The sequence below is a fragment of the Telopea speciosissima genome, chromosome 11, assembly GCF_018873765.1.
Source record: "Telopea speciosissima isolate NSW1024214 ecotype Mountain lineage chromosome 11, Tspe_v1, whole genome shotgun sequence".
NCBI classification, from domain to species: domain Eukaryota; kingdom Viridiplantae; phylum Streptophyta; class Magnoliopsida; order Proteales; family Proteaceae; genus Telopea; species Telopea speciosissima.
Genome location: NC_057926.1, coordinates 38,258,128 through 38,383,434, shown reverse-complemented (window position 1 = coordinate 38,383,434; position 125,307 = coordinate 38,258,128). Strand labels below are relative to the sequence as shown.

The window sequence follows — 125,307 nt, the reverse complement described above, 5'->3', positions numbered from 1 at the left end:
TTTTGGGTGACTGCACTGACATTAGCTCATGCTCATGGTCCCTGTTTGCTCCCCTATTGGTGCTTCTCATTGAGTGTATTATTCCTCTTCGTGATGGTTTCATCTTTACCCTTTTGATTCTGGTTCTTTTGTGTTTTGGGGCCCTCTTCGATACTGGGGGGTTTTTTTTTTTTTGGTAAGAGATTCTTGGGGTTAATTGGGAGGTATGTGAGTTGTGAGGGATGAAAATAAATATAAATACAATGATGATACAAGCATTGCAGGGCTGAGGTTAGCACTATTAATAAGTTGAATTATTGCAAAGCTTAACCCTACTTAATTGTGGATGTTGGATCAATATCTTTTTTTTTTCCTTTTGAGAGGAAGGGGTACGTGATGAATATCACACTATTAATACAATAAGAAATAAATCACATTAGAGTCTGCCTAACAAGTACCCCACCACACCTATGTATGGGAGAAAAAGACTTGGACAATGTGATAAATGCCATAATACATATGGTCTCCTCCAACACTCCATCTTTAACATTTTCATCTGCTAGCGTATTAAAGTCCCCTATCTTAGGCTCCACTAACTAAATATTCAAAGTGGGTTGGATGGTTTAACTTGAGCCCAATAATGAATTGATATTTCTTCTTGGAACAAGTTTTTCTTAAGCCACGGTGAATGAGAATTCATTAATTAACCTCGGGGTTTTAGATGCGTATGGGAGGGTATCAGGAGGGTAGTTTGAGAAATATACTAAAACCCTATAGGTGTTTGTGAACCCTAGGATAATATGTGAACCTTCACCGCGTGGTGATCGAAGGAAAAACTCTCTTTTCTTATTTCTTTTATGAAAGGAAAGTTCTTTGTGGGGCAGTGTGCCACCCACCTCCAGGCAAGGGGGAAGAAATGACCACCCTACCCTCATGAAAGATGAAATCCCTCCCTCCATGATGCCAACATGTACTCTCATTAGCCCCCGTGCAGATAGGGGTCGTGCTCCCCCACAGAAAACATAGAGCCTTCTTTTATTATGTTTTCTATTTTTTTAACCAATCTCTTCTAGTCACAAGTTACCAATCCTTCTCAAAACCAAGTTTAAGGAACAAAAATGTCCTACTTGATGTTATTATAATGGATAATTAGTTATTAATTAAAAGAAACAAAAGAAGTTTTGCATATATAATATCATGGCTAATCTGTTATTAAATAAAAGATACAAAAAGCAGACTCTCATAATTGAAGCAATTTTCTTTATAAATCGTTATAAGGGTTTGAGGGTTCGGTGGACACCCCTCCTCATCACTTGCGTGTCTGGGGAAGTTTCTCCTTAAAACGGAAATTATTAAAGTGTAGCTTCTTGAGATATTCAACCAATTTGACCCTCTAATTGCCTGACACGTGTAAACTTATCTTAATTTTGGTGTAGCTTGGTTGCTTAGGTAGTGTTGTTCCCTTGCCTTGCCCAAGAAGTGAATCTCTTAATTGTAGTCTATAAACTGAAAACTGACTGATGGATGTACATAAAAATAGCTCAATTTTCGAAATTAAGTATCACTTATTATTTATATTTCAAATGATAATTTTAGCTCATGGCCAGGCTGAATTTAAACCAGTTTAGGATTGGATCAATACGCAGCAAATTGGGTTTGTGAGAGTTTGAGCTGATTTGGGTAAGAAAAATGCCACAAGTTCAATTAGGTCAATTTGGTTTTAGATCGGGCCAATACTAACCCGGAAAATAAAACCTCAACGAATTGCAACTTCTAGATCATATAGAATATAGAACAAACTCATAAACCCGAAAAAAAAAAAAATTCAGTTAAATGGCAATATATTCAACAAAGCACAAGGACTACGAGGCCGGCTCAGGTTCATGTACGAGAACCATCTCGTACGCCCCTGAGCCAACCTGATGGAATCCACTTTGTAGACCCCACTTTATGGATTCCATCAGGTTGGCTCAGGGGCGTACGAGATGGTTCTCATACGTGAACCTGAGCCGAACTCAAGGAGTACTAGGGCTACAACAGGGTCAGGTTACAGGTTTTTTAAAACCCAACCCTGATCGAGTCCCCTTACTTGGGCCCAAGCTCGACCCGGCCCATACTCAAGCCTAGAAAAATCTAACCCTGACACGCGCCCTTAGGGCCGAGTCGGGCTGAACCTAATTGGCCCTAACCATGGGGAGAGGGAAGAGAGTTGCAGGGGCTGGACCAAGTTGGGGAGAAGAAGAAGAAAGAAAGAGAGAACATGAAGAAGACAAGGTCAGGTTGGGTCGGGTCAGGTCTGGTCTGGCTGGGCTCAGCCCAAGGCCTCAACCCTGGCCCGGCATGGCCTTGACTCAGGGCCGGAAATTCCAAGCCTTGACCGATCCTCAGGGCCAGGGTATCTCAGCCCAGGCCCTGATCGGGTTCAAGGCGGGCTCGGGTCATCAGGGCCAAACTTGCACCCTTAAGGACTACAATAAGCCACCCAAAGGGGGAGAGAGAAAAAGAGAAAGGAGAGAAAGCACAGTCCAAGAAGGAGGCAAACGCTTGGGGGGGGGGGGGATTACATTCAAGAAGCTAGCAATGTGATGGTTGTTTATTCGGTACTGCAAGAGAATTGGAACCAACCTTGTTCTTGATTTCAAAGAATATGGAGTCCCAAATCTGCTGATTCGTTTTGGACTTATTAGTCCACCGTCTAATATTCCTCTGAAACCAAATATGATAAATAGAAGCACAAAAAGCTAACTTACCGAAACGGTTACAACACGACTTCCCCCTAAACGAAGAACTCACCCAACCCAAAAATAAATTGGTCATTTTTATCATTAAGGTTACAATTATAATTAGTTTTACTGTAATCCTTATTTTCTTGGTTAAGCTTTTTTAAGATAAAAATGGTGGGCCAGCAAAGACCTGGTTAAGCTTGTTTAGGATAAAAAGTGGACCTAGAAAGACCTTGATAAGGATTTGATGCAAAACTGTCTATTCAAGTTAGAGAGCGGTTTTCTAGCAAACCATGGTTAAATATGATTGTATTAAAAGCACGAAATTCTCTATTTGTGGTAATTTGAGTTATATGATAGCGACCACAATAAATTGCTGTCATATGTAGGTGCAGGCTATAAACCTTAATTACCACATAACACCTATTTATTTGGTTTTTTATGATAATACAGTTCTTTCTTTTACTTTTTTTTTTATTTTTTATTTTCCCTCCTTCAAACCATGCTGTCAAATTTGGAATAATGAAGTAAAGATAGGACAATTTGGGAATGTTAATCAGCATTAAATTATGAATATTAAATGAAACAATTTGACTTGTTTTTATTTTTTTATTTTCTTAGCAATGAAATCAACTTTGACTCCTCATGGGGCTATTTGCTTCTTTCACACACAAAGAGTAAAGGACTAGGCTATATAAGCAAGACTACTCTGTTAGAATTTTCCAAAACTTTTATCCTTTCAAAACATAATCTAATCTCAGGTTGGTTTTTATGTTTCTTACTTTCTTTGTTATCCCCTAAGTTTTTATCACCATAACCTTTTAGAGACTGATTAAATTTTCTTCTATTCTTTCAGGAAGGATGGGAAGGTCTCCTAGTAGTGAAGATGCCAGTTTGAAGAAGGGGCCATGGACGCCGGAAGAAGATCAGAAACTCATGGATTATATTCAGAAACATGGTCATGGAAGCTGGAGAGCTCTTCCAAAGCTTGCTGGATTGAATAGGTGTGGAAAGAGTTGCAGATTAAGATGGACTAATTATCTTAGGCCAGATATTAAGAGGGGAAAGTTCTCAGAGGATGAGGAAAGAATTATAATCCAACTTCATTCCGTTCTAGGAAACAAGTAAGTTCTTGTTAATTTATAACTAAGTTAAGCGTACTTGGGTAAGAGTAGTGGTGCATTAGACTCAATTTTATTCTTCCTTACTGTTACAGGTGGTCCGCGATTGCTACCCATCTCCCGGGAAGAACCGATAACGAAATCAAGAACTTTTGGAATACCCATTTGAGGAAAAAGCTTCTACAAATGGGTATTGATCCAATTACTCATAGACCCAGAACAGATCTCAATCTTCTTTCAAATTTCCCTCATTTGCTTGCTGCTGCAAACCTCCTCAATCAAATGAATAATCCTTTGGATAGTGCTTTAAGGTTACAAGCAGATGCTGCAGAGTTAGCCAAAATAAAATTGTTGAATCTACTACAACTCTTTAATGGTAGTAGTAGTAGTAGTAGTAGTGCACCTCCAAATATGGAAGCAATTAATCTGTTGGGATCAAATTATCTTCTTAATGAATACATTCAATCACAAACCCAATCTCATGGATTACTTCTCAACAACCCTCTTAGCTTTGCTCCTAACCCTACTCAAATGCAATCTAGTTTTTCAAATATAGGAGCTCCTTATATCCTTGAGAATTATAACTTGAACAGTTCATATGCAATTCCTCCAATATTAAACCCTAGTTCTGCATCAGTTTCAGCTTCTCCAGAATCTTCAACAGTAAATCAATTGGAAAATAAGTTTATTCCAAATGAAATCTCAGCTCCCTCATCCACCTCAACCACTTTTGATGCTTTGGGAGAATTCAATCTTGATGATGAAACCAGCGACTTTTGTTGGACAGATTTAATTACGTAAGTACTCCTACTTTTCATGATATTTAATTTTTTTTTATTTTTAAGTAGGTCTACCATTATTTTTTTTTCTTTTTTTCTTTTTTGCTTGTTCTTGCAGATAAATTAACATTATAGAGTATTATTTTGCAGCCAAACATCTAATCTGTCTTGGCCAATCACGTCGTAGCGGGATTATATATATAGATCAAGGGAGATTTCTGAACAGTTGCTCATCACCTTCTGCTGTATTCATTCATAGTTTACAAAAGTGAGATTGTAAAAAAAGGGGAAGGGGGGGAAAGGGGGGGGGGAGAGAAAGAAGAACAAATAAATGATAGTGTTTATTGTAATATTTTTTGGGGTTTTTTTTTTTTTTAAACATTTTATTGCTTCATTTGTATTGTTCCCCCTCATTAAAGTTACCTCATTGTGTTGATCTTCACTTATTTGTTTTTTTTTTTTTTTCCTGTTTCTTCTTGAATTTATTTCCACTTGACATTACAATTAGCAAAAGTTCTATTGAGGAAATAATCCCACATCGACTGTGGATGCTTCGACTATCAAGTATAAGAGCCACAAGAGGTCACCACTTTAAACCAATTGGTTTTAAGATGGAAGTTTAATATGGTATCAGAGCAGATACGTTGGGCTACCATCGATAATGGACCATGCTCCACCCACGTAGACAAAGCCCAAAAGAGGCCTGCACGTAAGGAATAATATCGAGGTAATAATCCCACATCACCCCACTAGGTTTTAAAATGGAAGCTTAATAATTTCATAGAAACTTTACCTAAGATGATCTCTTATTCAAAGGAATAAGCCCACAGCTAGAAAAGAGAAAGTTAGCTGAAAGCAAAACAAACTGTTTTTTTATTTTAAAATGAATTAGTTTGTGGAGATCTTGAACACGGAATAGAGATCTGAAAAAGACAACTCCTTGAATTAGAAGGGTTTTATAGTTAATGAGATGAGCATTTGACCCTTGAGAAGAGACAAGCATGTCAAAATAGAGAGTCATAGAACCAGGAAAAATCTCCATATGTTTAGGAATAATTTACCTCTTTGTAAGGGTCTTAATGGGTAAGCTCAAGCAAACCTTAACAATGTTCTTGTTGATAACTTATTAATATAAAAAAACTTTTTGGAAAAAAGTCTGATTATTTGTTACTTATTAGGTAGAGAGTATTTTCTTTGAATATAAGACATTGACTGTCCCGAATTGCACCAGCCTTTACCAAACTAACAGCCTAGGTAGGCTAGGATTCCACCCTTTTCCCTTCCCCTCCCCCTTTGTAGAAAACGAAACTTATAACAATGCGATAATGAATACAAATCACAAACAATCACATAATCGAACACAAGGATTTACATGGTTCAATAAGATTGTCTATGTCCATGGTGAGATGAGATCAATATTACTATCAATGGGGTTATAGAGTTACAGTCGCTCGTCCACACACCTCTTTCAGATTAATTATAGAGAAAGAACCCTTGCAACAAATTTATACCGAAATCTTATATAGGTAATTTACCGAAATATCCATATAGCCCCCTAAAAAAATTTCTCAAGGCCTCAGGCCTTAGGCCTCTTAACTGCCCCTTGGAATCAGCCCACTTATGCAAGAACAGTATAGAAGACATTGTGATCCAATACCAATCTCTCTCTCTCTCTCTCTCTCTCTCTCTCTCTCTTAAGAATTAACAATGTAGCAGAACAGCAATTTGCAAAAGAAAAACGAAAAAGAGATCACATACACACACACACAGAACACAAATTTGGGTGCTTCACTCAAGAGAAGCTATGTCCACAGCCAAGCGATAACCAGAGCTTTTACTATTCTGATGAAAAAAATAACAAAACACTCAAACTCACATCCTTACGAGATAACCCCTATATGTAACGTCTCGTGTAATACAATATAGAGAAACTCTAATCCCCGAAAGTACAAAATTGCCCCGCCCCCCCTATAAACAACTGTCAAAAAATTTGGCTCAGGGGTTCCTGCCCCTTCCCCCCCAACCCCTAGGCTCACTCAGCGGCAAGTAAGACTACCGATATTGAAAAAGAATCACCAGTACTTATTGGATTAAGTTGAGATAAGGCTTCACCAATAACAACACATACGCATGCATGCGTGTATCAAATAAGTCATGAAGATTGTATTTATCCTATGGTGCTTGTAATTCAAAAGGTCATAAAGTAGTAAGAAACAATTAAGGACACTAATTAAACCAAATTTCAACTGAATGTTTGCTTTTAAGCTTGAGATTGCTATATATCTTTGAGAGAGATAGGGAGGGTTGAGGTGAAACCAGAGAAAGAGTAAAAACCCCTTAATTCAACTGTAGTAGGACTGTCTTAGTAATCACATCTCACAAGCCAACCTTCTCTCCAAAGTAGGTATCCTATCGACCCATATAAAACAACTAACCTACCTACCTTCTGCTGAATATATTGAGATTCCAACCTAAAGCTTTCATGTCATTAACAAATATATAATCAAAGAGAGATTAAAGTAACCATTTGAAATTAATGTCAATATCTTAATTCCTTTTCAATGAACCCACACTTACATTTTCAAAGATTAAGGACGACTAACTGGTTCTACTTAACACACTAATTGTTTCAAACTATTTGTGGATTTTTTCTTAATTAATTAAGGTTAGAGAAACTAGTAGTCTTAGATGTTCGTTTTGTCCCTCTTAAGACGTATTGGTAAAGAAAACAAGAGAATTTTGTTGCAGATATGCTAGCTTTTGATGAAGACTATTGATAATGTTTCTAGAACTAAAGTTTATTGGAACATTAGATATCTCTCCACACTCCACCATCCAAGTATCTAAACATTAATGGGTCCCACAAAAGGAAAATGAAAGCCTTACCTGCTCAGTTTGAGGCAAACACATTGTTGCTTGCAAGGGGCCTCTAATGGGATGGGATACCTTAAAAAAAATATAAGAGGGCTGCGTGTGGTACCACAAATCATTAATAAATAGACATTAATTATCAGGATGCTTTAAGACCTCACTTCAACTGAACTGTCAACCTAATTTCAGCTTTCCATACAATAGAAATTATCCTTTATATTTCTCATGGGATGATGGATTTAATAGAAATATAGCAACAATTACAGAACTTAGGAAGGTGGTAGGAATCTGTTTGCAGCATAATATTACATTTTGTTTCGGAAGGTCATTTCAGTCAGATCAAAATTTTTGAGATATCGAAATTTCCCCAAAATTTCATTGAAACATTGTATTTTTTCTATGGGTTTTGCTTGACCATTTTAGGGTGCAAAATGCCGAAATGAATGAATAGTGAAACAAAATAATCTAAATTTTGATGAAACGGTGCACTTTTTAGACCGAAATTTTTGAAAATTTTGAAATATTACATTTTTTTCATTTCGAAGTACCATATCGTTTCTGCTCAACCAGAATTTTCAAGATTTCGTCGAGATTTTGAACTATGATTGGGGGCACGATGTCCTGTATTTCGTCGCTTTTATAAGTGAGCTGATTTTGAAGGGTAGCTAGAGGGCTCAAAGGAATCAGCCCACCTTGTACATTTATCTTCGTTATTGGCAGAGCTTTGACGAGTTGGCAGGTCCATGAGGGGGGGAGGTTTGAGGGTAGTAGTCCTTAAGAATTTTTTTTAGGACTAGCTATATGGGTATTTTGGTAAATTACCAATATAAGATTTCTCTGTATATTTGTATTAAAGTTTCTTTCTATGTATTCAATCTGAGAAAGGTGTGAGGACGAGTGGTTGTAACCTTAATCTTCATTGATAATTAAACAGATCTCATCTCACCATGGATGTAGACAATCTTGCCAAGCCATGTAAATCCTTGTATTTGATTGTGTGATTGTTTGTTTCAGGTTTCCATTCTTTTTTGCATTGGTAGATGTTCAAGGTTTTCTACAAATCTGTGGCCATGATCACTAAATATTTTGATAATTGATAATAAACATACTTTTTCTATGGAATTTAGTTTTTTGATAATTGGTACTTTTTTTGGTTGTCCAGAACTTCTGAACACGTGACGTCTTTTAGGAAGCTTCCCAGCGAAGAAAGATCAGTCTCTAGTTTCCTTCTTCATTTTAATCACTTTTAAGTCTCCACTGATGGACCCCAACCTACAACTGCTCTCTCCTTTGAAGGTCATTTACTGAAAACCCATGTAGTCTTAGAGTTCAAAACACACAATCCTATTGTCACAAGTAAGCTGATCAACAAACAAGGGAGAATTTTCTTTCTGTTTAGGTATTAATTAGATGCACACGTACTCTAATGCTATGGATAGAATCAGAGAATCGTGGCTTAAACAGTGATGACAAATAAGAGAGAGAAGTGAAGCGTATCAAAACAAAATAGGTTCGTTGCATTTAGTGAACATGATTTTTGAATAATTAGAAGTTGGATTAACAATAATTAATGCAGGAGTCTGCCTAAACTTGAAATAATTTCGTCTGTCTTCAATTGAAGATTGGTGTGAGATTGTATGAAGAAAACTGACATTATGTGTTGAAGTATGGAAAGGAGAGGAACAAATTGAAATTGTTAGGAAGATACAATATGACTCAATGGTAGCTATCAAACTGTTGAACAATGATGGCCATTGAGAGGGGGGGGGGGGGGTTCACCTATTGATGTCCTCACCACTCAACACAACCACTGAACTGTCCCCTCAAATGCACAGACACACAACCAAGACAGACTGGCAACTGACTTTAGGAACACAAAATCAGTCACTGATATGGTTGCCAAGAGTTGCTATCTAACAGTGCAACTATCACCCAGGCATGCAACCTCAAACACTACTAGGGACCTCTCACTGCTGGCATACATACACGTACACTCAGTCGTGTGACACACCTTTCCTCTCAACCATAAGGCAGATATACAATTCATTTAACAAGGTCTACCCAGTGTGCACATCCATCCTGCAGACAAGCACTCCAAATACGCAGGTACATTCACAACACAAAATCTACGTGCTTCAGCAGATTGCCTACATGCACAGAGTAATGGTCACACTGACCGGAAAATTATCTCATCCAGTTCCCTGCCCAGTCCAGTTCCCCAGTGCCTGTAATACAGGGGGGGCCGGTGGATCCAACCCAGGCAGGGGTAGGGTGGTCATTGTGCCCTCCCCCCCCCCCCCTCCCACTCATTACAGGCATTGGGGAACTGGGCCGAGCAGGGATTTGGTGGGGATAAAGATCCCACACTAACCCCAACGTCTACTCATACTATTTTCTGACCATGAAATTGAGAGGCCCCAACCACGGAAATTTTCCCAAGTTTCCACCCTTGATGTACAAAGGCTAGGTCTTTACCCGTTTACCCAGAATGTATCTAGGAGGCAACAACTATGGCGGGTTTCCCGTAATGATGATAAGCACCCTTCAAGACATAGAGTCTGAGTATCTCTGTAGATGTAGGGCTAGTGTCTGTGAGGTTAAATGAAGGTTTTCGGGGAGGAAAAGCCCTACACCTCAAGGTCTCATTGACAAGGAGCCGCCACCTAAATTAGGGTCTAGAACCCATACTAAAAATAAAACAAAAATGACTTCACCCAAACTAATCCAATCCAATATTCAGGTTCGTGTCAGGTTGCGGTCTGGGGAAGGTGTTTGGTTCCCCGGTCCACCCAATAAAAAATGGAATGAGAAATTTTTTTGCCCTTAGTGTTAATCTAGCCTAAAAAGGGTGAAAAACATGAAAAACAAAAGGGGGGAATGGATCTAAAATTTAAAAAATGATAAAAACAGAGATGAAATTAAACCATGGTGAAAACTCCTAAATAAACCAAAATAGTGAAAACTCCTAAATAAACCAAAACATATTGAACATATGAAGTGATCAAAACAACTAAAGAAAACTAAAGAGGTGAAAACCAGCCTAAACTGGATGGAGAAAATCAATGAAAATTAGTAAAACAACGGTAAAAATCCAATAAAATCAGGGGCAAAGCAAAAGAGGTTAGACAAACGTGGTAAAAAGGGTTCTTCCTTGCTAAACCCATCCAGTGATGCAATGTAGTTGTGCACAATTAATATTGTTGCCCCATGGAGGGCATCAGTGATATGTGCTCAATAGAAAGGAGATATAAAATAACAAAAAACCCTAAAAATATGAAATGAATATTAAAATAAAGAGGGCTTGCCTACTTACAACTTTTGTGAAGGAAGGAAGATGGATTAAGTGGCCTAGACTTAGGTTAGAGAAGCTTGATGTTGGAACTGACACAGCAATACAACAACTTAGGCTCCAAAATATGCTCCAATGCATGAGAACACGTGTGTGGTTATCAGGAATTGGTAAAAATCGTATCGAAATCTTGTCAGAATCCCCTAAAATGTGTAAGAGTCACCTATTTATAGTCTTAGGGTCCCAATACCATACAAGGTATGGGTTCTCAACATCCATTTGAAGGGGATTTTCTTGCCATAAGAAGAAGGGTTGATCTTGGCTTTGGATGGAATGAGATCGCTTTGATCCGCCAAAGGAAGGTTTCTAAGGTCTTATAGGATGTATTTTGGGTCCTAAAAGGTGTCTAGGGGGTGCTAAGGTCGTGTGATAGGATACAATATCAAATCCTGAGCTAGGAGTCACTAAATCCCTGAAATCTCGCCAAAACGGCATGGGATGTGGGGAACGGTATAAGATGAGGGAGAAATGGCGTCATTTATGAGAAAATGACACCGTTTTCCCAACAACTGGTGATGTTTTATATAAGATGATCCTGGTCCAAAAGCAGCACCAAAGGGATTTTTTAGCCAGGTTCTAAACCAATTCCAACTATAGTCACGATCTCTGGGGTTAGTATGGGTCTATCTAAGTGTGTTAAATCATTTGCCATTATGTTTTACTCATTTTATTCATTTTTAGACATATATACTGTTATGGGGGCTAAGAACACTGCCTAGGGCAAGGGGGACACTATAAATTATAACGAGGGAACCACTTCATATTTTAGGTAGATTCCGAGCTCATCATCGATTGTCTAAGGCCACTCAGGGGTGACAAAATGGGGTATCTACAAAATACCCCTCTTTGACTAAGACTGTGCACCAGTTGAGTTAAAGAAGTGATTCCTGAACACATCAAATTAACAGGGGTGAGCAAAAATGACTCGGTACCTTACTCAGGGGTACTAAGGTGTAATTCATGTAAAAACATTCTTGAGAATTCTAGGTTAGCTTTTGGGGCCTTGAACCAAACAAGTCTCTAAGAATCTTGGAAAATCATGTTTGATTGGTTACTTATTTACCGGCACTCCATCTGGCCAACAACAGTCATGATTTTTTTTTCTTTCTGTTTAACGGCACCCTTTCTGGCCAACAACAGTCCTAAGTGATTTTTTTTTGCTATTTAACGACACCCTATTTGGCCAACAACAGTCCTAAGTTTGATTTTTTTTTTGCTATTTAACAACACCTTATCCGACCAACAACCGTCCTAAGTTTGATTTTTTTTTTTTTTTCTAGTATAGGTTGAGACACTTGAGTAGTTGCTAAGAGATTGTGACGCATCGGATGGCTGATAATCGTGTTTTGTCTATGTTTCTGAGACAAGGGATGTATAATCCCATGACTCGTCAACAAACTTGCATGCCTCAGTCATTTGAAGTAGGCTTGGTGTTCCAACCTTGGTTGAACTGTGATTCACCTGATCATGTTCGCATGTCGCACATGAGTATGGGTGTGCTATCTCCTCTCTTTTTTTTTAACAAAGAGATTGTGTTGTTTCATATGAAACGGCACTATTCAATGGCCTGGGGTGTCCTCCAGGGTGCACTTCGTTCTGTTTCGGTGGTACGACTATTCGACTTCTGCAACTCGATTTTTCAAGTTTTAAGTGGAACCGGGTCCTTTCAACTCATTTTCCTTCTACTCTTTTGTTCTTCTTGAGTTCTTGTTCTGAAAACCTCTTAGTAATCCTTGGATTTAAGTTCTCAACCTAGGGTTTGGAGATTCTTCTCCACCCTTGCGATTTTGAAACCCTAGGTGTGATTTTACCTTGTTAGCTAGGGTTGTTTGAAACCTTTGAGGCTCGGATTTTTTGGGGCAAACACTTGGTTTCATCTGCCTTGATCATTCCTAACTTCTCCCTTGGTTCTCTTTCTCTATTTTTCCCTCCATTTGGGATTTCTTGAGTTTTCCTTGTTATATTGGAATTCTTGCTTGTGAGACCCTCCAAACTTAGGGTTTTTATTTTTTGGGTACTCTATGGTGTTGAAGGACAAGGGCAAATGTCCAATGGTTTCTAAGGAGTCTCCAACGAGGCCACACACACATGGGGGTGGTATCACCATACTTAAGAGGGTCTCTAAGATCCGATCATCTCGCGAGGACCATGGGCTAAGAACTCTTCTTCTTCATCCTCTTTTGACTAATGCTTTCTACGAGGAAACCCATTGGAGTAATGACAAGTACGAGCCTGAATCTCATGCTCTGTGGTATCATGGGAAGCACCTAAAGAACATATACACCAACATGTGTAATCGCCAATGGGCATAGGGCGCGGTAAGTGATCTTCACATTTTTTCGTTGATTTTTCATGTAGCATTGTATCATGGTTGTTGGGATTTTGCTCCTTGTCACCGTTTGTTTTAATAAATGAATCATTTTGGTAAATTCAATAATTGAATCATAACTTGCATGAATACTACTTCATAAGTTGTATGATGTGATTTTTTTTTTTTTTTATCTTTGTGATGATTACTTGTGTCAATGTGACCACTAATTTGTGGTTTGTTCTTGCATTTTTTGTTTGGCAAAGAAATTGATCCATATGAAGAAGTACAGGTCTATTGATTTGGTGTTTGGAGTGGTACAATCAGCTATGTGCCGCTATCCAAGAGAGGATCCGGGTGATGGAGTTAGAGGATTTCGCTCAGTTGTAAGCTTACTATTGTGATTCCAACCTATATTACTCATGGGTGGAAAGGTTATGGTTGTCGACCCACACTTTCTACTTTACTTGTGGGGAGATGACCATCACCCCGTTTGATTTCAACATCTGCATGGGCCTACCCTTTTGTGGCAAAGCCGTTGAGTCATGTCTTGATGGGGATTGTACCAAGAAGGAAGCTATAAGAGAGCTCGTAGGGAGCGTGCCCAGGAACACTAGGCCTCAAGTCACTTGGTTCAAGTGCGTTTGGGAGAGTAGGAGGACAATCGTGATAGATTCCTCTCCCCCAGAGTACTCAAGATATGGTGGGAACTCTCTCTTTAGCACTAGTAGTAGCCGAATTAGCCAAGACTACCTGTGCTATCTAAGGAGGATTGAAAGCATGAGATAATTGGGGCGCCGCCAACTATGCTTATCTACTGAGGAACCTTGACTCCCTCGCCTTTGGCTGGTCTCATTATATATTTGGGGCTTGGTACTTTCTTGAAATAATAATTTTTTCCTCACAAACTCCTTGCATACATATTTACTTTTCTTGTTTTTTATTTTATCCTTGTATGCTTGGAACTAACATGATATGCTTTTTTTTCTTGTGTTGATGCTTTGAGCATTTGGGGGACAAAGCCCCTAAACTGTAAGATTCTGCGGATGACTTCTTCCCTAGGGTTGAAAGATTCTTCCCCAACAATTATCTGCACCGTTACCACTATGCACTCCATTGAGGAGAATAGGGACTTGTTGAACTGGTTCCCTAGAGCCACTGTAAGTAACTCTAGCAGCCTTTGTTCCTTTAGTTTTTCGTATATCCTTTCTCTTGACTCTTTATTCTGACTTTCTTGTTCCTTTCTTATCAAGTGAACTAGAGTCCTTGGAACTACCTTGCAAGGACTCCATTGGGTGAGAAGATCGGAGATGCTTGGAGGTTGTGCCATATGTGCATAATCTTTGGGGACCTTCAGGGTATGCCTAGTACCTTGGATAGAGGGTTACCCAACAGAAGGGGACCACTGGGTACTCCGATGGTCCTGAGCGTCTTCCTTTCCGCATGTTATACCCACAGAAAATCCCTATGGAGTGGGTTCAGGAGGGGCTGCGAGGCTATAGTGCTATAGGCTTCTTCAGGGATGACTCTTGGGACATGTACCGAGAGTTCATGATCTCAAAGGGTGTATGCATCTAGCTTACAACTTATGGGCCGGTGGTGAGTATCTCTTGACTTTGTATTTTATTCTTTTTTAATGATTGCTTGGATCTTGATGTTTGTTTCCCTATGCAGGAACATTCTCAACCTCCAACATCGATGGGAGCTTCGTCTAGGGGTATTTCTACTGTATCCACCCTTGCTACTACCTCTACCATGCCTGCTGCTAGAGGGATTGGTGCTGCACCATTTGGGGATGATTTGCCTCATCCCAGTGTTCCTCTTCTGGGTTTTCCTAGTAGGGTGGTCTGGGATGGGTTCAAGAATAGGGCCATCCTTGACCCTTGAGGTCCTCTTGTTGGAGTTCTCACTCCTTTTGCTTATGCAAGTGGTTATCTCCTTGTCTTCTTGTATACTCGGTATTTACTCATAGATTCATTATTAACTGCTTATTTGTAAGTCATTAGGCATCGTTATGATGACCTACGGTCGATCCTTGATGGATATGAACAGTTGGTGAGGGAGGAGGTGGCGAAGTCCCACTAATTGGTAAGACTTGCAAATTTTCTTACTTACACCTGCATTGTTAGTTAGTTTGTACGCTAATGCCTATTCTATGCATGCAACAAATAGAGCTAGCCTCTCTACAAGCTTCTACTAGCCATGACATTGTGGGCTTTAAGGCCACCATTGGGCCATTGAGGGACCTTGGTTGACAGATTGGAAATTGAAAGATTTCATGGTTAGAGACCAACTCGACGTCTATGCCTTAGTTGAACACTTCTCTCGACAACCTCCAATAATAAATCCTACATCGCTTAACAAGACAATGCTTTCCTTTTCTGTGTGTCATTGCTCATTAACTCTTGAGGACCGGACCACGAGCTATTTCACAGGTTATCAATGATGTCATTGTTAGATGTCATTATGACATCATTCTGATGGTTCTTGTTGAAGCTCTTATGGGATTGGACATTATATGTTCTAGGTATGCTCATCATAAAGATGTCTTCATCAATAATCCCTACCTTTTGCGGGTATGCCTTCCTCTTAGATTTTATTTCTTACATTTTTGTGATGGTGTTGTTCTCAATTGTGGTGTATGTGTGGCTCGTCGAGTGTCTGAAATTAGTTGCACCGTTAAGGAGCATACGCTTCTAAGTTGTCAACTACGTGGTTGATAGTAACATGGACGTATATGAACCACATGCTTGGACCGAGTGGCTCAATAATCTGACTCATCACGACATAAATTGGCACTGCATATGGTAGGAGGACAATAGTCACATGATGAGCTCTTCGGGCCATAATTATGTGTCTAAAGGGATTCACTCCTACCTCCTTTTATCTGCCATCCATCACTAGTACCGTCTTCTTCAAAACAATCTTGAAGATGTTGACAATCTTCATCCGCCGGAGAAGCTCCGCATCGATCCAATTAATTCCATTTGTATGATGTAGCATAGCCGAGTACTCCTTACCGATGATAACATAACTACTAGCATCTGCCCTACTTGCGAGTACTTGGAATGGTGCTATTAGGGGTGTCAACCAGCCAGGCTCAATTAGTCTCGGTCGGGCCTAACTGGGCTCCACCAATCTCAAGCCTTACATCGTGACCACCCGTTTAGGTAATCAGGCCGGGCCTGGACGGGATCGATTTGTCTCGGGCTATAATCTGGGCGTAACCTGACTATGGGCCTATTTAATTCTAAACAGGCCTTAACCAGGCTAATAAGATGATTTTCGTTATTTTTATTCATCTTAATCAATCCATTATCCATTAACTAAAAAATAATTTGATCATCAAGGTTTCCTTCCTAGATGTTTCTTATGGTATAAAGAAAGAGCACCACCTAAAATAGCACACGAGACCCAATCAATTTTTTTTAATAAAAAAGGCATCAAAAGTAAAATTACCAGAACACCCTATTATGCCTTTTTTTTCTTTTGTCTCGTTGCATAGCAATGATTCAACAATAGAATTTACGTTTGGGGCAATCAACCCAAAGCTTAAAAATAGTTATATCTACCATCACTGTGTTTTCAAATAGTTATGTCTACCACCCCTGGGATTTCATCTTTTCATAAACCTCCCCTGTATTTTGAAAGATTCTTACAAACGTACCCCTACCGTTAGTTGAGAACAGTTAAGTGATGATGTCATCACCAAAATTTGTACTAAATGCCCATAAGACCCTTAATGAAGGTGCTTTTACATCTTTACCCTTAATGGATATTGAAACACCAATGAGACAAAAGAGAAAGAAATTCCCAAAGAAGAAAACAGCTCGCCATCACCATCGTCGACGCCATTGCCAAACACAGAGAGCTTCTCCAATGGCTGCAAGCATGTTGTTCGTGAGAACTGCTCACTCTCACCACAATATCTCTCCTCTGTTCGCTGCAAGTCTGAAGTGCTCACTCCCCTTAACCGACATGGCTACTCTTCCTCAACTCTCCTGAAGCTATGAAGCTATGTGGCTACCAACTGGGACTGAAGCTAAGTTTTTCCCCTTGATTTCAATAGCTATCTGTTAAAATTAGAAACAGAAGAAATAATCAAATCATGCATCACCTTGGGCAGATGAGGATTTCTAATAGCTTGGAAATTATGGCTGGAATTAGGATTTCCACATAATCTTTCATCCTCACTTCAACTTCACCCTCAACAAACCTCTGCACAAACTTACTTGGCATCAATACAACCAATTGGTTGGTTGCAAGCCATTTATTCATCTAGGAAAACCTCCTTTAGTCAAGCTCTGTCATTGCAATAATTGTTTGGTTTGAGTGGTCAGTACATCAAGAAGACTTAGTTGTCTTGACAAGATACCATTTTTTCACTTCTTTGCAATTAGTCTCTGTGTGCATGTCAGAAGAAGGTGGTCTTGACAATTTATTCTGCAAGATTCTTTGCAAGTAGAAGCAGAAGAAAAGAAGAAGCGAAAGCAGAAGAAGAAGGTATGCTTACCACACACTTGTCGTCAGAGATGCTTGCAACATCTACCAGAGCAGGAGGTGGTCGTCGGAGCAGGAGGTGGTCACAAAATGGAAGGTTATCAGGTCCCAACCCTTGTCACTCCAAGTACTCAAAGTAACAGGGTATGCAACGGTAACAAAGGTGGGGTGGGGTGAGTTAATACTCAGGGATATAGACGTAATTTTTGAAATCCCAAGGGTGGTAGACATAAATTTTTGTAAAAATTATAAGCAATTGCTCTAATCTTTTCAAAACATCTTTCTAGTTTTGCCCTCAACTACTCATCCAATCAATTTAATCAATAGAAAATGTTACACCCGCACCCCAAATATACCCTTATACCCCGAGGCAGTTTAGGCCTTTACCCAAGGCAATGCCACGGTGGCACTGGCCAACACCTGGGACCTCAGACTTAAAATATTATTATAAGAGACCCCTCGGAGACCTGGAAGTGTGGGTCAAAGCCCCGTAACTTTCCTTAAAGTTTGGGCCCTGATAGCAGCACCAGAGTCACGAACGGACTCACTCGTACTGAATCCGCTCGTGCTGTTGCTTGCTCTTTTTGATAATTTTTCCATGGGACCCACATCCCTGTGTCCCGTACACCCTAATTGATCCTTTGGACCATGTGGACCCCTGCCCTTACCATTAGTTGGGTGAGTGGACCCTGGAAGTGGGCCCACAAGGCCTAATTTAAAGAAATAATGGGTTTTAATACCGCAACTAAGACCAAACGGACCTTAGAAGACAATTGAGCCCTATGTACTTAGACCCAACCCCAAACATGACCTAACTAGCTAAATGGACCTAAGGGCTATGACATAGACCAAACATGGCCTAAGACCTAACCCAAAAACCCATTGGAAACCTAAGGGATTAAAATGCATTCTAAGGACCCCTAATCAAACACAACCTAAGGCCCCTTCTACCCTTTAAAGATAAGAAATCCCTCCCATTCACTTATCTCTCCCCCTCCAAGCCAAATCGTGGAGGAGGAGGAAGAAAAGGGAAGAAGTAGAAGTGGGAGAGGAATGAGAGGGGAGGGAAGAAGATGGGAGCTATGCCAAAAATGGCTGGCTGCCCCACATTTCCTTCTCTTGTTGTCCGAACGAAGGGAGAAGAAGAAGGCGAAGGAGAAGAGATGGAAAGGAAGGAAGGAGAGCAAGGGGGCTCACCTAGCCTTGGATCTTGCTCCTCCATTGGAGCTCCTCACGATAAGACTCCAAGCTTGATACGTCTCTCTCCATCTCCCTTTTTGTATTTTGGTTTATTTGTTGAGCTTGGGCTGACCTAGAGTTCCATTTGGGACTCAAGGTAGAGCTCGGTCCCTAGTTGGAACTCCAATGGAGCAAACCTAGACCTAGTTTGAGCTCCCATGAGCTGCAATTGTAGCCATTGCTACCAAGCTTTGGTTTTGAACCTTGAACCCAACCCTTGGACCAAATTGAGACCCAATCCTTGTAGGTTCTTGGATCCATGAGATGAGCCTAGGATCTAGTGACCCTAGGAAGGCTTAGATACCCCTCCCCTGACCTTGAGAGCTAAGGGAGCCCCAAGCTTCAAACTGGAGCAAAAACCCTTTGAAATCTTGGACTGGATTGCCGCGAACGCACGACTGGATCCACCAATTATGGTATCGTCCATCAACCCGCCCAATATAAAGCCTGTGAGTTGGCCTGAGCGGAAGAAGGCATGGATTCACTCTGTTTGCCTCTACCCGAGGCTTGTTGCTCTCGGGTCTGTCTCAGGGATCGAACGGATGCAGGGGCAGACCCAAGAAGCACATCTGCCCGTTGATCCGCTCCTTTTTAGGTGTGTCTCAGGTGTTGAACGGATGCACGATCGGATCCAAGTAAGATGTTCCGCTTGTGGGTCCGCTAGCTCTGTTTTTACCTCTTGGCCTGAACAGAGTCAAGGGCGGATTCACCTCTGCTAAAATCGTCCATGAGTCCGCTCGTGCTGTCTTAACTAAAACTTGATTTTAACCTTGGGGGCCTAGCATGGGACCCTTCTATACCTACTTTAATAATTTCTTTGGTGTGTCTAGGTTGGTGCACCAGTGAGATTCATGTGAACCACGTCGAATGACACCCGATGCTCGGGGAGATTCATGTCAATCACGTCGGGCGACACCCGAGTTCGGGTGAGTGGGTTCTGGGTGACTTTGTTGGATTTGAATATTATATAATTGACAATAATAAGCATGTTATCGTATATTTATAAGCATTGTGCGCATTTGCATTGATTATCTCAAATATGATGTGTTATGAATGTGATAAAATGCTCACCATTATATCAGGCTAAGGTGTCGGGTGTGCTGGTACAGAAACCCAAATTATTTAATTATGAAAACGGTTATATGCCATCCTGATTTGTATGTGTCGTGCCGTGCTGGTATCCGGGTACTAGATGGAATGGGACGTTGATGCACCCGGAATACCTCTCGGAATGATAGGACCTGCATATAGTACATCTGTGACTAGGATGCTTGTTCCCTTATGCTACGACCCTTGCCAACAGGGGTTTATGTGTTGGATAGTCTGAGCACCTGTGGTCTGTGGAGGTGGGAGACGCCAAGACAGGGGTAGTGATGGCTATCGGGGTCTGCCACTGGGTGGTCATGATGGCTTCTACCGGCGTAGGTCCCCTAGTAATAATTGAGGATTCACTGGGGCGATAGGATAAGTGACCCTCAGTGTCTCCCGAGTTATCACAGTAGCATATACTTGACCGATAGAATTGTGTGCTAGTTGAAAAATGAATTTAACATTAGCATGCATCATTCAGTTTAATAGTGACTGTATGATGTATGTGCATTCCTCTTTGCTCTCTCACTAACTAGTGTAGCTAATCCCATTGTACAACCCCTTTTAGTTTATATGCAGATAACCTCTTGACGAACACCGTTGGATGCGAATCAAGGGGAGCCGGTGACTGTGACTTGGATATAAATGTACACCCAAGAGTGTGGTGCCCTTGGGGTAATAAATAATTATTTAATTTCTGTATTCATTCCACAATCATATATAAACTGTGTGCTTACTTAAGTAGGAGAGATTGAATGGTTACGAACATTGGTATTGTATTATGTGTTATCATTAGAGAACCGATGCTCTATAATTTCACATATTTTAATTTAATCTCGTTTTCGCTAACTCTATGATTGGAACGATTAATTCCATTTGGTACGTTCCTTTCTGTCGTTCTGATGAGATGACAAGGTGGACTGTGGCTCGGGACACTGTATCTGTGATCCTGGTAGGTGTTGGGATGATGTGTGATTATCCTAGTCATACCCCTATGTGGCAAAATATATTACATCGGGATAGGGGCGTGACAAAAAATATATCCTAGGGTAAAATGGAAATTTCAAGCAATCTTAAATGGGTAGGGTTATAATTGGGCGAGCTAGGTCGGGTGCCCGACAGGCTAGGACCCCAAACCGGGATGACCCGGCACGTTTAATAATCAAGCCGGCCAGCCGGGCCGGGTCTTAACCTGATGGGCTCGGTCAGGCCTAAAAAGAGGGAATAAAAGGGATACTTCAAATGATTAGCTTGAACTTGAATCACAGCTTCAAGAACAGGGAACGTTTGAATTGGGAGCAAAAGGGATGCTTCAAATGATTAGCTCAAACTTGATGAATCGCAGCTTCTGAAATGAGGTTTCTTATTTTGAGGAAGATGAAGGATACGAAATGGAGGGAAATTGAAAATAAATCAGGTTTGGGTAGTTGTGTTGTCGGGTAAAGTGGGGAAGCGGTTTTTTGAAGTTGGAAAAATGGGTCGAGGGCTCCTAACATTTGGATTGGAGAGTGCCAAATGTCGCACACGCAGGAGGTCATTGGGTGCTCGTTGGGTGATCTCCTCATTGAAGAGGAGCCCAATCCAACCAGAGGTGCCACAAGACACTTGCCATAAGGGCGCAAATCCAGGTTTTAAAACAGTGATGAAATCTGAATGCAAGTATTGTAGCAAACCAAGATGAGATGGAGGGTGTGCCAACACTTAATGGCAATGGAATTGAGAGGATTGCAAGTGCATATTTTGTTTACCACCAAAAGCAAACCAAGTGTTCCAACACTTGAGAGAGTGATCAATGAAATCTGAAACAGGAGTTTAGCGCTTGTGGAGGGGACGAAATGGAGCTGAAGGTCGTGGGAGTCCAAGAATACATGGGTCAGTCCATGGGTTGATTGTTAGCCCATGTCCTACCCTGATGAAAAGGCATCGAAGAAGAAAATCCCAACCATGCAGCATGGATTTCCAGCCCCAAGATAATTTGGATTTGTCTACAGCTTGAAGAAATGTGCTATTGGGGAAATACTTCATCTTCATCATGTGGTCACAAAGGGAATCATAATGCAGAGTAGTTCCATAGCCTTCTTTGCAGCTTAATATTCAAGCCTCCAGTTTTTTTTTACTCCACTTAATGGTCGGGATAAGTGTTTTTATCCCCATGGGACCAGAAAAACTTTTTATTGAGAGGGTCTAGATTGTGGTGGATTATGAAGGAAGATTGTAACAAGACATTAAATGTAGAGGCATTGCTAACATTGTTCATTGGATCAAGGTTTGTTTATCAACAAAGCGGAGAAACTTAGTTTTCCACCCTGAGAGCCTAGAATTAACTCTCAGAATGAGATCATTGTTGCGTCAAGAAATCGTCGAGCGGTCCTGCGAGTGCCGTCACCTACAAATGGACCAAGGGATCAACAGAGAGAACCGGTGTGGTTCCGGCCTAGGGCTCTCCGATGCTAAAGTTAGATCTCCTGAGCAAACAGATGAATAGTGATTATTCAATATGAGTTCAGATGTCCCGCAATGGGGTTGTGTACCTTGCCTTTTATAGTAGTATATGGCGGTGTGGAGAGTCCCAGTTTGATGGCGAGTGTGCCGTTGAGTGGATAGAGGTCCTGGGTAACGGGGCTCTATCCTGATTGACCATCTCCCTATGGGAGGAAGTGTCCTGGTGGAATCAAGATCCTTGGCGGATAGATACCCGCGTGTGGTGATAATGTCATTGGTGCTTGAATCCGTCTGGGTGACGTGACTTCTAAGCGGTGGCCTAGAGTCCTGGTGGTGACATGAGTCTATAGTGACACGATTGGGTCATAGACGAGTGGCCCCGATGTCCATGTACATCACGTCTGAGTCCACGATGCCGCGCCTGGGTGCAGGCCGCACCCGGGTGAGAGGCCGCGCCTGGGTGCAGGCCGCGCCCGGGTGAGAGGCCGCGCCTGGGTGCAGGCCGCACCTGGGTGAGAGGCCGCGCCTGGGTGCTGGCCGCTCCCGGGTGGGGCCCCCGGTTGGTTCTACTTGGTTCTGGAGCGGGTCGCTCGGTGTCACGTGGCAGCCGTTGATTGGTCCAGTGAATCTTGGATGTATCAATCATGATAGTAGACTTGCAAAGCTTGCCATTAACAAATGGAATGCCCAAATAAGAGTCCAAACAATTAGTAGTATGAATCTGAAATCTATAATGTCATCTCCGCAAATGACATATGGCAAATTGGTTCACTATTGCAAGAGATTTAAACCCATAGAGTCATTTCTGATATAGAGCCTGATTGAGATGGGATGAAATAGCCTCTGCATATAGAATGAAGAGATAGGACAAAAGAAAGTCCCCTTGACGGATACCTTTAGATGGGCGAAAGAACTCCAATAGAAAACCATTGAGAAGAACAAAGAAGCTTGTAGATTCGACATAAAACATAACCAGATTCACCCAACCAGAGGAGGATATGTCGAAGGAAATTCCACTCCAAACCGTCACAGGCCTTGCTCATATCGATCTTGCTGGACATATGACTGAAGAAAATTTCTTTTGTTTTTGATGGAGTGAATAATTCCATGCCCAATAAAATTGTAGTCCTGAATGTGCAGGCCCCTAATGAATCCATTTTGGTTAAAAGAAACAATATGATGTAAGATGGGGCGGAGACAGTTAACTAAAATGCGGGAAATGATTTTATATGTGAAATTACAGACTTGTGAGCTTGTATATAGTGAAGGATGAAGGGAAATCAAACTTGGGTATGAAAGGTATGTTTTGTTCAACTTCCGAGAGAAGCAACCAGGGACAAAAAGGATTGAATCATAGATATCATATTATCACCAATAGTGTCCCAACCTTATGGTAGAAGATGCCTGAGAAGCCCGGACAAGAGCTCGACAACTAGGCTAAGAGAATACTGTTCTGCGGATTTCTTCAGCTGAAACTGAAAATAATAATCTGGGATTTTCCACAGAAAAAAATGCTTTCTTGTAAGGTCAAAGTGCCTATCATCAACAGTGAGGATAGTAGAAGAATAATGCATGTATACCCATACCTCCCCCCCCCCCCCCCCCAAATGAAAGCCCTTGCAATGGCTGGCCTTTCAGTGAGTTGAAGTCCATCGTATGACAGTGAGGAGATGTGATTATGACCTTGTCCTTTTAGGTCGTATTCACATCCCAACAACACTTTTATTCCAAGTAGAGAGAGAGTGCTTAAGAAAGTGGAGCTTTGAAGAGAGGATAAATGAATGAGAACCATGAAAAGGTTGCTCCCATGAATGCTCAGCAGTTGACTTGAAAGAAGGCTCCAAAACCCAGAATGACTCGAATCTAAATGGAAAGCTTAAGCTTTCAGGTTGCCCTTCAGAGTAGTAATAATGTTTTATTCTCTGAGAATGCAATAGTAATATGCTGAATGAACACCTTGGGATTCTTCTCGAACCAATCTGCGAAGGCAAGTGCCCTATCAAGCCTCCCTCAATGCGTTGAGCACCCTGTCTTCAAGTGTCCCAAGTGAAGGTGGGACCTTGAAAAGGAATGTCAATGAGGGCAGCATCACTAAAGAGAGTAGTGAAGAAATGAGAGCACGGACTCCTTTCTTTTCGGTCAGATTCAAATAAGAATTTCAGTCGTCTTGTGGCAGCCATTGTTGATGAACAAAAGAGATTAATTGAGAGAGAGAGAGAGAGAGAGAGTACCACTGTTCCTATCTGCTGGAAGGGTATGGACTCACATGGACCAGAGATAGAAAAGAAGACGTATTTGCTGCAGTGGATGGTAGAATGATCTTTGTATGTATACACCAACAAGAAGGTCAGATAACATTGGCTTGGATGGAGCTTTTTCCAAAAAAGGAGAAGACCACTTGCCGAGTTGTTAGCTGGAATGCAAAAATAAGAGTAAAAAAAGAGTCTTGAAACTTGTTCTGTCCATCTTCTCTATCTCGAGTTACTTCCTTTAGTCTTAAAGGAATCGCTGTTGGGCTTCTCAGTCCTACCCAAACCCTGGTTCCATCATTAAGAACATCCAACGATGGATTGTTGAGCTAAAGCTTTTCAATGCACCCATGAACGACCTTACTCCGCACCCTAACCCTTCTCAGGCTACTCCTACAATCAATGATATCCTTAACCTTACCTCCCCTGATTCATTGACTATAATTTGCAATGGTAGTTATCAAAAAGAAACAGGGAATGCAAAATGGGCAGCAATCATATTTCTCAACAAACAGTTTTTATGTGCTTGCTCTGGTTTTGGTCATGCAGGCTCAGCTCAGGAAACAGAAGCAAAAGGACTACAATTCGGTCTTCAGCAGATAGGAGCAAAACACGGCACCATACTCGACATCTGGACTGACTGTATGTATTTGATCCAATGGCTCACTCAAAACACACTGCAATGGCCGGGAGAGATCTTTAAATTTTGTGGGACATAAAAAACCTTTTGATTTATTTTCCTAATTTCTGTATATCTAAACAACATAGATGTTTTATTCAGCTTGCTAATGATTTGGCCATCAAAGCCAAATCAACTAAGAAAACTATGTATTTGTCTGACATTTCTCTCCTTTAATTAATATTATTGTCTCTGTTTATCAAAAAAAAAAAGAGTAAAAAAAGAGTCTACTACAAAGTACAAAGAGAGGTAATTCAGAGGATGTGGTTTCAGACAGAAAAAACATATCAGGCTGATGGGTTTACAGAAACGAACGGATCTCCCTTTTTGCCGACAATTGAGAGAGAAGATCTTCATGGCTGCTCCTGTATTTGCATCCTGCCAACCACCACAGCCTCAGATAGTTTCACAAGATTTCAACATCTTGGTCTCTTGAAGAGGGTCCAGCAAACCCTGTTAGAAACTCTCCTTTTGTAGATATGCAAAGAGGGGGAGCCATGATCAGCCACTGCTTTGCCATGCTTTTTCAGAGTGAGAGAGCGGTATGGAAACTCTGATCCATCTGTCCAACCCTCTCTCCTAAAACTTGACATGGGAGAAGGGGACCTTTGGGTCCACCTGAAAAATCCACAATAAATTTCAGCCTTTTGAGTGACAAATATTTCTTCTAGTCTAGAAAAACTCTCTAAACCCTTCGTACTAGACGACACAAGACAATGGACAGGAGGAATAGGCAAACCAGGAAAAAAGCCAAATTCCCAAAGAAAATACAACAGCAAAGCGATCTGCTACAAAAAAATATTCCCAAGGAATTGTTCTTCCTCATGAGATGCTCTACCCTAGTGTTCATCAGTCAATTTTTTTGTTTCAAATATGCAAGACCAAAGTTATCAGACCAAGAGGAAAGATTTCAATAATGCCAAAAGAAAAATAGAGTGGCTCAAATGAGTATCAGGACTTTTTGATACAGCACAAAGTCTCCTCCAAATCTATCCACCCAGAGGGCCTACCAGCATAGGATTACATTACACTATCTAGAAGAACACAGAACTTAGCATTTAGGGGGAGGAAAGGTACATCTTATATTTACAACAAAACTAGCCAGGGCCTCTCCATCAAAAGAAAAAAAAATAGCAAGGCCTCTCACATCATCCCTCAGGCAACCAATAGAATCACAATCAACACCTGTGCCATACAAAAGAGGATGCCCCAACATGAACAAAAATGTTGAAAGCTCAATCAACTCCAATAAACACCAGTTAAATCCAGAAGAAACCATATGTTAGTACATGTAAATCTCCGACATGAAAATACTATGTATTCTATGACCAAAGAGGAAATAGTATCCCATACCAACACGAATACCATCCATTCTGTGACCCAAAATATGACTATCATATCATCCCAAATTATGCAGATGCCACCCCAAGATTCGATAACTGAAAGAAAAGGTAATCTCTTTTTCTGGCTCTCCTTGCTAGTAATTCCACAAATGCATTCTTCTCTACTTCTTGGAACAACGAACTATCAGGCTCAAACCACCAATTCAACTCTTCATTGCATCACCCAACCTTCTTCACGGGGGTGGGGCTAGTACTAGGATAGCCCCCCCCCCCCCTCCAAATTATTAGTATTATTATTATTATTATTATCCACCATCCACCCTCCCCCCACCCCCAAAAAAAAAAAAAAAAAAAAAAAAAAAAACTAAAGGGTTGAATCAGAATTAAAAGATAAGGTCAAACTTGAAACTAAAGGATAGGAGTTGAATTAGAAACAAAGCGGGGGTAATTTTGGAAAGCAGGCAGCGAGGCACCAAAGAACAGTAGAGCTTCATCAATGTTACTTTCTGGCGAAGCAGTGTGGTATTGATCTTATATCCATGTTGATATGGAAAAGCCTCTCATTGATCAAGGTCCTTTCGATTGAATTTTTCACAAGTTGTCTGATTACGCATGGAAGAAGCAGTTCGAGGGTGCCCATTCGTAAACCCTAACGTCTTCATAATTGATACTCAGGAGGCCATCGCAAGTAAATTCCTGCAGAACAATCGGTGGTTTCAGTTTGCTCAACCCATCACGGTTGAACACGAGTAACATCTTGTGCGACTTGGCACTAGCATCAGCCACAAGTGGCTTCGCAATCACCGGAAATCTCAGCCCCCTCTAGTGAGGCCAGATCAAACAATGCCCCTGAATTGTAGAACACAATCTGCTTAGGTGTCCCGAACGTCCCCATTCTCCTTAGGGATATATCCAATTCGGAAACCACCTGGAACTAAACTTATCAACAATGTCTTCTACTTCTTCACGGTTTCTCTGTCACATATGGAAAACCAGGACAAACTAGTTTTGGCATGTACTAGAGAAGAGATATGTTTCAAGTAAATATATGGACATAGTTAAGATATGTAGAATGGTGTGGTGACTACTGACTAGTGTAAGAACGATGGGGTCAAGATAATTAATTCTTACTTACAATTGAGTTACATTAAGGATCAGGTTTAAGCCCTTATTGTTTGCGCTAATCATAGATGATCTGTCCAAAAACATTCAAGATCAGGTCCCTTGGTGTATGCTTTTTACTGATGACATTGTTTTGGTGGATGAGACAAAAGTAGGGATTAACATAAAGTTGGAACTATGGAGACCAACCTTGGAATCAAAAGCTTTTAAGATAAGTACAACGAAAACAAAATATATGGTGCATACGCTAGGACGGATAACGAGCTGGTGAAAATTGATGAGAGAGATCCCGTAAAGTGATTATTTTTAGTATTTGGGCTCAATCACAAATAAAGACGGAGAAATAGAGGATGATGTTATACAGAGAATTAAAATAAGATGGATCAAGGAGAGATGTGCGTCCGGAATATTGTGTGACCGACGTATTCCTTTAAAACTTAAAAGAAATTTTTATGTGACCGGCTTTGATGTATGCAGAATGTTGGGAAGTTAAGAAACATCATATAAAACTCGGCATAGCTGAAATGAGGATGTTGAGATGGATGTGTGGTAAAACTGAGAAAGATAATGTAAGGAATGATCAAATTAGAACCGATATGGGATTAATTCCAATACATAACAAGCTGCGAGAAAGTCGTTTGAGGTGGCATGGCCATGTACAACAAAGACCTTTAGATGCTCCAGTATGGAAGAGTGGTTTGATTCAGGTTAAAGGAGCTAAAAGAGCCAGGAGCAGACCTAAAATGACTCTGGGAGAAGTGGGGAGGAAAGACATTAGTAGCAGTACGGTTGGTGGTGGTGGTAGTGTAGTTTTTGTGTATATGAAAAACCAAAATACCAGCCCAAAGAGTTTATATCAGTTCAATAAAATTTAATTAAAACATGACTGGACAGTAATGTTAAGAGCAGACCTAGTTGCAGGCTATAGTTCTGACAACAGGGGAAAACTAATGGGGGCAGGGTCTGAATCGCCTTCAGGAGACGATCTATTCCCTGAAGTACCAGGTCGAACTGAGGTGTGTAAGGGTAACTCCAGTGAACTCAACCAGATCCTAAGGTACCAGCAGTACAAGAACCAGAAGAGACTAATAGCAACAATATCAGTTGAGGAAGAAGAACCAAGAAGAAGGGTGAACAGAAACAGGAACAGAAGAATGAAAGGAGAAGAATTAGTGGGAGGGGTCCTAAATCAAACCAGAGAGAAGGAGAGAGAGCAAAGAGTAACACCACACGGGCACAAACCTGTGAGGAGAAACTCCAACTTTAACTCAGTTTTTCATTCTCAATCTCTAATAATCCCTATCCATTACATGCATTGTGCATATAAATAAGAAAAGAAAAGACTCCTATACGTATTCTAAAATAGAGACCAGAGTAAACTAGGTAACTACCTCAAACCAAGAAACCAATCTCCTACGTTATCTACTTTCCACAAAATAAAGATTAAAAGATAATCTCAAATAAACAAATAAATCCCTAAATATCCTACTGGACCCATAACCCAATTTGGACCTGATTCATCTCCATCTGGGCTCCCGAACAGGTTTGTGACAGTCCAAGGAAGCGATCCTGCATCAAGTACTCTATATCAGGGTTGTAAATGCCCCAGAGACATATTTGATTATGGAAAACTTCTACTACTAATTGGCAATTTACATTTCAACAATGTGAATCCTACAAGAGCTAATCAATAGAAAACCAAAAGCAACATTTATCCTATTCAATCATACCTAACGAGTGATACATTTAAGAAAGCATTCTCATAGAAGTAGAGCAAGGTGAATCTAGTAAATGGAATGTTGAGTAACAAACAATTTCCACTAAAACCGATGATAAATGTTAAAAAGAGTTACTAGGCCAGCAATGCCATTCAGAACCATTATTGGACATCAAAGGAACATGTACAAAGAATGTTTTTTACATAAATTGAGATGAAAGACAGAAAAAAACTAGCACAAACAGAATTACAAATGCATTCAACAGGACCAATGTGCAAGAAAGATGAACAAACACAGAAATGCAATGGAAAGAAGCAGGGAAACTGGAGGTCTAAAGGGATAAGGTGAAAGTAAAAAAAAAATGATCCGGCATAAAGTGGTGAGAGAAGGCATGAGAGAACAATAGTTACAATAAGATTTAGAAAGTTCATTGATATGAATTTTTCAGAAAACATCCTCTATTTTAATTGTCTTGATTATAGTTCTTCTCCTCAATACTTAAGGTTTTCATTCTGCTTCTCTATATTTCTAATCTCATAATCCTGAAGTTTACTGTAATCAGAGCTTCTGTAATTTTGTCTCTCTTACATCTCTGATCCAGCTCTGTGATTCCTTCTTTTCGGACAAATGCTGTGATAAAGACATTTCAAAATGGTTTTTTTCAGTTTTTATCATTACATGCTATTTCATTTGGCATCATAGGAACAAGGTAATACATTATAATATTAAACCTAATCCAATGTGGATCATGAACAATATCCAGAAGTGGTTACAACTTACAAGACCTCAACATATCTCCTTACAACCCTATTGATAGTGAACCTGCTAGTTCTTATCAACTAGTCTTTTCTCCTTTATCTTGTCTTCAACATTTGCCTTTTTTAATTACCCTATTCTCGTGTGCGCAGGAACAACAAGATCCATTATAGATAGATCAGGATGGGTGTATTTCCTTTTGATGCATGGTCATATTAAATTCTTGTCTGCTGGTTTTTAGGGAACTAATAATTTTTAAAAAACAGAACATTTTGGCTTAATCCAGGGTCTAGCATACTGTTTCCAAGAAGGTGTTTTGTTCAAGGAAATTTGGTGCAGGGACAAACATCTTGTGGATATGATAAATAATCCGACAGCTGAGGTTAGGCCTTGGAGATTGCTCACCATGCTCCTTCAGGCTCAGAAGGATTCTGCTGGCATTACCATCACACCCACCTCGAATGACCATGTTTTGAACCTTCTATCTTGACAACTTATGTATCTATTCATATGAAACCTGAGACTTGCAGACAATATTGTACAAACTCTAGTTTCTGTTTGTTGATATATCTTTTCTTTTCCCATCAAAAAAACAAATTTGTCTCTCTTATTTTACATCATCTTCAATCCCCTTCAACCCAATAATCCACATCGACTAAATAACAATACACCTTAGAGAAGCCATGATTAGAATTTGCACCTACCCAAAAGTCCAAAATGCAACTAACTCCATTGAAATCATCTTCTATCTAAGCCATACCTTTCAAAACACCCTTCCCAGCAATTTCCCATTATCCAATAGCAGCATCAACCTTAGCTTTTCCCAAAAACTTCATAACCCCAGTATCTCCCTAGTTTCTCAGTTCATAAGCCAAGGACATCACTGCTACTAACGGCATGTTTGATATAATCCAGAACTGAATCAAAAAACCAACTTGATTTCTGCATATGTTTATCCTTAAATTATTTTCACCATTCTAGTAATATGAATATAGAATGCTTGAACCCTAAGACTGCCTGCTACATCATAAACACATGACAAATTAACCTACAACCAATCACAGCCCACAAACACCAGTATGAATCGTGGCCCCATAGTACATAAAGTCATATTATAGGATGTAAATTTTATCCTCTATTCTTTCATTAATATTAAAGCTCCATTACTCCCAAAAAAAAAGTCATAAAGACGAGGAAAGATAGAACTTCCTGGAAAATTGATACAAAATACTTGATACCACAACCCTGCAGAATAGGATTCACAAAAACACAAAAGAAAATTGATATCAATGTTGAACATTATCAATATCAAACAGAACATCACTCCCACTAACCTAAGAACTAGTAAAACACAATCCACTCACAGATAACTTTACATTGTTATTAATTATTAGGGATTGAGTTCCCTGACAGGCAGCGTAGCGTACGCTAGCTCCTCCCTGTGTCTATCTCTTTCCTCCCACGATAAGGGGCAGAAACGCCATTTCATAGGAGAGAGACACAGGGAGGCATAAATAAAACTTTGGCAACTAATACAAATAACAACATACCAAAGAAGCTTATATCTAGAATTCTAATAAGAATGATTCTCCTATCCTAAACCAACCCTACAAACTCAATATAGACTAGCAACCAACAAAACTTGCAAGACCATCCGGTAAACAACATGTCTCCATTAGAAAACTCTTCTAGCAACAGTCCTTATAAAGGAAGAGCACTCTTAGCATAAAAGCTACGTTGTAAACTTATAATTAAACTAATGAAACAATAACAAGAGTGAACTTAATCCACCTAAGCCCATATATTGTTACATGTTCTTCAGCACATTTGCAGTACTCTATAGTGCAAAGTGTTTACAATTAAACCAACGCAACAACTGCAAGAGTAAAGCTAATCCAGCAAACCCAAGTATTATTATGTCTCTATAAGCATGTTCACATGCGCTGTATCATGTCTATATGTATATGAGAGAGAGAGAGAGAGTACATTGGTAGATGTAATCATTTATAATATGGCAAAATCCATGCACCAAAGTTTCCAACATCAATTCATTGTAAACAATTATGTTGATGAATCAATAGCCTCAATTAACCAAAAAATAGGTGGAGCATAGGCAGCCATTATTTTTTAGGCTGCCATTCTATTTCTGTGCCAAAAGAAAAATAAGAAAAAGAATAACAAAAAGGGGGGAAAAAAGTATAAACTGTAATGGATAAAATGGAAAAATCATGCATTAAAGGTGCCAAAATTGGCTAGAACTTCTCCAAGCATGGAACTACAAACTTAAAAAGCACTTTTGAACTTCCTAAAACTTGAAGTATCTCAGAAATTCCTATCTCTGGCACAGAGCAGAACATACAAGATGAAAATACAACACCAACAAAGGTATTGCGAGGTTTAAATTTGAAGCTATCAACCTATTCCTTGCCATTGGACCTCCAGTTTGCTTCCATCCAGCCAAGTTCATAAGTGCCTTACACCACATGCATGTAAACTTCCTCAGAGTTAGAAGTCCCTCAGAATTGGACGGTGCTCCCCTTTTCATCCCTAGTTAGAGGAGGAACACTGATTGTCCCATCATCACCATCGTTGCAACAAGTATTACTTACAAGCTTTCTATCTTCCTTGTTGCAACCAAGCAGAGGATTTGGGGCGGGGGTCTCTTCCTCATCCAAGTCCCCTGATTGCTTCTGCTTCTGCTTCTGCTTCTTGCAATGCAGTTCATAAAAGAAATCCGTCAAAACGGTCTCATACGAGGGCATCTTGGCATATCCAGGGAAGTAATTAATGTCGATCACAAGGTAACGATTCTCATCTCTTGAATCCCTAATGACATCGAAATTGAAAAGATGCAAACCCATAGCCTGTCTCAACCCTCTGGCAATACCAGTAATGAAGCTCAGTGGTGGCATCTCAGCATCATCCAAATGCATGGTCTCATAATAGTTATCGTCATTCCTCTCCTGAGTGGTCAAATTCGATACCTGCGAGAATGACAAAGTTCCCTCGAAACTCCCCAATTTCTCCTCCGTGACATCTGGCAATGACTTCCTCTTCACGCATTTCACGTAGTCACCAACAACATAGACCTTAAAGATAACCCCACCATGGTTCACAAATTCTTGCAGAACGATCGGTGGTTTCAGTTTGCTCAATCCATCACGGTTGAATACGAGTGACATCTTGTGCGACTTAGCACTACCATCAGCCACGAGCGGCTTCGCAATCACCGGAAACCTCAGCCCTTCCAGTGATGCCGGATCCAACAATGCCTCAGAATTGTATATCACAATCTGCTTAGGTACCCCGAACGTTTCATCCTCCTTAGGGATATCCAATTCGGAAACCACCTCGAGCATAGAAATCCGATTATGAAGCCTTTCGATGGCTTCCGGAGGATCAATTATACAAACATTAGGGTTCTTAAACGAGTACTCCTGAAGCTGCTGCTTCCATGCGTCACCAGAAAACTTATGAAGAATACAATCAAAGGGGCCTTGATCAATTAGAGGCTTTTCCGTATCGACAGGGATGAGATTAATTCCGCGTTCCTTTGCAAGATTAACCAGAGATAGTTGAATGAAACTCTGACACTTCTTTGGCGCCAAAGCGTAGCCTACTGCGAACCCCGACATCCTTCTTTGGAATCCTCTATCTGCAATGCCCGAAATGTGAAAAATGCAAGAAAGTTCATACCAGAACTCAAGAAAAATTCGAGCAGACTCGAAATCTGGATGTCCAAGAATCAAAGAGGAAGCGAAATTAGGGTTTATATTTCGATTAGGAAATGGAAACACGAAAGAACGAAAAGGAAGGATTGGCTTTAGGGTTTTACTTTCCTTGTTAATCGAAAGGAAAACAAGAAAGAGAGACGGGAAAATGAAAACACGAGAGGGCGGAAAGGAAGGAAGGGATGAGTTTTATAGCTTCGAAGAGGGTTGTAACCCGAGTGCCGCTTATTAACCATGGGAAAGTGGAGATGAAAGCGTTGCCGTGAAGGAATTCATTCTCCAGATGTAATGGACGGCTGGGATGGGTTTGTAACAGATAAGCTGCTGTCAGCTGGCGTTGTACAGCACAAGTTGATACTACCGTTAGTTACACTGGATTCCCTTTTGACTTCTGGTCTCCGTCATGGGAGGAGAGGTTGAAGAGGGATAAGAGAATTGAAATTAGGGCATGTTCTACTGTTCTTGAGTAGCAAGCAATGCTCGCTTATGTTGGGTTGGCTCTCACTTGAAAAACAGCATTTCTTGATGTGATATGTCGACAAATGCATGTTGGACATGTGGCTCTTCGATGACCGTCCATATTTATAAGACAATTCACGTGTGATTCACGAGGAAATTGAAGTAGTTTTTTTTTTTTTTTTTGGGTAAAGAAAATTGAAATTGAAATAGTTCACATGGGCTTATATGATAGGCCACATATTTGGGAGAATGGGTTCAATTATAGGTTGGGGATATGGAGGCTTGTTTATGTTGGACCCATTATGGGCCCGTTTGGATGAGTGAGAGTGATATTTTGTTCTTCTGTTATATGAGAATGAACTGTGAATGGAATTTTGTTTGAAAAACCCGGTTCGATCTTCTATTCTGATGGAACTAATCAGACAAAAGAGCAAGTCAAGTGAAAAAATTAACATGTTCCCAATAAACATAACCTCTCTCTTCAACTTGGAGATGTCCTGCTTCAACCTATAGCAATGAACAAACTCTCTCTCTCTCTCTCTCTACTTCTTGCCTTCTCCCATATCTCTTACTGATGTTTGCATTTTGAACAGAAGTGTGTTGGGACCCTAGGTTGTAATCTCGGTTCGAATCAGCCAATATTGACTGAATCGAATCGGTAATGGCCGAGACTGATCCCAAGACTAATACAATACAGCTATACAAAAAAAAAAAAGAAGCTCTTTTATGAAAAATTAAGGGCAAATGCATCATATTTAACCCGATTCTAGGCGATATCTATTTAAGACAACCGATCCAATTTTAGACACCAGTCTGATCCTCATACCGAGATTACGAACCATGGTTGGAACATCGCTTGTGTTGGGACCAATAGAGTAAGTTGAGGTTGCATACAACGCTCGTTTGTAGACAGCGGTTTGTTCAGATTAGCAGAGGTAAGTCGAACTAGTACATTCTCTCTCTCTCTCTCTCTCTCTCTCTCTCTCTCTCTCTCTCTCTCTCTCTCTCTCTCTCTCTCTACAAGTGAAGCTGTAGGAGGTCACATCTCTCAAGCAATGCATGAATTTATATAAACCTTCAAAAGTCCTTTCTTGCATTTACCCCAAATAGTCTTGACAGATTCAAGTGATGGATTTCAAGGGTATTAAAGGTGTCGTATGGTGATGGAGCTTCTAAATATCTGGGATTACCAACTGACTTTGGTATTTCCAATAAAGTTTTATTTCAAGACGTGAATGAGAGATCTCTTAGCAAATTTCAAAGTTGGAAACAGAACTTCCAGTCCCATGATGGGAAGGACGTTTTGTTGAAAGCTGCAATCACTCCTATTTCTAACTTTGCGGGTCACACTTTAAATTAACAACTTCACTCCATGATTCAATTTGAAATGTGAGCTCGAATTTCTATTGGGGGGATTCTGACAAGGACTCCAAAATCCATTGGATTCTTGGGGGTTGGTTTAAAGACTCAAAAACTCTAAAATCAAGCATTATTAGTGAAGGTAGTTTGGCGGCTATGGTCATCACTTGATTCTCTATCGGGCACACTTGATAATGTCAATATATTTTCCACATTTAAATTTCCTTGATGCAAGAATGGTAACAAACCATCATAGGGCTAACAAAATTTATTAGAAAGAAGGAAAACTCTTCTCAAATGGTTACTTAGGTTGTTGGATTTTTAATTGTATTTAAAATTAGAGATTCAAAACACGCTTTTTATGGATGTGTTAGAGGGTTATGTCTTTCCTTATAGACACCTAAATAGCCAATGGGTGCCTATTGGAAGACTTGTCTGAATGGCTAACAAATAAGCCTTATGAGAAAAGACATATGTTTTAGAGCATTTCTTTTGGAGACATCCCTTAGTGGTGTCTCTTCTTCTCCTATATGAAGAGAGGAGGTGTCTTGCTCATTCTCTAATAGTTGTTTTGAAAAACATAATTAGAAGCAATTTTATATTATGTTTTCTTTCCCACCGTAGTCGGTCAGTGTTGATGAGTTAGTGAATATAGCCTTTGGACACCCTTTGTAATCATATTTGGAACTGCAACCTATGTGATTAGAGAGTTGTTTTATCTTGGGGGTATAGAGGCATGGTCAACCCGGATTGCAGAACTGGGACATCTAAAAACCTTAAGGAGAGCATCGTTTGATGCGACTCAACTCTACCATTTATTATTCGGATTACACAAGAGGACATGTATTGTTGACGCGGTGCGATACTATCTACCATACCAATTAGATAAGTTTTGTATTTACTATTTGTTTATTGTATTTCTAGTCTTATACTTGTTGCCCATGATATTTTACTCCTACATAGGTAGATAGGAAGTATAGAAAGTGTAAGCATTTGGTTAGATAATTGGGTTCCAACTCTTCCCAATTTCAAGATTCACGAGCTGAAACCCATTGAATGCCATTTAAATTCTATTGTGGATCTCATTGACCCCATCTTAAGACATTGGATGATTAACAATACTTTGGTTAGATATGAGGGAGGTCATTCTCAAGATAAATTTGAGTCCTTTTCAAATGGAAGACAAGTAGGTATGAGGCACAACGAATAATGGTATTTTTTTGTTAGGATTGCTTACCACTTGCTCAGACTGCTAACACTACAAATGCATCTTCTTTACACATTCATCAATGAGACCTTATCCCAAACTTAACCTAAAAACACATTTGGGGCATGAAAAAAAAATTAAAAGTTTTATTCGAAGAGCATGTGCACAGGGAAGGGCCTTCACTCTCGTCGAGTTCCAATCGATCTGTCATGTCATTGGTGTGGGGTTGATAAGGAAATACTATACCATATTCTGTTGGGCTGTTCATTTGCATGCTTGGTCTGGTTTGGTAGTAGCTTATCATATTATCCTTCTTCCAACCACATCCCATTGTTACATGAATGGATTGGAGGTTGGGATGCCCTTTTGTAGAGTGATAAGAACCTTGCTCGGGAGTCGTTAGCGTGATCTTCCTTTCTTTGCTGGTATCTCTGGCATGCAATAAATGGTTTAACTTTCAATGTTAAATCATGGACTACTCAAAAAGTGATTATGGTGGCGGAGAAGGTCTATGCTGAGTTCTCGACAGCAACTACAAAGGATCATTGGCGGAATGCAACAACGATTGGTCGTATGAATGCGACTAATGTTACATGGATGCCCCCTACTCCAAATTTCATCAAAGTAAATTGTGATGCAATGCTCCTCAAGGGTCCTCGACTGGGGGTTTGGGCTTCATCTTCAGAGATCACTTGGGAATTTAGATTAAGGCTATCTCGGCTCCTTATATTCTCAACTTTGTTGTACAAGGGGAGGCGGTGGCAATCAGAACCGCACTGTCACTGGCTACTACACTAGAATTCAAACATCTAATAGTAAGGAGGTCATTGATTTGCTTCACACCCCTAATTGGTTACTACCACTAGGGGTGGCAACGACAATCAATGACATTAGGCATCAATGTGCTTCATTTATTTCAAATTATTTCTCTTGTATTTTACAGACTTTGAATAGTAATGTTATATCTTGGCAAGGAAGGTCCTGTCTATCATGTGTCTGAAAGATTGGCCAAATTCTATTCCTTGGCTTCACAAGCTTTGTATGTTTAAAGCTAGTGGTTGTACACATGGTTATCAATTTCAATAAATCTATAAAAAAAAAAACACGTATTCCCATTTGCGAATACAATTAGCAAAAACGCATTTAAAGCAACATTGCCACTTTTTACCGTTTTAAACGTGTATTCCCGTTTGTTTTCTAAACATACGGTAAAAAAGATAATCGGCCTCCTTTTGCCGTTTTAAATGTGTTTCGCTTTTTTTATTTAGAATTGTTCGTCTTCATCACTGGCTCACTTAACTGACCATATATTTCTTTCCCGAACTTCGATCAACTTGATTCTTTTATCAATTTAAAGATGACTCGAATGGCTACATTTCTCATGATGTCACCTTAAACTCAAAGTCAATGCATAGACCCCAAAATTGAGCTACAAAATGATGCATATACTGAAAAGGGTTTCTAAAGCAATGACCCAACTCTAAATGAATTTGTCACTCCATGTATGTATTAGTTGTGTTGACAACTATTGCAGCAAGATCTGGTTCGAGCTGTGGTCCACCTGGTCGAGTTGACATGCACTGGTAGACAACAATAGACAAGAAAGTGTCGGCCTGGGCCGGTTTGTACACTCCGATGCCTAAGTCAGACCTCTGCAATAGATAATATTCCCAAGTTAAGAACTTAAGGAATATGAGTCGAGAGAGAGTCCCCCTTACCTGGGTTAAGCGTGTCTATTTATAGTTTCGATTTACTAGATCGATGTGTGTACTTATTTGATCATAGACAGTAATATCGACTTCATGTAGTCCTAGGTGGAATGATTTGTGCTCGACATGTGTCAGGCTGGTAGTCATGCCGGAGGTGTGACTTTGACCTGATCAGGGTCTGTGGTTAGGTTAGTTAACCGTACCAAGTTCTCGAAGCGTGAGGCCGACATGAATCAATTATCCCGACTCGAGGTCTGATGATGTTTGGTTCATGCCATTCTACACCAGGTTTATCCTAATCGGTTCAGTAGTTGTCTAGTTCTCCTCGTTTTGCCTAGGATTTGGATGAGTCGAACTATGGCTCATCAACAACAATGAACAACACCATGGCCAAGCCACATTGCTCAACAAAACTTTGGACATTATGGTGTATGAATTGAGAATTGATATTGGATAATATACATTGGATGATTTTAGGTGACATGTCTTGAAATTTACAATGGTTGTGGAATATATATTGAATGTTAGAATTATTTTGAACATTAGCAGCAAGTATTCGAGTAAAAATTTCCCAATTTATATGAGACTAGTGCCATTTTTTTTTTTAAATATAAATGTTAAAATACATAACGTCTATTTTTTGTTTGACCAAATGTTGTCTGTGCCGAGGGCACAGGTTGCGCCCAGACACATGATGCTGGGCAAAATGATCACCCTGCCCCCCCTAAATGGCAGGCCCATATGTCTGGGTGCAGGCTGCGCTGCAGCATAGAGAACATAGTCATTTTTGTTTTTTACCGTTTTTTTTTTTTTTTTAGCGTTTTATTTGACTTTCCGTTTACAAATTTTTTACCGTTTAAAACCTTTACTGTCCGTTTTCCTTTTTTTCCCGTTTACGTTTTGCTAACTATTTGCGATACCCTCTCCCGCCCAGCGGCCATTTCTCCACAGGCGGGAACATGCCGTAAAACCCTAAACCCTTGGAGACAGCTGCGGTCAGTTCTCTTTGTTTTTTCGAGCCAAGAAAGTAGTACCTACCCTAGTCTCCTGAAAGCGAAAAATTTTCAGAAGATTGCTCTATCTTATTATACCTGACCAAGCATTTCCTTTTGCAGAAATTTAATGTATTTCAATCTCCAGAAGAGAGAATTTGAAGTTTATTAGGTTTTCCAGGAGAGATGCCTTCAAAGGCGAAGAAACCTTCCAAAACACCATTGAAGTTCTCGTCTTCAGATCATTCTGCATCTCCTAAGACCCCATCAGCTTCATCATCTCTTCCAGTTGGAGAGATTAGCAAAGAAGATCTTTTGTATGCTCTTGAAGAAGCTTCAATCAAGTTCCCTTCTTTCATCTCCAAATCTGCTTTCGTTGGCCAGGTTAGCGATGTTGGGTCTGAAGGTCCCAAAGCTACGATTTGGCTTTCTGAGTCAGCCATGGTTGCTTCTTCCCTTATCCCTGGTTCGGTTGTTTCGGTAATTTACCATTTTCTTCTTTTTAAATAATATGTTTGTAATTGAAAGTCACTAATTATATATGAAGATTGCTATTTGTGTTGTTGAACTTATATTTGGATCTTTTTTTTTTTTGGGGGGGGGGGGGGGAGTGGGGTGGTAATGGTTTCAAATGCAAATCTAAACTTTCCTTTTCAGGACTAGAGGTGTAGGAGGAATTAATTTTGATTGAAAGTAATCTACTTTATACAAGTGGACTTGGAACTCCATAGTCCATAGTGGTTAGGATCAGTTTGGACTGTTTGTTTAATGTTTCTGAAGTTTTGAAGATTCTTTCTTTGTTGGTAGCTTGATTGATTCATACTTAAATTGAGCTCTAAGTTGATTATATGTCTTTGATGAATGGTAAGAGATCAGCTTGGACAGTTCTGTCACTGTTTCTGAACTTTTTATAATATGGGCCTTGGTATTGGCTTAGTAGACTAGAATTTAAAATGTAGTGCTGAGTTAATTACACATCTTATGATGAATGGTAAAAGCTTTTGTGGGTGGCTTTTACAGAAATACATAAGTACAGTTTGATGCAGTTGCATTTCTGTGGCTAGACCATTTTGACCTAGTCTAGAAACCCAGACCACAAAGAACCAGGTCAAACCCTGGTTGCATAAGTTGAAATCTTGGTCGAATTGACTGAGATTTGATGAATTATTTCACTTTCAACAAATGTTGAAATGAAATGATAGTCGACCGTGCAGGTATACCATGTTTTTACCAAAATTTTGACATTTCAGTTGAAATTTTGGTTTCAGTGGGCGTATCGTATCGTTTTGGTGAAATGATACAATCCTATCCTATGATATAAAATACAAAATTCGATCGAGGTGGTTTCGACAGGGGGGGGGGGGGTTGCTAGAAAAACCCCAGTTTTTGTGTTTTTTGGCGAAATCACCCACAGGTAGAAACAACGTGTTGGAGACTACTACAACACATCTACAACGATGATTTACTGCATTTGAGTAAGATTTCTTGAAGATTCAAAATTTGAGATTTACTTTTTTCCATTAAAGTTAATTTATGCAAAAAACAAGATAAATATTTAGTGATTGGGTTTCAATTTTTTATATGTTAGATTCCGTAGTCCGATCTACGACTTCACGTAGTCAGATTTAATTTTCTATTTTAAATGATTTTTTAACAGTTTCTGGTTTAAAATATTGATTTTTCTTAAAACAAAAAAAAGGGTTAATATATATTGGTTAGAGCTCAATTTCTTATATTAGACATTGTTGGCGGATCTACGGCTACACGATGTCACCTTTTTTTTATTATAAATATTTTGATTATTTTTAAAAAGTTTGGAAATTAGAAAAATAATTTAGAAAATTCAAAAAAATTATGATTAATAAGGAAAAATATTCTGTTTTGGTTTGAACAGACCTGAAAATTTTTAAAAGTATTGTTTTAAGATTAGTAGAACGAAGACGGAGTGTATGGTATGTAACTTTAGTAAATCTGGGACGGATAATGAGGGGGTGAAAGTTGATGAGATGGAGATTCTGCAAAGTAATAATTTTAGGTATCTAGGATCAATCATCAGTAAGGAAGGTGATATAGAAGATGATGTCTTACAAAGAATTAAAGTAGGATGGATGAAGTGGAGAGGTGCATCCAGAGTGTTATGTGATCAATGGATTCCTTTAAAGCTTAAAGGAAAATTTTACAGGTCAGTCATAAGCCCAGCTATGATGTATGGCGCGGAGTGTTGGGCAGTTAAGAAGCATCATATAGATAAGATAAGTGTAGCGGACATGAGGATGTTGACATGGATGAGTCGCAAAACCAGGAAGGATAAAATAAGGAATGATCATATTAGAGCTGATTTGGGAGTTGCCCCGATTCAAGATAAGCTTTGAGAAAATCGTCTGAGGTGGCATGGCCATGTTCAACGGAGGCCTTTTGATCCTCTAGTTCAGAGGAGTGACATGATTCAGATTGAAGGTACTAAAAGAGCTAGGGCAGGCCTAAAATGAACATAGAAGAAGTGGTGAGAAAAGACATGCATAGTCTAGGTCTTGTTTTGAGTATGACATCGAATAGAGCTGATTGGAGGGCAAGAATCCGTGTAGCTGACCCCAGTTAGTATTGTATAAGATTGAGTTGTAGTTGTTGCGTTCCTTTTTTTTTTTTTTTTTCTTTTATTATTTATATTTTATCTTTGCAAGGATCCATGTAGCCAACCCCATTTAGTTGGGATAAGATTGAGTTGTTGTATTGTTTTTATATTTTCAACTCAAAATGGTGATTGATGACGAATGTCCTGTTCCATACTTAATTTTGGTTAATTAGGGTACTAAATTATAAAAAAATAGTTTAATTAGGAAAAATATAAATTAAGTAAAAATTAGGAAATAGCTTTATTGTTGTCATAGGATTTTTAATTAATGTACAAAACTTAATTAGGTGTCACTTTTCATTGCAATAGTATAAGAAGATTACATCATGGTGCTCAGGGAGATGGGGGGAGGCAGTGTGTGGAGATATTTTACAATTTCCTTCTAAAACCTAGTTTTACATTTTTTTCTACTTAGTTTTTTTCCATGTACATCTTTAACTTCTCTATGCAATTGTAACTTTCTACAAGGAATTGCTTGCAAGAAACTATATAACTTAAATTTTCCTTTTTTCCTCTGCTCTTGTGACTGCTGTCACCTTTTTGTTTCTCTTACCATTAACAGGTGTCTCTTGGTTCTTTGGGGAACGATTTTTCAAATGGCTCCTCTGTTGACTTATTAACAGATGAGTTTGTCAGACATATTGGTGTTTATGCCCAAGGTGAAAGAGAGAATGATGCAGGCAGATACTTTGCTCTTGCAATGGTTTTTCCTTCTTGTAAGGTTTGAATATCTATAATGTTAGTATTTCAAATTTCCTTTCAATTGTATTCCTTTAATGGGTAGCATTGTGAGAGAAGTTGCAATTTATAAACATCGGTGCAGCAACCAAGAATTTAACTACACAGAGTGAGGAGGATGTGGAATTGTTCATTTCAAGGAAGATAAATAAATATATAATTTAAAATGTCATTAAATTTGTAGACATGATGTGGAGAAACCTCTGAATTCTGACAAATATTTGGAATCTCTTTGCAGAAGCTCCCAGTCCTTACAGAATTTATTTACTTGAATGATCTTATGCTAGTGTGAAAGAAGAGAGGGAAATGTTATTGAAATCATTATGGTTTTTCATTTTTTCTGTTTGAGTGAAACAACTTAGTGTTTGTCAGGAAACTTCCTTTCCCTACTGTTTATGCTTTTTTTTTTCCAAGGATTTTTGTTTATCATAGGAAACTATTTTGCATATTTTTTCTTATCAAGGCTCTTTAATGCTTTAACAGGTTTTGTCCTAGTAGAATTAATATATTTGAAAAAAAGCCTCTAGAGGTTCTCAGCTTTTCATTGTCTTCTTACCTTTTTATAGGTTCTGAAGAATGGAGTACGATTATCGTGGAGCCTTTCATGCACCTTGGGTTTCCCTTCTTTCGGCAGGATCATATTTATCTCCTCCATTCAAACTCTATCTGTAGCTGGGCTTCTAAATAACTTGCCTAGCCCAATTAATAATGCAGCCTGTCCTCTCACACTCTGCAAATGCAAGGACTTGCAGTTACAACTGATTTCATCAATGGATGGTGTATCAATTAAACATTACATGTCCCACAGTAACCGTCCAGCTGAGATGGACCAGGATCAATTTGAAAATGGAAAGGTTTCATCCCCAAAGACCCCATCATTATACAAGCCAAAGCTTGATTCTCCTATAAGTAGTCAGCTACATTCGGGAACACGCGACGGTTCTGTCCTGAAATTAGCATTAGGTGATGAAAAAACGAAGGAGCTTTGGCAAAGTTGTGCTGTTCACTGGCTACGTTCTCGCATTTTACTCCCTGGGAATATTGTGACAATCCCCATATTTCCGTATACTTCTGTTTTCCGTGTGGAAGGTGCAAATGAATCAGAATGTACTAATCAGAAGTTGAAAGATGAAGGAAATGATTTGATTTGTCAAACTCCTAGATTGATGGACCATATTAAAGAAGCCTTTTTGGTGGATCATGAAACAAAAATACATATCTTTTCATCGTTGACTTCTGAAACAAAGACTGAAGAGAAAAGAAGTTACCCACGGGAGGACCTTGAGCATAAAGACTTCAGGACTACATTGACAAGTGATGTTCGAAAATTGGGTGGTCTATCTAAAGAATTTGCTCTGTTGAAGGAAATTATTATCTCCTCATCGGTGAAGGACAGCCTGTCAAGGTTTGCTTATTTTGTCTTTTATTGTGGTTGGCTTCATAAATACAATATTTTGTTTACCTATACTATTGATTTTTAATTTCTTGGATGACTATGACATATGTTACATCATTAAAAAAGGGCGTACCCAGTGCATAAGGTTCCCACCACTGCAAGGTCTGGGGAGGGTCATAATGTACACAGCCTTACCCCTGCTTTCACAGAGAGGCTGTTTCCAGACTCGAACCCGTTACCACTTGGTCACAATGGAGCAACCTTAACCATTGCACCGAGGCCCGCCTAATGCAAGATGGGATTAGGGTTAACCTAGTTCCAATTATCCATGACACAAATAACCAAATAACAACCAAAACACTGCAACTGCAGGTCTGAAACAGAGGTTTAGCATCAGAAAATTGCTAACTCCAGAACCAGTAGTTCCCCAACTCGTATGGGACTGATACTCCTAACAAGTAAAGGTCCAATAGGATGATGAAGCCCTAGAAATCTCAGCTTAAATTGATGGCTGAAGAGGGAGATACCAGCAGGTCACTAAAATATAAGGTGAACTCAGATTTAGTAACTTAGTAAGTAGAGACCAAACCAGCCGGCAGAATCTCTTCAAACTTGGATCGAGTGGAAGAGGTATTAGTGAACCAAATATCAGCCAAGTCTGATGACTGGTTGCAGAGTTATGATCTTCACAATTTGCAGCAGCAAACTGGATCGCAGGAGCAGTAGCTGCCTTCTATTGATGATCAAGGATGGATCCTGGCCTTCACAGAGGTAGCAACAACAGCAGGTTTCACACTCACAGCAATGGTAGTAGCAAAGAATCGATGGTAAGAAGAAGTTAGACAGGAGAAGAAGGGGAAAGGCACAAGGAGATTCGGCTCTCACCAGCCAGGCCTCTCAGCCCTTCATCCACTCAATAGGACAATGGCATTGCATAAAAACAAGCTTCATTCATTCATAAAATCGCGGGGTGCCTCTATGGGCAGGTTACAATATATAAACACCCAAGGATTGAGCTCCAAAATAGAAACTAAAAATTAGAAAGTCCCTTATAAGGCCGAGCTTGGGTTACAAGTAATGAAATTAAAATAGAAACTCTATGCTGCAAGATTCAAAATAGAAACTAAGTCTAATTAAAATAGAAACTTAAGCCTTCTAAATCTGAAATTCGAAACTAAACTAAATTTCTAAATCCCCACGCGTAAAGCACCATGTACTCTGACCTTGGGCCCCACAGAATCTTCTAATAATATTCTCACCAAGGCAAAATAAGGGGTTGTGACACAGTAACGTGAACAGTGTTTTGGCCTCTTTTCATCATGTTTTGTTCTACATCACCGCCCTCTACCTACGTTACATCATTGAATTGTTAAAATATTTTAATTTTCAAATGAATGCCAAACCATGATGAATGCAATGTAGTTTTCCTATTGTAACACCTCAAAAACAATGCTAATCGGGAGTTAACAATTGCTGCTTCACTGTCTGATGAAGGCCCATTGATCTCAATTAAATTAAAGAGGCCTTATGAGATTTATAAGGTACAAGATCTCGGCGAGATCTCGAAAATATCTTGGTTTCGCCAGGTCTCGAGACAAGACCAGTGGTGATACAAAAAAATGACAATATCTCGGTCGAGATCTTGGTATCTCGCCGAGACCTTGGCATGTATCTTGGTCTCGATTCGATTTGAGACCAAACCAAGCTATAAAAAGGCACCCTCTCGACGAGATTTCGAGTTGAGACCTCAACTCGAAATCTTGCCTCTACACTTGGAGGTGAAGGTTTTGGTGCTTTTTTTTTTTTGGCAAATCTCACCTCAACTGAAGATTAAAGCTTGGAGATTCAAGATTGAAGCTTCAACATCAGGAGAGAGAGCTGCATTGCATCTCAAGAACAGTTTTAAGTACATTTGTATTTGTTTAATCTGTCTCTTTCCAAGTTTCTAACAATTATTAACAAACCGTTAAACCATCACCATGTATGATTATGAATATGATGCCTAAGGCTTAAATGGCTTATAGTTTAATGTTTTTTAATTCCTAATGTTTATTTAAGTTGTTTTACACCTCTACTTTAATTATAAGTGTTCTAAATATTGTGTAGAATAGCCTAGGGTAGACCTCAAGTACTCCGTAGACTACAAACCTAGGGTTTGAAGTCAAATTACCATTTAGGTTTTGAATTTGTGAAAACTAATGTTTTCATTGTGTTTATAAGGCCTAAAAATAAGGTGGATGTCAAGTTTCAAGACCTATCTTGGCCATATGGCCACTGAAACCCACCATTGAGTTGAGATGGGAAAAAATACACCATCTCGCCGAGATCTCAGCAGAACTCGGTTTTGTGGCCTGGTGAAACCAGGGGCGAAACCGAGACCTAAAACCTTGGATTTATTTGCCTTCCCACAAGATGATAGTGGCTATTTTAGTTGCTGAAAAGCCAAGTGAAGTGGGATAATACTACACATTTGGATGGGTTGTGTTATAAGGTGGGTTTTTGGTATAATGGGTTATATTTGTAAGCCAATAGGTGAGGATGGTTGATGGCCACACGATTTTTGATTATTTTATCCTTAGTTTAGTTATTCACTAAAAGAAGCCAAGTCAGAATAGGAGTCTAAAGTAAGAGTGCAGCTCTGAGTCGTCGTCTGAGTACTTAATTTGTTGGAATAATGTTGTGATGGTATGATGGGAATAATGTGTAATGTGGGTAATGTTTGCATACATGTTGATATGTAATGGCAGATTTATAATTTCAAAACTTAGAATCAGTAACATAGAGTTGAGGGAGGTCGATCACTTTCTAACTCATTCTCCTGATCTTTCTGCCTCTCTCCTCTCTTCTCTTCTCCTTATTCTTCCCTTCTCCTCTCCTCTCTGGTTTAACCCAATCAATAGCGACTGTAACTTGGTGTTAGAGCACCAGGTCAACGGGTTTAATAGTCGACCTAGGTAGCTGATCCTGTTCCCTTTTTCACTCTGGAACCCTATTGTAATAGAAGTATCCAAGGAAGAGAATACCATGTAAGAATTGAAGTAAGATCTAAAGGTCACTGTAAGAGAAAGATGTTAGTGGGATTGGGAGGTGCAAAGTACAAATCAATGAAGTTTTCCAGAACAGACTACTGCCATCTCTGGGAAGTGTTGTCAAGGCGTCGCTTAGGCGTCCAAGTGCCTTGGCTGCCTTGCATCTAGGCCCCCTGCCCCTGCAATGCTTTGGGTCGCCTAGACACCGTGACTACTATGCTGGAACCAGTTCATATCTCTCTCTCTCTCTTTGATCTATTTTGGTGACGAGATCTGTACCGTTTGGGTCACACTAGGGTATGATCTCAAAGACCCTGCCTTTAGCTGGTAATACTTTTACCATATTTCTTTGCAACTCCAACTTTTGTGACATGTTCTACTGCCAGAATCATAGAGAGTTTGCTGTTTTCATGATTTGAGAATGTTATTTTGGTTAGTAGTTGATTCTATTTGTTGAGCCTTGATGTGTGAAGATTAAAGAGTGTAGTTTCTACTTCTACATGGAAATGTAATCTGGTTGTAATTTCTCTATGTTTATGGTACCTCTTAGAGGGCAGGCAGGCCTTTGTGCAATGCTAAGGTTGCTCCATTGTGACCAAGTGGTCGTGGGTTCGAGTCTGGAAACAGCCTCTTTGCGAAATCAGGGGTAAGGCTGCGTACATTATGACCCTCCTGAGACCCCGTAGTGGCAGGAGCCTCGTGCACTTGGTACGCCCTTTTTTTTTATGGTACCTCTTGTTACCTGTAACTAAGTATTCTGTTGTTTGGCAGAAGATTGGGTTGAGTATTAACTCCCCATTGAGTTAGGGTATCCAATCAGCTCCCATTGTGTACTCATAGACAATGTTTGAGGTCAGTAGACCGATGGATTCTTCAACTGATGGTACAAGTAACGTTAACCCTAGCTTGTTTGCTCTGGAGAGCACACACACACAGAAGGGTTGGCATGGTGGGGGAAGAGGTTGAGGTAGTGGCTGTGGGGATGATAAGGGCTCAAATGTGAGGATTGTGGCAAATCTGGACACACCAAGGAAACCTGTTGGGATCTCTATGGTTCACTATCACCCACCTAGATATGCATCTCCTGGTGGCACACAGGGTGGCAGGACAGGGGAGCCCGAGCTAACTCTGTCGTTGCTGATACAGACTCCTTGGGAAATGCTTCCACAGCAGGGGATCACATACCAATGCTTGGTCTCTCACTAGAGAAGATATTGCTGCATTCTGTGGAGTTATGGCTTAGCTGGGCAACTTCCTATCTACTGCTACCTGCTCTTTACTCAATCAGGTGCCTCGGCCTTGGTTCTTCATGCATCTATATTTGCTGCTTCCTCTTGTTGGGTCATAGATTCTGGTGCTATTGAGTATATGACTGGTATGTCGCATTGCTTTGACTCCCATCCTGTTTGTTCAGGTAGAAATAAGGTTAGGGTGGCTGATGGCTCTCTTTCATCCATCTCTGGGAAGGGTAATATGCATGTTGCATCATCTATGTTCCTTAATTCTTTTCTTCATGGTCCAAAATTTGCTACTAACCTCCTCTTTGTTAGTCATATACTCATATCACCAAATCCTTGAATTTTAGTCACATTTTTTCCTTCTCAATTGCTTGTTTCAGTACCCGGTGATGCAGGACATTTGGGGGCTGCTCCTACTAGCCCTAGCCCAGGCGCAATTAGATACTCCAAGGGATACCATCTCAGGCCCAAGCCCAAGCCCTACCAGCCCTGCATTTAGTTTTTATTTCAGTTATTGCTGTAGAAGTAGTTATTAGAGCCTTAGAGGACAGTTATTGCTATAGAAGTAGTTGTTAGGGAGTTATTTTCTGCAATTTTTTTGACTTTGAGTTTTTAAAAGACTGTATTTTGAGTAGGAATGGAACAGAATGGAACAATGAAGAATGAATTGAGAAAAGTGAGTGTGCGTGTGCACTTCCCCCCCCTCCGTCTATTGCTTCTTCTTCTCACGGTTTCTTTTCTTTCCCCTTCAATTCTGATTTCTTCCTATCTTTTCCTCTTCTCCTATTCTGTCCCCCATTATCTGGTATCAGAGCCCAAACCTGGGTGAATCTCTCTATCTCTCTCTCTCATATTCTTCTCCCTTTCAGTCTCTCTTCCCTTCTTATCTTTCTTCTCCTATCTAAGCTCTCTTACCTTGTTCCTTCCTTGTTCTGGAAACCCCAAGTCAGAACTCCAAAATACTCATATACAATTACCTTATTTTCTTTACCATAACATCCATTGAACCCCTTTAACCACACGATTGCAACAACCAATCGTTCCATATTATTCCATCTTATCCCAAGTTGGAATGACGAACAACATCGGAGATGCTGCAACAGTAATGGTGTATGACTTCGACATTCCACTCAACAATATTGAGAGGGCGTGCTCTCACAAGATTTCATCTCCTTTTTTCGTGAATTACCGGAGCTTTTGAATGGCATGGATGTGCAGCAGATGGACTGGTTTCCCGGGTTTATCCAAACTCGAGGTCGAGTTTTTTTAAAGCAAGGGAGAGTTGATGCAGGACATTTGGGGGCTGCTCCTACTAGCCCTAGCCCAGGCCCAATTAGATACTCCTAGGGATACCATCTCAGGCCCAAGCCCAAGCCCTACCAGCCCTGCATTTAGTTTTTATTTCAGTTATTGCTGTAGAAGTAGTTATTAGAGGACAGTTGTTGCTATAGAAGTAGTTGTTTGGGAGTTATTTTCTGCAATTTTTTTGACTTTGAGTTTTTAAAAGACTGTATTTTGAGAAGGAATGGAACAATGAAGAATGAATTGAGAAAAGTGAGTCTGAGCGTGTGCACTTCCCCCCCCCCCCTCCTTCTACTGCTTCTTCTTCTCACGGTTTCTTCTCTTTCCCCTGCAATTCTGATTTCTTCCCTATCTTTTTCTCTTCTCTTATTTTGTCCCCCATTAGAAGGATTATTGGCAGTGGGTGTGAGGAGAGAGCTATATCTTCTTGACCCTAGACCATTTTTTTGAGAGAAGCAGTCATATGTTTGTAGAAGTAATGGAAGTAGTTGTGTGGACATTTTGACGCTTTGGCATCAGCTTTTGGGACATCCCTTCTTTTTTCTATGAAAAAACATGTCTCATTTGTTTTCTTTAATACCTAGTTCACATGTGTTTCAATGTGAGTCTTTTCAATTAGCAGAACACCATAAATCCTACTACTCTTATCCTTGTAATAGGTTTGTTGCTCCTTTTCATATTATCCATTCTAAGGTATTGCTCCCACTACTTGTTTGGTTATCGTTATTTTGTTACCTTTGTTGATGATTATTGTTGTATTACTTTGGCCTATCTTTTGAAGCATAAGAGTGATGTGTATGATCCCTTCAAAACTTTTTATCATATGGTATGTACTCAATTTGTGAATAAAATCAAAATTGTGAGGTCTAATAGTGGGGGGAAATATATGCTTGGAGGGCTTCAAAAAATTTTCAGTGATAAGGGATTCTCCATCAACGTGCATGTGTTGACACACCCCAAAAGAATGGGGTAATTGAATGGAAGAATTGCCATTTGCTACAAATCACAAGAAGTTTGTTGTTTGGCATGCATCTTCCCAAAGCCCTTTAGTCTGAAGCCTTTAATAGCATCCCAGCTAATGTTGCTCAGGGACCATACTACTAGACTATGCTTTATACTGCAGGGAAGGCTGGCCCAGGAGTGAAGGGGCCCACTCCATATGAATTGATGAATGTCTGTTTGCCCCATCAAAAGGCAGAGCTGGAAGTGTACATTGATACATTGAAGGGGATATGGAGAGCTATGGAGAGGCTATGATGTATGATGGTTAGACTGGAACCACTTGACAGTCCATCATCAACTTCATAGTTTATTGTGATGGTAAGACCAAGGATTAAAGTATCAATATCATGTATTGTATTGGTGGGTTGATTTTAAGAGACGTATTGTATCGGAGATACGCATGAAAATGGTTAAGATATGCATGGAAATGCACTTTTAGAGCCAAAATAGTATAAATAAGCAATATATATTATTTATCATGCATAAACACTAAAATGGAGAACAACGTATAATGACACAAGTGCATCCAATTGAAATTGTTATAAAGGATTGGTTTTTTTACATGTAGTAATAGACTAATAGTCTATAGTACAATGAGACAAGTTCTCTAAGTGATATGACCAAAAAAAATAAAGTTCTTTGAAAATCTACCTTTTTTGAGAACTTCACTTTCAGTCTCTGATTTTGGCCACTTGAATGATTGAAAGAAAGGTTTGTTGGTTGAATCTGATTCGTTTTGATGGTTCAATGTAAACCCAAAGTCACAAAAGTGGAAAAAAGAGGTTGAGAGCAAGGAATGAGACTCTCAGGTGGTTATTTCCCTTCCGCCTTCAAAACTCGTTTATGAGTTCTGGAACATGAACATGAGCTTTTAATGGCCTGTATCGCCACATATTGCAATGTATCACATCGTATTACGCTGTATCGGCTGATACGTTAGCGATATGTACCGATACTTTAAAATCTTTTTTCCCACCCTTTAACTTGATGTATCGATGAGTATCAGTAGTACCGTATTGTATCGCACCGTACGGCTCGACACATGATTTTTTTTTTAAAAGATACATATCTCACTGTATCGTATTGATACCTTGCGATACTGATACGATATGGTGCGATACTTAAAACCATGGGTAAAGCTATCTTTTTTATGTCTGTGGGTGCATCCAAGGAGAAAAAGGATGCAAAGTATATTTATAAGTTGCTAAAAGATGTTGTACTGGAGATACAGGTACAAAACCTTGTCCATGCGGTGACGGACAACGACAACTTTAAGAAGGGAGGTGGAGATTGATGCACAACAGCAGGTACCACCTCTTTTGGACACCATGTGCAGCCCATTGCATTGACCTCATGCTTAAGGACATGGAGAAGAGATCCATGGTAGTGGGTGTGGTTGAGTGGGCAAGACAAGTGACCACATTTGTCAACAACCATGGATATGCTTTACAGATTATGAGGGAGAAATGGGGTGGGGATTTCGTGAGGCCTGGCGTTACTCGATTTTTCACCAATTATATTGCATTGAAGAGTTTTGAGGCGAAGATGGCTGGTCTGAGGTCCATGTTCACTTCAGAGGAATGGTTTGGTTGGAGGGAGTCAAGTTTGCCACAGGGTAGTACAGCACAAGCGACCATTTCTAGTGACCAGTTCTGGCATGATCTGAAGGTCATTCTTATATTAGAGCCGGTGGTAAAGGTACGGAGGATGGTAAACTTTGAGAAGAACCCTACCTTGCCACACCTGTATGCTGCTATGGAGATGATGAAGGAACGTGTGCAAGCAGCGTTACCTTGTGGTGGGAGGGCATACCTGAAGATAATTGAGGACTGATGGGAGAGTCAGGAACTTGATGTATCAACTATTAGAGTTGGTGAGTTTTATATGTTTAGTTCAAAGTACTTAAGTCAATTTACAGTCCATTTACATATTCATAGGCATTGATAAGTTCTTTATACAATTTGTAGCATACTGTCTCACTCCCAAGTTTCAATACAAGTGTCAACTTAGGATGGATGAATCATTGATAGAAGCAGTGAAAAATTTGGTGGCCAAGTTGGAGCCTAATTCGACTATAGAGACGAAATGCAATATTGAGGTGAGACTTGGTAGTCACTAATTTGTCCAGTATTTATAAGGAATGTAGTTACTCGATTTGTACTAATGTGAACATTCCCATGTTTGGAATGAGTAGATAAAGACCTTCAAGATGCTCTTGGAAGTTTCGGTCGTGCAGCCGCAAAATGTGCTAGGAAAACCATAGAATCTGGTAGGTCCATTTCATTGTTTTTCATTTTGTCTCCATTCAATTCATATACACATGTACCAAGTACAATCACTAAACATGAATAATCTTAATATTCTAATGTAGGCGAATGATGGGTGTTCTACGGGAGAAATACACCTAACTTGAGAAAGATAGCAATCAAGATGGTCTCTCAAACTTGTTTCATCTCTAGATACAAGCGTAAATGGAGTACATTCTTACTCATCCACTACAAGAGGCGGAACCGATTGGGTCACGCGCAGTTGGAGTAGGTAGCGTATGTGCATTATAACATGAGACTGAGGATGCAACACATATGCCATGGATGATAATAAAAATATGGGAGAATGTTCTCTGTGCCGCAGTGCAGGCTGGGCCCAGGCACACCCAGGCACATGAGCCTGCTACTCAGGGGGGCAGGGTGGTCACTGCGCCCACTCCCATGTGCCTGGGTGCAACCTGCGCTGTGGCACAGAGAACAGCGCCCCTAAAAATATAATCAAGCTTGCCAACATTTTCCAGGTTGACTCAGATAATGAGGTGGATCCCCTATATGAGTGGGTGAAGGATTGAGGTGAGACTATCATGGATCAAGCTGGGGATAGGCTCGACCCCGAGATGTTGAACGCTTCTTTCGCCATACTATCACATGACCAACTTTTTTGATACAATCGGAGGATAACTTGATTCGACAGCAACAAACAACAACAACATTCTAGTAGTTTTGATCCTGCCCGTAACTTGTTTTGGTACTAGGCGTCTAGGACTCTAGGATGGGCATAAGGGTGACTCGTTGCTTGTATTATACTATTGTTGACTATACATGACTCTTTGTAACAAACTATGTATGTTGCTTTATTGATGAAATGGTTTATAATTTGATGTTTATTCATTCCTAATACACATTTAAGTTGGTTTACTTGAATTATGTGTTCTAGCACTAAACATTGTGTGGAATAGGCAATATTAGAGAATGTAACAACGTCCACAACCATTCTAGGGTCTGAAGTCAAATTACTATTTTGGGTGTGATTTTTTAAAATCCAAGGATTCCGCTATGTTTAGAGGGTCTAAAATAGGGTGTCCTAGAAGTTTTAGGAACTAATTTGGCTATCGAAACCAACAATCAAATTTTCTAGAAAAAATGTGTAGGTTTTCGAGCTGGGTCGAAAACAGGCTTGAAACCGAAACCTGGAACCCTGCTTGTCTCCCAACGTCTATTTTTGCTATGGCCCATTCCTCCGAAAGTGTTTGACTGTGTGTGCTATGTGTATAGTTGTAAATCTGATCGTACCAAACTTTATCCTAGGGCTCTTAAATGTATATTCCTCGGTTACTCTCATACTGAAAAAGATTACAAATTCTACCATGCCTCTTCGGAAGCGACTTGTATCCATGTATGTTACATTTTTTGAGTCAATACCCTTCTTTACTTCATACATGACATATCTTTAGGGTGAGACTGTGAGAGTAGTCAGTGTGAAGAGGTGGAGGTGGTGATGCAGACCCAAGGGTGTACTCAAGGAAGAAAAAGAAGAAGGCTGCTGCCTACCCCACGATTTCTATTCTCCAAATACTGCTGCTTGCATGTTGCTTCAATGACTATTTCCATTGTGTTCGATCCTTGGTGATGGAGCTGGTGTGTCATCCAAGATTCCAAGCTGACTCCTTGCGGTGGGAAGCCCAGGAGGTTACTCTTCAGTCCTTGTTCTCATTCTTTTTCAAGCAATCCAGCCATTAAAACTTAGAAGACATCCCCACTCCAGCCAAGAACCACTGCTGCTGTGACTGGTTTTGAACCTATTTTTCAATACTTTCTAATTCCATTCTCCCTCTCTCCTGCCCTATCCAGCCATCACTTTTCCTCCATCTTTTGAGCATATTTTCCCCCATCCTAGAGCTCCATTCGATCCCCTTTTCAGCCCCTTCTGATCTGTTGATTGGCCTCTACAAGAATTCTCCCCCAAACCCCTTAACCCTATTTCCTAGCCTGCTGCTCAAATTGGCAAAGAAGGAAAACTTTTGCAGATTTGTTTGTATAACCCCTTGTTTTTCCTACTGTCCCAGACCTATCCCTCCACAGTAACCTCACCCTTGAACCATCGAACTGAACCAATTTTCCCTGATTTCAGATCCTGTTTTGGGACTGAAGTCTAGTAAGGGAAAATTTGAATGGACAACAGCGGCAACAAAGGCCTTCCACCTTATCAAGAAGAAGATGACCAAAGCACTAGTCCTACGCCTACCAGATTTTGACTGAGTATTTGAGGTCGTAGGCGGTGTGCTAATGCAAGGAGGGCACCCAATTGCTTTTTATAGTGAAAAATTAAATGATTCCAAGAAGTGCTACTCGACTTATGATTTGGAGCTGTATGCAGTTGTTCCAAGTGTTACGTCATTGGAGCCTCTATCTTATTGGTGCAGGGACCATGAAGCGCTCAGACATCTTCACTCTCAAAAGTCGATTAGAAACAGGCATGCCAAGTGGGTAGCCTATCTACAGGAGTTTGTATTTGCGCTGAAATACAAGGCTGGCACTACAGAGCACACAGTGGCTGATGCATTAAGCCGCAAGGTTCTCACTCTCAATACCTTTTCTGCCCATGCAGTTAGTATTGATCAAATACGAGGAGAGTATGCTGCCAATAAAGATTTGTGTGATCTATGATGAGTTGCAGCAAGTTGGACAACATCCTAAATATTCTGTCCATGATGGTTACTTGTTCTTGGGAACACGCCTATGCATTCCCAACTCTTCCCTACGACATCGCATCATAAGAGAGTTACATGGAGGAGGTTTGGGCAGACATTTTGGTAAGGATAAGACCATTATTCAGGTGACGGACTGTTATTATTGGCCACACTTAGCAAAGGATGTTGATCATGTGATCAAACGGTGCCGAGTATGTCAGTTTGCGAAGGAAGGGAAGCAAAATACAGGTTTATAGTCTCCATTACCTGTCCCTCATGCACCATGGGCTGATGTTAGCACGGACTTTGTTCTTGGACTGCCACCTACTAGAGAACGGTATAATTCCATTATGGTTGTTGTTGATCGCTTTTTTAAAATGGCTCACTTTTTGCCATGCCGCAAGACCTTTGATACCTATCAAATTGCCAAGTTGTTCAGGAGGCTTGGGTGGACATTTTGGGAAGGATATGACCATTATTCAGGTGACGGACCGTTATTATTGGCCACACATAGCAAAGGATGTTGATCATGTGATCAAATGGTGCCAGGTATGTTAGCTTGCGAAGGAAGGGAAGCAAAATACAGGTTTGTACTCTCCATTACCTATCCCTCATGCACCATGGGTTGATATTAGCATGGACTTTGTTCTTGGACTGCCACGGTATAATTCCATTAGGGTTGTTGATCGCTTTTCTAAAATGGCTCACTTTTTGCCATGCCGCAAGACCTTTGATGCCTATCAAATTGCCAAGTTGTTCTTCAAAGAAGTAGTGCGAATTCATGGCCTGCTCAGCAGCATTGTATTTGACCATAATGTTAAATTTATGAGTTACTTTTGAAAACTTCGTGGTTGAGAACAAACACAAAGCTCCAGCTCTCCACATCTTTTCATCCACAAACTTACGGGCAAACAGAAGTGGTTAATCGGAGTTTGGGTAATTTACTGAGGTGCTTGGTTCGTGATTATGAGAAGACATGGCCATCTATACTTGATATAGCTGAGTTTGCTTATAACAGCTCCGTGAATTAGACTACCGACCACACTCCTTTTGAGATACTACTTGGAGTTCAACCCCAGCGGCCTATAGACCTTGTTCCATTGCCACCACAAGCACGTATCAACATTGAAGCCGATGAGTTTTTGCGCCATATCACAGAGGTGCATGCTGATGTTTGGCGCTGAATAGCTCTCAACAACGATGTCTACAAGGCTACAACTGATCGTCATCGCCGCCATGTGGAATTTCAGCTAGGGGACATGGTGATGGACTGTGTCAATCCGGAGAGGTTCCAACCAGGAGACAGGAGTCAACACTAAACTCCACCCAAGGTAGATGGGTCCATACAAGGTGTTGAAGCGTGTTGGCCCAAATGCTTATGTACTCGAGTTGCCTGAAGACATGGGTATAAGCAACGTCTTCAATGTGGCTGATTTACACCTTTATGTGGGGCACCACATTGATGATGGTGACACTGAACAATTGCTACGCCTGCCCCAACTTAAGCCGTCTGCAGAAGACATCATTGAAGAGGTTTTGGACGACATGTACAAAACCACTCGTCGTGGCACCGGTTACCATGCCTTTCTCGTCAAATAGAAGGATCACCCACGACATGATAGTACTTGGATACACGCCGATGATTTCAAGAAGCTTGATCTGGACTTTTACGAACGTTATATGGCCTTCACTCATTTGTCGGAGACGAATGTTTTCAAGCCGGGGAGGGTTGATGCAGAACCAAGGGTGTACTCAAGGAAGAAAAAGAAGAAGGCTGCTGCCTACCTTGGCAGCCAGCCACGATTTCTATTCTCCAAATACTGTTGCTTGCATGTTGCTTCAATGAAGCTATTTCCATGGTGTTCGATCTTTGGTGATGGAGCTGGTGTGTGATCCAAGCTGACACCTTGCGGTGGGAAGGTCAGGAGGTTACTCTTTAGTCCTTATTCTCATTCTTTTTCAAGCAATCCAGCCATTAAAAGACATCCCCACTCCAGCTGCTCCCTTGTGCTGTGACTGGTTTTGAACCTTTTTTTCAGTACTTTCTAATTCCATTCTCCCTCTCTCCTGCCCTATCCAGCCATCACTTTTTCTCCATCTTTTGAGCACCTTTTCTCCCATCCTAGAGCTCCACTTGATCCCCTTTTCAGCCCCTTCTGATCTGTTGATTGGCCTCCACAAGAAATCTCCCCAAAACACATTAAATCCCTATTTCCTAGCCTGCTACTCAAATCGGCAGAGAAGAAAAACCTTTTGCAGATTTGTTTGCTTAACCCCTTGTTTTTCCTACTGTCCCAGACTTATCCCTCCACAGTAACCTCACCCTTGAACTAAACCATACCTTATCAAATCATCCCAGCCTTTACAATCGAACTGAACCAATTTTCCCTGATTTCAGATCCTGTTTTGGGATTGGTTGAATTTTCATTCCTGTCCTACATTAGGTGGTTTAAGTCCAACCTTTACCTATCTCACCCTTTGTCTTTGATATTTGGAAAACTAAGGATCTGCATATGGATGTCGTAGAAGGTGTGATGGAATTCGAAAAAGGGGGAGGTACAGTAGCAGAGGGGGACATTAGTTTGAGAAAATTGGGTAAGGTGAAAACGAAAAGGAGTTCATTGTATAGAGAAGGGAGAAGATGACCTGCCAACAGTCCACTCTGATCCTTATCCTGAACCTCATTTCCTTGATTAAGGTAACATTCCATCTTATGCTTTTGAGTTAGATCTTGGAAAAGGAGGTCATTGTGTACAAAAGGGAGAAGACCTGCCAACAATCCTCTTTTATCCTCATCCTGAACCTCATTCCCTTGATTCAGGTAACATTCCATCTTATCCTTTGGGTTAGATCTTTCTAATGCTGTTATAAAAGCCAAATGGTGTACTAATTCTGTGGCCAAGTTTGTTTCTTATGATTCAATATACCCTATAGGTGTTGCATGTTCAGTTGTCTTGTCATCAATCTCTATTCCTAAAACTTTCTATGGCCATAACCGATCCAAAATGGAAGGAAGACGTGTGAGGAGATGAGAGCACTTGAGAAGAATGTTACTTGTGAGTTAGTTAACCTTCTTGAAGGTCAAGTCCCAATAGGCTACAGATGGGTTGTCTCAGTCAAACATCATTTAGATGTCACCATTGAGAAAGATAAGGCTAGGTTGGTGGCTAGAAGATATTGCCAAGTGTATGGAGTTGATTTTTAGGAAGCATTTGCTCTTATGGTCAAACTCCATTCAAAAAGAGTTCTCCTATCCTTAGCAACAAATCAAGATTGGCCCTTTTATCAGTTTGATATGAAGAATGCATTTCCTCCTGGTGGCTTGGAAGAGGAAGTATATATGCAAGTTCCTCATGGCTTCCATAGTTGTCACAACGTTAGGCAACCACAAGCGTTGGAGGGGGCTTGGACGCAAGGCGACACCAACAAGGTGCCTAGGCTCTCGTCTAGGCAAACAAGGTGCTTGGACGCCTAGGCGTCACACATATAGCTTCAAATTTCCCACAGCTAAGAATAGTGTGGCAGCTTAGGAAGGTCCTCTATGGCCTTAAACAGACCCCAAAGGGATGGTTTGAAAGGTTTAGATGGGGGCTATATTAAGGAATGGGTACACTTAGTGTCAAGCAGATCACACCCTGTTTACTAGACAAGGCAATGGTAGGATTACAACCCTAATTCTTTATGTGGACGACATTGTAGTAACTGGGAATGATCAAGAAGTAAAGAGGCTCAAAACTTATTTCGCTCAGCAATTTGAAATAAAAGATCTTGGTGCTTTAAAGTACTTCTTGGGAATTGAAGTATCAAGGTCAAGAAAGGGAATTTATATCTGTAAGAAAAAATGTGTTGGATCTCCTGAAAGAAACAGGGATGTTAAGGTGTAAACCTTCTGACTCTCGAATAAACTCAAATCATAAGCTAGGGGAAGATAGTGGCCATCCTTTGATTGATGCAGGGAGGTATCAAAGGCTTATAGGAAAGTTAATTTACCTCTCTCTCAGTCATCTAGATATTGTCTATGTAGTTGGAGTGGTTACCCAGTTTATGCGTGCTCCTAAATCTGGTCATATGGAAGCTGTATATTGCATTCTCAGGTACTTGAAATCCAGCCCAAGAAAGGGACTATTGTATACAAAACATAACCACTGGAGAATTGAGGCTTACACTTTAACACTAATTGGGCTGGCTCTGTTATTCATAGAAGGTCTACATTGGGGTCCTATACCTTTGTTGGTGGGAACCTAATTACTTGGAGAATCAAGAAATAGTTTGATGTTGTCAGATCAAGTGCTGAAGCAGAATTTAGGGCCGTGGCAAATGGAGTTTGTGAACTCTTATGGTTGAAAAAGTTATTTCAAAACTGGGATTTGAAGTTAATATTTTCCTGAGACTATGCTATGACAATAAGGTTGCTATCAGCATTGCCTACAATCCTGTGCAGCATGATTGGATGAAGCATATTGAAGTTGATCGTCACTTCATGAAGGAGAAAATTGATTCCATGTGTATCTTCACACCCTTGTGTAGACGAGATCAATTGGCGGATATGTCAAACAAAGGGACAAATGTCCTGCTGTTCTATACCCTGTTGAGCAAGTTGTGCTTGGGCATGTACGATATCTACTCCCCTGCTTGAGGGGGGAGTGTTGGAATACTGTTGTGAGGGTATGATGGGAATAATGTGTAATCATATATGCTGATATGTAGGGGCATACTTGTAATTTTAAAACTTAGATTCAATACATAGATTTAAGAGAGGTTGATCACTCTCTAACTCATTTTCCCGAATTCTCTTCATCCCTCTCTTCTCTTCTCCTCCTCCCTTTCTCTCCTCTTTCTGGTTTAACTCGATCAATAGCAACCATAACTTTATTCATAAATACAGAACCAGTGACTGTCGAGTATCCCTTTGTCGACATTGACACATCTCTGGTCAGCATCAAACAAAGTGCATTGGGTGTCAAACTCTTCAGATCTGCTGCATCATCTGCTCTTCTTCACAACTGGGCATTCTTCCTCTTCCACATCAGCAATGCTCCCATTCTCTGATGAGTGTGTTGATCAACTGAATGTGTTGACAACAATGACAACATTCACAACACCTTGCTCAAGTTGTGTGCACTATTTCTATCCCTATGTCAAGTGCATTTAATGTGGGCAGTCTCCCTAGAATTACTCTTAATTTGGATATCTCTTTTTGGAAATATATAAATCATGCGAATTATTCCAGAACTTATCCTACTTTCATCTCCCTCCCTGAAGTTGTACTAATTGCTGGTAATTTGACATGGAGAGTTGGGGAGATTTTGTCAAAATATTTTGAAAGAGACTGCAGAAGTTAGATCAACATTGTGGAGAATGTGGATATTGGATTAAGAAAATTCAAAAACATCTAAAAATAACAAGTAAGCTGGACAAATGACAAGCATTGAAGCTGTCACCAGCAATATGATTTTGTTAATTATCATTCAGATTGAATTATTCCTATATTCTTGCTACATGATATGACTCTTGCCTCATGGTCACTCAATAACTTGTGGAGTTCGAAGCCTGCTTGAAGTCATTTACTCTTTATGAAAAAGGTGACATCAGTCTGCTTCTCCAAAAATTTCCAGTACTGTTTTCTTGGTCATATTTATGATTTCAAGCCACAGTGATATCCTATATCTTTTCCTTGGACATCTTATCCTAGTGGAGTCTTAAAACAGCTAATTCTATAGTGGACGAGTTAGGTAACGAAAGTGTTGGAACCGTTTCCTCTAAAAGGCCGACCTTGTAGGAAAGGGAGGAAACAATATGTATATCATACAGGAGCTCTAACACGGCGGACTATCTAAAGGAGGACACTGGTGGATAAATAATTTTTTAACACCTGCTCGCTCCCAGTGGGACTCGATACCGAGACCCCTGCCTGCTCTGATACCATGTTGGAACCGTTTCCTCTAAAAGGCCGACCTTGTTGGAAAGGGAGGAAACAATATGTATATCATACAGGAGCTCTAACACGGCGGACTATCCAAAGGGGGACACGGGTGGATAAATAATTTTTTAACAGAAAGTTTTGAGAGGGAATTTATTTATCTTGATCCGTATACTACAGCCTTGGCTTTTTTGTTACTTTTTTGTTTTAATGATTCTTTATTTGGTTTCAATACTCTCTGTTAAAATGAAAATATTTGGTTTTGATTGTATAAATGTATACGTATATGTATGTGTTTATGTATGTCTTACCATAACATGAGCTGATTTTATTTTGTTGCGTTTATGGATTCTTATTTTGACATATTCAGAACTAATATTCGTTACTTTTCGTTACTTTTCAAACTAACTCAGTCTGGGTTTACGAACTACAAAGGGCGTGCTTCTCCATGGTCCTCCTGGGACCGGAAAAACGTCTTTGGCTCATTCATGTGCTCGTGATACTGGTGTCAACATTTTCTCTGTAAATGGACCTGAGGTTGTAAGTCAATACTATGGTGAAAGTGAGCAAGCATTGCATGAAGTTTTTGATTCAGCTAGCAAAGCTGCACCTGCTGTGGTCAGATTTCTTTCCCATCATAATGTCAAGAAGCCCTCTTATGTCCTTCCTTTTTATTTCCCTATAATTTGTTTTTAGTATTTGCTATGTAACAATTTGGGGTGTTCATTTTGTTACCTTTTTTTGGGTATATTCTGATTCCGAGTTTTCATATGTGCTATGAGCAAGGTTTAAACTTTAAAGTATCAGTATCAGTATCAGGTATCATATCGGAAGAGTGATTTTAACTTTTAAGAGATGTACAAGATCTTATAGGAGGGACACCAGCTATGCTAAAGATACACATGGAAATGGTCAAGAAACGTATCGATGTGCTTAGGATACATGCAAAAATCAAAATACAGTTTTGAAGTATAAAATATCTTATTATGCAGTATGTAACTATATATCAGTTTGACGCAAGGATTTGAGTCGTTTTTACCCAATCTAGCAATTAAAAAAAAAAAATGAGATGCAACTTTACCTCTTTTCGCCCAAAGCTGCTTCGATCCGTGTTTTGAGCACTATAAATCCACAAAACTTGTTGGAATGGTGAAGATTAGGGTCGTTTTTTATGCTAGATGATTTCCTCCAACTTTTTTTTTTACACCGAATATTATCTGGGACCCGGGGGCGGCCCCTAAACTTTATTAATAAAAGTGGAATTAAAACCAAATACAAGGGGGGGGGGGGGAGGAGGGGACATTGCTGCCTTACTCCAACCCACATGAGCTCAAACTCTCAACCACACAAACAAGGAAAATCCCTAACCCTTACAACAGGAGGAATAAAAAGAACAAAGAAACAAGCACTACCTTTTTCTAAGGACCGGCAAACCAATCTTGTCTTCCTGCAAAATACGCCGAAGCTCCCTTGGAGGTTCTTCCCCCATTTGGAAAACTTTGTTGGCTGCCATTTTGCAAGCAAGATTGGCAAGCCAATCAGCCGCTCTGTTACTTTCCCTAAAAGCAAAGGTAATAGATGACCGAGTGGAGTTACAAATCGTCTGGATTTCCTGAAATCAATACCACCCCTTCCAGAGATTACACTTATTCTGGTTGATCACTCTAACCGTAGAGGCAGAATCAGAATTAACCACAAAATCCTTGATTTCCCTCAACTCAGATTGAAAAGAAAAACATGTTTCCAAGCCTTCGTTGCTCTCAGTTTTGTATCTTACATACGGTTTATGTTTTGCAGGTTTAAAGGAGGTGTATCTTATCTTGTATTGATCCATATCGGGCTGTATCAGTCTCGTATTGGACCGTATCAACCTGTATCGGTTCATATAGGGAAGATACAATTTTTTTGTTTTTGTTTTTATTCTAAAGTATCATATCAGTACCATATCATATTGATAACCCCAACCGTTGTTCTTAGGAGTAAAAAATTTGGGTAACTAGGACAAGTCCTGCAGAAACAGCAAGGAGGTCCAATCTTTTAAAATGCGATTGGAAAGAGCCAAATACGCAGGTGGGCACTTCTGAGGAGGACTTAGTCTGAGAGGGTGGAGGCACTAAAAAACTTTAACCCTAATTAGTGTTTTAGGCTCAAAGTGCTTGTAGCTAAAGAGGGAATTTAGAGTTTTGGTCTGGGGTTTTGAGAACTGGAACCGAAATTAATTAATGGGAATAAACTGAGGTCAGAACTAAGGAAGGTCGACTGAATTGGGATTATGGCAGAACTAGGGTTTGATTGGAGAAAAAATGATATCTTACAAACTAGAGCTTTGATTGAAGCTCTGGCCGAGTGGAGGTCCTGATGGGATGGATTAGTGATCAAAATTTCCGGGAAATTCGGGGTTTAACGAGTGTGGTAGAGCTTGTAATGGATTGTGGCAGAAGAGATCAAGGTAGTGAGTTGGATATGAAAACTGGGTTGCAACAAAGGTTTACTGGTAGGCAATTAGGCATAATTGTCACGGCGTTGCTTAGGTGACTGCCTTGGCATCCAGGCACCTTGACAAACTAGTGTCCCCTTGGTCGCCTTGTTGGTGTTGCCTTGCGCCCAGGCCCCCTCCAATGCCTTGGTTTGCCTAGACGTCGTGACCATAGTTGTCAAGGTGTTGCTCAGGTGACTGCCTTGGCATCTAGGCACCTTGACAACTAGTGTCGCCTTGGTCGCCTAGGCGAGCATTTTGGCCACCTTGCGTCCAGACCCCCTCCAACGCCTTGGCTTGCCCAGACGCCGTGACAACTATGGCCGTGACAACTCTGCTGGTAGGGTTTATGCGGGATGGATGAACAGAGATAACAGGTGAAGTTTCAGGCTAAACAGAGCAGTATAAAGAGAGTAATAGAGAGTTGCAGGTTGCTGAAAACTAACGAAAAACTTAGCATCTGCAATGATTGGAAAGGTTGGTGAAACTGACCTATTGGATGACTATTTGAAAGGAGAATTACAGGACTAAAGAATAGGTGAATAATAGTTGAAAGTTGAAACTCAGCAGAAACTATGAAGAACAAACTCACAGTGAATCCACACTAAGGAATCCACCCTGTTGGCCAAGGAGAATCCTCTCCTGAACTTCACTGTGAATCCACACTATTTAGCAGCAATCAGCAACTTTCATAATCAAAGTCAGTGCTTTACATTGATGCGCCGACCCTTCGTTATAGGAACAGTTCCCGCCTTGTTACTTGGACTCCAACTACAAACTTTCTAAAAAACTATGTACAGAATCTCTTCTAGTCTAGCCTAGAATCTACTAGAAGAAACTTAAACAAGTACTCGAATCCTGTTAACGAGCTTCTAGAACGTGAGCAACAAAAAAGAAACCAAGTTACAAGACCAGAAAATAAAAACCAAGACTGCTAAGATGCTACTGCTGCTGGAAATCTCTAGAAGCTGCTGGAAAGAAGATAAAACAAGGACCAAAAGGGGGATCGATCATCCTGATTTACCATTTCTTCTCCTGCTGCATCAGAGGGAGAGGATAATGACACCCAAGAGAATTTCATGAGGACCAAATTGTAATTTATACAGAAAACAAGGGATGTGTTTGATTATCTCTCAATGAAAAGAAAGAAAAAAAGAAAAAAGAAGGGCATGAGTTTGATTGGATGGAGCATGGATGAGAATTTTGGAAAATAATGAAACCAATTGGACAGTGAAGGATTTTGATCAACATGAAGAAGAAAGTGATGACATGAAGTCAATTAGTTTTCACCTGCTAATTCAACTTGTGATAAAAAAGGTTTGTTAACCACTTGATGTGTTTGGTCATGTGATGAGAGTGATTTGTTGAATTGAGCTGGACCTGAGGTCAAGTGTTTTCTGACTAGCCTAATGTAAACAACCTGACTCAACCTTGAGCTTGTTAGTCTTGGTAAATTATACTTTGCTCCGTTAGGGTTTGAGTTGAGATACTTTGTTGATTCTTGAGCCTCACTTTTAATTTGTTTCCACCTTTATGTTGTATAGTTGTAAAGGCGACAAGACGCCTGCCTAGGCGACCAAGGCGCCCAAGTGTTATTTTTCATTTCCCCTCTTTTCTGACATTATTTAATCTTCTGCAATATATACCTTATATCATAAAAATCAACATTAAGCCACATAAAAAATCGACGCCCACCGGTACCATGAGAGTTGTGAAGCCTTCTTGAAGGAAGTTGCGATCCTATGGTGGACTCTCCTAGCCTCCCGAGGGAGGTTCGACGGGGTTCCCATCTGCGAGTGGAACCTGGTGCGACTAGCAGTCTGGTGTTTAGCTTTGGCCAAACTAGTGTTGCTGCGGGTTCTCTCCATGTAGTGGGCGAAGGGAGTCATGCTTTGGTTGAGGTGGCAAATGCCTTGTCTCCTTAAGCGGATTTTCCGTCGGGTGTGAACTTGGAAGCTGGCCTGGATGAAGCTCCTTCAACCTTGGGTGGTGGTGTGCAATCTTGTGCGTGGGCGTCTCTCTTCGAGGCCCCTCCTTCAGCTCTTCAGGAGATCTCTCTTCAGTTCTCTCAGCCTACCTTGATCGAAGGGAAAAATGTCATTCACTGCACAGTTAATATGGTGAATGAGGAGCTACATCTTTGGAAGAATACTTGTGTGGGTTTCTTTGTGGGTCACAGGCCTGCATTTGAGTATATTAAATCCTTTCTCTCTAGGCTCTGGAAACTCTCTGGTCAGGTTAAAATCAAACTGATCGACAATGGCATCCTTGTGTTCCAATTTAATAGTGAGGAAGATAAATTCAAGGTCTTGGAGGAGGGGCCTTGTACACTTTCGAGCAGGCCATGGGATCCTTCTCTTCCGCTGAAGAAGATGGAGCTATCATCTGTTCCTGTTTGGGTTAGGCTGCTATCTCTCCCCTTCCATCTTTGGACGTCTTCAGCATTGAGCTTGATCGGCAGTGCCATTGGCATCCCTAAGTACTCAAACAGATTCATGTTATCAACGGAGAGGTTATCGTTTGCTCGTATCTGTATCGAGATCCAAGCCTTGGCGGAGCTCCCCAGAGCAGTCACTGTTTTCCCTGAAGGTGCTCCCAATTACGAGCAGGCCATTGAGTATGAGTGGTTGCCACCGAGGTGTGTCTCTTGCTGCTCGTTTGGACACGCGACTGTCCAGTGTTCTAAATCTGCTTCCACTCGTACACTCCCTCGTCGCATTCCTGCCTCAGGCCACCAGAGAGAAGGCATTCATCCTACCTCCCCCCTTATCAACGTTCCTTCTCAAGGCCTGGGGATTCTCCCGCTGCCGGTGCCAGGTCTGAGAGTTGCAGTGAGAGGCTCAGAAAAGTTGACCGTTGAGGGCCTGCAAAGCTCTGCTGCTCCCACCAGCAACCTGGTTGGTGTTGGGCCCGAGATTTCCCTCTGTTTTGCTACTTTGCCTGCCGAGGCAGACAACACTCTGCACTCTTGCTATTCCGGCCAATTGGATGGTCTGCCAACTCTATGAGATGTATCAGGGGCTGCAACCCGAATTGGCTCGACTAACCCTTTTGCTCCCTTACGTTCAAATGGTTTGAAGGTGGATAGTGATGTGTCGGTTGGAGAGGAGGGTGGAACCACTCTTGACATGGCTATGTCTCATAACATAGGAGCAAACGAGACTGGGTTGAAGCAGGCCATCCCTCCTCTGCTGGGCCTGTATTGGGCCTCCCCTCTACATGCAATGGGGAGAGTGAGGCTGTCAATGGTCAGAGTTCTAAGGGAAAGAAAAGAAAGGGTAAGAAAGGAAAAAAAAACAAATAACCGTTGAGGAGGGATCTCTAATACGTGTTCTATGGGATTGTTGGTTAAAGATGGGTTCATGGTTGAGGGAAGCACCATCTATATTGATATTAATGGCCACCACGTTGTGTTGGATGAAGTCGAATCGATGGATACTGAGATGGCCGTGTTGGGTTGTCTGTTGCAAGCTTCACTAACTCATCTGAATCCCCAATCTGAGTTGGCTCAAGAAGTTCCAATTGATATTCTGAATAGGGACGTGGTGACCTCTCCACCTAATGCGGATGATTGTGATTTTGACGTCAATGATAGGGGAGTTTTTAGATCTAATGGGTACCTTTTTGGACCTGGAGAGTCTTTCCTTACCTTCTAAGAATCAAAACGGGAGCTGGTTGATTCCTCCCATTCCTACCTATAATCCTAATGGGAAGAAGGTCAACTTTATATACAGATGATTGGTTATTTGTGTCTGATTATGTCCTTTGTTCCTCTTTGTGTGATTTCCCTTCAGCTTGATTAGGTTGTAGGTTAGCCCGTTGTTTGTTGTGGAGCTTTCTCCTTGTTTTCTTCCATGTTCTTTTCCCCCCTTTTTTGGGGGGGGGGGGGGCGGGATTCTCTAAAAAGGCCGTACCCAGTGCACAAGGCTCCCGCATTTAGCAGGGTCTGGGAAGATTCTCTATGCTTCGTTAATATATTTTTCATTCATCAAAATCAACATTAAGCCACATCAAGCCATCAAATATCAACATTAAGCTGCATCAAGTCATAAAAAATCAACATTAAGCCTCATCAAGTCATTAAAAATCAACATAAAACTAGAAGACAACAGAACTGAAGAAGCAAGCTATTGAAAGTTTAAAACAATCAAAACATACATTTGGTTTATACTTTATTGGAAATGGTCATTGTCCTGGTATACCTAGTCTCACATTTGGTTTATATTGTTCTTGGAAAACATTATCTTGTATATAAGTAAATAAACTGCTTTCGATTTAGAGAAATGTTTTTGTTCCCTAATAAGTTTGACTGGTCAAATGATTTTATTTTTACATGAGACTTTTTTTGTATTAAGTAGAGCACAAAACCAGCTTTCCAACAAATCCAAGATTGCTTAAATCTGATTTATATTGAAGGAGTTATGTTTCGTTCAAACCTTATTTGGTGTGCACGAATGTTGTTTAAAATCGCCCTAAATGGGAAAATTTTTTTTACATCAAAGCAAAAGATTATTTTGCTGCTCTTTTGGTTTTTAGTGATGTTCTATCACAATAAGATTTATGAAATTTTTAGATTTGAGAAAAACCCTAGCATTTGAAAGTTGAAAATCTCCCCTACAACCGAAAATCCAGTTTTTGTTCTTCAACTGGGGAGTTGACTTTTTATTCTTTTGGAATTTGATATTTTAACGATTTTAATTAGATTCATTGGGGGGCGTGTTTGCTTATTTATGAATAATATCATAAGTAAATGGAGAGATATTTACAAAGTCATTTACTTAAATGATGTTTGGCATAAATCAATGCCAAATCTGGTTTGATGCCAATAGAAACATAATAAATGGATTAAAAGAATAATAAAATTACCAATAGAAACGTAATAAATGGAACAAAAGAATAATGAAAAATTAAAACAGCTCCTTGCACTAAGGCGACAATCGCCTAGACTCCAAAAAAAAACCGCTTGGACGCCTAGGCGACGACTTGACAACTATGTTATGATGTCCTAAAATTCATATATTTTGGTATTGGTGGATATATTTTCTGTTTGAGGGTTAGTAGTTCGAAACATTGTAATCGGAGAGATTTTGTTGTTTCTAAGAGCGAAGGGTTTAACCTAACATCACAATCCCTATCATTGCAGTTCTGTCTTCCCTTTTCTGACTTTTTTTGAATTTTCTTGTGAAAGTAACCTGGGTTAGCTTAGTTTCCATCATGTGTATGACTAAGAGTTTGCTGTCTCATAGGTGTTCATTGATGAGTTGGATGCCATTGCTCCTGCACGGAAGGATGGGGGTGAAGAGCTTTCTCAGAGAATTGTTGCAACATTGTTGAATTTGATGGATGGCATTAATAGAACTGCTGGGATACTAATCATAGCCGCCACCAACCGGCCTGATAGTATTGATCCAGCATTGAGGCGGCCTGGGAGGCTTGACAGAGAAATTGAAATTGGTATTGTCTCATTTTCTATTCCGAGTTTGAAGGAGCACTCATTTGTATTAGTTCTTGTGTATATGCACTGTCATGACTGTAGTTTGAATGCTTATCCCTTGCATTCTCATATACATGTTATAGTCAATGTTGCTGTTACTTGTGTATTCTAGGATAATATGAGCAAAATTGAAATTGCAGGTACAATGCACTTGATAGTTGTTTGTTTATTTTCTCTTTGGACTTCTCCAGGAGAAAAAATGCCCTGGCTTGCATGTCTTTATGAAGACAACTATACAAATTATATAAGAAGTATCATAAACATGAAATTAGGGAAGCATTTATTCATCCCAGAGAAGAGCTTCATCGACAAGAAGGTCAGCAAGGCACATAGCCACCTTCGAGGAACCCAAGGTAGAGGGGGCCACAAAGTGCAGGGGAAGTCCATTGCAACCAGCCGTGGGGTTTAAGGGGAACAGAGAGGTCCAGGGGGCAGCCCGAGAAGCGGACTGAGAAGGAGATGATGGAGGGATGGAAGAGGGGGGGAAGAGGAGTGGAAGGAGTACCAGAGGAGGGAGCCAACATGTTGCTAGGGAAGGGGAGTCAAGCAGGAGAAAAGAGTTTCAGGCCTGCCAGAAGCTCCCCAGAAGCTCCGGCAGGGAGAGAGGAGCAGGGGCCCCATTTCAAACCTTCGCTTATTTATGAGTTATGATGGGAATGTTTCCTATTTCTGACTTTAAAAAGAATTCTGAAACCCCTTAACAAGTAAAATCCTAATAATAAATAAATATATTGAATAAGAAAAAAACTAACTTGAAACTCCCCATAGGACTTAGATTATTACTTAAGTAGTAAATTAAGTTAAACTTCTTTCAAAATACCCGGTATGTAATGACTAATCTATCTGAAAAAACACGAGGGCCTACAACTTAAAGAATAGAAATTCCTCTAATTCAATATTATAACCCAATGTATTTTATTACAATTTTCCCACTCCCTAGAATTGACATGGCCTGTGGAGATGTTCCTGAATCATGGATAGATAGTGGGCCCTAGTGTATCACAATCACCAGAAACTAACACCTTTCTTTTTTGGGCTGGTGGAACACCCTGTTTGAATTGTTGGTTTAGAATGATCCAGCATTGAGGCGGCTAGGACAATGACCAATTCCAAGAACATTATAAATCAAATGTATGTTTTGATTGTTTCAAATTCTCAATAGCTTGCTTCTTCAGTTCTGTTGTCTTCTAGTTCTATGTTGATTTTTGATGATATAAGGTATATATTGTACCTTGCTAAATTATGTTAGAAAATAGGGGAAATGAAAAATAACACTTGGGCGCCTTGGTCGCCTAAGCGCATAGGCACCCCTCCATCGCCTTGGGTTGCCTTGCCACCTTGACAACTATGAAGCATCATTCGTAGCTAAACAAAAATATTGAGTCAAAACTTTGGAATTTGCCCTAGGTAGCTAAAACGACGACCATTCGTGTCATTCTTGCCCTTTCTTTCTTTTCTATTTTTCTTTTTGAGTTTTCACCATCGGTTACTGGTCAAGCCACTGGCATGGAATAAGATAAGAATCTCTGGTTTTGAAAAGCCCCACACTTGCTCATTGTCACCGTGATGCAGATCCAAGTACCCGCAAGAAGAAGAAGAAAACGAAGAAGCCCTAAGATTAGGGCCTAGTATTTGGAGCCTTAGTTTATTAATTAGTTTATTCAGCTTTAGTTATTTCCCATACTTAGTTTAATTTTCAGTATTAAATGTAACTTAAGTTGAACCGGTTCAGCCTTGGTTCAATTTAAGTGAATTAATCCTATTGGTTGATAGGTTCTTATTTCCTTTTGGTTACTTAGGAATCTCTTAAGTTTTAGTTTTAATTAAAGTGTTACACCCCTTCCATGATTTATGTGAGGGAGGTATTTAGATTGTATTAGGATTTGGGCCTATGGCCATATTATAAATATTAGAAATCGTGGGAGGCTCCCCCACAGTTCAGATTAAAAATTTTCAGTTTATGCTTGCATGCCATTGCTGCTGCCTTACTCCTTTGTGAGTGTGCCTTGTGGATCTCAAGATGAAGGGATTGGTGGACCTCCAATCGACTCCTTGCATCTGTTAAGATCGGCAGGCCCTCTTCTGTGCTTCAAGCTGCTGCTATTGGATCTCTGCAAATCCAGTAAGTTACTTTTAATATCCTGCAACTATCCTTCTTCTTCTTATCCTCCAGCCTAAGCCTAATTATTCCGAATCGATCCCCGCTAAACCCTAGAATTCCTGTCCAGCCTTATTCCTCCATTAGAATCCATCCAACTTTTAATCACAGCATCCCTGCATCCATCCCTACAGTCGATCCAGGTTGCTGCCCCATTCCTAACACCTAAACCCTAATTCCCCTCGGCCCTATTGAAACCCAAAACCCTAAAATTCTGTCTAGACCTATCTAGCAATCCAAACCCATCCATATCACAGCCGAACCTCCCCCTCACTGCCCTGAAGACTCGACCAGAAAGCCCTTCCCTGAATTCCCATCCTAAACCCTAGTTTCACCTATTTTCCTATTTCTCAAAACCCGAAACTCTAACCCTAATTTTCTGAAATTTAATTTTTTTAATTAAACATCATTCAAACCATCACTGTTAGCTTACCCTAGGCCTGCCTAACTTTACTAAATAAAACCCTACCTCATTACCCTAAGCCTAACCCTACTTCTGACCTAATTCCCCAATTCTGCCCAATCGGCCAGCATATTTGTGAAATCCTGGTTGTTTGGCTCCTAGTAGGTCTCCTACCTATCTAGAACTACCTTACCCCGTCTACTGGTGGAGATGATGATGGTGGTAGTGGGGGTGATAGATTTACATCCCTCTGAGGGGAGTATGACCAGGTGCAGGTGGAGCTGGAACTTGAGCCAAAGCCAGTCCAATTCATAGGAGAGACTCAATTCGATCATGCTACACAAGATGCCGACCATGGTACACGTGCCCCCGCTGTCACACCCCACTCCCTAACACCGGGCAGCGTGACTAGGATACCCCGTATCCCCTACCATTGCTAGGATCTGCCTTTGCAGTACCATCTCTACCAACCCAATAATGTGATCACAGTCAGAGTAATAACGCAAGCAATATAACATAATCATAATATCACCGTGCGGAAACTAGATAAGTGATATCATATGGGTAAGTTGCATCATATTCCAACATCACAAGTTTATCAAAAACCATACTTAAATATATATACAAATATATCGTAATCAAAAGAACAAAATTGTATTTAATTACATCCTAAATGTCAAAATAAAGTTTAATGTTCAAATGGTCTCAAGCCCAATACTATTGTGCCCATAAGCACAAGCCTCACAAGTGCAATCGGGTCCGTGCTCCTTGCTGGGAGCACCCCAAACATCAAATCCGTCATCGTACTGATATGCTGGTTCAGCCTCAACTGGGTCCACCAGACCTGCATCCAGATCTAAAAAGAGAGGACCCTCGAGGGATGAGCTTCACCAAGCCCAGTGAGCAATTAGATCACACAAGCAAGCATAAGTATGTCTATATGATGCTCAATACATACAATGCATGAATGCCTTTATTGATTTCCACCTAACATCACAACTAAGTCCGGGTCTAGTACTACTGTAACACCATAGGCAGCATCCCCGTCATGGCATTTAGTCCGAAATATGGTCGGCACGAGAACTTCTCGACGGGTTTCGCTCGTGGGCTTGCCCGATAGCTAAACCCTTGTTGGTAAGGATCGTAGTACTAGGTACATCACATCCTAACCAGGATACAACTATTGCATGAAAGGGGTACGCATATGATAGGCTAGAGGTCGAGTCCATAGTGCCGAAATAATGGTCTGCCCGGCTATCCTCTTGCCCCCTTTAGCTAACTCATACATTTACAAGAGTACGGCGAATGTGATACCGAAATAACGGTCGCCCGATCACAAACCCGTTTCCATCCTAATGCAACAGTTATCTCTAATGCAAGTTACTTCTACATGTGCAACAAGTAAATACCACATGACGATCCTAAGTCCGACACCCACTCACGACACTTGGATCCCATCATTCACATTCACCTCGTAACCATTATACACATTCTCATCTCATCACATAACCATCATATAATCACCCTCACATTCATGTCTCAACACATAACCAATATCCACATTCACGATTCCACCATAACAGTTCGAGTACAAGCATAGTTCCTAAACATCTAGCATTCATCATGGTAGCATCCTAACATACTACTCCCAGCTAACATATAGAATTCTAAATAGGCATACATAGTGAGTATAACATCATGAGCGTGTTAGGCATAGATCATGCATGAATGGCATTCATAAGGTGCAAATGAGAATCATTCCAAAATTAAGGTCAAGTATCTAATCCACTCACCAAAGTTGTCGTACTAAAAGACCGTAGGTTTCCGTACGCGTGTACGCCCTCACAACAGGTGGGAGTTACCCTGAAAAGTCCAATTACATGTGTACATTAGTTGGGAAGGGGTCCGTAGTCAAACCCTAAGTCAAACATCTTGGACAACATACTTTATGCATGTGCGGTCAATGGTGCGGTCTGTGAGACCCATTGTCCGCACAAGTGCGTTTGTGCAGGCATCAGCCTATTTCTTGCAGATTCCATTCGTGCGGTCGATGGACCATCATCTGCACCTATCGGCCGCACAAACCATTTTGGCTGTTTTTCAGCAATGGTTGGGCTGTGGGTGGTTTTCAATTATGAGACCTACAAGGGATCAATTGGGGGCTTCTCCTAGCATTCTAGAATTGCAATTGACCATGGGTTTATGCCTCAATTAAGGTTCTATACTTGAATTGAATTCTAATCCAAGAAATCCCCAAATTCTAGGTGTATCAATGGGGTTTAATGGTGGTCTAGCCATTGGGCTGGGAATTGACCAATTGGAGATTACAATAGTCATCTCCAGTAACAATTTAAGTAATCCAATCATTAGAATTGAAAAACCCTATGATCTGAGCTAAGATTGATCGTCCTATAACCTAAACCTAAGAGGAATTAATGAAAATAGAGAGGGAAGGGACTGCTCACAATAGGGAATCAATGGAAACAGCAGAAGGGGGTGTAGCTGGGCTGTAATGAGCTCAATCTTCCTCTTCTCCACAAGCTCCTTGGTTGAGCTAAACTTTAGGTTTGCTGGAAAGAAAGTAGAGCTCAGAAATGGTTCAAGAATGGAGTAGGGACAGCAAGCTGATGATCCTCTTCCTTCTTCCTTCTCTTTTCTCCGTCTTCTTCCTTCTTCTTCTTCCTCTTGCTCTCCACGTTTTCTACTCTCTAGGTTTGGGAAATGAGTGAAATGAGAGGGAGATTAGGGTTTTACCAATTATAGAATGGGGGCACTAAGGGCTGTTTGGTTGGGTTGTTCAAAATGACTTAAATGCATTAAGAATTCACTTGGGTTCGATTGGGTACAAGTCTGAGTGTCTAGTGATTAAGATAGGTTAATTAGGTCAAATGCAACTTAGGAACAAAAGGGTCAAGCCCCAGGTTCGAGTAGGTGAAGTCTACACCTCGAGATTCCAATTTCTGGGCAAAATAGCCTGTGCCGTCTGTGTATGCAATCTACCGCAGGACCATCTACATGATCCGCACAGGGCATTTCTTGCTGAATTAAAGTCCAAATGGCACGGGGTTTTCTCCGGGGTGTTCGTACATGCGTGGGCACTTTATCTAGATGGTTAGAAAGGTCCAAACACATGTTTTTTTTGGGTGAATAGAAATTTCATTACCAAAAGAGAGAAGAGAAAAAAGAATTACAGAGGACCCCTTAGGGGAAAAGAAAAAGCCAGCCAGCCTAAGCCTTAGCTAAGGGAGGCCGAAGCAACAAAAGATACATTAGAGAGACCCCAGGAATGAACAATGAGTCTATTCCTAGGGGAGTCTAAACAACTTGAAGGAGGAAATAGAGATAACTTTGCTTTAATTTCAAAAGAAATGGAATCCCAAATCTTCCGGTAAGATCGAGAATTGGAGGTCCATTTCCTGATATTGCGCTCCATCCAAATATGGTTGAGGGTTGCACAAAACGCCATCTTCCCGACCGAATCACATATAGAGGAGCCAGCATAGGTCATATCAATCCAAATTCACTCTCTAGAGAATGGGAGAATTCTTCTATGGGCAGGCCAGCATTTGATTAGAAAACACACATGTTACAAGGTCTAATACTTCCAAATGAATTAAGGTTAAATGCTTACCCCCAGATTTCCGGAAGTTGCCTTGGCATGAAGTCCAGTCACTCCGTTGCCGGTCTTACATGCAAGGTTCATGTTAGTCTAGGTTTAGGTGCGGTTGTAACACCCACGCATTCAAGCTACTCAAGAGACCCACACTGCTAGTTATGACCAAATGCAGAGGGTAGCATGGAGATAGGTGTTATGAGCTTTTCTGGCACACTTGGAGGCCTGAGCCTGGAGGAGAGTAGTGGATATGTTGGGTAGGACAGCAAGGACAATGGCGTGCACCCTCATTTTCCATAAAGGGCTCCATTGACACATATGGTGGGGTATGGTGGTTATGATCAGTATACATCGTCTTCTTCATTCCCCACTGCGTATTAGGGTTAGTTACAGTTTATGGATAGCATCTTCTTATACCCAGCCCCCAGCAACCATATCAGCCCGGTCCACCAAGCAGTTACAGTGGGTCCACATTTGCATAGTCTTCCTGGCCTGGTGATCCATATCCTAGTTGGGTTACCTAGAGTATGTTGATGATGACACATATTAGGCTGCTGTGTTGGACTTCGAGCATTTCTTCAGGCATATCATGACATGTCCGTCTTCTGTGATAGAGTTGTGGGAACGGTTTCGTTTGTGGCAACAATCATTTAGTGGTTTTACTATTAAATGTTTTTTTTTTTCACTCCTAATGCATGTCTGAGTTCTTTTAATTGAATTTTGTGTGTTCTAGTACTAAATTATACGCCGAATATGCTACATTAGAAAAAGTATAGAGCAGGGTATGATGTACACTGGCAAACCTAGGATCCAAAACCAAACTACCATTTTGTTTTGTTCTGTTTTTTTTTTTTCTTTCTAACAATCTATAGGTTTCAATATGTTTAGAGATGCTTAATTAGGGTTTCCCTGAAGCTTCGGCCCAAAATATGACCATTTGACTACCGAAATGATCAAACGAATGCAACAGCCGAAATGTGTAAGGTTTTGATCAAAACATGAAAATTTTCAGTTTTGACCAGGGTCGAAACCGAATTTTCGAACCCTGCTATGGGGTGATATAGGATAAGAGAGAGATTTAAGAAATAGGGCTTAGAGTTATTAGATTTGGTTGAGATTTGCGATGGACTATATAGGACTATTAGCTCGGTGAGATTTGATCATTTGACTTCTCTCACAGCTAGCAGGGTGCTATTTGACAGAGTTGGGTGGTTTCTTCGTAACAGTAAGCTTCTTGATTAAAGAAACAAATTATTTATGATTTGGGCTAAAGGTTTTAGGTTCAGTTGATGGGAACTGAGACCTAGAGGCTTGAGAAATTAGAGAAGAAACTCAATTGTGTCCAGTTGAACATAAGGTTCATAATAAATAATAGTAAGGAGAATTAACAAATTTTTTTCTTGTGTTTGTAAATTGTAAACTGACACATTGCTACACCTATGATCTTTTTAATTCATTAATGAAATTTTATTTTTCCTGCTTCTCTATCCTAGCAAAAAATAAATTAAGCACTGAGCATTGTATATCTCAGTATTCTGATCTTCGGTTGTCTTTGTGGAAGTACATTTATTAATGAAGCTTTAGGTTGAGCCTAATTAGTTTACTTTGTTACATCCTTGCAACTAAAAAAATACAATACTTCTAATTTTCTTTTTGGGGTGTGAAATTTCACTGTCTTACACAATTTATTTTCAGGAGTGCCTTCTCCAAAGCAGCGTTTGGATATTTTACTTATTCTTCTCAGTGAAATGGACCATTCACTTTTAGACATACAAATTCAGCATCTTGCTTCAACCACACATGGATTTGTTGGAGCTGATTTAGCTGCATTTTGCAACGAGGCAGCATTGGCTTGTCTTAGGCGCTATATTAAGTTCAAGAAATCTTGTACTCCTTCCAAAGTAAAACCTGATGATGTGCCTCCGGAGGGATTGAGTCTCTCATATGAAACTTGGTCAGCTGATACACTCGGGAGCTCTGATCTTTCTAAAGGTACAGGGAACCTCTTTTCTACAGAAAATGAAGATTCTGCATCATCATCATCAATTTCGGATCTGATTGTGTCATCAGAGATTTCCAAAGCTTCTCTCTTCTGTTCAACAGTTCAAAACAGTGGGGATGCTTTTCAAAATGTTCTATTGAGTAGTGTTAAGGGTACTTGTGGTATTGAGGAAGAATTTTCACTTAAAGTGGCCTTTGAAGATTTTGAAAAGGCTAAGATGAAAGTGAGGCCCAGTGCGATGCGGGAGGTATGCTTGTTTTCTTTTTGACCCTTTTTCTCTATGTCCATTTGGCCTATATATATGAGTTTCAATTGCATTTTTAATATCAAATTCTTTGCTAGTAAACGTACCTATCCCAAGTGTTGAAAATAGATAAAAACAATAGTCTGGATGTCTTAGGGCTTCAAAGGAGCTACCTTAAGATGTATCAAAAAAGAGTCACGAAGACACCCGGCGCACCTTTAGAAACGTCAATATGTGCAAAAAGACGATTGCCATGCTCATTATTCTCACAGAGAGTCATCAGTTTGCCAACATGAATCCCTTGTATCTGCATTTTTTTTGGGTGAACATAACAATTCATTACCAAAGAAGCGGGAAATAGGGGCTTCTGAGGGGGGAATAGAAGAAAAGAACTAAAGGAGCAGCGCAGGGGCCAGCCGTGCGTGGCAGACAATGAGAGCACGTGTGCTGGCATCTCGGGGATGGGATTTCTGCCTTTCATGGGGGCAGGGCGGTCATTTTGCCCCCACTGTGTCTGGGCGTGGCCTGCACCCCCCTGCACAGAGAACATTTTCCCAAAACTAAAATACAACAATTACTACACCACCCTCTCGTTAGAATGAGTGAGGGAGCCCCCAAGAGGCAAGAATACGCCTATTTCTGGGGGAATCAATACATCTAGAGGGCACCACCGACAATTTGGCCGTGACATCAAAGAGAATAGAGCCCCAAAGCTGATGAAAGGACTAAGAGTTGGAAGACCATCTCCTGAGATTGCGCTCCAACAAAATATGATGGATGGCAACTACAAAGGCAAGTTTGCCCACTCGATCACAAACTGAAGTACCCCCAAAGGTTATTTCCGCCCAAATCCATTCGTGCTGAAAAGGTGGAATTCTTCTACTCTGTGGTCAGAAACTAGCAAGAAGCCCGATCCAAATCCTGGAGGAGAAAGGGCAGCTGAAGAAGAGGTGGTCAACATCTTCAATGGTTTTTCAACAAAGGCAGCATGATGGAGGAACTGGGATGTGCCTTTGGATAAGTAAAGACTGCGTTGGAAGGTAGTAAGAGAGGGCTTGCCAGGAAGTGAAGTTGTGGTGAGGAATAAAGGACTTGAACCAGACCAAATTGCGCCAAGTTACAATTGGGGCACGAGATCTGAGAAGATTCCAAGATGACTTAGAGCTGAATATACCTAAAAGGAAGTAGCCCAAATGACCAAGTCTCTAGATCCAGAAGGTCTTCTGGGGATACTAGAGAGAGTAGACCAAATAGAAGCCAGTTAGTAAAGGAGAGGAAGTCGGTGGGACCCAGTCAGAATCTGAATAATGTCAGAAACCTTGGCTAATCTGCTCGAGTCCAAGGAATGAATGATTCTGTCACCCACTAATGGAAGAAGAACTCCATGGGGGTGCCATCTGTCCAACCAAAGTCTAGTGGAAGCACCATCATCGATCAAGGAGTTGATAACTCCATAAGCTAGAGGCCTAAGCATCAGGATCTTTCTCCAGACCCAAGAAACAACAGAGATGAGGGGAGCCGTCCAGATGCAGTAATTTTTGAGATGTCTAGAATAGACCCAATCAACCCGTATACATTTCTTCTTTGCTGCTAACTTGCAAATCAACTTGAGGATGCCCGCCGAGTTCACATCTTTGATATGCCTTAAGCCCAAACCACCCTCAGCTTTAGGAAAGAAAACAGAGGCTCAAGAAGTGGGCTGGAGGAATCTAGAGCAATCCGATCTTGAGCCTCGGCAGCCCCAGATATTTGACCGGGAGAAGGTCCGGAGAGAACCCAAACAAGATTGATTTAGCACTTCTAAGACCTGGTATGAAGGACCACAACAATATATATCAACACCCCCGCACCTGCAAGTTCATACACACACACACGGCTCTGCACGTGACACCATCACGTGGTGGCGCCAACACATGGCATCGAGGGAGCCGGGGCATAACAACACAGAACACATATCCCTCACCTACCAGGGATCAAACACTGGACCTCCTGGCTCTGCTACCATATTAGTATCCAACCCAAAAGCTCGAACTATTTGGAAAGGACCACAACAGTCTATATCAACGAAGTCTTTGCTGCTTGCTGGCTCTGTAGATTTCAGGCCATCTCTTGTGGATCCAGGAGGGATTGACTCAGTGGATTTTGAGTAGGTGCTGCTTTGGATTCAGTAGCATGTTTCTGGTGGCTTCCAGGTAAGGCGTTGGAGGATTCCAAGCCCTGCAATCAGGTGGATTCCTAATTTGTGTCTTCTCTCCTATCTCTCCCTCCCCCCCCCCCCCCCTCTCTTCAAGTCAGGTTTTTGAACTTTCATACCTGCAATTATTTGCTGCTGTTTAAGATGTCATATTACTCTTATTCACTAATTCAGATGCTTATTAGTTCACTGTTACGAACCCTAAAGTACCTGATGGATGTCTGTTTTCTATCTGGGTTTTCAGTTTCCTAGTTCCAGTAGAAAACCTGCATAACTTGGATCTGCCCATCAGATTCATGTCATATTTTACAGATTTGATCTACTGTATGAACTGTCTATTCAACTAGAGTTTCAGGCTTATCTGATCTATATTTAATTAGTTATTGAAGTTTCTCTTAATTCTGGTTTGTTCTTAATTTCTGCAATTCTGAATCAATGGTTAAGGTTTTCCCGAAATTGCGCGAAATATTTTGGGTTTGTAAGTTTTCGAAACGAAACACCATATGATATGTAAAAGGTGCAAGGTTCTGGTTGAAATTTCACTGTTTCAGTGAAATTTCGATGACATGTATGGTTTCAATAGCGTTTCGACCGAAACAACCCATTCGTTGGTTTCGATTCTAAGGTTTGTGGGACCATGTATACCACTTGATAATTATGAAATGGTTTTTAATTTCGCTGGTTTCAACTCCCATATACATGACTCTTTATAATGAACTATGTATAACATTTGATAATTATGAAATGGTTTATAATTTCATGTTTATTCATTTCTAATGCATATTTTACTTGTTTTAATTGAATTGTGTGTATTCCAGTACTAAATTTTCATGGAATAGGCCATATTAGAAAAGTAGTAGACATTTTAAATCAAGAGTCACGTTTTCTACTGTCAGGTTCTACTTGAGGTACCGAAGGTTCACTGGGATGATGTTGGTGGCCAGACTGAGGTTAAGAAACAACTTATGGAAGCTGTAGAATGGCCACAAAAGCATCAAGATGCTTTCAGGCGTATTGGAACTCATCCGCCAACAGGGGTGCTGTTGTTTGGTCCTCCTGGTTGCAGCAAAACCCTTATGGCACGTGCTGTAGCTTCTGAAGCAGGGTTGAACTTCCTTGCAGTAAAGGGCCCAGAACTATTTAATAAATGGGTTGGTGAATCTGAGAAGGCTGTAAGGTCTCTATTTGCAAAGGCAAGGACCAATGCCCCATCGATTGTATTTTTTGATGAAATAGACAGTCTTGCCATCATTCGTGGTCAGGAAAATGATGGGGCTTCTGTCTCCGATAGGGTCATGAGTCAACTTCTAGTTGAATTGGATGGTAAGTGCAGACAAATGCATAAAAACTGTGGAGTTTGCTTTTCTAGGTCTGTACATTGTCTTTTACATAATAGATTAATACCTATTGTTAATTCCTTCTGCAGAAAGTGTATCAACACTATTTTAGAATTATATTGTAAAATGAATTGAAAATGACTTATGGTTCTTTTCTTTTCCTCTACCCCCTTTTCTTTTTCTTCTAAGGTTTATTTTATTTCGTCCTTTTTTGATAAACCAGGCTGCTTATCTATAGACCTGTTACATCACCTGCCAATTCTTACTGTCTTTCCAGCTGCATATTTTGTATATTTTCAATTTCTGTAAATATTATTTATCTAGCCTGTTAGGGGAGAAAAACATATCTCCTATATTTTCCCTGCCAATAGATTTCTGAGAAGTGTGTTGAAAAAAAAAATGTCTAAATTAAGTTTTCTAGCGTCGCATTATTGTTTATAACAAACTAAGATGTGTTTTGTTCAGGTTTGCACCAAAGAGTTGATGTTACTGTTATTGCTGCTACAAATCGTCCAGACAAGATTGATCCAGCACTTCTAAGACCTGGTATGACAACTAACCTGTCCCCCACCCCCCCCCCCCCCCCCCCCAATCCCTTACAATATTGTTGCTTCATAGTGGACCTATTTCTTGGGCAGGACGATTTGATCGGCTGTTGTATGTGGGACCTCCAAATGAAATTGATCGCGAAGAAATATTCCGCATCCATGTCCGTAAGATGCCATGCAGTTGTGATGTTAGCTTGAGGGAGCTTGCATGTCTCACTCAAGGCTGTACTGGGGCAGATATATCATTAATCTGCCGGGAAGCAGCTGTTGCAGCGATAGAAGTGTGTTTAGTTCCTACTGCAATTATATAGTTATATATGGTAGTTTTTTACTTAAGGGAGTTACTAATTTATAATTTTCAACATTATCAGGAAAGCCTTGATGCATCAGAAATAAAAGTGACACATTTCAAGACTGCAATTGATCGAGTGCAACCATCAGAGGTCGAGCCATACCACAGATATTCAGCAAGGTTTCAAAGGCTTGTCTCCAGTAGTGTTACTAGTGATGACATGGTGTGTCAAGCAAGTTCCAGAAAATCCAACTGGATTTCATTCTGGTAAACTTTTCTTCCACTTGTTTTTCTGCAAATCCAATCCTTAAATAATTCATCCTTTCTGAAATAATAATGTGACGAAATTAGATTTGATTTGTCGAAGCAGGTCAAGACTGAAATCTGTTTTGCTTCTGTTCTTCCGGCTCCCAGCAGCACTTGCATCATCAAAGGCTTCTTAATGTGGCTGGCGGCAGGCAATAGGCATATCTTTCCCTGTTGTACACAATCATGTCCCTTTCGACTTTGTCTCTTGACTTCTTAATGTGGCTGGCGGCAGGCATATTTTTCCCTGTTGCATACAGTCATGTCCCATTCAACTTTGTCTCTTGAATCATGCTTGGCTGTTCATTACAAACAGCATATACCGCAAATCCTCTCCAAGAGATTGATATGGGTGAAGAAATAACCCATGAACATAGAGAAATGGACTTCAATATGAATTTTGAAAATGTCAAAAGATGGCTACGATACCTACTGTATAGAATTTGAGTTCCATGTAAGTATACTTTTTGTTAGTTGTTGGGAGTTTCTTTGCCTTTTGTTTTGGGTGCAACTTGTTTAACTGAAGTGAAGTTGTAACCTTCTTTTGATTGTCCCTTGTCATATTTCAGAAAGTTCTTTAAGTCGGGTTTTGAAAATAATTTGAAAGTGACTTCCTATTATGTTATTCTCAAGAGTTGTCAGTCTTGCACACTTTTTGAGTATACATGTGAAATGATAAGTTCTTACCTTCATTGCTTTTTGGTTACAACAAGATTTTCCCCGTTTGTTTTCTTCTGAAATTGGTGCAGGTATAACATCTTGAATCCTGGGGTGTCTGAAGACAGTTTCTTCTCTGTAATATAGAGCTTAGTTCAGTTCATGAGTGCTATAATTGTTTGAATTGTAGAAATAATTGTATTTTCAGCTGTGTGTAGTGTTTTACATGTAAATTTCCTAAATAATCATGGAATTCAGCAGAGCCTTTGATAAGCTCCCCATGGTGAAAGGCTGGAGCTCAAATTGTAAAAGCTTGCATCTGGATTTTACCATGTTGCATTTTTCTGATTCAGTGATCTTTTCTGCCTTTGATCAAGCAGTTGTTTACTGTCTCTAGCATCGTAAATATTTTCCAGAAAATTAGTGTGTTATGTCCTTGGACATAGAGCCAAAGAGTCCCAAGAAATGTTTGATTAAATGACCACTTCACTGGCAAATAGTTAGGTTACCTCTTGGCATATTGTATTTTGCCAAATCCCTTTAATTGTGTTTCTGTGATTAAATGACTCTACTTCTGCCTGCCCCTACTGCCGTGCGCGCTCCACATACAAGCAAGGCGGAATGTACTGCCTTACCCCTGCCCGAGTGCCTTGCCCGAGCTAGGGTAAGGCAGTACTTTCTGCCACACATGTGTGGGGGCACATGGTAGTACCGGGCAGGCGGAAGTAGAGGAATCGGATTACCATGGACACCTTAGTGATGACTGGAAATGTGGTGCTAATGGTCTTTGGGAATATTAACATGTTTGCGAAGTTTCAAGGTTGAAATTCCCACAAGCTCAAGTTGAACGTTATAAGCTTCATTAAGCATCAAACAAGAACCCAAAAGGGAAATCAAGCAAGACATATTTGAAAAGCAAGTTGAAGCCTTGATCACATTTTAGAAGCTTTGCCAAACTACGACAATTCAAGAATTGAAAAATTCCACGATTTGAAGTCAGTTATGTGCCAATTACTGAAAGTGATCGAAATGAAGCTTCGAGAACACATGGGATTTTACTTTTAATTTTTATTTGTAATCCTATGTAATGATTCCAACATCTTAGAAGCTTTAGGCAGCTGGAATGCATTCTAGGTTGATTTCGCATTCTCATACGATAAAAACAACAAAACATAGTGACAAGTTGGCAAACTTTAGTGACTAATCAGAGTGAGGATGTTCGGCTTTAAGAAATAGTTAATCGATTGCTTGGCCAAGACTAGCCATTAGCATATTTTTGTGGGTGATCGATTGAAAGGGATAGGCGGGCGATTGATCGGATATCAGTGAGATGCATCAAGGACTCTTATTTCCCATCATTACTCCTTTGACTGCTAAGTAAGGAGCTATAGGAGCCAGGGGTAGGCCTAAAATAACCCTAAAAGTGGTGCAGAAAGAGATACATAACTTATATCTTTGAAGAATAGAGCTGATTGGAAAAAGAAGATCCATCTTGTAGCCGACACCATTTAATTGGGATAAAACTGAATTGAATTGAGTTAAGTTAAAGAGTTTTATTAACATTTATAGTTGTATATCTGTCATGGACATTGTTAGTGACTACCTTTACTTGATCTAGAAATTGATCCTATTCAAGTTTTCTGAGATGCTGTATTTTAACTTTAGGAGACAATTATTACACTAATCATTATTATTTTGCTTGTTTATATACCTATAGTAGCAAGTAGTACTCCAGAGCTAATTAAACATCTCTGGCTTTCAAAGCTTGATAATCATATAATGTTTCTGCATGTGGATGAATAGAATCACATCTTAGGTTGTTGTATCCATAAAATAGTCCACTGGCCGGTTTAGAGATAAATGGCTCAATAGCCCTTTTGAGATCAGTTTAGCCTGATTAGTGGTAGCCTGATTAAAGATCGAAACTCGACTGACTATTTATAAATGAGACCATGCCTAACTTATAAGGACCGATTACTTAAACGGGGGACTGATGAGGCCCCCATCGATCATGACACTCTTACAATGGAGCATTATCGGGGGGGCGGGGAGGATTTACAACAATGGAATTTTGGGTGGATTCGAAGAAGTTGGAGGATTAGTTGAGGCCTCATGTAGTCACCCTTGGCCATATGAACTTTTCACTGCTTTATATGATATCTATTGTTCTACAAAACTTTTAAACTTTGTTTTAACGGTTTAAAAAAAAGAGAGAGAATTCCTTACACTGTTGGAGTGGAGTTTCGAGGGAATGACAGAACCACCTTTGAAATCTAACAATAGGGAGAGGGTCATTTATGATATATCATCACTTCACATGAATAATGATATATGAGGGGGTGTGCAATTTCATTTTTGGATTGAACATTGTGCAAATGTTTTGCCTAGAAAAATAAAAAATAAAAAGAAGAATAGATTGTAATTGGTAAGAGTGTCAATTGGTTCGGTTTTGGTTCGATTTCATGTCTTGATGGTGTGATCCAAAACCAAACCGAGAACCGACTTGGTTCTGGAAGTGAAAACGTATCCGAACCTACTCGGTTCGGTTTGGTTACAATTCTAATTTGGTTTTTCGATAAGGGTTCAATTCGGGTCAAATTTGGTTCTCCAATACAGTTCCAATTCGATTCTCTAATATGGTTTCACTCTGTTAGGCTGTCAATTGTTGTTGCCTTGCTGTGTTCTCAAGAAACTCCATTTGTACAAAATAAAATGCTCATAAAACCTTGAAGGAACAAAAAATATAAATAAATAAATAAGGGGGAAGTTTTCATACATGGCCGTGTAAGCATGCATGGTCGTGTCCCCTCTCATAAAGAGTTGAAAAAGTCATAAACCCCCACCCATTAATTAATGCCTTGAAACTCCTACCCTCTCACATACACGGTTTACACAGCCGTGTATGAAACTTTCTCCAATAAATAAGAATCCCAAATGAGTTCTCCACTTTCAGCTTACCCATCAATAAAGTCTGAGAAACACATTAAAATTATAGTTTCAAAACGAAAGACAACACCATAAAAAAATAAAAAAGATATAGAGTTTTGGATTTAAGAATGGTTTTCAATTTTCGATTCAAACCGAACCGAGTCAAATTAAATGCTCATATACCAGAATTGAAACCAAACCGAATTTATTCAGTTCGATTTTGTTCAATTAATTTGACTCAGTTTTAGGTTCAGTATTTGGTTTCAGGTTGGTTTTGACACCCTTAGACTAACGGGCATAACCCATACAATAGAGAAAGCACTAAGACAATTGAGTCTTTTAATGATAATTGGTTTACACGGTCGTGTATGAAAACTTTTTGCATTAGTTATATCGTAAACATGTTCTTTTAGGGTAAAAAAAATTAAAAAAAAAAAACACGTGTGAACATTTTGATCCAACTGTCCCACCAATTCTAACAGTCAACGTATCCATTAATATGAAGATGAGTGTTCCCATTAAGAATAATAAATTAATTTTGTTATGGTTAAAGGGCTAAAGGCCACGTGATGAGGGACCATGAGGCATGTTTGGATATCCAAGGAAAGATGCCTTTTTTGTCCCCACTCAACCCCCAATAACTCCAGTGTCTCAAAACTTGACGCTACTTTTGTCTTTGGATTTTGGAGTGTTTCTCACTCTTAAAAGAGGCCTAATCCTAAGGTACCAAAATACCCTTTGACGATGAATGTACAAGATCACCCTTTTTGGGAGGTAATAAGGATACATAAGAAAAGGGTAATTTCATTTGAGAGCCATGGATATTTTGGTTATTACAGTCTGAAACTGTTCCGTTAAAGACGTATCAGTTACGTTATGCTTTCTCTATCGCACGGGTGTCATGATTAAGAAGAGAGCTTAAGATATTTCCATTATCCCAAAAGTAATCGTTTTTTGCAAACCAAAAACGTGAGTGGTTCCTATGCCTAAAGTGTTTCCGATGTTTTCCCACATGTGTATTTTTATACTTTGTGATGGCATAGGTGGAATAATTATCATTTTCAATTCGTGGGCACTTCCAATTCCTCTAATAGGGGGGGAGTGAGAATCGTTATCTTTTCCTGTTACAATACGGTGCTATAACTCATCGTGCGACGCTGCAGAGGCCATGTGGTACAACGGGTCCTACTTGGTGCACATGGCCTCTGGAGCCACCGCACGATGCATTACAGCATCATGCTGTAATAGGAGAGGATAAAAATTAGGGGGGGTGGACCCCACTTTAGGCAGTGTTATTGGGCAGGGGTAGGTGGTCATTTTCACCCCCATGTGAGGAATTGGAGGGGGCAGCAAATTGAAGGGGATAACGATTCGACATAGGTGCAACGGTAAAAGTTGCTTTATTGTGACCAACTGGTCACGAATTCGAGACTAGAAACAACTTTCTATGAAAATAGGGGTAAGACTGTGTATATTATGACCCTCCCCAAACCTTGTAGTGGCGAGAGCCTCGTGCACTAGGCACGTTTTTTGTTATACTTTGAGATGGCTGACATAGAAAACACCTTAGGTTTGGAGAATCCTTCATTTAAAAATTTTTGCAATATGACCACATATAGATAAATACATTGTTGAGCTATGTAAGAGAATTCTAGCTCACCAATACAATGGAATGATGAAAAATTCTCTTAAGCTCAATTTGTTTCAATTGAAGAAAAAAATTTCTTAGGAAAGTAATTTTTTCTTCTAAAATGATTTTTTAGTTTATATTGTCTTTTTGTTGTTAGAAGACAATATTTAATATATTATATAGAAAAAAAAATTTCAAAAAATTGTATTGTATTATTTAAGTTCTTTTATATTTGGGTGCATCTTGTTATCACCAAAATGGTGAAGTGACAAGTTGTAACCTTCTTTTGATTGCCCTTGTTTTATTCTCAAAATTTATTTAGTGTAGATAGTATAGAGGTAGAAATATGTTTTCAAAATAATTTGAAAATACTTTCAATTATTATAATTTTTTTTTGTGCTAGGTCCACCTTGGAGCTATAGAGGGATCCACGAGGGATCAGATACGGGATCGTAGGGGTAAGCAAAGGAGCACAAAAGACCACACTGATTATACCTACCTATTAGTAGTACTATATGTCAAGAAATGTGTTGGATAGGTGTCAAACACTCGATTCCTTGAACGTTTCATTATGTCATTATTAAAAATTGCACATTTTTCAAGTAGACATTTGAAATGACAAGATATACCGTCACTAAAAAAATTATGATACTAAAAAAGCAAAAAAATAAATTTACAATTTTTTCTAGTAATCTTGGTACCAATAAGATTTTTACCTTACATTTAGGATATTTCTTGAAAGCTAACAACAAAAGTGATAGGAGACTTATGTGACTGTTTGACAATGTTGGACAATGTTTACCAAAAAACACAAAGTGGGACAATTTTTTTTTTTTTTTTTGGGTAGAAAAAGTTGGACAATTAAACAACAAAACTTTAATTTAAGTTTTCCTATTATACGACAATATCCGCCAAATTCACCAAAAAAAATCATGGACTGCAAGGATTAGGCCCAAGTGTGCAATTCATAACCAACCCTATTATTATTTAAGCATTTTCTGATAATTGAATAAACTTTAAAAAAAATTATCCTGAATTAGCTTGTTATATAGGGTTCTTTCGATGGGCCTTGGTCTTATGTCCTTTCGCAGCTTAATTGAAGTTTGAGTTTTATGTACATATTATTCATTTGATTGGATGTAAAATGTTTTTAATTGATTTTTAAAAATTAATTTTTTACAGCTCTTTTTTTTTTTTACATGACAGAATAAAGATTTTTTTTTTGGTAAAACCAGGATAAAGATTTAAAAATTGATTCCAGGGAGTTTATATCATTTCAAATGGGCACTTATGTCAATCTGATTGCATTTAATGCCGATCATGTACATGCACGGTCGCGCATGAAAACTTTTGCTTTTTCTACTAGATACAAATTGAGATTTTTGGGTTGGACTAAATTTTTTTTTTTTTTGGGGTAGGGGTTGGGTTCGACTAAGTTTCCAGATCAAGGTTCAAAATCCAGGTATCGGACTTGGTATCAGTCATTACCAAAACCTTTCTGCAACGGGATCGGATCGGTATAAATCGGTCAAAAAACCTCCAAAATCATTTTTTATGGATCGGCTCATGTATCAGCCAAAGTTGGTGGGTGTTTTGATCTTGGGATCGACCGATATTATCTGGGTCGGATCAGTCAATAGCGGTTGGTATCGGTCAATATCGGTCAAGATAATATTTTTATAAAAAAAAACTTAAAAACTTTGAAAAAATTCAAAAAATATTTGGTTGGTTCGGTCAAGGATCAAATCAGATTGACCGATCCAGGGAACGATCCAGTCAAACCTTGTTGTATCAGTCTAATCTCGGGATCGGCCTCGATCGATACCGATCCGAGATTCAAAACCATGTTCCAGATGAGATAGTGAAACGTTATCTTTCATTAGGCATAGTTACACCTAGAAAGACCTTTTTTTTTTTTTCTTAATAAAAGATGCCATTAATTAATGAGAGATCATAAAAAAATAAAAGGGCATTATCGTCATTTACTTCATCTCTTTTCAAGTCTCCCCCAAGTTGGGTGGTGGGGAGAAAGTTGAGAGTAGAAACACAAGGGCAACGCACATAATCAGGTTAAGCGTTGGTTAGTTGATTTGAATTTAATCCCCCCTTCCATTTTATTCCATGATAAATATCTTAATATTGAAGAGGAATTTATAGTTCCTATTGTTTCTTCTTTGCCAAAACTTTTTTATCCTGTTTTAATCTGTGCAGGATACCCGATACCAGGAATAAACTTGGTCGGATGGTCTTATCTTCTCCTCCTAGATGGTAGATTCATCCTTTTGGCAGCAGGACACTTCATATCTTCCACTCCTTTGGAATCAGAATTAGTCAATATTTGGACAGGCCTCGATCATGCTTCAAGTATGGGGTTGATGATAAAGAAATCTGGTGCTTAAATCAACAGATCTCCTTCCATCTCCGACTTCTTCTCCTCAGCCTTAGAATCTTTTAAAAGATTTATTATATATAAATAGTATAGCTCAAAATATCTCATTTGTCAATAAAGGAGACTCTCTTTGTATGGGTATTGCTCAATTTAGTTAGATTTGGACAATCTAAAAACTCTGTATATATATTTTTTTTCTAAATTAATATATTTTTTTTATCATAAAAAAGAAAAAACGCACATGCCTAGCAGCATAGGTCGATGCAAAACCCAATTAGAGTTAAACGGATGTCCTAACTACGTGGCAAATTATGGCTGACGTGTCGTGGAATATGCCAAAACTATCCTTCTCTACCATTTAAATACCCTCGCTGGCTTCTCCTTCCTGTAGTCTACGTTGGTTGTATTTTACTCAACCAACGAATATGCCTAACGTTCACAGAGAGAGAAGAAGAAGAAGAAGCGACAAAGGCCAATAAGAGGAAGAAGAAGAAGAAGCAGCAGCAGCAGAAGCAAACCAAAATATCCATGATTTCAATTTTTACCTTTTTGGGTCTTTCTTCTCTTAATGCAGCTCAGATGATTAAGTCTTGATATTTTAGAAATATCCAGAAGAGAAAAAACCCTAATTTGTTGATTTGAGGATTAGGGAAAGGGCTGAGCTGATTGACCCAGAAGAGGAAAAAAGATAGAATTAAGGGAAGGATATAAGGAATGGAGAAGAGGGAGGAAGATATCGCTTGCAGTGCCAAGGGATCGAAATTCCCTTTAACTTTTTGGGAGACGACGATAGCTGTGGGTGTCGTTGTTAGTTTCGGTTTGGGACTTTTTGGTGTTTATTACACAATGCCTGCCTCCGATTATAGCTTCCTCAAGTTGCCTCGCAGTCTTGAAGATCTACAAATTCTCAGGTAAATTTTTTTTTTATGGGTTTTGGTTCTATTTGGGGGTTTCATTCCCCATTAAAGGAAATTTTGTCCTTTGGATTGTTTAATTGGGTTTCATGAACTTTGTTAGGCTCATTATATAATGTAATATCTGAATTTGTTTTGATTTATTGGTTCGTTTAATTTGGTTTCTCTTTTGCATATTATTATGCTGATTTTTGTACGTTATTTGTTTGTTTATACGGGTGGAGATGGAATCTTGTAAATATATTTGTGAGATAAAAAGGGTTTTCTTCTCATATTGGATCTATGCAGTGGATCTCCTGGTTTTATCTGATTTTAAATAGGAGTTTTCCTATCAATTATTTTCCTTTTTTTCTCTTAAATATGTGCTGGAACATCCTGATTCTGTCTATTCAAAGAAAGCTTGCAGTGTTACAACATAATTGTGCTATGCTTTTGTGGACTTCTGTATCTAACAGGTTTCCTGATTAAATATTCAGTGTACATCCTTTTTTTATTCTTCTTTCTTCAAGATCAGGAATTCCAAATTTTCTTTCTGCATTCTATCTACATGTAGAGCTGAGCTGAGTTGGGAGTAGTTCCAATACATGATAAGCTAGGTGAGAGTTGTTTGAGGCGGCATGGGCCATGGGACGCTCTAGTATGGAGGAGTGATTTGATTCAAATTGAAGGAAGTAAAAGAGCCAAGGGCAGACCTAAAATAACCCTAGGAGAAGTGGTGAGGAAAGACATGCATAGCTTAGGCTTCGTATCGTGTGTGACTTCGAATAGAGCTGATTGGAGAGCAAGGATCCATGTAGCCGACCCTATTTAGTTGGGATAAGGCTATATTGTTGTTGTATTTTATCATATCCTAGGGTTCATTTTCTGAGAAAATCATATCCATTGTCTCATAAGTTATTACAGCTAACCATATGTGTTCCAATTTTCTATAATAAATTTAAGTATTCCTTTACTTTTCCAGCAGTTTCGAAGCCATTCCTGATGTTGTTGAACAAATATGACTCGACATGTATCTAAATTTTCTGTGTGCTGGTTTTGCAGGGATCACCTTGAGATTTACACAAGCGATTACACAGTACAGGTCCTTGTGGGGTACTTGACAGTCTACATTTTCATGCAAACTTTCATGATTCCAGGAACTGTCTTCATGTCATTGCTTGCTGGAGCTCTTTTCGGAGTCGTCAAAGGTGTGGCTCTTGTTGTCTTTGCTGCCACTGCTGGTGCTTCTTCTTGCTATTTTCTATCAAAATTGATAGGAAAGCCGCTGGTCTTCTCTCTTTGGCCAGATAAATTGAGTTATTTTCAAGCCCAGGTGAATATGACTTCTTTCCTGTTATGGTTTTTGCTTACTTTTATTAATAGCATTGCATTATGTATATGACCTTCTCCTTCACTCTGCAGGTAGCTAAAAGAAGGGATAGACTACTCAATTACATGCTTTTCTTAAGGCTGACTCCGACCTTGCCCAACACATTCATTAACGTAGCATCACCAATCGTAGATGTGCCTTACCATACATTCTTCCTGGGAACATTCATTGGACTCATTCCAGCTGCTTATCTCACTGTCAGGGTAATATACTTGGGAATCTTAATCCTTGCAATTAAGATTTAGACTTGTGAAATTTACAGTGCCCTAAAATCACACTGTTCTCGTTGTCATTATGCACTGAACTGCCATGTTCATTGGTAATGCTTATCTTGGATAGCTTCGCTTGTCAGAATTTTATTGACAAGTTTCCTGTCTCATCTAAAGTTGCCTTCAGGCAATTGAGCAAATTGGGTTTTATTTATCCAACAGAGAAACACCCAGGTGCTTAGACATGCAGATATGCAGTGTTTGCTGAAGGCAAATGTGTCCTTGTAGCACAGTTACAGTAGTCTGATTTCATTAATGGAACTTCCAAAGTGGGTGTTAACTGCAATTTTGTGCAGGCTGGAATAGCTCTTGGGGAGCTGCGCTCGCTGGCTGACCTGTATGATTTCCAGGCAATTGCTACTCTTTTTCTGATTGGGGCTGTCTCGGTCACTCCTACACTGATGACAAAGAGCAAGACTTGAGTACCCGTGATGGAAACTCAGCTACTGGTCCTTTGTGAACCCAATCCACAGCCAACCCATTCGGTTCCACCAAATCTGTACAGATACGAATCAAATATAAAGTAAGTTGTAGCTCCATCACTTGGTTGTGGAGTTGGCTGCTGAATCTGAGGCAACTTGGAAATCTACCACGGAAGTGATTGGCCTGAAATGTGTTCTGTGAAAGGGTTGCAGGGAAGTGTTCCTCATCTTAGCTTGTCAATTATCTATTTGACACGCCCAATTATCCAAATGTGCTTAAGTGTTAACAAATGTAATAACATCTCAATAAGCTATGCATTCGGTAGCAATATTATAGTTCTGAAACGGTTCTCTTGGGAACCTGATGCTCACAATCCTTGAAAACTATTTCTTTATGAATGAGAATGGGATCTTTCCTGGAATACTTGTTGGGCAGAATTGTATGTAGAGTTGAATTGTACTTTTGTTTCTCAACGCAGTGATGTACTGTACCTTATTGTAATTGATTGGGCATTTTAGTTATAGAATATATGCTTGGAAAGGCAGCTATTTCCTTGGCTTGATGTCATGGGGTGGTCTGTTGGTTGAAGGAGTCACTTTCATCAACTAACATGTTTCGCTGTCGCATGCCTCGGTGAAAAACTTGGGCTACCAGTGTGAAGATGCGGTTAAGGTGTAAATTAGTCATGCTTCAAACCAAAAAAAAAAAACTCGGGTTTCGACCTCAAAACAAGGTATTTTAGGTTTGACATTTTTTTGCAGGTTCTATTTTTCATATTTTAAACACAATTCATGAATTACTTTCATCAAAAAATCACTGAAAATGGTACTTGTGGTTATTGATCCAAGTTTACTAACGTACACGTTGATACGATAGAGACACTAAAGTAATATTATAATTAGTTCACATAATTAACTGTACCATTGGTGGCACGACTGTTAATTTTGAAAATTTTCATATATTATGATTTGTTCGAGTTTGAGGTTGGGACTTCGGCTTTGGGTACCTCCATTACATTGGCTTTGGTTAAGAGGCCCAACTTCTGATGAACAGTGAAGCACTGCCGATGGTTTGCCGATGATCTTCCTGTTTCTTTCATTAATTTTACTTCGGCTTGGGGTACCTCCATTACATTAGCTTTGGTTAAGAGGCCCAACTTCTGATGAACAGAGAAGCACTGCCGATGGTTTGCCGATGATCTTCCTGTTTCTTTCTTTAATTTTTTAATGTCATCTCTTATTATTTTCTTCTTGGGGAGTGGGGAGTGGGGAGTGGGAGAGGTGGGTGACTGTCTAGTCTTCAACTGTGTCAAAATACAGTATAGGTTTATTTTGGGGAAGTGGAGACCACGACTTCCATGTCCCCAGAGAGAGAACAGAAGATCTGGAGTTTTACAGGTAATTAGTTTACTAAAAATATTAAAGTCTGACCTGGAGTTTTACAAGCTTAATCTAGCTTTTGAAGGTGAGAGATCTGTCATCACTGTTTTGTTTTCTGGTCATCTTTCTTTGCTTTTAACTACCTTTAATGTTCATATAATCTCCCTACTCTGAAACGGAACATTAGCAAAATCAATTTCTTCCTTCTCTGTGAGAAATTAAATCCCTTTTGCAATTCCATGGAGAAGAACGTATAACCCAAAATCTTCAAAAATTAAAAGTAGAGGGGCTTAATAGCGTATAACCAAAACCTTCAAAAATTAAAAGAAGAGGAACTTCCTCCATCCCCAGGCTAGTTTAAACAAGCTTTTCTCTACAACAGGCTCTGGGTTTTGCTTCCGTGGTTGTTGGTCTAACCCAAAACCTTCAAAAAGTAGAGGGGCTTAAAAGCGTATAACCCAAAACCTTCAAAAAGGTATTCAAAAGGCTATGGTTTCGATCGGTTCGATCAAGTTTCGACCGAAAGCAACGGTTTCGATCAATACTTGACGAAACGGTCGAAACCATGTCGAGTTTTGGGATTTTTTAAAGTTATCATGTAATTCATCTCAAAACCTGTCGAAACTGAGACAACTTGATTGTTTTGACAGGTTTCAGTCGAGTTTTTTATCCATGCTTCGAACTTATAACAGAACTTGTTGAATGCTCTTTAATCTTTTACAACTTCCTTGCAACCAATATGTTTTACTAAAAAATTACTGAGTTTCAACTGGAAGAACTAGGGAGCCAGGAACGAATGGCTACTTAACAGGCTAACAAATCCAGTTAATATCAACTAAAATGTGTCACAATGCCTATGCCTCTTCTATAAGACCTAGATCCATTTTTTCAGTTGACCAGGACTATCTTTCTCTGCTCATCCGGCTCAGCTCAGCAGCTGTGCCTGAATGCATATTGGTTCAGCAAAGAGATGCTACTTGGACTGAGTGACGTTTCATGAACAAAGATCGATATTGCAAATTTTTTAATTTTTTTTCCAACAGAGATTTTATTTATATGAAATCAGCCCTAGAGAAACTCTGGCAGGACTGTAGAACAAAGAAGAAAAGAGGGTAGAGAATAATACCACCAAACCTGGAACAAAGAAAAACAAGAAGCATCTTTTGCTAACCAATGGGTCTCCTTAATTACATTGCGAGAAACATGAGTAAGAAATACAAGACAAAAGAAACTACTTGAACGGCAGTATATCATTCGCGACTGTACAAGCCTGCGAGGTACCCAATCCAAGGAAGAATCCAGCTTGTTAAGTGCCAAGATAACAAGCAAGCAGTCTCAGGACAATAGGAGAGGTAGTGTGTAAGCTTTGAACTAAGAGGATAGCACCCCAAATCGCTTCAACCTCCATAGCAGTAGCTGAGAACCCCAAGCAAACCTTAACACTTTACAGTGATGAAATTCCCAGCTCCATCTTCAAAAATGAAGGCCTTATCCCCTTTTATGAGAAGACATTCTAAGCACCATCAATGAATGCATAGATACAATCGGGTAATGGGAATGAAAGCCGGCAGGAGAATTAGTAAACCTGCTGCAGCGGTCGCGCAAGTCCTTTATAGCATTCTTCAAAAACATGTGGAAGGCAGAAAAAGTCATTGACAGTAAGTTTTTTCCAGTTGGATGTGACCAAGAACATTTGTTTCTAAACTAAAGATAATGATAGAATGTCTGATATTAGGAAATACAGATGGAAAAAGAACAAACGGCTTGACAGAACAGGCACGTCAAAATGATTTTCTGGACGGACCCTTGAAACTTTATGCAGAAGTAGATCCCAAGGTCCCTGCTCACAATTCAAGTTTCAGCCAAACTTCCATATGACAAAACTAGCTATGCCCATCCAGAATCCTGTTTTGATGTACAGGGTAAGAACCCAAAAAAAAATGTAAAATAAAAATCAAGACATGAAATCCAATTGTTTTACCCTCAAGGCTCAAAGTGCAAAAAGGTAAAAATGCAAGAGATCATTGTTAAAAATCACTTTTTATTAAACAAAAATATCTAGACGATACAAAGATTTCCAAAATAATAAAAGGCACCCTAAATCATGAGCCTCTTGATATACAATTAAAACCTCCTGGGTTTCCAACTTAAGGTGATAATTAAAACTTACTTCTGAAGACTTACATAATCAGAGAACTAATACATCAAGAAGTTAACAAAGTCACTTCATTCCTACCTGATCTTCCTAGCTTTCTTGTTCTTGGGGGAGTTCCCTGGCGTCGTGATTCCCAGCTTTCGTTTGTTCCCTACCTGTTTGGACAATCCCCCATCCTTCGTGCCAAGGGCCTTCGTTTTCCTGGCAGCAACTGCAGGTCGTTTGATCTCACGTACTTTCCTCTCAGGCCCTTTCTTAGACTGAAATTTCCCCTGTTCAATGGTTCTTGGAGAGAAACTCATTTTCTTCTGCACCCCTGCTTTGTTTGCCCGCAGGCCCTGGTAAGAAAGGTCACCCTTTGCTTTGGGCTTTTTATTTCCATCAGCTGAATTCTCACTAGGAGTCACAGCCAATCTCTTCGAAGAGGATCTATCTGTCCATACAGGGGATGCATTTCTTTTCTTTGATGGTGTCACATCAGATTTGGCATGGCAGAGCCTCAAGTCACGGTCTCGGAGCTTCAAGTTCTTCATCTTAACAACCATGTTGGCTGCATCCTGCATGTCACGAATGCCAACAGCCATCACTCCATGAACTATCAGAAGAATACAAAAGAATAGAAAAAAGTAAACTGACAAGAACCAACCAACCAACTCCACCCCCTCTCCCCCCCCCCCCCAAAAAAAAAGAAAAAAGTAAAAGGAAAAGAGATTCAGAAGCATATAGGACATCTGGGCTGAAAGTAGTTTATTATAGTCCATGAAAGAACACATTTCACCACTTCGATATCCAAACAACCACAAATCTATTATATGGGCCAAACTACAAGAAATCCCACACCCATTTTAGTCTAAGCAATGAACAGAAGCTTCCACAACCAAAACTGATTATTCTCCCAAGATCTGCAATACATCCTAGAACTACAGCTCAATTAAGGGGCAGATTATTCATTATAGGTAAAATATTAAGCATCCAAAGAGGAAAGGAAGGCCTTGTGGCATCAAAAGTTCAAAACTCAGGTAACTGCAGAGCTTATGCTAGAAGCAATCATTCATTATGAATTAGAGCACTAACATATATCACTGCTTTGTAACTTGGTCTGTTATTCAATTCTATGTAAGCATCATGGGAGGTCACAGCCAACTGTTTATTTTTGCAAGAGAAAAAATGGTCTGTAAAATAATACATATGTTCTATTCCCCCCTGATTGGTTGCAAAACATTAGACTGCTTATGCCACGAACTATATGAAGTTGACTGAGCAAAACTACAGCCAAGGCTAAATATGCAAAATCAATTAAGTTGAACTGAAGCCATTCCAACCCCATGAAAACTAGGTTTCAGAAACGAAGGCAATGCTTGGCTGGAAAAAATTATATCATTTTAGTGAATAACAGAAAACTTAACTTAGATAATCATGTATCCACTTTAAGTTGGGAATCATGTATCCACTTAAACTTGGATAATCATGTATCCACTTAAACTTGGATAATCATGTATCCCCTTTTGTCCCTCAATTAATTTATTTTTGTGTCATAGCAATTAGATCTTTTTTCTAAAAGAGTTGCCATCTTTTAGAGTTACTTTGTAATACAACACATGTTATAAATAAAGCAAAGGGAACACAGCCACCCACATTTTGGAGTTACGGAGAAATCGGGTTTTCCCTCTTTTGGTCAATGGTGAAGCTGTGCTTGGACTGTAGTGATGCAGCTCCAGCCCTTGGTGGTGAGTCCAATCCCACAAGCTTTGATGGTGATTCCAAAGTCATACACTCATACCCTTCCTATCTTTCTGCCTTCTTCTTTCATCTTCTTAAGTTCCAGAAAGCATATCAGGTCCAGCATGGGTGTTTCTGATGCAGGAACACTTCCTTGGACCAGCCCAAACCTGTTGGGAAGCCCAAATGGAGATGAACTGGATACAAAGTTGGGTCCAGTATGATATTTTAGGGTTTTATAAACCTTATAATTTGGGGTTCCTTGCAATTTTTAATTATCTTTTATTGGAGCTGTAGTTAGAGTTAAAGTCAAAGTCGTAGGAGATAGGCTAGTTGGTTTGGATTCTATTTTGGTTTTAGAGTTTGAAAAGGAGTTTTATTTCTTTTTTTTTTTTGTATCTCTATATATTTGTACCCAACCTTACCAAAGACAGATTTGGATTGAATTGAATGTGATTACCTGCGGGTTACCAATTGTGGGTGTGTGCTCTCTCTCTCTTTCTCTCCTCTGATATTTTCTTTTCTCAATCTCTTTTCTTCTCTACTTTCCCCTTTACCTGTGATCCTTGCTGTTTTCCTTTCTTTCTCAGTTAGAGGTACTGTGTGGCTAAGGAAGCAAACGTCAAATCTCTGTAACCCCTCCATGATTTGGACTGATCTTTTGGGGTTTACTTGCATACCCTAAAACGGCTCAAACCCCTAAATCTTATATCCATATAAGGCCCTTCTGTGAGTTCCATAGCCAGAAATCAGAATTGGTTCTGAGACCGCCCTTCTGTGTTTCAGCAAAGTTCTTTTGCTAGGGTTTATAGGACCATAGGTCAGGAGTCTTGTTCTGGAGTTTCGACTCCATAGGTGTTGAATCGAGTGAATACTCTCATTCACAAATATGAGATTCCTGCTGGTTTCAGGATAGTTTGGCTGGTTCTAAGGTTGAAGACAACACCATCGTGGGGTGTTTCTTTAATCCCTTTTTGGTAATACCTAGAATACCCCTCTCTTCTTCCTAATTTCCAGCTTCTTGTTATTTTAGTCTTCATTCCAAATTTGCTCCTTCTATACAATTTTACTACTACCCACGAATTGCTCATTTTCTTTGTTAGTTTGACCTCTATTAATTACAGAACTGCCATCCACTTGTAGTTAGCTTGTGTAGTACCCGGGTGTGCCCATAAGCGATTCGAATCGGGTTTTGGAACCCCAATCTGCATCAATTGGTATTACAACCGAAATTCTCTATTTCCGATGACGATCAACTATGATTTTCTTGCTCTTCTGCAGAGGTTTATGAAGTGATTTGAAGATGTATTGTTGCATTTCGAATTGAGTTTTGGGGGATCTCCAAGCGGATTTTCAAGAACTTACTAATAATACTAACCGCTTCTATGATAAGGTGTCAAAGTATGATAGAATCTTCATATGACGGATCAGAGGTGGCAGAAAAGGTGGACAATGAAAGTGATGATCGAGATGAATTGAACGGTTCAATCAAGGTTGAAGCTAAGGAGTTAAAGTTGTAAAACCCAACGATCAAATCCCAATTGGAGGGATGTCATTTCTAATGACCATCAGGAGAACGTGAGATGAGCTGGATCATCACCCCATCAAAGATGATGATTGTGGACAATGATCAAATGATGCTGATCTTCTCACTTTATAAAACTCGAGGTCGAGTTTTCTCAACACCGATGGAGTTGATGCAGGAACACTTCCTTGGACCGGCCCAAACATGTTGGAGAGCCCATATGAGGATGAACCAGATACAAAGTTGGGTCTTTGGTCCACCAGGACATTTTAGAATTTTATTAATTTATATGTTGGGATTATTTGTTTAATTATCTTTTTATTGTAGTAGTAGTGTTAGAGTTAAAGTCAGAGTCGTAGGAGATAGGCTGGTTGGTTTGGATTCTATTTGGTTTTAGAGTTTCAATAGGAGTTTTAGTTCTTTTTATTTTTCTATATATTTGTACCCAACGTTACCATAGACAGATTTGGATTGAATTGAATGTGGAGGATGGGTTTACCTGTGAGTTACCGATTGTGGATGTGTGCTCTCTACCCTCCCTCTCTCTATCTCCTCTGATATTTTCCCTCTCATCTCTTTTCTTCTTCTCTCCTTTCCCCTTTACCTGTGACCCTTGCTGTTTTCCTTTCTTTCTCTGTTAGAGGTACTGTGTGGCTAAGGAAGCAAACGTCAAAACTCTGTAACCCCTCCAGGATTTGGACTGATCTTTTGGGATTTACTTGCATACCCTAAAAAGGCTGAAACGCCTAAATCTTATATCCATATATGCCCCTGCTGTGAGTTCCATAGCCAGAAATCAGAACTGGTTCTGAGAATACCGCCCTTCAGTGTTTCAGCAGAATTCTTTAGATCTTCAAGCTACTAAACCAGTTGTTTGTTTGCTAGGGTTCATAGGGCCATAGGTCAGGAGTCTTGTTCTGGAGTTCGACTCCATAGGTGGTGAATCGAGTGAATCCTCTCATTCGCAAATCTGAGATTCCCACTGGTTTCAGGATAGTTTGGCTGGTTCGAAGGTTGAAGGCAACCATCGTGGGTTGTTTCTTTAACCCTCTTTTTAGTAAGTAATACCAAGAATACCTCTCCCTTCTTCCTCATTTCTAGCTTGTTCTTATTTTAGTCTTCATTCCAAGTTTGCCCCTTCCATACAATTTTACTGTTACCCATGAATTGCTCCTTTTCTTTGTTAGTTTCATTTCTATTAATTACAGAACTGTCATCTACTTGTAGTTTGGCTTGTGTAGTATCCAGGTGGGCCCATAACCAATTCAAACCAGGTTTTGGAACCCCATTCTGCATCAGTTTCTAAGAGCTTTTGAAGCTCTATTTTCTGTTCAAGTTCAGTACTCCTAATCTGACCATTGGTTTTCCTTGATGTTTAAGGCACAACTACAGCAGTGTTAAACCATTACCCGACCATATTTTCAGTCCCATTGGCTGGCTGGTTATTGAGGTACTGGTTTTCTTTATTCTGCCCTATTACTTTGTAGTCCTGATTCACTGCAATTTTGTCTTGTGTTAAATTCCTAAATCTGTCCTAATAGGGTAGTTGAATGCATCAAAGACCTAAAGTGCTATCCATATCTAAAATAGATATGGATAAATGCACACCAAACTATCAACTCAAACATCTCAAAGATTCGGACTCAAAAATTGGATGTGCAACAGGATAAGATCCAACAAATAAAATAACACAGAGCCCCCTAACATTACTACCTGAGGTCCTGAATACAGCATTTTTGGCAACAAAATATTAGAATCTGAAAATCCTAGAGATTCAGGGACAAACTACAGACGAAAGGATCCACCCAGAGGAAACTGTAAGCATGAAATATAACATAAATAAGGTTATAAATTATTAACATTTATGTTTTGTTCAAGTAAACCTCCCACCATAGAGAAAAGATTTAAAGTTTTGGCCCTCTCGATCACCCTTCCCTTGAACCTGAACTGGTCAAGAGAGATGAACCCCACACCACATTTTAGCCTTAGAACCGAAGCCTCCACCCCCCCCCCCCAACCCCAAACAAAAAAAAAAAAAAAAAAAAAAAAACTGATGGAATTCCAGAACCTAAACAATTCAGCTGAGAGCTCTGTGACTGGTTCAAGGGAAGATCCACCAATGACTGGAAGGCCATTCCCCCCACCCCCCCCACCCCCTTCTATCTGTCTCTTGATATCCATAGCTACTGAGTGATAAACAATTCAGATTCATGTTTTGTCAATCAAATCTTTTCCCCTACATTAAGGTCCTCTGATTCAATTGACAGCACTAAGAGGTTTTTGTGGCTGTAATTGTATATATATATTTTTGTTTGGGGGGGTGGGGGGGAAGGGGGGGAGAAGTGCAGCATCTTTAATATAGCCATACTAACAAGTAATATAGAGATAATAATCAAAGATAATGCATAGACAAATAGGCATTACAGAGCTAAAAATCAGACCCTTGTTTTAAACAAGACATAAGCAATGCCCTTCCCCATGCTCGTATGAGGATCTCTGATAACCCGGACAGCTTCAATGCTAGAATCCAACTGGTTAATCCCACAAAACAACCGATAAAGTTCTTCATCCTGCAGTAAAAGCAGAAACAGATTCAATAATGAAAACAGAGCTTGAAAAAAAATGAGAATTAACTCTTCAGACACTAAAAATATGGGCAAACTATTCATGAGTAAATAACCTTCACATCAAATGGGAGATTTCCAACAAACACAGTTCTCTTTCTATCATAAAGTGCAGCATTCTCTCCCTTCAGTTTCTTACGAGGTGGGCATGCCATATCAACACGTATATGATTTCCCCCAACCTGCATCCAAAAAAAAAAGACCAGTTTACCCATAATATCTTCATTTTTCAAAACTACAATGGAATTTAACCCAAACCAAGCAAAATGTGCACTCCCCGTTAAAAGAGAGATCAACCATACCACTGCCATATTGTGGGTCAAAGAAGACTGTGCAACCTGCTCATCTTTGAAAACAATGTACGCATGAACACTGCAAAACCAAAGCTTTATTATATTAACCAACATTATGGCAATGGAAGAAGAAATTACAGAATAAATCATGACCAGCTATAAGCACCTAAAAATGCAGGACAAACTTGTACATGTCGACTACAGGGACATTTGGAATGTCTTCTCAAGCTTAGAAGCGGGGCTTTCAGGTCAGCAAAGTTCGAAGCAATGCATAGAGTTTGCGTTGGAATAATCACCAGCCCTAGCACAAGAAGCAAAGAAGCTTTGTGGGGAGGGGTATGAGGTTTTTGGGCAGGCAGTGGAGGAGATTTCATTGTATGGCCTCCTATTGGCTCTGCTCTATGATGAACCAAAACACTGCTTCGGAGTTTAAAAGAGCAGGACAAACTTATACATGTTGACTACAGGGATATTTAGGATGGCTTCAGCAGGGCTTTTCGGTCAGCAACGATTGGAGAAGTTCAGAGAGTTTGTGTTGGAATAATCACCAGCCCCAGCACCAGAAGCCAAGAAGCTTAGGTGGGGTATGAGCTAATAGGGCAGGCAGAGGAGAAAATTCCTTGCATGACCTCCTATTGGCTCTGCCCTATGCTGAACCGAAAGCACTGCTATGGGTTCAGCTAAGTGATGATTGAATATAAGAGATAAGTTGCACAATGTGGTAAAAGGCTCAGCTAAGTGATGATTGGATATAAGAGATAAGTTGCATTGTCGGGCATCTATTTGGATTGCCCAAGACAGGAAATGCATTTGACATTAGTCAATAGATGAACATATCATATATAAAAAAGGAAGAAATATAGCAGCAAAGTAAATATTCATGCTAGGATTCAAAAAACAAACCTGTCCACGGCTTCATTTATCTTTCCCTTCAAAATTGCACCTTTCCTGGGTATTTTGCTCTGATAAGCAGAACTAGAAATAGTAAGAAAATATCACATTTTACAAACCAAAGCACAATAACAGATGGGTGAAATGGGTGCTCACATCTAAGAGCGGCACAGACCGAATCCGAACTGATTCAATCTCCCCAAAACAGCTAAACTCCTTCAACAACGCTTTCTTCTTCACCTTCAACGGCAAATTCCCAACAAAAACAGTCCTCAAGAGCTTGCTTTCGTCATCAAAACCTTCCTTTGAAACCAACAAGTCCTCAGGATCATCCATCTTCTTCCTCTTCTCCCCCACACCTTTCTTACCCGAACCCACCTCTTCACTCTCATCCTTCTCAACTACTCCATAATTCCTCCTCTCATACTCCTCCTCAACCTCATCCCTCTTCCTCTTCTTCTTCGTCTTCTTCCCCACCTCAACATGGAGACCATCCTTGCTTTCTTCCTCATTTGTACCATTGTCGACCATATCAACGTCCGAATTAAGGTTTCTCTCTATCGATTTCTTCCTCTTTTTCTCTTCCAAATTCTTCGAACCTCCATTATCTATCGAATCGTCGACAGCATCAGCATTTGGTTTCTTTTCTTTGTGTCGCTTTCTCTTCTTCGACTCAATCTGGGAATCGCCATCGTTGTCTGGGTTTGGAGTTTTAGGGTTTTGAGAAGCTTCAGCTGAAGCAAACCCTAAACCTATTTGTTGTTGGTCGGGTTTGCGACGGAAGGGGTTGTTGGAGGTGAAGAGAGAGAAGCTACCCTCTTCGGGGATGTCTCCGAGAAGGGTTTTGAAGATGTCGGGAGTAGAACCGATGACCTCTTCCTTCCGGCTATTCTCTTTAGGCGTTTGCTCCTTTGGTTTCTTTCCCATTTTGAATCGCCGCGCAGGAAAAGAAAGAGGGAGGCTTGCGTCTGAGGAGGAGAAACGAATTTTAGCTTCTAAGCAGAGAATGTTACCTTTCAAAAGCTTCGGCAAAATGGCAATTTTATTTTTGAGAAGCCCAAAGTTTATGTACACCGTACACGGCACTGCATGAACATATAACCGTGAGATGGAGACCAACGTGGGTCGAAATGATCAAAACCCTCCCCTAATATTTGAAGAATCGTGCACTAAAAGGCGGGATCGGATCTGGCTCCTCTCCAAGGTGTTCAGCGCCCAGAGTGCCCAAGGGGCATCCAAGGGTTCGGCTGTGCCACACACATTTTAGCACACACCTAGGGATGTGTGCGACACAGTCCAATGGCTGGATGTTCCCTGAGCATGCTGGGCTCCCTGGAGAGGAGCTCAATCGGGCGGGATCTCATTCTCATACAAGAACGTACGAAATGGGTGTAAGTCTTTGAATGACATCCACCATGATTGGGATCTCTCTTTACTGAGTGGAGAGCCCAATGAAGCATCCAACGGCTAGGTTGTGTCACACACATCCCGACAGCAAGATGGATGCCATGAGTGGGCCCCACATGATAGATGCTATTTGGGCAGCTCACTCATTATCGTACATTTTGTATGAGAATGGGATCCCAACTCAGTGGGAGGGGGTGACGTGCATGAATCTCTTTTTCTGAAAAGTATTTTCATGTTGGGAGACCATTCTCTGTTGGGCAGTGTGGCTCTTGCACGTGCGAGGGCAATGAGAGGGGGCATAGAGGCATCTTGGGGGAGGGATTTCCTATTTTCAGAGGCGTGGGGCGGTCATTTCGCTCCCACTATGTCTGGGCGTGGGCATACACTCCCCCACAAAGAATTTTTCTCTTTTCATGTCTTACCCAAAAAAAGGGAAAGAGAACACCCCCCCTAGTCGCACAGCGCACGCCACCTATAAACGTTGACACAGTTGCGCGTAAAATGACCACCGCACCCCCTGGAACCCCGAAAATGATCAAGGGTGCGATAGTCATTTCACGTGCCCTTGTGTTAGGGCACAAGGGCAACATGTCTAGCACGACCGGGTGGCGTCCTTTCTCCAAAAAAAAAAAATTCATGTTCTATTAGGGTCTTTTTGGTATCATTTTTCATTTTGATTTTTGCCTATTTAATATAAATCATTAATGAAAACCATTTTTTATCAAAATATAAAAATGGTTTGGTAACCAATAGACATAAAATGGTTTTTTGAAGAAATGGGTTTGGTATCCCTATGTGCAAAATGGTTTTTTGAAGATTAAGAGATGCCCCCTTCACCCATCTTCTTTATAACTCTCTCAACTCTCCTTGCCATTATTGTTGTGAGCGTTCGTCGGAGGGTTTGAGGCAGGCTGTTGAGTACATGATCGTCCGAAGAGATTCCTCCGCCTATCTTAGTGTCAACTTAGTATCACCGTTCTTGTCAGCCTTGAAGGCAGCGGAATCCAGGGCAATCGAGAGTTGCCTTGCTTGTTCGGAAGAGGAAGTGGAAGAGGAATAAGTGGAATCCTTAAGATTCTGCTTTGTAGTCGGTAGATTTTGTACCTGAGCTCGCTTTTGAGTCTAGAGTCACAATTGGAGGTTGGGTCTTTAATTCCCTGCATCGCCCGCATCCCTGCTTGTTACAACACTCAGCTCGTGTTCCTCAAGCTCATATCCCCCTCAAGTCAAGTCTATACTACTCATCCCAATTGATAAAATAGAACCTGAAGATCGAAGAAGAAAGAAAAGAAAGGAATGAACTTTTGGGATTTGGTTCTTTTTGGTTTGCTATTCGTGAGAGATAGGGGAGAGGGAGATGGTTTGATCTCAGACATTGATATATAGAGGGGCAGATAGAGAAGTAAAGTGGAAAGGCGAGAGAAACGGAGTTTTGCTTTCGATTCTCTTTCCGGCGTTTGAGGCCGGCGTTTTGGTCTTTGGAGCCTCGCGAGCGTTCGCTGGAGGGTTTCGAGGCAGGTTGTTGCTTCGATCGGCTGCTATGAGCAGCGACCAATAGACACAACCCTTTTCCCCCTTAAATTCCTTGGTCGGGGAAGAAGAAGAAGAAGAGGGGGGAGAGGGAGTGGGGGCTTGCCTTTCTAATTAAAGGAGGAAATGACTCCTTTACCCTCGACTTTGGGGCTTTATGTGCACATGTTCATTAAAGTACCCAAAAAATGATTAAAAATGATTTTTGGCCAAAATCCATAATGAGGTCTCAACTCTATTATGGTTTTTCTATTATTTTGATGTTTTGTAAATAGAAATAGGGTCCATAAATTATACCAAACACTTGTAAAAACGTTTAAGTGTCGGAAAAACAAAATGAAAAATGATACAAAAAAGACCCTTAGTAGCAAACAAGTTTTTTTTTTTTTTTTGTGGTTAAAAGGGCGCTTATATTAATAAGATAAAAAGTTACATATTACATTCTAGAGTACACCTTCCCCATGGCATCATTCTGAATCATCTCAGAGAGAGCCAAAGGCAGGCCATTCAAAGTAAAATGGAAAACCTGGGCCGTATAAGTGAATCCAGCCAGATAATCCGCACAGCTATTAATCTCCCTTACATGGTGAATGAAGGTGCAGTTGCGGAAAGTGTCCCGCAGGTCACGGATCGCCTCAACTAACCACAAAACTCGCCAAGGCACCCTGTAAGTACCAACAATCATTTGAATTGCAACTTGCGAATCAATTCTAATTTGCACTTGAGCCAAATTAAGGGACCTTGCCCGTAGTAACCCACGTCAAATCGCCTCAAGCTCCAAACAAATAACACTCGTCCCTTGTAACCCTCCTGCTAGAGCAAAAACCGGCTGCCCCAGATGATTCCTCCCAATGGCTCCAAAACCACCAGATGCATCCTTAACAGAGCCATCACAATTGATGGCAACCCACCCCACAGGTGGAGCTGGCCAGGTGTGTTGCGTAGCGAATGGCAAAGTAAACACCACCGGAATGCCCCATCTTGCAAAAAAGTCCCTTTGTCGGCTAGTGTCCTCCATCTTCAAAACTAGACTTGAAAATCTGCCTCTAACATCGCTTATAATGCGATTCAAAACTGTTGTAGTCGAGCTCGGTCGCCGTTGATGCGCCCTATCATTCCTCTCTTGCCAGATCCGATAAACTGAGGAATTGAAGCTAAACTTCTGCACCGAGTCAGGCAGCGATCTTCCATCGAAGTGGGTAACCAGCCATTGAACTTCATCATTCCAAGAACCCACCGGTTGTCTATTAAAACCATTCAGAATGAGAACATCCTTCCACACAACAGAAGAGAAAGGACATTCAATTAAAAGATGATCAATTGTTTCCACTACAACCCCACATAGAAAACAAGAGAAGTGTATGCCTATCCCCCAACCAGCAAGTAACCATCGAACCGGCAGCCTGCCCCACAATGCAACCCAATAGACAAACGAGAATCTGGGTTGAGAATGCGAATACCAAATCAGATCGCACAATTCCTTGCGCTCACTGCCACTGTGCACCACGTTCCATGCACTCTTCAGACTAAACATCCCACTAGAGGTTGGAGTCCATACCACCAGGTCACCACGGAGCTTTTTGTGTACCTTCGTCGATTGAATCTCCTCCCATCTATCATTGAGAGCAACATCCTGCGTTTGATTAACCCACTTCTGATCATCCGCCAATATATGACTAACACAATCAAATACACCACGACTAAGAGAATCAGCAATTAATATCCCAGGTTGGGCAATCGGCCCATTGGCCAACCAAGGATCGAACCACGACAGAGTTCCCTCTCCAAAATGTATGAGTGTGCGAGTGCAACACGCAGCCAGATGTCTGGTCTTCAGGATTTCACGAAAAGAGATCGAACATTGGCTAGGCAGAGTCAATGACCAAACTGAATGCCTTTTTAGCCATCGATGAAGAACAAATAATGACCAACAACTCTCTTGTTTAGAAGAGAGTGACCAGACGTGGCGCATCAAAGCTGTAGTATTCCAGTCACGGAGCCGTCGCAAGCCAAGACCCCCCCTCCTCTTTTGGCCGACAAACAGCCTTCCAAGCCACCTTGTGTCTACCTGAATCAGTATTCCCACGCCATAGAAACCTGGCCATCATACGTTCCAACACCCCGATAGTGTACTGTGGTAGGCAAAAGACACTAACCCAATTGGAAATACAACCCATAACAATAGACTTAAGTAAGGTCAATCTCCCTGCAAAAGAAAGCATCCTAGCACTCCAAGAAGAAATCTTGTGTTCCACCTTTGAGATTAACAGCTGAAAATCACATGCCCTAGGCCCTTGTGTTGCAAGAGGGACACCCAGGTATTTAATAGGCAAATGTCCTTCACTCATGTTCAAAGTGCACTCAAACCAGCCCTTGATTCCAGCATCACAGTTTGCAAAAAATAGAGAGGACTTTCCATGATTTATCGAAAGTCCAAAAAGCCCCGAAAACTCATCAAGCAGCTTCTTCAATGTAATAGCATTGGAAGTAGTAGCCTTACCAAAAATAAAGAGATCATCGGCAAAGCATACAGAGGTCAATTCAGGCTTGGCACAGAACTGGTGGTATTGAAAAGTTCCCGCCTTAGCTGCCACAAACAAGGAATCCGTAAAGACCTGAAGCACAATATTAAACAGAAAAGGGGACATTGGACACCCTTGTCGCAGACCCCTATTTGTTGAAAATAATGGGGACTGTGCACCATTAAGAGAAACAACATAACTAGGATTAATAATACAATTAGAAACCCAAGTTATAAATATAGGAGGAAAATTCAACCAGAGGAGCAAAGTGACCAAAAAACTCCATTGCACTGAATCATAAGCCTTCTGCAAATCAATTTTTGCCGAGAATCTAGGCATCCCCTTGCTACTATGGTAACCATACAGTAACTCCTGGCAGAGTAAGACATTATCCTCAATGTGTCTTCCCTCCATGAAAGCAGTTTGACTAACACCCACAAGCTTGTGCATCACCTTATTGATCCTGTTAGCTAACAACTTTGCAATGAATCGGTAAATAAAAGAACTTATAGCAATCGGCCGATAGTCATTGAAAGTTGATGGAGCATCACCTTTGGAGACAAGGGTTAAGAGAGAAAGCTTGACCTCCCTTGGCATATTCATATTTGTAAAGAAATCTAATATGCCATTACACAAATCCACACCAATGATGTGCTAGCACTTCTTGAAAAAACCCGCCCCAAATCCGTCAACACCAGGCGCACTCTCATCATCAGCAGCAAACACAACAACCTTAATCTCATCTAGGGTAAACATCCCAGATAAGAAATCACCATCAGCCGCATCTAAACCCCGCTGTAAAGGGAGAGTAAAAGATGTGGTGATAATCTGTGGGGTGTCCATAAAGGCCCTCCCGAAGTGGGAAGCTGCCTCATTTCGAATCTGTTCATCTCCTGTTAGAGGCACACCAGCACTTGAAAATATTGAAGTGATCTGATTGTGACTCCTTCTAGATCTCAAGGATCGATGGAAGAAACTAGTATTGTTGTCACCCTGTTGCAACCAACGAACCCGCGCCCTTTGCTTCAATTCAGATTCTCTAACACTCAACAAATGTCGTAGCCTACATAGAGAATCAACCTCCCGTTGCTGCAACAATGGATCAAATGGGTTGGCACTTATTTGTGATTGTAAGGAATCAATCTCACAATTAAGGCCATGCACCTGGTCGTCCAATCCATGAAAGGCACCCCTACTCCAATGCTTTAATCGACTCCAAAGGGCTTTCAATTTAATCAAAAATGAAAAGAGGGGGGAACTACCATTCGGCTGAGACCAAACATCTTGGACTAGTGGAAAAAAGTCCACATGGTCCACCCAATGATTATAAAAATAAAATTGCTTACCCCTCCTACGAAATGGCACATCAGAAGTTACAACCATTGGACTATGATCTGACACACCTGGATTCTGGAAAACCACAAAAGAGCGTGGGAACACATCCATCCAATTACCATCTACCAACACACGGTCAATCTTTGACGCAATACAAACATCACCACATCCACGGTTACTCCAAGTCATGTGACAGCCAGACCATGTTAGATCGGTGAGATCATTCCGAAGTAAACAATCTAACAAAGGTTGTAGCATCTGAAGCGTCAGTGGCCGACCACCCTCTTTCTCATTGGAATAGCATAAAGAGTTAAAATCTCCCAAAACCACCCACGGTTGGGATGTCATAGATCTAACTTGAGTCATACTATTCCAAAGATCAACCCTCTCCGACGCAAAATTTGCACCATAAACAAAACTAGCACCAAATACCTGATGCGTAGACTTAACTGTAACCTGCACGTGCACCAGCTGTGAAGTAGTGAGAAGAGGTAAGATAGAGACATACTCTTCGTCCCACATAACCCAAATCCTCCCTGAGCTCGCAGAAGCATAATTATGTATACAGCACCAACGATTAGCAAACATCCTAGAACAGTTCAAAAAATTACTCTCCTTAACCCGAGTCTCAATCAAGCCAAATAGAACAAGGTTATTAACAGACGCCCAATCCAAGACTGCATGTCGCTTACCAGGGTCATTAATACCCCTGGTATTCCATGCTCCAAATTTGATCATTTAGACACAGTGGCAGCAGAGCGCTCCAAAGGTGCACTCCAAGTTTTTTCTCTTTTATTAAACAGATGCTTATTTATTGAGGCGTGTAAGGCATCCCAAGTTCATAGCTTGGACAACCAAGTAATGGAAAGGGATCAAATTGTCTTACATGCACAAGATAATGCCCTCCAAGCCAGGGAGTCAGTCACACTATTAATCTCCCTGAAAATATGGTGAAAAGTTATGATCTGAAATAAGTATTTTTTTGCTAAAAGATCACTTGTATTAAAAAGGGAAAATTTAAAAAAATACATAAAAACTGGAACAGAAACCCAGCTACCTCAACACAACAATAAATTGATAGGTAACCAATCCCACCTTCGGCAATGCCATCAATAGGAAAGCTTACCCACCACAAGCACAGAAATTAAAAAGATAACATTAAGAGCTAACTGAAGCGAAATCTTGATCTCTGTTGAGCGTCCAACTCCAATTCCAAATTAATCAAAGGCAGCTAATGCACAACTGTTAAGGAGGACTCAAATCTGGTTGCTGATTGAGCCAAAAAATCTGCTATCAGATTCGCTTTGCATTCTATAGAATTCAGAAAAGGAAGTATTCCCAACCAATGCTGCCACACAAACCAAGGGAAAACCCTCTTGTTCACTAGCATTACAACCGCCATTGAATCGCATTCCACCCACAAGTGTTGCACATGCAATTCCCTTGCTCTTTCCAACCCACCTATCAACGCTTCAAATTCAGCTTCAAAGTTTGTTTTTGTCCCCAGGAAAACTCTAAAAGAATCCACGACCTTAGCATTGTCATCTCTAAAAATACCTCCAGCTCCTGCCTTTCCTGGATTCCCTATAGAGCACCATCAACATTGAATTTATACCAACCTACTTGAGGAGCCACCCAAAAAATGTAACTAAATGTTTAATATCTTGAATAAGATTGATAATATTTGGAGGTGGAACTAGATGCTCATGAGTGAGAATGGAACTAGGGAAGCAAGCTCCTTATTGTCTGTTTCTACTAGCAAGTTGTCAATTCACTCTGATACACGCTGTAACAAGCCTTCTTTCATTGCCAAAGCTTCATCTTGAATGATTATTGAGAATGAAGTGGGATTGAAACAACTGAAATAAGATTCTTAATTTTTTGAATTTCGGATAGAAAAACCAAGACCTCCTTTCTCTCTGCAACCTTTACGGGTGTGTGCTTGTTGCCCCACTTTAAAAGGTTAAACTTAGTTCATTGCTTGCAAAATGTTATGGGGACTTTTGGGTTTTTGCGCATGTGAAATCTCAGCTTCATGTATGGCCCTTCATCCAATTTTCTTGACTGTAGTTATCATGAAAATTGTTTTCTCTGAGATTTCCAATAGATCCTCTGCCTTTCCTGCTTTTTGTTGGAAATTCTGTATTGGATATTGGTTACTTTCTTTTTCTACCTTTGGTTCTATCAATCTCTCTCTCTCTCTCTCTCTCTTTTGTTCTTGGTATTGCAAATTCTATAAAGGCCTAGAGGGTATATTTTTGGGGTTATATATGATGTTTTCTCAGAGTCATTTGACTTTTTCTTCATCTCATTTTGTTGTTCTTTTGCTTCAAGTCATTTTCTTTGTTTCACTTTCTGCAGGTGGATGATGATGAGTTGCCACAGTTGATTGTTATTGGAGCTGGAGCTGGCGCAGGTGATGGTTGCCCAGGAATGGTTTTGCAGCAGTTCTCCAAAGTTATGAACAGGGAAGAAGATGCTCCAACACTAAGAATAGGGAAGAAGATGGAATGAGAGGTTATAATTTAAATAACTAATGGGTTTAAAATGGACATTTCAACTTTGGGTGCTAACTGTGCTTAACGTCAGGGGGAAGATTGATATTTTGATAGTTTTTGGAGTCTCCATGATGTATGATTTACTTATAGGGGGTGTTCGTGATTTTCCCAATATAAAATGATTTGTAACCTTACTTTTTTACCCTTTTCTTATAACACATTTTTTTTGTTCCAATGAGAATAAATATTGTTATCTATACTCAAAAAAATGTGCAAAACAATAAGAGTTTTGGATAATGATACCTTCTTGTTCCATTGGAGTAGACGACATATGTATGTAAGTAGCCCTAGTAAGTGCCAAAAGGATTCTATCCAACACCCTGCCTAGGCTGCATGTGCAGCGTCGGACACAGTGAGGTGTGAAAAGACCGCCTCACCCCTACTCGGGCAAGCCACTTGGGCAGGGGTGAGGCAGTCTTTTCACGCCTCACTGTGTCCGGTGCTGCGCGTGTAGCACGGGCAGGGTGCTGGATAGGAGCCGAGTCCCAGTAAGTGAATGTATGACTCTATATATAAAAGAGTCATGAATGATAGATAAAGAAAAATCAAGAATATCTATTGGCAATCTCCTGGAGATAGGTGCACAGCTCCTGGGGCTTAGAGATCATGACCATGTGATCTGAACCAGGGATCTCCTTCACCTCATCAGGTGGGTATTTTGCAATCATCCCTTTCAGAGATTCTTTAATATCATCCTCTTCGTCACATAAGATGAACACTCGGCTAACTGATCCATATTTCCTGTCTGAAACTGCAGTTTCCTTCAACATATCTTGGTTACCAAAGAAGCCTATGGGTCTCACCAGCTTGGTTGCAAGAGCCAGATCCTATTTTAGCACCACCCCATCAGGGTATTAGAAGGGTTGCAAGCTCTGGATAAGTTATAAAATTCGTTTGAAGTGCAATTTAATTAAGAAGATTTTTACCTCAGGTGGGCTTCTCTGATATTGCTTTGCTAACTTCTCTTGTTTTGGCATGATTTTTGTACCGGCCTTGACCTGTGTTGGATTTAAGCATCCAAAGCATATATATATCAATATATATGTAACTAAGGGAGTTAGATTACTTATCTTAATGTAGACAGGCCGAGATTGATGATGGTGATCTCAAGCACCATATAATGCATCATAATTCTGAAAAACATTAAGAAACTAGAAGAATTGGTGGGGCTGAGTCGTGACAAAAGTCACTCTCCTTAAGATTGTAGATGCCCCCTATGGTGCAACCAGGTCCTTGCGAATTAGCCTTCAAAATAAAACAACACTCCAAACAAAGCTATCTAGTAATGATGCACTTCAAATACTAGGCTACTAAGGGCATAGAGAGTTGCACTCAATTGGATATAAAAAACAACTAGAGAAGTAAAGCTAAGAGGAAAAACAAAAAGAAGTTGTCTCAAATTATAACCCCCCCCCCAAGGGATGTCTCCAATGGATATGCCCACAAAACATGTATTTTCCCATGAGACAAGTCTTCAAATTAGGAAACAACAAAACCCTCTTTAAACATTTTTTATAAAAAAAAGGTCAAATGTTCTTTGTGCCGGGGGCGCACAGAAACATGGGGGTGAGCAAAATGACCATGGCAGACCCATGTGTCTAGACGTTGGCTGCGCTACGGCACAGAGAGCGTACATCAGCCCATAAAAAAATAACAACATTTTGAATCAAATATTTTAAAATCTTTTTAAAATTTCATACTTAATGTTTGTGAATTGCATACCAGCCTTGGCCAGCCTTCTATCATACTGTAAATTGATTTTCACAAAACTCATTGTTGAAGAAACTTAATTTAAGAAACAGATTACACCAATCAGGTGCAGGTCTTGCACCGAAGCTAGGCTCTGTTAAATGTACATACCTCTTCTTTAATGCCAACCACACTGTTACTGGTATTGGGCATGATAGCAGAGATAAAAACAGCAACAGATATTTTCTCAGGGAACCTCTCCATGGCAACAGAAATGCTCAATCCATTAAAGCTGTGCCCAACTAAAATCACCTTCTCATCTTGAGGGAGAGATGCCATGAAAGCCATTAAGGGCTCATAATAGTCGGCAATGGAGTGGAGGTCTTCTACTTGCTTTGGGTTGATCCCTGAAGCTGCAAGGTCCAGTGATGTTACTCTGTGACCGGCTGAAGTTAGTAATGTTTCAAGCTTATACCAACACCAAGCCCCATGACAAGCACCATGGATTAGAACGAAATGCTTCTTTTGATTTTTTCTCTCCATTGCTTTCTGTTGTATGTTTGCTTTCCGAATTGGGCTATGGCTTTGGTATTGTTATTTTATTTCGTTGGAGGAAGGACTACCACTTGGTGGAGACAAATTAATGTCATCCACAGATATTGTCCTCATCCATAGCTTATCTACAACGTGGAGAAAAGGGCAGAGGAACTGCACAATTACACAAAGAATGAGCAATTTGGATCCTTTACTGCTGGGCAACCGTGCGGCCGCACACAAACAGGGCGTGGATCCCATCTGGGCAGGGTGCTCAAGCAATGGGTGGGTGGGGTGGTCATTTCGCCCTGCATGTGTGAGACCACATGGCTGCCCGCAGCAGAGGATTACGATCCAACAATGAGGCCAAAGCATGGGAGATGGTGTTTGAGGCCTTCAAGGATGAACCCTCAACATGGCTAAATTTGGGTATAATTTGTATCAAATATTTAGTTAGGAAAGCATCCCCTACCTACCCACCTCTCTCTCTCTCTCTCCACCATTGGTTTGAGCCTTTGAGGTATCAATGGATCGGCCATATAAGATGGTCTTACCCTCAAAGATACCAATTTTGAGTGTAATTTGATAAATATATCACTTTCCGTTCAAATCCATGTGTCGTTTGATTTACCAAAGTCTCCGTCGACAAAAGGATCACCCTAAGATGATCATCTCATGGACCGTTCAAATCCATGTGTCGTTTGATTGACCAAAGTCTCTGTGTCACTAAAAGGATCACCCTAAGATGATCATCTCATGGACCGTTCAAATCCATGTGTCGTTTGATCGACCAAAGTCTCCATCAACAAAAGAATCACCCTAAGATGATCATCTCGTGGATATTTTTGAATGAATCAAATCAGGTGGTTCTATTTATCAATCTTTTTGACTTGCTCCTACGGTAACCAAGGTCGAAAAGATAAGCCTTTCCAAAATCCAAATTACGCAATGAGCGTTGTTTGATTAAAGGTCTCATCATTGGGATCCGGCTTAGGACAGACATAGGGTCTACCTCTTTTGGGAAAGGTGGACTCAAAGCCAACCTTGATTTAGGAAAAGATGGAAGAGAAGTCAGAAGAGGCTATGGGAACTGGTTCATCTTTGAAGCATTTTTCCCTTCCAATATTTTTCTGTATGGGCTTCCCTCATTTACTTAGGTGGGAATCATTTGGGTCCTCTTTGTTGCTGTCATGAGTTAGTTTCTAGATCTTTTAAAGTGTAGCAGCTTGGGGAAGAAGATGAAGGACATGCGATTTAGGGGAACCCTTGCTTAAAAATAAAATAAGCCATTGATAGGTTGTGAGCCTATGAATCGAGCTTGGGGAAGATGATGTTGCAACTCTTCGATGAGCGTTTTTCAGTATTGGGAATATTAGGGGTTTCTCGGAGAAACTTTCTCCATTTTTACTTCTTTCGTTTTTTATTTTATTTTTGGTAAATAGAACGCTACCCAATCGTGCCCCTTGTATGGCTCCCATGCCTAGACATACAAGGCGCCATACCACCTAGGAATTAAGAATTTGCATGGAGACAAAGCAGTCATTTCCAAGAGGTCAAGGCGCCTTAAACATTTCCCCTTAAAGCTGAATCATATACTAATCATCATCAACTTAAAACAGTCAAAAATAAAGAAATGATAAGGCCTATCCAGCTACTACTGATAACTGATTTTCCAAAAAAAGAAAAAAAGAAACACATTGAACTGTGAAAATCCTAAATTTAGGGCAAACCCTTGTTTTTGAACAGTTTGCTGTATCAATATAAATAGTTGGGTTGATATCCTTCTTTTTCATTCATTCTTCCTCTTCACACCATTTATCTTTTGCTTTGCTCTATTAAAAAATGGCAAAAACTTGCAAGCTTTCTATCCTAACAGTTGGGCTCTTTCTTGGGTTGATATTTGCAGTGATGTTGCAAGTTTCTAATGGTGCACGCATTAATGGCTTTAACGTTGAGTATCGTGGATATCATCTTGATGATACAATCATAGGGAATCCTGCCATGGGAGCGAATGGAGGTGTGAATGGGCCACCCAAGCAAGTAAATCCTCCACAAAGAGGTTGCAACGAGGCTACTCGCTGCAGAACTGCCCCACCTGCACTGTCCTAGCTTTTGTCTTAATGAAGGTCAATAAGATTCTATGTATTTGAAAGCTTGCATGGATTTTTTTAATAAATAAATGGGAACTTGATTTTATCTGTTTATTTTATTTTTTTTAATTTTTATGAAAAAAATAAAGGGAACTTGATAGGGATGAGACTTCTCTACTTCCGTCTAGGGCAGTATTTCCGTGCTCCCACATACAAGGCGGGTGGAATGTACCGCCTTACCCTTGCCCGAGCGCCTTGCCCGAACCGGGGTAATGCGGTACTTTCCACCCGCCTTGTGTGTGTGTGGGCGCACGGAAGTACCGGGCAGGCGGAAGTAGAGGAGTCGGATCCAACTTGATAGTCACCCTTGTAAATTGTTCAATTCTTAATTTTAAAAAAAAATTATTTTCTTGATAGAATGGACTGACCACTTCGTTCCATAGAATTTTTACCACTTGCCTGCAACTCTTTGAAGAGGATACATTTTAGGACACAAGTTGGGCACACAACCAACTTTCCTAGAACTAGCAGCTCCAGCCAATGACAGTGTAGGACACACATGGGCATAGGTGTCTTTTCCATGGGGTGGGAGAGAGGGATCCAGATCCTCTATGGTGTGCTGCCTGCAGCGGCCTGAGCGGTGCAGATTGAACCGTGTGTGCAAAGACCGCCTTACCCCTGCCCAAATGCCTTGCCCGAGCAGGGGTAAGGTGGTCCTTGCGCGTGCAGCCCAGTCTGCATCGCACAGGGCAACTGCAACGTAGACGATCTGAATTGGAGAGAGAGAGAGAGATACAAGTCTGGGCAGCCCGGTGGCTTGCCCAGACTTTTATCCAAATTCAATTATGAAATGTATTTTTGTCAAGTGAAAAGCTTACCACAAAGAGAGAGAGAGAAGTGGAACTAATCTTCACTCTCATTACTAAAACATAATTAGGCATAACCAAAGGATCCACACTAGGTTGGAATTTGGATGGGATTCGGATATTCACCAATCTCAAAGCTGTGTTCTTATAAAATAAAAAAAAACATATCCCAAAGCTGTGGTACAACCATATGGTTAAGACTTGGCATCCCTACGCTGCTAAGTATCAGGTAGTTTAGTGGTTTGATAAGGGTATCAATGATCAAGCCTATGTTGGAGTATACCTCTAAATATAATGTAAACACCACAGACCTATGAAAAATTTTGGCGATTGGAAAGCTAAAAGGAAAATTTTATCATAAAGGAAAGTTAGAAAATTATTATTATTTTTTTAAGTTAAGAGAATTTCTTATTTGTTATTGGCAAAGCCTGATTTCAATTTTAAACTAGGAAGAATTGATAATTCTTCCTCAAGATCAGCAGTCCTACACCGAATTTTTAGGAAGCGTTTATAATAAGGGTAATTTGTACGTTTGGAGATTAGTCTCTATATTTTACAGCACAAGACGCTATATATAAGGGGTTATCTTGTAAGGAAGTAGAGGGTTTTGTATTTTCTTCATCAGAATAGTGGAAGCTCTAGTCATTGCTCGGTCGTGGACGTAGCCCATCTTGGGTGAACCATGTAAATCTTTGTGTTCTTTGTGTGATTTTTCTTTTGTAAATGGATGTTTTGTTTCCATTGTTAATTCTTAACATTACTGACATCCTTTAAAGCGTAAAATGATTTGTAACCTTACTTTTTTTATTACAACACTCTCTTTTTGTTCCAATGAAGGTAAATATTGGCATTTTACACGAATACTTGAAAAATATGCAAAACAATGACCATTTTGGATAATGATACCTTCTTGTTCCATTAGAGTGGATGACATATGTATCTAAGTAGGCAGTATAAATGGAATTTTTTTTTTTGGTACAAGAGCCTCCCAAACCCCGTCAAGGGAAAGGGGGGAATTTATTGAAGTCTCGAAGAGCAAAAACTGCATTATAATACTCAAAAGGTCCTCCAAAAATGAAGACAATCAAAAGCCCTGTCTAGGATAATTTATAGCCTAGTTGAAAATAGATGACAAATCAAGAATATCTATTGGCAATCTCTTGGAGATAGGCGCAAAGTTCATACGGCTTAGAAATCATGGCCATGTGGTCTGAACCGGGGATCTCCTTCACCTTATCAGGTGGGCTTAGTGCGACCATACACATCATAAAAGCCTTCATAAAATCATCTTCATCACATAACACGAACACTCGGCTAACTGATCCATATTTCTCTTCCGAAACTGCTGTTTCCTTTAACATATCTATAATCCCATAGAAACCTATGGGCCTCACAAGCTTGGTTACAAGAGTCAGATCCTATGTAATTGCCAACACCATATCAGGGTGTCAGATGTTTGCAATTAGCTCTTTATAAATCATTTTTATTTTAAGTGCAACTTATAAATAATTAAGAAGATATGTATGTACCTCAGGTGGGCTTTTTTCATATTGCTTTTCTAATTGCTCCATGTTTGGAAGGATTTCAAACAAGAATGTTCGTTGAATACCTGCCTTGGCCTTCCTTCTACCAAACTGTATATTGATTTTCACAAAGTGCATTTGTTAACGCAAACGCCAAGAAGCACGAAGAAGCACAATAGATTCATGCAAAGATGACACAGAGATTTAACGTGGTTCACACACCAATGTGGTGTTCTACATCTAAGAGTAAAGTTGGAGATGATTCACTATGTAATGGAAGAAAAAAATACAGTGAAGACCTCTCAAGAACACCAAAAGTCGCAGCAAGAACTCTATAGAAAACCCTAACTCGAAAATGACCAAATTAGTCTACTCTCTCTTGCTTACACAAGAAGATAATAAAACAAGGTAATACTCTTCCGAGTTGGGTCCCCCAAACAAGGGTTTTGGATCTTTTGTGGCCTAGGGTTGAGCGGCCATCATGTTGTGCTCAACTCATAGGCCGCCATGTGGATTTGATGCAAATCCAATGGTTGGTAGATAAGCTCAATTCAAAATTCAAAATTCAAAATTACATATCAAAATTAAAAAATGCTAGGTCGTAGTCTACCAACCATTGGATTTGCTTCAAATCCATGTGGCGGCCTGTGACTCTATGAGTTGAGCACAACCCGATGGCTGCTCAACCCTAGGCCGCAGAGGATTCAAATCCCCAAACAAGATCACAGATGGGCTTAGGGCCCTCCGCTACCATCATAGATTTCACAAATTTCTCCTTCTGGTCACCATCCACCAAAAATGTCGGAGTGGGGCAAACTTCAAAACGGGTTACAAGAATTCATGACACACATAACTACATTATTGAAGCTTTCTAATTAAAAGTCTACTTAAAGAAACTTAATTAAGAAACAGATTAAACTAATCAGGTTGTGCACCAAAGACTCTGTAAAATGTACATACCTCTTCCTCAATCTTAACAACACTATTGGTGGGACTGGGCATGATAGCAGAGATGAAAACAGCTACAGATATTTTCTCAGGGAACTTCTCCATGGCAACAGAAATGCTCAATCCATTATAGCTGTGCCCAACCAGAATCACTTTCTCATCTTGAGGGAGAGATGCCATGAAAGCCATTAAGGGCTCATAATAGTCAGCAATGGAGTGGAGGTCTTCTACTTGCTTTGGGTTGATCCCTGAAGCTGCAAGGTCCAGTGATGTTACAGAGTGACCAGCTGAAGTTAGCAATGTCTCAAGCTTATACCAACACCAAGCCCCATGACAAGCACCATGGATTAGAACGAAATGCTTCTTTTGATTGTTTCTCTCCATTGCCTTTTCTTGTGTTTGGCTGTGGCTTTGGTATTGCTTTTATAGAGTTGGAGGAAGGACCACCATTGGGTGCACTAATGTGAAAAGAATCCAAAGGAAGAAGATAGTGTAAGAAATGTTATCCACAAATGTACATTCTCTCATCCATTGCTTATCTACAACGTGGAGATAAGGGCACTGATCAGACGATGGCAGAGGATCTGCACAATTATACAAAGGTTTATTAGGTCAAGGCAGAGGAGATGGTGTCTGCCGCTTCAAGGATGAGCCCTCGACGTGGATTACTTTGCGTATAATTTGTGTCAAATATTTATGATATTTCTTTAGAAAAGCATGTGCCCTACCTACATACCTACCTACCTGCCTGCATGGTTCTAAGTATCGGTATCGTGCGATGGGCGATACGTACCGGTTTTGTTAGTCATCGATACTGTATCGATAGCACGGTACGGATAAGGGGTAAAATAGTTAGAAAACTCATTTTTTAAGGAAATTCAAGGGTACTTTTGTCCGATACAGTCGATCCTGGCCGATACCGTATCGGTATCATATCGGTTTTGCATGTTGCCGATACCGATTCCGATTCCGTGCACTAAAACCATGTCTGCCTGCCTCTGTGTGTGTGTGTGTGTGTGTGTGTGTGTGTGTGTGTGTGTGTGTGTGTGTGGTTGTGTGTCTGGTTTGAGGTATCGGGTATCCGCGGATCGGGATTGGGATTGGGATCGGTATTGGTACTGATACGGACAATTATCACCTACCTATGAATGGGTGACATGTTGCTCTAGCCACATGTTTGATATATATCCCCTGTAACTCTCTGAATATGCTAAGTTGCCCTATTGTATCGGGATTCTCCTTCTTCCTCGTTGAGGAGGACTTTCTCTGTAGGACTCTCCATGATATTCTTTCTCTCATATCAGATTCCTACAAGGATGCAGCTTTCATTCAGAGGATTCCTATCACTATTGGACTCACAGCACCGACTCTTGGCAGGGCAATGCAATTCCATTCAATAAATACAGAGGTTAGTACCCATGTAAGGGGATCGTTCAATCTTCACTCTTTTACGCAATTACTTTGTAAATTTATATCGTTGCCTGGAGAATTGATTTAAGCATGGGAGAGTCCGCTCCGGTGCTCTCTTATGCCCTTTGTTTTCTAGCCTTGCAAACTTGTACATCCACATCAGCCAGGTTGGTTTTCTACAACAACAGGTACCAGATACAATCTGATTGGGATCAGTATCGAAGCGATCATATAAGACGATTTTACCCTCAAAGATCCCGATCTCTAAGTGTATTTTGACTAGTAACCCTTTGTCTGTACCATTTTTGTATCATGCACTGATTCAGAATCAGTCAAGGTTCTGTATTGGTGGTCGGGTGTCGATACCAATCCAAATAGCCTGGTACAGCCGATCCAAGACCGATCCCACAAACCATGCTGCCAGCATGGTGGGAACTGCCCAGGGAGCCCAGAAACCTGCTCTATCCATTGTGTACTGACAGCGGAGGAGCCGCACCGGGCCAAAATCAATCGATTCCTACTGATTTGAATTAGAATCAAATTGGAGTCGACAAAGACCCGATTTCAGTTTTGGTTCCTCGTTTTAAAACCTTGTCTGTGTCATTATCATCTTTTTCTCCAACAATAAGGAGTTTTTAAATTTTTTGTTTTTTTTTTTCTTTTGGGTGGGGAGAGGGGGGTGGAACCATTTATGTGAACACAAAGGTATGAATCAACGTTAAAATATATTATTAGAGGAAAAGAATGCTACTAAGCTACATAGCATATTAGCACCTCCATGTGTCTTTCTCTCTCCAACCTCTTATGAAATGATATATCTGTCCCTATTGCAATTTTAGATAAAACACCTTAATAGCCATTGTAATTCGGATCTTTATCCCCTAAGGTTTGTTGACCGGTACGGTTGTGCAGTTCCTCTCATGGGAGGGTTGAAATGACCATTCCACCCCTTGATCGAACACACTACCTGGGTGGGATCCACCCCCTTTATTAAAGACACTAGGGAACCGTACCAGGCTGGGGAACCGCAGGTGATAAAAATTCCCTCTTGTAATTCTGCCATTTTCTGCTTGCTAGAGTTTGGTTATGAATCATCTTCTTCAACACAACAGCGGATCATACTTCGGTGCTGTGCGTTTCTACATCAACCAGTACAAGGATTCGACCATGTATTACATATAAGTCTTACATATACTTGCTTAATTCCCACTGCATTATATTCCAACATTTTGCTACTTCCATCCAATTAAAAGGCATGAATTAAGAATATCTATTGGCAATCTCCTGGAGATAGGTGCTTAGCTCCTGGGGCTTAGAGATCATGACCACCAGGGATCTCCTTCACCTCATCAGGTGGGTTTTCAGAAATCACCCATTTCAGGAAATCTTTAATATCATCCTCTTCATCACATAAGATGTATACTCGGCTAACCGATCCATAATTCTCGTCCGAAAGTACAATTTCCTTCAACAAATCTGGATTCCCAAAGAATCCTAAGGGCCTCACCAGCTTGGTTGCAAGAATCAAATCCTATGTTGGCAACAATCCATAAGATATCAGATGGTTGCAAGCTCTATCTGGATAAGTTCCAAAATTTCATTTAAAGTTGAAATTTAATTAAGAAGATTTGTACCTCAGGTGGGCTTCTCTGATACTGCTTTGCTAACTTCTCTGGTGTTGGCATGATTTGTGTAGTGGCCTTGACCTGCCTTTTATCATACTGTAAGTTTGTGCCTTGCATACCAGCCTTGCCCTGCCTTCTATCATACTGTAAATCATTGTTGAAGGTTTCTGATCAAAAGTCTACTTAAAGAAACTTAATTGAAATAGATACAAATCAATTACATGTTAAGGCAAGTGATAAAAATAAGGGAAATTATCAGATTTTGAAGATCTGGTGGAATGGATTGCTTCCATTTCTAGGTGTTTCTGCTCAAGCTCTGCCTGAAATTTGGTGAGATCCTCAACTGAATCGGTTTCTTGGTTTGATGTGGTTTGGTTCAAGAATAATACTCCTAGGCATAACTTTGTTGTGTGGAGAGTATTGACTAAGATTCTCCCTACTCAAGAATTCCTTCAATCCAAACAAGTCCCTTCTTTGACGTCTTGTTACTTTTATTGGAATGTAGTCGAGGATATTTGGCACTTACTCTTCCAATGTCCATTTTCTTCTTGTCTATGGGAAGAGATTATAGGGAAATGTTGGTCTAGCAATCGGAAGATTGGGAACCTAGAGGTAGAATGAAGGTCGATAAGGAAGAATATTAAAGGGTAGTTCATGTTGCATTTAATTGGTAAGATTGCATTTAAGCAATCTAGAACCTTACACCAAGTTTAGAAATCCATTTCATTTGAGGTTAGGGATAAGGTGCAAGCCTACAAAAAATCTTGTATTGATACTCCCCATAATTAGGGATATCGATATTCGTTTAGAGATATCCGGAAAAAATCCGAATACTCCGATAAAAATCCGTTCAAAATTTTTTTCGAATACTTAATAATAAAAAATTAAGTAAATAATGATTTTGAAGATTCAACAGGTTCTAGAATATGATGAAAAGAGAATCATGATCTAATAGATACGGATTGAGAGTGAATTGTATCCTCTAGGGGAGAAAGTCTGGATTACACAAGGTAGAAATGTAAATGAATGGTCAAAAATCCAAATCCAATCAACATCCGAATCCGTTTAGAGATATTGTTTTTCAGCCAGGGAATATCCGA

General features: G+C 40.2%; 9 protein-coding genes and 1 long non-coding RNA gene across 15 annotated transcripts; 3 read left to right on the top strand and 7 right to left on the bottom strand.

The window, feature by feature from the left end:
- Nucleotides 1-3,433: 3,433 nt before the first annotated feature.
- On the top strand, nt 3,434-4,411 carry LOC122645067 (transcription factor MYB93-like; the record flags this gene model as incomplete). The annotated part of the gene is made up of 3 exons (XM_043838414.1): nt 3,434-3,463; nt 3,559-3,826; nt 3,919-4,411. Coding segments are annotated over exons 2-3 (756 nt in total), but the record flags the coding sequence as incomplete, so codon positions are not given.
- A 22,985-nt stretch (nt 4,412-27,396) lies between these two features.
- On the bottom strand, nt 27,397-31,367 carry LOC122646514. The gene is made up of 2 exons (XR_006330635.1): nt 31,028-31,367; nt 27,397-27,644 (listed from the first exon to the last, which is right to left on the bottom strand). It is a non-coding gene; the product is annotated as an uncharacterized LOC122646514 (long non-coding RNA).
- A 1,109-nt stretch (nt 31,368-32,476) lies between these two features.
- On the bottom strand, nt 32,477-34,039 carry LOC122644612 (inositol-tetrakisphosphate 1-kinase 1-like). Its single transcript, XM_043837991.1, has one exon. It carries the CDS (start codon nt 33,900-33,902, stop codon nt 32,784-32,786), a length of 1,119 nt encoding a protein of 372 aa, XP_043693926.1. The 5' UTR covers nt 33,903-34,039; the 3' UTR covers nt 32,477-32,783.
- Nucleotides 34,040-34,191: 152 nt separating this feature from the next.
- On the top strand, nt 34,192-83,503 carry LOC122646230 (calmodulin-interacting protein 111). 3 transcript variants are annotated; one of them, XM_043839732.1, is made up of 13 exons: nt 34,192-34,204; nt 39,848-40,204; nt 42,919-43,077; nt 43,661-44,499; nt 62,352-62,556; nt 69,661-69,868; nt 77,778-78,331; nt 81,419-81,845; nt 82,325-82,405; nt 82,498-82,688; nt 82,779-82,966; nt 83,070-83,143; nt 83,226-83,503. In XM_043839732.1, the coding sequence occupies exons 2-12, from the start codon at nt 39,911-39,913 to the stop codon at nt 83,140-83,142; spliced, it is 3,219 nt and encodes a 1,072-aa protein (XP_043695667.1). In that variant the 5' UTR covers nt 34,192-34,204; nt 39,848-39,910; the 3' UTR covers nt 83,143; nt 83,226-83,503. The 3 variants fall into 3 exon arrangements, with proteins under 3 accessions (XP_043695667.1, XP_043695666.1, XP_043695669.1); XM_043839731.1 differs by having other exon boundaries at nt 83,070-83,157; nt 83,241-83,503; XM_043839734.1 differs by lacking the exon at nt 34,192-34,204 and having other exon boundaries at nt 40,069-40,204; nt 42,919-43,072; nt 83,070-83,157; nt 83,241-83,503.
- Nucleotides 83,504-91,303: 7,800 nt separating this feature from the next.
- LOC122646681 (uncharacterized membrane protein At4g09580) lies at nt 91,304-93,680 on the top strand. Its single transcript, XM_043840273.1, has 4 exons — nt 91,304-91,520; nt 92,565-92,835; nt 92,925-93,095; nt 93,458-93,680. Exons 1-4 carry the CDS (start codon nt 91,324-91,326, stop codon nt 93,581-93,583), a joined length of 765 nt encoding a protein of 254 aa, XP_043696208.1. The 5' UTR covers nt 91,304-91,323; the 3' UTR covers nt 93,584-93,680.
- A 3,368-nt stretch (nt 93,681-97,048) lies between these two features.
- LOC122646347 (RNA-binding protein 34) lies at nt 97,049-105,113 on the bottom strand. Its single transcript, XM_043839894.1, has 6 exons — nt 104,327-105,113; nt 104,183-104,241; nt 103,289-103,358; nt 103,043-103,168; nt 102,804-102,932; nt 97,049-97,675 (listed from the first exon to the last, which is right to left on the bottom strand). The coding sequence occupies exons 1-6, from the start codon at nt 105,095-105,097 to the stop codon at nt 97,196-97,198; spliced, it is 1,635 nt and encodes a 544-aa protein (XP_043695829.1). The 5' UTR covers nt 105,098-105,113; the 3' UTR covers nt 97,049-97,195.
- Nucleotides 105,114-107,867: 2,754 nt separating this feature from the next.
- Nucleotides 107,868-110,232, bottom strand: LOC122645066. The gene is made up of 2 exons (XM_043838413.1): nt 109,264-110,232; nt 107,868-109,175 (listed from the first exon to the last, which is right to left on the bottom strand). The coding sequence occupies exons 1-2, from the start codon at nt 110,230-110,232 to the stop codon at nt 107,868-107,870; spliced, it is 2,277 nt and encodes a 758-aa protein (XP_043694348.1).
- A 51-nt stretch (nt 110,233-110,283) lies between these two features.
- LOC122645065 lies at nt 110,284-111,702 on the bottom strand. The gene has a single exon (XM_043838411.1). It carries the CDS (start codon nt 111,700-111,702, stop codon nt 110,284-110,286), a length of 1,419 nt encoding a protein of 472 aa, XP_043694346.1.
- A 2,358-nt stretch (nt 111,703-114,060) lies between these two features.
- LOC122645839 (polyneuridine-aldehyde esterase-like) lies at nt 114,061-121,593 on the bottom strand. 4 transcript variants are annotated; one of them, XM_043839227.1, is made up of 5 exons: nt 121,185-121,593; nt 120,720-120,724; nt 120,231-120,327; nt 119,934-120,119; nt 114,061-114,163 (listed from the first exon to the last, which is right to left on the bottom strand). In XM_043839227.1, the coding sequence occupies exons 1-5, from the start codon at nt 121,554-121,556 to the stop codon at nt 114,068-114,070; spliced, it is 756 nt and encodes a 251-aa protein (XP_043695162.1). In that variant the 5' UTR covers nt 121,557-121,593; the 3' UTR covers nt 114,061-114,067. The 4 variants fall into 4 exon arrangements, with proteins under 4 accessions (XP_043695162.1, XP_043695163.1, XP_043695165.1 ...); XM_043839228.1 differs by lacking the exon at nt 119,934-120,119 and having other exon boundaries at nt 114,061-114,349; XM_043839230.1 differs by lacking the exons at nt 120,231-120,327; nt 120,720-120,724.
- Nucleotides 121,594-123,894: 2,301 nt separating this feature from the next.
- LOC122645064 (probable esterase PIR7A) lies at nt 123,895-124,748 on the bottom strand. The gene is made up of 3 exons (XM_043838410.1): nt 124,734-124,748; nt 124,217-124,351; nt 123,895-124,113 (listed from the first exon to the last, which is right to left on the bottom strand). The coding sequence occupies exons 1-3, from the start codon at nt 124,746-124,748 to the stop codon at nt 123,895-123,897; spliced, it is 369 nt and encodes a 122-aa protein (XP_043694345.1).
- Between the last annotated feature and the right edge of the window lie 559 nt (nt 124,749-125,307).

Bases quoted from the DNA above. Each gene is read 5' to 3' on its own strand.
- LOC122644612 (XM_043837991.1), bottom strand. From the start codon at position 33,902: ATGTCGGGGTTCGCAGTAGGCTACGCTTTGGCGCCAAAGAAGTGTCAG.
- LOC122646230 (XM_043839732.1), top strand. From the start codon at position 39,911: ATGCCTTCAAAGGCGAAGAAACCTTCCAAAACACCATTGAAGTTCTCG. The intron at 81,846-82,324 runs GTAAGTGCAGAC...TGTTTTGTTCAG, and splicing joins ACTTCTAGTTGAATTGGATG to GTTTGCACCAAAGAGTTGAT. The intron at 82,967-83,069 runs GTAAACTTTTCT...TTGTCGAAGCAG, and splicing joins TCCAACTGGATTTCATTCTG to GTCAAGACTGAAATCTGTTT.
- LOC122646681 (XM_043840273.1), top strand. From the start codon at position 91,324: ATGGAGAAGAGGGAGGAAGATATCGCTTGCAGTGCCAAGGGATCGAAA. The intron at 91,521-92,564 runs GTAAATTTTTTT...CTGGTTTTGCAG, and splicing joins GAAGATCTACAAATTCTCAG to GGATCACCTTGAGATTTACA. The intron at 93,096-93,457 runs GTAATATACTTG...AATTTTGTGCAG, and splicing joins CTGCTTATCTCACTGTCAGG to GCTGGAATAGCTCTTGGGGA.
- LOC122646347 (XM_043839894.1), bottom strand. From the start codon at position 105,097: ATGGGAAAGAAACCAAAGGAGCAAACGCCTAAAGAGAATAGCCGGAAG. The intron at 103,359-104,182 runs GTTTGTTTTTTG...TTGGTTTTGCAG, and splicing joins ATAAATGAAGCCGTGGACAG to TGTTCATGCGTACATTGTTT. The intron at 97,676-102,803 runs GTCTGATTTTTA...CGTGACATGCAG, and splicing joins ATGTCTTGTTTAAAACAAGG to GATGCAGCCAACATGGTTGT.
- LOC122645066 (XM_043838413.1), bottom strand. From the start codon at position 110,232: ATGAATATGCCAAGGGAGGTCAAGCTTTCTCTCTTAACCCTTGTCTCC. The intron at 109,176-109,263 runs GTTAGTGTCTTT...ATACTGATTCAG, and splicing joins TGGGTTGTATTTCCAATTGG to GTAGACACAAGGTGGCTTGG.
- LOC122645065 (XM_043838411.1), bottom strand. From the start codon at position 111,702: ATGATCAAATTTGGAGCATGGAATACCAGGGGTATTAATGACCCTGGT.
- LOC122645839 (XM_043839227.1), bottom strand. From the start codon at position 121,556: ATGGAGAGAAACAATCAAAAGAAGCATTTCGTTCTAATCCATGGTGCT. The intron at 120,120-120,230 runs GTACATACATAT...GCAATTACATAG, and splicing joins ATGAAAAAAGCCCACCTGAG to GATCTGACTCTTGTAACCAA. The intron at 114,164-119,933 runs GTGAAGGAGATC...CCACCTGATGAG, and splicing joins CACTAAGCCCACCTGATAAG to GTGAAGGAGATCCCTGGTTC.
- LOC122645064 (XM_043838410.1), bottom strand. The intron at 124,114-124,216 runs GTACAAATCTTC...TTGCCAACATAG, and splicing joins ATCAGAGAAGCCCACCTGAG to GATTTGATTCTTGCAACCAA.